The 144,179-nt window shown below is 37.0% G+C and overlaps 12 protein-coding genes across 19 annotated transcripts; 6 read left to right on the top strand and 6 right to left on the bottom strand.

The window, feature by feature from the left end:
* Positions 1-11,814: 11,814 nt before the first annotated feature.
* LOC117571241 (uncharacterized) lies at positions 11,815-13,274 on the bottom strand. 2 transcript variants are annotated; one of them, XM_034253297.2, is made up of 3 exons: positions 12,937-13,274; positions 12,507-12,887; positions 11,815-12,449 (listed from the first exon to the last, which is right to left on the bottom strand). In XM_034253297.2, exons 1-3 carry the CDS (start codon positions 13,183-13,185, stop codon positions 12,039-12,041), a joined length of 1,041 nt encoding a protein of 346 aa, XP_034109188.1. In that variant the 5' UTR covers positions 13,186-13,274; the 3' UTR covers positions 11,815-12,038. The 2 variants fall into 2 exon arrangements, with proteins under 2 accessions (XP_034109188.1, XP_034109195.1); XM_034253304.2 differs by having other exon boundaries at positions 12,507-12,854; positions 12,937-13,272.
* Positions 13,275-14,137: 863 nt separating this feature from the next.
* On the bottom strand, positions 14,138-15,379 carry LOC117571280 (uncharacterized). The gene is made up of 3 exons (XM_034253347.2): positions 15,074-15,379; positions 14,644-15,024; positions 14,138-14,586 (listed from the first exon to the last, which is right to left on the bottom strand). The coding sequence occupies exons 1-3, from the start codon at positions 15,320-15,322 to the stop codon at positions 14,173-14,175; spliced, it is 1,044 nt and encodes a 347-aa protein (XP_034109238.1). The 5' UTR covers positions 15,323-15,379; the 3' UTR covers positions 14,138-14,172.
* A 9,504-nt stretch (positions 15,380-24,883) lies between these two features.
* On the top strand, positions 24,884-51,688 carry LOC117569146 (homeobox protein unc-4). Its single transcript, XM_034250207.2, has 4 exons — positions 24,884-25,071; positions 47,407-47,654; positions 51,049-51,188; positions 51,247-51,688. The coding sequence occupies exons 1-4, from the start codon at positions 24,918-24,920 to the stop codon at positions 51,686-51,688; spliced, it is 984 nt and encodes a 327-aa protein (XP_034106098.2). The 5' UTR covers positions 24,884-24,917.
* A 9,730-nt stretch (positions 51,689-61,418) lies between these two features.
* LOC117577992 (uncharacterized) lies at positions 61,419-61,950 on the bottom strand. Its single transcript, XM_034263089.2, has one exon. The coding sequence runs from the start codon at positions 61,810-61,812 to the stop codon at positions 61,420-61,422; it is 393 nt and encodes a 130-aa protein (XP_034118980.1). The 5' UTR covers positions 61,813-61,950; the 3' UTR covers position 61,419.
* A 2,678-nt stretch (positions 61,951-64,628) lies between these two features.
* Positions 64,629-79,055, bottom strand: LOC117573000 (septin-5). 3 transcript variants are annotated; one of them, XM_034255931.2, is made up of 5 exons: positions 78,964-79,055; positions 77,929-78,365; positions 66,203-66,662; positions 65,730-66,132; positions 64,629-65,655 (listed from the first exon to the last, which is right to left on the bottom strand). In XM_034255931.2, exons 2-5 carry the CDS (start codon positions 78,122-78,124, stop codon positions 65,395-65,397), a joined length of 1,320 nt encoding a protein of 439 aa, XP_034111822.1. In that variant the 5' UTR covers positions 78,125-78,365; positions 78,964-79,055; the 3' UTR covers positions 64,629-65,394. The 3 variants fall into 3 exon arrangements, with proteins under 3 accessions (XP_034111822.1, XP_051864530.1, XP_034111824.1); XM_052008570.1 differs by having other exon boundaries at positions 78,960-79,006; XM_034255933.2 differs by lacking the exons at positions 77,929-78,365; positions 78,964-79,055 and adding an exon at positions 66,944-67,278.
* A 565-nt stretch (positions 79,056-79,620) lies between these two features.
* Positions 79,621-83,993, top strand: LOC117570342 (histone H3.3A-like). Its single transcript, XM_034251901.2, has 3 exons — positions 79,621-79,735; positions 81,899-82,201; positions 82,285-83,993. The coding sequence occupies exons 2-3, from the start codon at positions 81,920-81,922 to the stop codon at positions 82,411-82,413; spliced, it is 411 nt and encodes a 136-aa protein (XP_034107792.1). The 5' UTR covers positions 79,621-79,735; positions 81,899-81,919; the 3' UTR covers positions 82,414-83,993.
* A 1,143-nt stretch (positions 83,994-85,136) lies between these two features.
* On the top strand, positions 85,137-86,466 carry LOC117578194 (protein-lysine N-methyltransferase EEF2KMT). Its single transcript, XM_034263512.2, has 3 exons — positions 85,137-85,289; positions 85,346-86,159; positions 86,226-86,466. The coding sequence occupies exons 1-3, from the start codon at positions 85,212-85,214 to the stop codon at positions 86,330-86,332; spliced, it is 999 nt and encodes a 332-aa protein (XP_034119403.1). The 5' UTR covers positions 85,137-85,211; the 3' UTR covers positions 86,333-86,466.
* Positions 86,467-86,534: 68 nt separating this feature from the next.
* Positions 86,535-89,058, bottom strand: LOC117578191 (uncharacterized). 2 transcript variants are annotated; one of them, XM_034263507.2, is made up of 4 exons: positions 88,866-89,058; positions 88,729-88,833; positions 88,383-88,640; positions 86,535-87,687 (listed from the first exon to the last, which is right to left on the bottom strand). In XM_034263507.2, the coding sequence occupies exons 2-4, from the start codon at positions 88,787-88,789 to the stop codon at positions 86,564-86,566; spliced, it is 1,443 nt and encodes a 480-aa protein (XP_034119398.1). In that variant the 5' UTR covers positions 88,790-88,833; positions 88,866-89,058; the 3' UTR covers positions 86,535-86,563. The 2 variants fall into 2 exon arrangements, with proteins under 2 accessions (XP_034119398.1, XP_034119399.1); XM_034263508.2 differs by lacking the exon at positions 88,866-89,058 and having other exon boundaries at positions 88,729-88,844.
* LOC117578193 (heparan sulfate glucosamine 3-O-sulfotransferase 6) lies at positions 87,677-93,865 on the top strand. The gene is made up of 4 exons (XM_034263511.2): positions 87,677-88,032; positions 90,512-91,186; positions 91,260-91,735; positions 92,843-93,865. Exons 2-4 carry the CDS (start codon positions 91,043-91,045, stop codon positions 93,348-93,350), a joined length of 1,128 nt encoding a protein of 375 aa, XP_034119402.1. The 5' UTR covers positions 87,677-88,032; positions 90,512-91,042; the 3' UTR covers positions 93,351-93,865.
* Positions 93,866-94,027: 162 nt separating this feature from the next.
* On the bottom strand, positions 94,028-97,556 carry LOC117578190 (glutathione hydrolase 1 proenzyme). The gene is made up of 5 exons (XM_034263506.2): positions 97,365-97,556; positions 97,179-97,305; positions 96,262-97,117; positions 94,676-94,869; positions 94,028-94,616 (listed from the first exon to the last, which is right to left on the bottom strand). The coding sequence occupies exons 1-5, from the start codon at positions 97,462-97,464 to the stop codon at positions 94,103-94,105; spliced, it is 1,791 nt and encodes a 596-aa protein (XP_034119397.1). The 5' UTR covers positions 97,465-97,556; the 3' UTR covers positions 94,028-94,102.
* Positions 97,557-103,085: 5,529 nt separating this feature from the next.
* LOC117578192 (succinate dehydrogenase [ubiquinone] iron-sulfur subunit) lies at positions 103,086-104,776 on the top strand. The gene has a single exon (XM_034263510.2). It carries the CDS (start codon positions 103,188-103,190, stop codon positions 104,322-104,324), a length of 1,137 nt encoding a protein of 378 aa, XP_034119401.1. The 5' UTR covers positions 103,086-103,187; the 3' UTR covers positions 104,325-104,776.
* Positions 104,777-106,079: 1,303 nt separating this feature from the next.
* LOC117578195 (dual specificity protein phosphatase 3) lies at positions 106,080-120,451 on the top strand. Of its 4 annotated transcripts, none has more exons than XM_034263513.2 (7): positions 106,081-106,340; positions 106,646-106,788; positions 115,040-115,096; positions 117,843-118,012; positions 118,085-118,213; positions 118,593-118,717; positions 118,793-120,451. In XM_034263513.2, exons 2-7 carry the CDS (start codon positions 106,771-106,773, stop codon positions 118,996-118,998), a joined length of 705 nt encoding a protein of 234 aa, XP_034119404.1. In that variant the 5' UTR covers positions 106,081-106,340; positions 106,646-106,770; the 3' UTR covers positions 118,999-120,451. The 4 variants fall into 4 exon arrangements, with proteins under 4 accessions (XP_034119407.1, XP_034119404.1, XP_034119405.1 ...); XM_034263514.2 differs by having other exon boundaries at positions 106,650-106,788; XM_034263515.2 differs by having other exon boundaries at positions 106,082-106,340; positions 118,620-118,717.
* The last annotated feature ends 23,728 nt before the right edge of the window (positions 120,452-144,179 follow it).

Consider the following 144,179-nt stretch of genomic DNA (forward strand, 5'->3'; position numbering starts at 1 on the left):
TAGCGAGTAGCGGATGCAAAAATGTTGTATATATAAAAATGTTTACAACTTACTTGAACTCAAATTACTTACATGATTTCATTGACAATCCACTCTTCAAGAGTTTATTCAAAAATCTAGTAAAATTGCGGATAATAAAGTGCTGTCTCAAGTTGATAGGCGACATCGATATGCCCGATGTTGCACCCTACGTTATAGCGCTTAATCGAAATCAATAAAGTTATTAAAGCGACGCTTTTAAGTTTTCTGTAACAGATTCTTAAGCCAACAACTGAATAACAACGTAGCAACAATGCGGATTAACGCTTCATCATAAACATGGCTACAACAATAGCAACAGCAACAGCAACAGCAACACGGCCAACAACAACGAGAACAACAACAACAATAACGATAACAACTGATTGTCATAATTATGGGCATTTTGGTGTTTGCCGCTCTCTTAACCAACTTTGACTTGGACTCGAGCTCGGACTTCGATTTCGTCTTCGACTTCGACTTGAGATCGCTGTGAGTTGAGGTTCCTTTTGTTGTTGTTGCTGTTGTTGCTGGCTCGTTTTGCTGCTGCTTCCATTTCAATTTCGCAGCGGGAGTTGCCACTCACACACACACACACACACACACACACAGACACAAACACAGAGAAATAATCGTAGACACACAACAGATTGCTAATCAAAGTGTTTATCGTGGAAGATCGTTTGTATTATGATCTTGATGCCTTAATTTATTCACACTCTGCGAGAAATTGAAGCTTCAAACTAGCCCTGGAGCTGGAGATGAAGCTGGAACTGAAGCTGGAGTGTGGAGTGTTAATCTTTGCGCCTCAGTGTTTTTTTTTCTTCCTCCCTTTTCAGAGTCGAGCGTTTTCTATTTACTTTCGAGCGCTTTTCAATTTTCACAGCGGGTTCGAGAATGGGGCATGGGAGCTGGCTCCCATCATGATCAGCGATCGCTGTTCCGAACAATGTTTGTAATTTATTTCATTGTACGATGATTAGCAGGCATTTCTTTAGCGAACTCTGAGCTTGAATTCGAATTTGAATTAGAGCTGAAGATGGAGCTGCAGCTGCTTTTGCTCCACTTTCTTTGTTTTGAATTTTGGAATTTGATTTTGATTTTGATTTTGTCGGATTTTTATAGTTTTGTTAGCGTCCGATGCGTCCGCTGCTTATTAGCTGCATAGTTATGGCCAAACGAGTAGTCAGCATAGTTTATGGACTCACAATTATTATGGCTCGTCGGCTATTTTTGGTGTTGTGGCGTTGTTGTGTTGTGTGTGTGCAGGTAGCGCGAACAAATTGAATAACCCATAACCGAAAGCCCAAGCAGCTTGGGCAACTCGAAAATCTGAGCATATTGTTATAATTGAGTTTCAGCCCACATGCTGCCACGCCCCTAAGCAGCCGCAGAGCGGCCACAGAGAACGGTGGCGGGGGCGGGGACGGTTGCGGGGAGATGGCGCTGACACCAAATATCATAATAATGAACTCAAGTGCGTACGCAGCGCAGGACGCAGGACGCAGGATGACAACAGCGATGCGGACAGCCACCGGGGGGAGGATGAGACAGAGAAGCAGGGGAGTGAAGGGGGGTGAAGCACAACCCTCCTCGACCCCTTGCGCCTTGCCCCTGCCGGGTGTGAGTGACTTTTAATTTACTTCAAATCCGTACTCAACTACATGGCCCCCGGGGGAGTTGTTCCTGTGGCAAGTGGCACGTTCATACAAGTACATGCTGCATGCTGCCACATACATACATACAAACATACCACCTCGCTCTGCCACAGTCTCTACTGCTGCCTCTGCCGCTTGCTTGTCCTCGACTTTTGCCTGACGACTTTTGACTTTCGCGCGGCCGTCGCTGCAACCACCAACATGTTCTGTCAGTCCAAAACTACACTAGTCAACAACATTTCAATATCTGTACTTGATTCAAGCTAATTGCCAATTCATTTTGTTGCTTCATTGTGATAATCCGTAAGCTTCTACAATCTTTTTTTTTTAATATTTATACATTTTTTTAATTAGATATTAGAAAAAAATCTTTCATATTATTATATCTAGAGTTTTTGGTGAAAATATTTGGAAATACTGAAATTATTTTTTTGTTAAAATTAAATGAAAGTAATTATTTCTTGTCTTTTTTCTTGATATTTCGTTAAAGCTTTGCCATTTTTACTTACTTTTACTACTTAAATTTATTGTCAAAATGTTGTAAATTGTTTGGAATGATGAAATGGAAGATGTCACTTATTTTTCGGATTATTATTATTATTATTATTATTATTATTATTATTATTATTATTATTATTATTATTATTATTATTATTATTATTATTATTATTATTATTATTATTATTATTATTATTATTATTATTATTATTATTATTATTATTATTATTATTATTATTATTATTATTATTATTATTATTATTATTAGATTATTTTAATATTTTTTTAGACTTTGTTAGAATACTCAAAGAATATTCTTTTTACATGATATTTTCGTGGTATTTTTTCTGATATTCCGGCAACGTTTTTCATGTTTTATTTTTCATATTATTTAAATTTATTGCGTAAAGCTTTTTTCAAACATTGTTATTGTGTTTGTTAGCTTGATTAAATTAAGTGTCATTTTTTTCTATATCATTGATATGTTTATCGTTTTATAATTATTTCATATATTTGTGCTTATATTATTATTATATACTAATTATATTAGTTTTTCGAAAACAAAATCCAATTTATATATTCGCAAATTCATACACTGAAAATTTGTTATCACTTTGAAAAGAAAATTAGAAAGTAAAACTAACCATGATTGAATTGTGTTCGAAATACTAAGATTTTTATTTTGTTGTTTCTAGAATTTAGAGATCTTTTAATCTAGCATTGAAGGACATACTACATTTTTTATTGGTAACTGAGTTTTGTTGGTGTGTGTAATAAGCTGCTGAAGTTTTCATATTTCCTAAAACATACTTTCTCCCACTCTAAAGCTGTCTGCATCTTGCTCGCTCTCTGCTGTGCTATTTTCTCCCTCTATTGCTATCTCTTTATCTATCTCTCTCTCTCTCGCTCGCTCTCTATTGCTATTGCTCCTGTCATTGCGTCGCTCTCTCTTGCGCTCTCTTGGGGTCTTTTGCATTTGTGTCCGTTTGGTGCGCACATCATTAATTTGTTATACGGAGATTATCTATTTTTATTGTTATTAATGGCAAACAATTTATTAAGCTGCGAGGACGACTCACACATGCTCGGGCAATAGGCAAAGGGATGGAGGGATGGACAGAGGAGATAGATAGAGGAGAAGGCAGCACCGGGAGGAGGAGAAGGAGGTGGAAGAGTGTGGGTGTAGTTTGAGTCATGTAAATCAACAAATTTCACTAAACTACGTGCGGGTGTTGTGCAGATGGATTGCTCATTATGCTGCCGGGTGGCAAGAGAACGCGAGAGAAAGAGATAGGAGAGAGAGAGAGCACTGGAGAAAGAGACAGACTAGAAGAACGAGAGCTGTGCAAGGTGTTGACGTTCTGCACTTTGCATTGTTGTTGTTTTGGATGTTGCTCCTTGCGGTGCTCTGCTGTGCTGTGGATGTGGATGTGGATGTGTAACTGCCTCCAGTGCGGATGCTCATTAGTATGCGTAGCGCCCACAAAACTGTTTATTAGGGTCATTAGCGGCGCCTCAGACGCTGCTGCTGCTGCTGCCGCTGCTGTTGCTGTTGCTGTTGCTGCTACGGCCCATTTTAGCATTTTACCATTTCACCATTTTAGCATTTTCCCATTTGCCATTTCCTTTTTCGGCCAGCACTTGCCACGAATAATAGAACCTGCAACTGTAAGTGTAAGTGTAAGTGTAAATGAAGCCCAAGGATGTGCCTGACCAACACTGACAGGTGCCTGCTGACACCCTCCCTTCCCCTACCCCTTCCCCTTTCCCATCCCCTGCATTACTGCCACACTTGCCACAAATGGAGTTGAGGCCTCTTTTCCTTTTTCGGGGGCGTGGCTGAAGTTGTCAGTCAGTGACGAGGAGGAGGAAGCCGGATGGAGGAAGGAGGAAGGAGCACAGGCAATATTAGAGAGCGTAAAAGGCAACTTTATCATATCAGAATACGCTAATAGATCATCATCATTCGCATGGGGCATGATTCAACGATTCAACGTGCAGATATCGCAAGCAAGCAGCTAAATGGGTTACTTAAGCACTTTAATATTGCCATTTAAATTGTTCTTTACTTTAAGTGCCAAACAATTGACTTTAATTTGGAAGAGTTGTTACAGTTTTGATAGATGAATATAGATTTACAAAATTAAAGAGCTATACGTGACTGAGTAATTATATGTTAATATTTTAAGCAGCCGACATAAAAGAGTACTAGAAATATCTTTTTCAAAATTTTTTTACAAAACTAATACAGTTTAAAGAACACGCTTCAATTCTGTTCTATACGGAAATGCAAAATTATTATATTTCTTATAATGTTCTACATTTTGCAAATATTTAAAGTAACTTTAAAGATAAGTGTTTTTCAGTAACAAATCGCAGAGTGATAATGTAGTGAAGTTATACAATCGAAATTTCAAATTTATATGTTTAACTTAAAGAATTTTTTAAAGCTGTGATATTCAAATATACATTTTTTTACAAAACTAATCATTTTTCTTATAATGTTCTAAAATTTGTAAATATTTTAATAGTCCGAAATTGAAAATATTTTTCCTTAGATATCAATTTCTTATCAGTTATGTTCCTTAGTTTGATTATTGTTAATAAAGTTTCTCTAACAGTTCCTACAGTAATAATCTCGAAATTTACATACATACATATATTAAAATAGATCTTTGAAGTTGTTCTTTTGGAATGCTTCGATTGAAATTGTGAACAAATTGCCTTCTTTGCATTAAGAGTTCAGTTAGTGAATCAGAAAATGTAATATAACTATAAACTAGTAAATTAATAATTCATATTTCACACAGCACGAAATGATTTGATTTTCTCAATGTTTTCTAACTTTTCAAACCTAAAATATTTACAGCTTGAGCAGAGCTTGGTCAGTCCAAATGAATCGATGACCAAATAATTACCAGCAGCTTACTCTGTCATCGGAAATAAGTTCGCATGATACTACCACTATCTGATGCTATAATTACAATAATATATATTATAATAGTATAATTTTTGATTCTAAAATACTAAAATACCATAAGCCACCACTTAAAAAAAAAAAGTTCATTTGAAAAACTGCTCAAAAAAAAGTGAAATTTTATTCATTGAAATTGATAAAGAAAAAATACATATGTGGAATGAAATGTATTCGCATAATGCAAAATAATTGTATTATTTATTGTTATAAGTATATTTTCTTTGCAGTTTACTCAGTTCGATGACCATTTTAATTGCCCCCTTAAAAAAAATTATTATTAAATCGTATATCAATGTGGCTTGATGAATGAGTTCTGCATTGAATTGCAAGTTGTGAACTGTCTGACAACAAAATACACTTTGCACTCTTTGCACATAGCTAATAGTTTATACCAACGACTCTTATAAACACTTGCCACACCCCTCCCCCATCCTGCCTCTCGTAGTTCCCATCGAATCGAATCGAATGGCAGAGACAAAAAATAAACAGCGCATAAATTTAATATTAAATAAGCATAACATAATAAATTCGATTCCAATAAATCCAATTAGTCATGGCCAAATTATTATTGTCGGCCGTCGAAAGAGAACTGAGAATTTCTATCGCGACTCGCTGACTGTCTGACCTTACTCTGCCTCCGCCTCCGCCTCCTCTTCCTCCTTCTCCTTTTCCTTGAACGTTTGTCGAGTATATTTTATGCCTTGCTGGCAGTTTCGTTGATAAGACAACGCGATGCTGATAGCACCGCGGGAGGAGAGATGGAAATCGAAATCCAAATGAAAATGGAGCTGGAGCTGGAAACAAGCGCTGCTTTCTGTTGTTGTCTTGTCTTGGGCTCTGCTGCTTCTGCTTTTGCTTCCTCTGACATCTCAACTCCCCCCCTGGGGATCGAGTTGAACTCTAACCTTGCTGCTGGCTGCTGACTGCCGACTGCCAACTGAGAAATTGAAATGCCAAACGCAATCAAATGAATTTGTCTGTGAGGATCGAGAGCATCGAGAGATCGTCGCATCGACCGAATTCCATGCGATTCCCTCTCCTTCTCTGCTCTCTTCCTATCAGTGACTGGCTCACATTTCCGTTGTGCGTAGACAAATGAGATAATTGGGCACATGAATTTATGGAGCGCTGCGCCATGCGATGGCAGTGACAAGTGGCCACCATGGTAACCCATTGCCCCTGCCCATGCCTCTGCCTCTGCTCCTCCCTGCATATCTGCTGCCACCTTATACTCTTTCGAAGAGCACTTTAAATATCACACAGTTTAAGCAACGTTTCAAGTCGAGTATTTTGTAGGCACAATATTTGAAATGTAATAGTATATCGATATACCAAATACAGTCGATGGTGTATTTTTATACCCGCTACCCATAGGGTAGAAGGGTATTATAACTTTGTGCCGGCAGGAAATGTATGTAACAGGTAGAAGGAGGCATCTCCGACCCTATAAAGTATATATATACTTGATCAGCGTCAACAACCGAGACGATATAGCCATGTCCGTCTGTCCGTCTGTCCGTGTGAACACCTAGATCTCAGAGACTATAAGAGATAGAGCTATAATTTTTTTTTCGACAGCATTTGTTATGTTTGCACGCAGATCAAGTTTGTTTCAAATTTTTGCCACGCCCACTTCCGCCCCCACAAATCAAAAAAATCGAATAACAAGCGTAATTTTAAAGCTAAAGTTACGAATTTTGGTATATACAGTAATAACTATAGTAGTTATGATCCCTGAAAATTTGGTTACGATCAGATAAAAATTGTGGAAGTTATTAAAGAAATACTTTTGTATGGCCAAAAACGCCTACTTACTAGGGGTCTTAGTTGCTTTGGCTAACAAACTGGTATATTGTGCCGTCTATGGTATATTTTGAATGCGGTACTATATCGATATACCAAATATACCATTTGGTATATTTTAGTATTTTTACAGTATATTTGGTATATTTTGAGAATAATACCGCAAAATATATTGCTTTTCTTCAAAATGGGTAGCGGGTATCTCACAGTCGAGTACACGCGACTGTAGCTTTCTTACTTGTTCGGTACAGATTAATAGCATGTTTCAATTATATACAATATATACAGTATATAAATATATAGTGTATATATGCACCATATATGTATATACTATTTTCCAGAGAGGGGAACCTTACCTTTCTGTATTTCTATAGTAGTAGTATACTTTATATACTACAGATATTATATATCATATACTACATACAAATATACTAGTTTTGAATGAAAAAATTGGAAAATTGTTATTGTTATTATCTTGCAAATTAAAAAAAAATTTTATTACGTTCTTATTTTCTATTAATTTTATAATAAATGTATAAAATGGAAAAAGTATTTAGTACTTACTGTTACCATAAAAACAATTATTACATTTCTAGACTAAACAAATTTTTAAAATAAGAACTTAAATAAACTTAAGGTGCTATTGTTGCTTGTAAATGCATTTTAAAATAAATATAAATCAATTAAACACATTTTTTTAGCTGATATACATTCAAATCGATCTTAACTTTGTACTGTGAGTGTGTTGAGTATTCGGTGTGCTGCAGCTCGCTTGTTACTCGTAAGCGTTCAGCTTTTTATTTGTGTGATTTATTTAATAAGCAGCATTCACATAAAGAAATCGACATGTAACGCACCCTACTGCCAACCCCCAATCCGAGTCCAAAGCCAAAGCCCCGTTTTGGGGCCTATCTGTAGAAGCCCCCAACGAACATGTCCAGTGCATGAATGTACAAATTTATTGGCCATCCGTCACAATTGCAACGCGGTCCAGGCAGCAACGAATTGTGGCAATACTCGTATGTTGCACACGGGCGCCGCGCCGATAAGCAAACGCCAAACGCCAAACTGCCAACTCGCATCTCTCGCCTCGCACTTGAAAATTTGTGACGTGTTTTTGCATGGAAGACATGCCGCATTTTGGTTGCACGTTGCAAGTTATCTCGCGAGCAGCTTCAAGCATTCCGCATAACCGAAATACTCGCCCATCAACTGTCAACTCGCAAAAAAAAACAAAAAAGTGAGGTGCATAAATGCCGAAACTTAAATGAAGCTGACACATTGTCAACTTTGTCGATTGCGTCGCGATTCGTCGAATTGATTCCGCACATCGCAATATGAATGCAATTAATATGTCTATCTTCTTTTTTTATGCGCACAAGTTGAATGCATGGAGTTATACTCAGGAGAGTATTTGATCATTCTAAAAGTTGTCTGCTATTAATGCAAGTTTTTTAATAGCCAAATAAAAAAAAGGTCCATCGAGGCAAAACAAAAATTCAATTAACAAAAATTTTTAAAAATTTATAATGTTTTATATTCTATGTGTTGTCTAATTCGAATTAGATAAAAGTATTTTAATTGATATAAAAGATGGTGTATGGTCTTCGGAATTTTCATTTCATATCGCCAAATAGAAAAAAATCGGAGAAATCATTATGAATAATAAATGGGGAAAATAAATACTACCCTTCTTCAACTACCCATCGGCTTTAATTTGATATAACTTTGAATGGGGACTGAAAATTTCCATCAATTAGGGTTATTGAAATACACACTACGATGAATTTTATGTTTAGCCAATTAAAGGAATATAAGCCTTAATTTGTATTGTAAACTCATTTTTTTTGTCGAAATAGCATAACGAATAAATTCTTGTATATATACCATCCAAAACAATGTTCTTTATGGTACCAGCTACTCATAGAGTAAAAGGGTATAATATCTTTGCAGTACTTCACCGATGTACCAAATATGACCTCCGGTATATTTTACTATTTTTGTGGTATATTTGGAATATTTTTAGTGCGGTATTAGCACTGTTCTGCCTTTATTGAAAATGGGTAGCAAGTACTCTACAGTACACTTACTTGTTTTCGTTTTAACAAAAAAAAATTAAATACTTGCAAATACTAACGAAAAATGGAATATCAAGCGAAATTTTAAATTTTAAAAAATAAATGGCAAACAAGTAAAAAACCTAGTCGAGCACACTCGACTGTGAGATAGCCGCTACCCATTTTGAATATTTCGTTGTTTTTTTTTTAAATATACTAAAATAAAATACCACAAAAATACCAAACACATATTAAATTGTATAATTGGTATATAGTATAGAGTGCAAAATATACCAGTAGTATTTTAATATACTATCAATATATTTTAGTTTTTTTTTTTGGTATGTTTATTTGATATAATATTGGAATGTTTTACTTTTATTATAAATAACTTGTATATTGGAAGAAAGCATTAACTACTTGCAGTGTTAACTTTTATTAAGTATATAGTAGTATTTTAGTATTTTTCAGGTCTATTAATTTGGTATAATCCCGAACTTGTGATGAAAGCATTAACTACTTGCAGCGTTAACTTTTCTATTCGACATTTTTGGAATTTGTTTGCTTTGCTACCAATACTCTGCCCACTTTATTGAGTACAAATTGGCAATATCCCCCTGATATATCATCCGTTCGTAATATTGCCGACAGAAGCGCATTCTGACAGCAATTTTCCACCACTCTTCCCCATCCACCACCCCCTCCCGTTCACCGTCCTTCCTCCCAATGTTCTTCATCGCTGCTCGCTTGTCATGTTTACTGAGTTGTTTTGTTGCGCCAGCAAAATGAGCATCATTTTTTTTGGGGCGAAGCCACTGGGAATGCTTGGCAAAGAGGGGTGAGGAAGAGGGGAAAAGGTGGGGGTAGCTGGTAGTGAAGTAATGGAGCTCAATGATATTAATACGTTCGCTCGTTATCAAATTGCGTTTGCATGCAGAATGGACAGCTTGGACGGAATGGGTTACACTGGTCATTTCTCTTGCTCTTGCTCTCCCTTTCTCAGTCATTGTTGCTGTCTTTGTTGCACTCAGTAAGTGTGTGTGTGTGTGTGTGTGTTGCTGCTGTTATTATTATTGTTATTTTTGTGCTTTGCCGGACACGGACATGAAACGAGCGCCATATTTAAGCGTCGTACGTGAGCTGTGATTTGTGGTGATGCCATCCTGAAAGGCTCCCCTCCCCCTACCCTTCTCCATCCCCTTCTCGATCCCCTCAAAGCAAACACCCCCGCTCAGAAGTCGAACGAAACACACAAAAACCGAAACAAAGCGTAAAAAGCCTAAACAATAAACACACATAGAAAGAGAACAACGCAAAGCTTTGGCTTAGAACGTGAGTGGAAATTGGGAGCAGGTTTATATCTAGGCAAGGGGGAGAGGTGCAGTGCGGTGCGGTGGTTCAAAGGTGACAAAATGCCAATGCAAATAAAACGACGGCGACAAAAACTTTATTTAATTTAAAAGCGAAAAATATAAAATAAATTTTCCACATTTGACTTTTACAACGACAATTTGCCCGTTCACTGTCGTAAACCGACGGCACCCCCCGCTCACCCCCTTCCCCGTCATCTAGAGCTCCCCCTCGCCCACCAGCATCAGCATATTTGAGCACCCTCGTCAGCAAACGAACCTAACCGATTTTTCTGCCTATGGCAACCTTTTTGCGACCCCTAACACACACTCGCACAAAATGGCGACCCCTAAGCCACCCCCAACCCCCAGACAGTGGGGGGAAAGGGGAAAAGGCGCCGTAAAGCGAAAAGCGTAAACCGTAAACCGTAACCAAAAACCGTACGCAAAGTTACGATAATCGTTTATTGAAATGCAAATTTTTTGCTGATTTTGCTGCTTTTAGAAGTCAATTTGCGTTGCCCCCCACTCCCCCCGACAGGCCCTTGCGGGGGGCTTCTTTGGACTATGTGGCAACTTTTACACTTTTGTTATGATTGTCTCTTGCTTACGCCAAAAACAATACAATAAAAGGTCATCTATTTAACATATGCATTTGCATATTTACAAGTTGCCACCACCGCCACCGCCACCCCCTTCCCCTTCCCCTTGCCCTTCCCTTCTCCACTCTTTTCGAAGGTGAGCTGAGTTGACATCGCGAAGGGGTTTAGTTGAGGTCTCCTTGGTTGTCGCTTAAGTGGATTCATTCTGGTAATTACCTTTGGGGGCCATTTTCTGGGCCAGCAGCTGCATCATTCGACATCGTCTTGATTCGCAGTTTCTTTACTTGTTCGTAGCAAATATAGCAATATATATTGTAAAGGGGTTATCAGAATGTCTCTTTACAAATTGGGGCAGTGTCAGCATTTTGCTAAGGGTTATCCAATGTTCTCTCATTGGTATTTTTGACATCATCAAGATTTAGTTAAGGAATTCTTTCCCCATTTCTCCAACTTTCTTATTACATTATTTGCATACTTTAAGTTTTATAAATGATTTATTTTTGTTAACTATAAAACACAAATTTTCAATATTGAGAAAAGTGTTCAAAATTGTATTAATTGCATGTATAAGAGAAATTTCTTTTATTAAGTCGAATTCCTAAAAAGGGGTAAACTGAATTTAACTAAACTTGCATATAAAATCATTTGGTAATATTTAAAATTTATTTGCAGCTTTGTCTGTCAGTTTTTTCAACACCCATTCGACTTTGCATCGCAGAAATCAAAAGTTAAAACTTTATGCTCTTTATATAAAAATACAAATCCAATGCTTAAATTGGAGTTACAAAAATCAGTAATAATATATCGAATTACTCGACGCTCAATTATAATATAATATATAATATAATATAATATAATATCACATAAATTAAAATTTATTAAAATGCATTGAACCAAATAAAAACAGTAAACAGTAAAGAAAATTTTTTAAATAACTAATGGATCTGTAAATTTCCAACGACTGGAGTACTCTTGATCCTTAAGGGCATTTATTGACATAATGTTGTTTGCTTTTTTCAGTCCAAGTGATCCTAATATCGATCCACGTTTTGACACATACACGTTTTTATTACCTCCTATATAAAAAATTGAGTTCTGGACAGGAATAACTTTTTTTTTTTTTTTTTTTGTCCTATCTCTTTAGCTATTGTAATTTTACGCTTTGATTTTACATTTTCTACCACATTCTCCATTGGTTTAGAGGTCTGATCATTGAGAGGTGCACTGAGTTCTAAAATAATGATATCATCGTCCAGTCCTGTCGACCCAAGTCTCGAAGGAGTTCTTGCTTTAGAGCTCTCTGGATTATTTATAGTTTTGATGTTCTTAAATTCTTCAATATAGAAGGCATATAGCGCATCTATTTCTGCGGCGGATTCTTCATCTTCAAAATTTTGTTTCTTTTTGTGATTTGTGTCTTTAACCTTTGACTTCACATTTCTCAAAACTTTTTTCTTTTGTTTCGGTTCAACGGCACGTTTAAGATTCTAAGTTGTAAATGGATGTAAATGTAGTGGATTTATGGAAGAATCTTTTACACTTACCTCCGATGGATCTTGTACGATTAGATTTTGTCGCAAGGCAAACGACGATCCAGTTCGCACTAATACTCCCAAAATAGTTAAATCAAATAGAGTCTGCTTAACAAGCAAATCTTCATCACTTTTGTCGTACACCACATGATCGCATATCTTCTTATCGTACACAAAAATATCAGAAGCTGTGTACTGTAGTTCGGCAATCGCTTTCATGACACTAATCTTGATTTCGGTGGGTGTTCCGAAGACGTCGTTTGGATTATCTCCTATATTTTTCAAAGCAAACAACAAATTGAGTTCTCGACAGGAACAATTTTTCACAGGAGGAATTCTTGCTTTAAAGCTCTCTGGATTCTTTTGTTTCGGTTCAACGGCAGGTTTAAGATTCTAACTTGTAAATGGTTGTAAATGTAGTGGAAGAATCTTTTACACTTACCTCCGATGAAACTTGTACGATTAGACTTTGTAGCAAGGCAAACGTCGATCCAGTTTGCGCTAATACTCCCAAAAAAGTTAAATCAAATAGAGTCTGCTTAACAAGCAAATCTTTATCACTTTTGTCATACACCACATGATCGCAGATCTTCTTTTCGTACACAAAAATATCAGAAGCTGTGTTCTGTAGTTCGGTAATCGCCTTTATAACACTAATCTTGATTTCGGTGGGTGTTCCGAAGATGTCCATAATGAAATCTGAATGTTATGCTTATGAGTTTAGTAAAGACACTAAAATATAATACAAATGTAACTTTGACTTGACTTTCAGCCTGACTACTTGATTAACACATTTTGTAAAGAGAAGTGAAATTTAAATAGTAAATCGAAGAGCAGTATAAAAAACAAGTTTAAATAAAAGTTGTATCACCATTCCTATTAGCTATTAAATTTGCACTGGCTGATGACTGAGGTTTTGATATTGAACCAGAATCCAATTGTTAACACTTAGTAAGGGTTAAGGGTTAAGGGTTATCCAATGTTCTCTCATTGGTATTTTTGACATCATCAAGATTTAGTTAAGGAATTCTTTCCCCATTTCTCCAACTTTCTTATTACATTATTTGCATACTTTAAGTTTTATAAATGATTTATTTTTGTTAACTATAAAACACAAATTTTCAATATTGAGAAAAGTGTTCAAAAATTGTATTAATTGCATGTATAAGAGAAATTTCTTTTATTAAGTCGAATTCCTAAAAAGGGGTAAACTGAATTTAACTAAACTTGCATATAAAATCATTTGGTAATATTTAAAATTTATTTGCAGCTTTGTCTGTCAGTTTTTTCAACACCCATTCGACTTTGCATCGCAGAAATCAAAAGTTAAAACTTTATGCTCTTTATATAAAAATACAAATCCAATGCTTAAAATTGGAGTTACAAAAATCAGTAATAATATATCGAATTACTCGACGCTCAATTATAATATAATATATATAATATAATATAATATAATATCACATAAATTAAAATTTATTAAAATGCATTGAACCAAATAAAAACAGTAAACAGTAAAGAAAATTTTTAAATATAACTAATGGATCTGTAAATTTCCAACGACTGGAGTACTCTTGATCCTTAAGGGCATTTATTGACATAATGTTGTTTGCTTTTTTCAGTCCAAGTGATCCTAATATCGATCCACGTTTTGACACATACACGTTTTTATTACCTCCTATATAAAAAATTGAGTTCTGGACAGGAATAACTTTTTTTTTTTTTTTTTTTTTTGTCCTATCTCTTTAGCTATTGTAATTTTACGCTTTGATTTTACATTTTCTACCACATTCTCCATTGGTTTAGAGGTCTGATCATTGAGAGATGCACTGAGTTCTAAAATAATGATATCATCGTCCAGTCCTGTCGACCCAAGTCTCGAAGGAGTTCTTGCTTTAGAGCTCTCTGGATTATTTATAGTTTTGATGTTCTTAAATTCTTCAATATAGAAGGCAAATAGCGCATCTATTTCTGCGGCGGATTCTTCATCTTCAAAATTTTGTTTCTTTTTGTGATTTGTGTCTTTAACCTTTGACTTCACATTTCTCAAAACTTTTTTCTTTTGTTTCGGTTCAACGGCACGTTTAAGATTCTAAGTTGTAAATGGATGTAAATGTAGTGGATTTATGGAAGAATCTTTTACACTTACCTCCGATGGAACTTGTACGATTAGATTTTGTCGCAAGGCAAACGACGATCCAGTTCGCACTAATACTCCCAAAATAGTTAAATCAAATAGAGTCTGCTTAACAAGCAAATCTTTATCACTTTTGTCGTACACCACATGATCGCATATCTTCTTATCGTACACAAAAATATCAGAAGCTGTGTACTGTAGTTCGGCAATCGCTTTCATGACACTAATCTTGATTTCGGTGGGTGTTCCGAAGACGTCGTTTGGATTATCTCCTATATTTTTCAAAGCAAACAACAAATTGAGTTCTCGACAGGAAGAATTTTTCACAGGAGGAATTCTTGCTTTAAAGCTCTCTGGATTCTTTTGTTTCGGTTCAACGGCAGGTTTAAGATTCTAACTTGTAAATGGTTGTAAATGTAGTGGAAGAATCTTTTACACTTACCTCCGATGAAACTTGTACGATTAGACTTTGTAGCAAGGCAAACGTCGATCCAGTTTGCGCTAATACTCCCAAAAAAGTTAAATCAAATAGAGTCTGCTTAACAAGCAAATCTTTATCACTTTTGTCATACACCACATGATCGCAGATCTTCTTTTCGTACACAAAAATATCAGAAGCTGTGTTCTGTAGTTCGGTAATCGCCTTTATAACACTAATCTTGATTTCGGTGGGTGTTCCGAAGATGTCCATAATGAAATCTGAATGTTATGCTTATGAGTTTAGTAAAGACACTAAAATATAATACAAATGTAAGTTTGACTTGACTTTCAGCCTGACTACTTGATTAACACATTTTGTAAAGAGAAGTGAAATTTAAATAGTAAATCGAAGAGCAGTATAAAAAACAAGTTTAAATAAAAGTTGTATCATCATTCCTATTAGCTATACAATTTACACTGGCTGATGACTGATGTTTTGATATTGAACCAGAATCCTATTTTTAACACTTAGTAGTTTCATTTAGTCGCAATTATTTACAGAATATCCCGTTTAGAATTAATGCTAAAACGTGGTACTACGTAATTAATCAATTCATTGATATGATATATATTAATTGATATGCATCAAGTGAACAGTTATCCATTATGTCTTTATATAAATACTTGAATATAATATTGGAACTCATGCTAATTTCGGCTTATTACTTTCATAGTCGTGTAGATAACTATGTCATTATCTATATCTTTTTATGTTTGCATACAAAATTAAATTCATTAATTATTCATTTTTCTTGTTCTGGTAAAATTTCAGCGAAAATCGTTTATCCGGAGACTGAGTTCATATGAAGTTTGTTTGTTCTGTACATTATTGTAGGATTATTTATTTCTTATATAATAATTTTAATATATTTATTGCAAAAATTTACTAGATAGCGAATAATAACAAAAATATTTTTTTATGATAAATTACAATTTTTGGACAGTCCTTATGAATTCTGAGTTTGGTGTGGATCGGATAATCGTATAAGTTATGTAAGAATTTATTTTATAGGGCAATAATGGCTGCTGCCATGGTATTCTTAATTAATATACCAAAAATTACTAAGTTATACCGAAGGCTATATTTGGTATCACAAAATTCTCCTAATTGTTATACTAAATATAGCATTCAGGAAGTTTTGTATTTTTTTTTTTTTTGTATATTAATTAAACAAAGCAATGGGTTTTATTATTAAAATATACAAAACATTAAAAATGTTTGCTAATTGATAATCCAAATAGATCCATCGGTATAGTTTAGTATTTTTTCAGTTTATTTTCTCACTGCTTTGTTTTATTAATAATGGGTACCGGGTATCTCAAAGTCGAGCATATACAACTGTAGCTTTCTTTCTTGTTATAAAATCTTAAGAAGTTAAGAAACAATATTTATTTTTACAAAATAAATTTGAATGATTTCATAAAAGGTTTTTTCATTGGTTTTCTACGAAATGTTCTTGAAATCTAGATACGATTTCATACTTTAAGATTTTCGTTTTCTCAACGCACTCTTCAGATAAAAATTCTTAGTTTCAAATATTGTTTATGGGTAATTTTTGCTGTAGATTCGTTTTGTCTGCATTTATAAGAAACGGAAGTCAACAATTCTTAATGGCAATATTACAACGTTTTTTTAAGTAAAGTTTATACTGAGATTATTATTATACATATTTTTCATGTAATAGTAACATTTTCCAGCTTTTTATGGAATATTTTAAATGCTGTTGCTTAAAGCACGAATCGTAAATTTAACAAAATTCAACATGCTTAAAAATTCAGCATTAACTTAAGTTCATGTGTTGAATTTTGTAGTATTATTGTTCACTTTATTATTTAAAATAAATGACTACATACAAAATACAGCAATAAAGTTCAACTCTCTTAAACTCTCAATTAAGTTAATGAGCAAATCATGTTAAGCCGAAACCAAAAGCTGATCATATTCCTCAGCCGATTAATTTCCCTTTTTCACATCTCTCTCTTACTTTCTCTCTCTCTCTCTCTCTCTCTCTCTCTCTAGTTCGCTCGTCTATGAAGTTTGGCTATTTTCCGGTTTTCTTGTGTGTGCTTTAATCATCGACTTAGAGCCATTTTGTGGTCGCATTTCTTATCGCAGTCGATCGATCAGAAATCAAAACTCGAAATCTCATTAATTTGACAAGCGTTGCGCACACCGCACACAACACCGCACACCACTTGAGCGCACACTTTGCACACTAGACAGAGAGAGAGAGAGGAGTGGGGCGCTCAAATTTCCCAGCTGGGAAAGATAAATATTTTCATAATACAATGAGTTACAGTGCGCTAGATACAAATGTATCTCACAGATACAAAATTAGAGCCGCTGCTGCCAAAAAGATGCCAAAGATACCGCAGCTCGAGCTCGAGCTGCGTTGATGCAACTGTCAACTGTCAAAAGTCCAGTGCAACAAGGGATTGTCAGCTAAGCAAAGGGATGCGAGGGGCTGGAGAATGAGGAGGACAAGGAGGAGGAGGAGGAGGAAGTGTGTGTGTGGACTGCAGGAAAATCAAAACTGTTTGATACGCTGATAAGATAAATAATTGGAATATGAAGCTGGCAGTGCCCGCAATTCTCCCTTCCCTGCCATTCCCTTGCCCCCTTCCTCGAGAATTGACACACGTCGTGTGGCACAAACAGAATGAAGGCGGAGGGAGGGGGGACGCGACTGCTCACTTTGTGTGTGTGCGTGTGTGTGTGTGTTTAATCACAGCAAATAATTAAATGTCCATTTCACAGGGCGACACCGCCAGCGCTTTCTATCTCTCTCTCTCTCTCTCTCTCCCTCTCTATCTCTCTCTGTCTCTGCCTCTTCCGCTGCCTCCGCTCCTGCCACACTGTGTGGCAGGCGACACGTGTGCAACAAGAGGCATTAGGAATTAAGACTTAATTTAAGTGCTTATCGCATAAAACAAATCAACAAATCAACCAACCCCTCCGCTGCTGTCTGAACTGCCTCCCCCCGCACACACACACACACACTTATACCTTTTCATACACACACCTTAACACACACACATACACACCTGATCGCTAGCTGACTTCCCTTTTTGCTTTTTTGACGTTTCGCCAAAGCTAAATCTCGCCACAGACAAATGTCTGGCAACCCCTCCCCCCCCTCTTCCTCTTCCCATTCCTTCTTCTCCCTCTCTCTCCCACTCCTTGCCCCTGACAACTATCTCCTATTTGCTCTCACTGTTGTGCTTAGCTAATAAAGTCATTATGTTCCCCAACCGCTGCCAATTGCAGAGACTTTTCTATGATAGCAAACACACGCATTATTTCATTATTTGGAAGTAGTTCATGTGCACCCTACAATCGTTTTGTTTCATACCGTTTTTTTGAGGCATTTCAGCTCTAGTACCCAGGCACCATCACACCTCTTACAAACCCCTTTAAATGATAATATAATATGAAAATGTACAATTTTATAATGAAAACTAAATGTAAGGTATAAAAAGTAAAGATACTTTTTTCGAGTCGAAGGCCGCAGTAGACAGTACTCTCTTCTCTATTAAATGTAGTATTAAATACTAGATTTAATATAATTACATAACAAATAAATAAAGCTTCAACTATGCATCGCATCAATTTAGTTCATTTTAAATATAAAAGCGTGTAATACCTTTGTATTGTCAGGAAATGAATCTAACATGCAGAAGGGCCCTATTAAGTAAATATATTCGTGAACAGCGTCAACAGTCGAGACAAAATGAATATGGAAAAGTCGAGTCTTAGTTGGTTTTGATAACAATCTGGTATATTTTATACTTTATGGTATATTTTTAATGCAATGATATATCGATGTACTAAGAAACTATTTTGATTTATGTATATAAGTATATTTTGTACTCTATGGTATATTTTCAATTATGGGGTAGCGATCTGCCAAATATAGCCTTCGGTAGTAGTGTTTTTGAAGGTATATTTTTGGTTTAATACTGCTACGATTTGCTCTATACAAAATGATTAGCTGGTATCTCACAGCCGAGCATATTCAACGGTCGCTGTATGATATATATTTAATGTAAAAGTATATCGATATACCACATAACAATTTTGGTATATTTTGTACTTCATGATATATTTTCAATGTTTCACTATCGATCTACGGTATATTATAGTATTTTTTGGCATATTACTAGAGTATACTATATTTTTTTTTTTACAAGCGTAACAGAATATCACATTGCAAATGAGAGAATACTTCTTATATTTCCTTTTCTTAAAATACTATTATAATTAAAAAAAAACACACAGAATGAATGTTGTCATAAAGTGAAGTCATTCATTATTATTATTATGTTATATCTAGAATAATATTATTTAAAAGGCAAAGTGAAATATAAATACTAAATAATTTAATTCTTATATTTTTAATATATGTATAGTATATTGATGTACCAAATCAACATTTCGGTACATTTGAGTATATTTTGTACTCCATGGTATATTTTCAATGATGGTTTGTCGACCTACCGAATATAGCCTTCGGTATGTGGTATATTTAACGTATAATACTGCTAGCGGGTATCTCACAGTCGAGCATACTCAACTGCCGCTTCTCTACTTGTTATTTGTATTAATTTAATCTGGATATATTTCTCTTTGCTTTATAAATATCCCTTTATGTGTATACATTTTTTTATTCAATTTTATTTACGTAGTTTGGTCTAAATGATAATAATATTATGAACAAATTATAAATTCATACAAAGAAGATACATTAATGAGCATACATAAATAAACAATTCGTTTATATTTATTTATGCTCATGAATGTATCTTCTTTATATCAATTTATAATATTTTCATAACACTAACTTATTTTTATATTCATTTATATTTAATTAAATTTATTTTGTACTTATCTTGATAATTAAAATGTTCTTCAATGGTAGCGTCTTTTGTGAGTCGTCAGAGCCGACTAGAACAATTGTTCTAACCCATTACGTAGCGGCTTCTGTTACTCCTCCCACTCCGCACTCTCCATGGCAGCTCCATCAACTGAGAGAGGGGGGGGTGAGGGGAGTGGCATATCAGAGTGCGCTCCAATTCGAATCAAATCGAATCGAATTCGAATAATTCAGATGTGACAAATCAATCGCAAGGGGCAAAGGCAGCAAACAAAGCAAAGCAAAACAAAACTACGACGAGCAATGTCATTATTTGGCTGGCATTATTTGTTATTTGTTATTGTAATTATTATTGTGTGGCATGTTTATCGTTTAGTTGTTTTATTTACCAGGCTTTAGTTGTCTCCCTCTCCCCCTCCCTGCATTGATACGAGTCACTTATTAATTTCATTATTTGCTCGACGTGCGTTTTATTTATTCATCAATTTTATCAGCACAAATTAAAAACAAATTAGTCGACAGTAGGTAAATAATAATAAAGTGTAATAAAAATCACAGCCATAATTGGACAGAGAGGGGGAGGGGGAGGGAGGTGGCTGCTTGATATGGATCCATCGTTGATAAGAGCGCAACTCGCAACTTGATTCGCATGTAAAATGATTAAGAACTTTACTCGTTGTTATTGTTTTTTTTTTTATTTACACACACACATCGTCGCACTTGTGTGCATTCATTTAGTTTTGTCCGCTTTTATTTTAATGTGATTTTTATTGTTTTTAATGCGCTTTTAATAATAATTGATTCCTGATTGCAGCAATTTGATAAACCAACATGAAAAACGAAAACCAAAACGAAAACATGAACTGAACCCACTGAAGGACAACACAAATGACGCCAGCTTCAATCGCCAGCGCATTAACTACGCCTATCTCTTCAGCCATATATCTGCTGAATCTGTATATATATATATATATATTTGAGTATATATATAACTTCAACTTACGTGTTCATTATTATCAAGTATTGTTCACATTCCGATGGTAATTCATTTGTTTATCACTCTTTTGGGCAATGTTCCAAGCTGACAATACAAATTACTGCAGACTAATCAACCCGATCTAAAATTCACTAATGCTATATTAAACTTTGCGATATGATGTAATACTTCAATGCAGTGAAGTGAAATTTAAATGTTAATTTCAATACTAAACAATTTATTCATTGAATTCTTGTAAATTAAATTTAGACAATATTTCTCATAGTTCCTTATATCACATTTTTTATAATCACTAAAATAATGATCTTTCAATGTTAAAGTCTTTTTTGTGTTGTAATTGAATTTTACATAAAATTCTTCAAAGTTTGTTGGAATTTTTCTAGCATTGATTTTGTGATATCTGAAATTTAAATAAGAATTTCAATACTGAACAATGAGAGAACATTTCTCATAGTTTCTTTTCCTTACGATTATATCATATTCTTTATTATCACGGAAATAATGAATACTTAAAGTTAGCGTCTTCATTATATTTTAATTGATTTGATAAAATTATGTTTGTTGGAAGAATTTTAATGCTAATTAATTTACTTATTGAATTCTTACAAAAGAAATATAATATCTTTTTGCAAATAAGAGAATACTTTTTATAGTTCCTTTCCCTTAGTATAATATAATATAATATCACATTTTTTATAAGCTCAAAATTAATGTAATGTTGCTTAAATTCTTAATTTCATTATTATTAATATTTTATACATAAAATAATATAATTTCACAGAATAATGTTTCCAGCATTTATTTCAAATTTACGTGATGAAATATAAATATGGATTTCATCAATAAATAATTGAATTCTAACGAACGAAAAGTATATAGTAATATACAATAAAAGAGCTTCTTTTTCTTAAGACAATATCATATTTTATATTAACACCGAATTAATGTTCTCATTGCTTAAAGCCTTCATATCATTATGTTTTAGCAAGAATTCTGCAAATTTTTTGGAAATATTTCTAGAATTGATTTTGTGTATTCATAAATATTATGAAGAGAAATTATGGAGATATTCGCTCATATACTTTGATTTATTTTTAATTACGCTTATCATTGACACAAACATTGGGAAATGAGAGCAGAGTGAAATGAAAATGCAAATGCAAATTTCATCATAAGAGCCAAATAAATGAATAACAATAAACAAAATAATGATAATACCTAAATATGTTTCATTATTTTATCAAATATAATGACAGCTAGCGAAAGAGAGAGAGAATGCGAACAAAAGAGATAGACAGAGAGAGAGAGAGAGAGAAAGAAAAAGAGAACTGTCACAAGAGATTTGTGCACAAATTTGGGGGCGAAGTGGGAAATAGGAAAATGAGGAAATGGGGAGACAAGCGAGAAACCTAATAGAAAATCAAGCGCAAGAAAATGGCGTCCGATAAGCAAAGCAACAACAATAACATCGAAAAAAATAAAGGAAGACGCCAAGCAGGAAAAGTAGACGAAGCAGAGAAAGAGAAAAAGGCAAAGAAAAACGCCCCGCAGCAAATTAAATGAAAATTTGTTTGTGTGTGGAAAAATCAAGTGAAAATTAATTGAATTGAGTTGAGTGCGGCGGCCGCTGCCCGTTTATAGATTTTTGCGTGCCGATAAAAACAACAAGCAGCAGCAACAGCAACAGCAACACAGAAAGAGAGAGGAAGAGGAAGCAGGAGAACGAAGGAGAGAGAGCGAGCGAGAGAGAGAGAAAGAGAGAGGATGAGCAGAAGGAAATTGTGAAGAGTGCAGCATGAAATGTGAATGGTATTTTCTTTTTTGCCAATCACAAGACTGCCGCAAAAGCAGCTGCAGCCCAGCAAATGGTCAGCAGCGAGGGCGGCAATTTTCCACTCCCCTCCCCCTCCCCCTCCCACTCCTCTCCTATCACCCATCTCTCTGTGTGTGTGTGAGTGTGCATAATTCATTTAAAAGACGCAAAAGTCGCAGCTGCGCAGTGCGCTGGGACCAAAAGCAGCAGAAGCAACACATTGGGGAGTGGAGTGGAGAGGGGAGTTGGTGGGGGGGTGTTGGCCCCAGCCGCTGCATATTTAAGACATTATTACATTATAATCGCATAAAACAATCAATAAAATTTCAGTTGGCTGTGTGCGGCGAAGGCAGCGTTGTTTTCTGGCAGCGCAGTCAACGTCGACGTCGTCGTCGATGCTGTTGTTGCTGCTGCTTGGCCATCATCGTCGGCAGCAGTCAGTATGAAGAATTTCCCAGTATTTTCTCGCTTGACGCTTGGCCACGCCTGTGCTCGCCTATAGCGCTGTCTCACTCTGCCAAGCGCTGCTCTGGCACAATGACAAACACACACACACACACACTCATATACTGAGGCAGCAACACACACAAATTCACTTTAAATCAATTTTTTTAGCGTTTTTCATTTCATTTTCACGACGTCGTCGTCGTCGTAGTTGTCGTTGACTGTTGCGCCTCACTCGCTCTGACTTGCTGCTAACAATTCACTCGCTCTCTCACACTCTCTCGCTCTCTGTCGCGCCTATGCGTGGTCTGGCGCTCTCTTGCTATGTTGCTCGCACTTTGCCTTGTTGCTTTGCGCTCTCTTCTTCGGCATGCGCGCACTGAGCCAGAAAAATACCATTATTATGTGCCATTGCGTGTGCCCGTCTGCATGTGTGTGTGTGTGTGTGTTTGCTTGTGTGAGCACGTAAGAGAGTGTGGGCAGTGTGCGCGCGAGTGAGTGAGAAAGAGATTGGGGAGACAGCAGCAACAGCAGCAGCGCCTTGGCGTGTTTGTTAAGTGAAACCATTTTTCTTTTTATTGCAGCAGCGAAGCATTGCGTCGCTGTCGTTGTCGCTGGCAGCGCTGTCGCTGTCGCTGCATTCGTTTTGTTATTTCTCGCTTTGGCGCACATAAATTTGAACGTTAATGATTTTTGCTTGCAGTCGCGCATGCGACCGACAACAACAACAACTTGAAGTAAAAGCAAGTGTTGAAAATGCTTTTTCTTATTGCTGTTGCTATTTTTGTTGTTGTTGTTGTTGTTGTCGCTTTGCAGGTGTCGCTAGCCATCTCACTTTTGATCATGGACACAAACGCAACCAATACCAAGGCAAAGACTGGCGAAGCTGTGACAGTTTTCGTTGTTGCTTTATGTGCAATTATTAAGCAAATACTCGCACACACACACACACACACTCACACACACATGCAGCATTGTCGTTGTCAACGTCGTCTGCGGTCTCGCATTTGCCATTTTCATTTAGACGTCAACTTTGAAGCATCGTCGCTTTGTCTCTGCTCTCACTCTCTCTCTCTCTCTCTCTCTCTCTCTCTCTCTCTCTCTCACTCTTTCTCTCATCATTGCGCGGTGTGTGTGTGTGTGTTGCGCGCTCGTTCGCACCTCGCGTAAATCAGCGCACAGAGCTTTGAGCGTCATTTTAATTCGAATCAATTTGTTTGTCGCCGCCGCGGCCGCCGCACAGTGGGTCGCCATCCGCCGGGTCTCTCAGCTCAAGCTGAAGTTGAAGCTGAAGCTGAAGCTACAGTCGCGACTCGCGACTCGCGACTCCCAACTGTCTGGCATATCCTTTTTTTCTCTTTTGTTCTGTGTATTCGCTCATTCGTTTGTTTGTGTGTGTTCTTTGTGTTTCTCTGTTGTGTGATGCAATACGCCCTCTGCCCGCCCTCACATGGATCAACTGCTCAAGCAGCTGGCGGCTGCTGCGCAGGCGCACACACAACAGCAGTTGGGCCAGCCGGGGTTGCCAACGTTGCCAGGGTTGCCAGGCTCGCTGCATCTCTATGCAGCTGCCGCAGGCTGGGCGCCATTTTTGGGGTTAAATCCGCTCAACAGCTCCGCTGGCAATTCCAACTCCAATTATCGCTCTGCCTCAGCCTCAGCCTCAGCCTCTGCCCACATGTTGCGTCACATGGCGCTGCTGCAGCGCTTCAGAGAGCAGCAGGAGGTTAAAGAGCAGCAGTTGGTGGCGGAGGCAGAGGCGGAAGAAGAGCAAGACGAAGAGGAACTGGAAGTGGAAGTGGAGGAATTGGAACAAACCAAAGTCAACGGAGGTAAGCAAGAAGAAGACGAAAAACATTTATTGCACAGAGCTCAATACAAATTACAACTCTTATCAATTGACAGTTTAAGCGAACTCGCTTTTTGCTTAATTAATTAAAGTGCGAGTAAATAAGTCATTAGTAAATGCAAATGAAATGCGTATTCATGAACTCTGCATGCGTTGCAAATGCAGTCGCTAATTGAATTATCTCGCTCTCGCAAAAGTCAATTGCCCAACAAACCAATCGCAAGCATGCTTATTCACTCGGACTCACGCGCACGCAGGCAGACGAGCAATATGCAGACTCATTAATTTATAGCAAACATTTTGGCAGCGCCGTCGACGCCGGCACCAAACGCAAAGCACCAAAGTAAAAGCAAAAACACAAAACCAAAACCAAAACGAAAAACAACCAACGCTGCTTTGCTGCTCTGCTCTGCCGTCAGCAGCAGCAGCAGCGGCAGCGGCAGCAAAAAAGCGAATCAAGTTTTGTTGGCGCCCCGGCGCGCACTTTATTCAATTTACCAATAAAATTTCAATCGCATTGCTCTTTTTAATCAATTCGCTGCGACACGCACACAGACATGCATAATTTGTGTGTTGTTATGTTTTTTGATCAATTTTTAATCAACAACAACAATGTCGCAGTCGCTGTTACGCCTGCAGCGGCCATTTGTGACAATCGCTTTTGTTGTTGTTGGTGTTGTTGTTGTTGTTGTTGTTGCTATTGCTATTGCTGCCTCTCTCTTGGTGCGTTTGTAACTGTTGTGTTTGTTGTTGCTTTTGCACATGTGTAATTAAATTTAGCAAAACTATGTTATGCGTTGTATTTGTGGCCAGACAATTGAAAAGTATAAACACATAAAGAGTGGCATAGAGAGAGAGAGCGAGAACGGAATAATGTGACACTGTTGAAGAGCGAGTGATCCATCCGCATTTGCTCTCTCTTTATGCGCTTTGACATTTGCATGTGCACAAATGCAAAACAGAAGAATTTCGGCAGCTAAAGAGAGCGATCTGAAAGTTGTATTATGTGTGTTCTCTTTTAGTTTGCATATGTATATTTCTTGTGCGTTTGAAGTACCCATAAATTTGTGTGTGCACAAGTGCGAAGCAAATGAATTTTAGGCAGCTAAAGAGAGCGATCTGAAAGTTGTATTATGTGTGCTCTCTTTTAGTTTGCATACGCATATTTGTTGTGCGTTTAAAGTTCGCATTAATTTGTGCCCTTTGCATTTGTGCACAAGTGCGAAGCAATAGAATTTTAGGCAGCTAAAGAGAGCGATCAGGAAGTTGTGCTAAGTGAAGAGCAAGTGCTTTCTATTATGTGTGTTCTCTTTTATTTTTCATATGCCTATTTCTTGTGCGTTTGAACTACTCATAAATTTGTGTGTGCACAAGTGCGAAGCAAATCAGTTTTAGGCAGCTAAAGAGAGCGATCAGGAAGTTGTATTATGTGTGTTCTCTTTTAGTTTGCATATGCATATTTCTTGTGCATTTAAAGTACCCATAAATTTGTGTGCGCACAAGGGCAAAGCAACAGAATTTTGGGCAGTTGATCAGCTGCTAAGAGAGGAGCAGCTGTTTTTTATTTTTTTTTTGCATTTGCATATTTTGTTATGAATTTGAAGTGCGCATCAATTTCGAAATCTTGCCACTTAATTAAGAGTGGAGCGTGGTAATTTGGAATAAGAGCAGCAACAACATCTAACATCTGGCAGGTGAAAGGAACTGAGGCACAGGAAGAGAGCTAAGAGCCATCCATAGTACGGCTCATGTGACGGCCATTAGGCAACGCCCCCGTAAAGTCAGCAGCGAACGATCCGCCTACAAATTGTTGTTGTTGTTGTTGTTGTTGCTGTTGCTGTTGGGTAAACGGGGCAGCAAGTGGCCCAAATTGTGAAAACTGAACTGTACTCTGGGTCTGTGACTTCTTCTCCGCCCTCGTTTTCGTCTTGGTCTTCGTTTTCGCCTTCGTCTCCTTCACCATTCATGCCACTGACGACGGGAAATTAGCTGCCATTAGTCATTTTTATTGTTTTCGGTTTTGTGGCGCGGTAAACAAGAGGCAACAAGGGGCAACACAACAAGTAGCGGCAGCAACAACAACAACAACAATGGATGAGGAAAAACATGCTACAACCGAAATTGGGCAACAAACAATTTGTATTAACAATTTTTCCATTTGGCCGAAGGTCCGAAGTGAAATGTCTTAATTATTTTGGGAGCTAATCGCCTTCTGCCCCTCCCCTGCCCCTGTCTCTGCCCCTGCCCCGCCTCTGCCAGTGGCCAACCACAACAACAAAACCAGCAATCGACAAGCCGAGAGTCGACAACAAAACATACAATTTTCGTTTACGACATTTTAATTAAGTTTTTCTTTTCATTTCGTTTTGTTTTTCCTTTTGACTTTGGCCTTTCCCTTCTCAGCTCACTCTCTCTCTCTCTCTCTCTCACTCTCTCACTCTCTCGCTTGGCAATTGAGCAAATTAATAAGAACGCCATTGGCACGCCCCGAAAACGCTTCGCTTCGAGTTCAAACTCGAGCCAGAGTTGCCCTTGCCCCTTGCCCCAAAAGAAAACAACGAAACCCTATTTTATAACTATTCCACATCTTGTTGCAAAGTTACTTGCTGCTCACCTCTCACTGCTCATGCTCTTGCTCTGATCATCATCAGTGATCATCAGTGATGAATGAATTGAGCTGATCTCCTACTGCTCATTAGCCTCGGCCGACCGCGAGCGCGTCTGGTAATTGCCATCATTTCTATTCTATGGACGCTACCTAGACCATAGATTAATTGTGTGTAGTGATGTAAACTGAACTCTGTGCCAAGTGGAGAAGGCAGCGAGGAGGCAGAGGAGCAGGGGAGGCACCTAACTCAATTGGATTGATGCGTTGAGAACGTTACTGCGGTCTGAAATCCGATACTTGGCACATCGACGATCAAATACACTTTCATATTTCAACTGAATTCAATTTAAGAGAACTCCTAATTTTGCTTTATATTGTTTATTTCAGACTTTACAATTACATTTTAACTCTCACATGAGAGCAAATTCAATTTAAGAGAGCTTTAAGCGTTGTTTGACATACGTAAACGTTTAACAGACTTAAAAGTTGAGTTTAACTTTGCTTTATTAGTTGATTTTGCTCTCTTTACTAAACTTAAACGTTTCACTGGAGTAAAACTTTTCAAATGGAATTTGATTGTATACATTTTCAATGTTCCGCAGTCGGACTTAATAGTTGATTTGTATACCCAACTTTTTGTATTCTTTTGTAAACTTAAACGTTTCCCTGGCTTTACTTAGCTTCAAAAAAATGCATATTCAATGTGAGAGACTTTTTTTTAAGACTTGTTCTTTGCTCTATCCTCTAAAAGAAATTTGTAACATTCTTCCCTAAACTTAAACGTTTCACTGGCTGTGTTAAATGGAATAGACTTGTAGCGATTTTTGTGTATTAGAAGAACTTTCAGCAGTCCATGATATTCGTAAACGTTTCACAGGTTTCTCACTTGACTGTGACTTAAAGAAATATTGTCCTACAAGTTGGTTTGACTTTTCTTAATAAACTTAAGCCTTGCTTAACTCTCAATTGAAATGAAAGCTATTAAAATTAAATAGATTTGTCAATTGTTGTTCTCCCATTTGATTTCTCAGCACACTTTAACGTTTTACTGCCTTTGATTGCACAGCCATTTGAAAAGCTTCACAAATGTAAGCAATTAATGAAATGCCCATTTAATTGATGCAGTTCAACTCGATGATGTTGTGAGATAACTCTTTGGTTTTAGGGTAACCAGAGTAGACCAAAAACAAGACTGGAAGCACGCGGAGCCATCAACATCAACGACTAATGCGAGATGAGATGAGATGAGATGAGTTAAGAGATCTTGGTTTGGTCCGATTTCCACTGATTTTCCCCTAATTAATAAACCGCTGAGCAGAGAGTGAAACATCAGCTTGGACGTCATTCGTCTCGTTGGCTAATTGGTCGATCGTCTTCGTCTTCGTCTTCGCTCCAAATGAGCTTTTGACGAGCGTTTTGCCTCGGGAAATGATAATTATTTAAGTGACTCTCATTTAGCTCTCAAAAAAACCAAATACAAAAAAAAAAAAAAGCACATGAAGAACCGATGAAAACAAGCTAAAAACAACGTTGAAACAGCTGCAAAGTGGAGCTAAAATCATTTTGCATAATTTACGAGGGCGACAACCCTGGCTGAGGCCCATAAATTCACTTGGACATTAGCCAAGTGCAATTTGGTATTTTTTTGTTTCTATTCTTTTATTTTGGCAAAGCAGCAGCAATCGTCCATCTCCCTCCCACCCGCTCTTTGGCCACTTGACTAATCCATTCACCATTTGCTCTCTCCCTCCCACCCACACACACACACACACACACCACAAGAAGAAGAAGAGAAGAGGCGTGTGAAGCAATGCGGCTAATAAAAATCAAAAGGCGTTTTGTTCGCTAAACTTAAATTGAAAACACTTGAGCGAAAACAACAACAGCAACAACGACAAAAAAAAAGGATAAACACTTCAAGGGGCGGATTTGGCTTAGGTAAAATACAGCCCCAAATAAGTCCGTCTCCGCCTCCCCCTCCCCCATCTATTATGCTCTTACACGACTGCTTTACTTACTGCCCCGCTCTCTTAGTCAGTCGCTCTCTCTTTGCTATCTACATCAGCCGCTCTCATAGTGTCTGTCTGTCTGCCTCTGTGTGTGTGTGTGTGTGTGTGTGTGTGTTGTGCCTTTTAGCACAAAGATGGCGGCTCTAGATAATGAAATTTGCCGAAAATAAAAACAACAACAACAGCAGCCAAATATTTGGCGGCCTTTCAGCACAAGCGATGAAGTCGGGTGGGGAGGGGGTGAGGTGAGGTGAGGATGGCACTCAAAGCTTTTTGTACTTTTGTTTCTATTTCTCGTCGCGTTGTTGTTGCCCATTTGCAGTTACACTTTTGAGGCGTAATTTTTTCTTAAACAGCCACGCCCATGCCCCCCCCCCTCAGTGTTCCCCCCTCGTGCCATGCGCGACCACTTCACTCTCCACTTAACAAATGGCCAATAAGTTGGCAGCTAAATTGGCCAGGCCATTTGAGATTAGCCGTTTAGAAGTGCCATTAAGCAGAAGGATTGCAAATGAATTCACTGAATTTCCCACCCATTTTTCCTGCCCCTTTTTCTCTCTCTCTCCCACTCTCGCTCGTTGTCTTTTGTGCTTTCCTTGTTGTCAGTTTGGTATTTGTTTTTTTGTCTTTTTGGTGTTTTCCATAATTTGCTTGGCGAGTGCACAGAAGTGGAAACTTTAATCTAAGGGGAGAAGGCAAAAGTGCTTGTTGTTAGCTCTAATGCCAAGCAAATTGTCTTTTTTGCTCTTCGTCTGCTTCATCTTCTTCTTCTTCTATATTAACGTCAACATAACCTCAAAACTTAATTAGAGAAACGACTTTTGGCATACAACAAAAAAAAGTAATGAAGCTGTCTAAAGAGATTTTTATCGTTTTCCTTTATTCAATTTCCAAGTGCTTTAATTAATAACTTAAATAATGTGCTAGAATATATTAAATGTCGAGAATATTTATCGAAATTCATTTTGGTATTATTTGAGTCGTTATTTATTTTTTATTTCGACTATTTATTTTTATTTCGACCATAATATTTACAAAAAAATATTGTTCTCAACGACAATGCAAAATATTTCTTTAAATATAACATTAAAAAATATTTTATTCCAACATATAAATTCAAGCTAACAAAATATAAATACTTTGAAAATAATTTTATTTTAAATATTTTATTCCTTGTGATGAAATACTTGCTTCACAACACAACAGAAGCTTTCATATATTGTAACAGATGTTTAAGCGATAAAAGTTAATTGAATTAAAAGAGAACAACAAATTAAAACTCGTCTCTAGATTTATTGATAAATAAATGATATATGTAGTATTATAGCGAACATAAGATTGGTGAAATCTTGCAATTTGATTTTGCTTTCAATGCGTTGAAATATGTTCTCCGTTGGCGTATTTAAAAGTATCTGCAAGATACTTACGAAATATATTACCGCTTATGTACATAGACTGCACACATTATTCAACAACTTATAGAGGAGGCTGCTCGATATTGTCGATTTCTGAGCACTTAAAGTGAACTGAATACAAAACTGTTTCTCCACCCAGACCTCAGAGTCCTGCGCTCCTTCGATACGTGAAGTAGAAGCCAAGGAAAAGCCAAGCAAAAAGCCGCAGACACGTAGAGTTGAACGTTTTACCACAAAACCGCCTTTCCCTTCCCCGCCCCTCCGAAAGCAAACTCCCTCTGTCCTTGGTCTGCTTCTGCTTCGGCTTTTGCTTTTCCTTTTGCTGCTCCAATCGTTATGTCGTCCTTTTGGTTGTGGCTGGTAGAACCGCACACGTTTCGATTTTATGTTATCTCCATGGGATTTACCAAGTGATACGCCTCAGCTCAGAACAAGCAAACCTCCCCATCCCCATCTCCATCTCCATCCCCATCCCCCTACTTCTCTGCCACCACCCTCTCTCCCACTTTGCCACCCACAGCTTCAGAATCAGCCTCAGAACGGGCAACGACATGAAAATTATGTAAAACTTAAGTAAAAGATGAGCTCGTCAAGAATTATGACACCCAAGGGACGAAGATGTGTGTAAAGCGCAACAGTGAATAAAACAAGCAAACATCACAACAACAACAACAACAACAACAACAATCACAGTAACAGTAACAGTACAGGATATACAGGACTCACTACTTGTCGTTGTTGTTTTCTGTTGCTGTGCAAACAACCCTGGAACAAATGCAAAAAGCCATATAAATAGCCAACGTGTTAAGGTTAAGCGAATACTGAGTGCTCTATAAAAGTGCCTTGTAAGTGACTAACAACGAGTGGAAAGCAAGTGTAGCGAGAAACGAATAAAATAATCTATAATGAAAAAGTAACGAAATTATTGAGAATCAACAATAAATTCTTCAAATCGCTTTTGTAGTAAGTATAGAATATGTGATACAAAATGTAACGAGTAACGAATGGAAAGTTGCAATTTACCTGTAAAGAGTAACGACTAACGAGTAATAAACACTTTTACATAATGCGATAAATAGGCGATAAAAAAGCAATACTAAAAAACGTAACGAGCTTCTCGTCACAAGGGGGATTCAGTAATTTTGCTGTAACGTGTAGCGAGTTACGAATTAAGATTTACCACCTATAAACACTTTTACAAAAGACAATTAATAAGTAATAAGCAATACTGAGAAAGGGGAAGAGTTACTGTTTACGAATGGAATGCAGTCATTTTCCTGTAACGAGTAGCGTGTAACGAGTTAAAAAATCTAATTGAAACGAGTAACAATTTACGGATGACTAACAATAAATATTCTAACAAAAAGAAACTTGTCAGTTAAGCTAAAAAATCTATCGAGTTAGTTAAAACGAGTGGAAGACAGCAAGTTACTTGTAGCGAGTATCGAATGAATTTGAATTAGAAAGTGTAACAAATGAGAATTGAACCACAACAAATGCCTTAAAAATTGCGATTAACAAGGAGCGCACAAAACAAAAAATGCATAACGAGTAGCGAGTAACGAATCAACTACCTAAGCTGTATGTAATAAAAGTAAAGAATTCAATCAGTTCCACACAAAAAGTAATACAAAATACAAAAAGTAAATAAAAACAGAAACAAGCGACTATTGTAACATAAAATCTATATATGAAAATATTAATTTCAAGCACAATTCCTGAAGGAAATGCAATTTTAGTTGTAACTCGCTCATAATGGGAATACCCGAATATAGTCGAATGTTTGTCGCAACCAGAAGTCCCCAAACTCGGTAAATTTAAGTCAAGTCAAAGCATGGATAAGCAAAGAGACACCCTACAAAGAGATAAAGCAATCGATAAAGTAACGAGTAAGTTGACTACTCGCTAGTTGTGATCATTTGAATTCAACTATGTTTATTATCGTAGCTGCAGATTCTGCTTTGACTCGATTGAGCATTCCCTGCGTGGGCATTGTATGTGTGCAGGGTATGCGGAGCAGAAATCAAATCTAAACTAAAACTACATCATGAGGCATTTAAGTGGCATCCCACATACACACACACACACACACACACAAGCAACGAAGCATGTCCTTTTGCTATCGAGCAGCCATCCGCCCACGAGAGCAGAGAGCTTGTTGGCGCTCGTAAATGCCTCATGTGCGTTTATATTGAAACAGATTGCTCCACCAGAGCCACCCTCTCCACCTCTCCTCTCTATATCTTCCCTCTCGGCCTTCTCTCCCTCTCTTCACTCGCTGCTTGTTCTCGCTCTCGTTGTTGTCGTCGTTGTTGTCGTTGTCTGGTGTGTGTTGTGTCCTTTGTGAAATTGTTGCGGTTTGCAATTTGCTGCAAATGACACTTGTTGTGAGTGCTCGGTTCTCTCCTCTGCGCTCTCTCTCGCTCTCTCTCTTTTTCACTCTCGCTCGCTCTCGCTCTTGCACGCTGTCCAAGGTGGCGGCCATGTTGGGCCTCTTCATGCGTTCGTTGTGCGTGCGATGCGCAGCAACCACCAAAGCAGCAGGACAAACAACAACAACACACACACACACACACACACACACACACAGCAATTGCCTATGTGTGCCCGGACTGTGCCTCCCCATTTTTGGTGCTTGCCACATGCCGCATGCCCCATCAAAATGCCGCACGACACTTCGGGGCTAATACAATTTATACACTTGGCTTGGCGTCGTTTCGGTTTGGCTCAGTGCCACGCCTGGACTGCTGGAGTCTCTCTCCTTTCCTGTGGCCGCAGTCGAGACAAGCGGGGTGGCAAGCCATGGGGGAAGTGGCGTGGTGGGGCTGGGGCGGTGAAGCGGTCGCGATTGTCAGCCAGTTTTACGGTTGGATCAATGTTTATGCCCTTACACACGCACACAATCACGGCGCGGCATTTATCCTTGTTACACGACCCACACACATATGCACACACACATACACACACTCACATCCTGCACACTTGTGCAAGAAGAAGCGCAACAAAAAGCTTGCCTCGTTGGCTTTTGGCGACGTTTGTAAATTGGAAAATTTTTGCTTTGGCTTGCTGCTTTTGTTGTTGTTGTTGTTGCTACATATTTCTTATATCCAACGCTTGGCGTTCCGCTCGTTGCGCCCGACATCGCTCCCCCGCCACGCCTCCCCTTCTCTCCACGTCGTCGTCGTCGTCTTCGTCGTCGTTGTATCTAATAAACCTTAAATGAAGGCAATATTGTGGGGTTGTTTTGGGTTAATATTGAAACGATAAAATTGAATTGAGCCGTATGCCCCAGCAACAACAGCAACAACAGCAACAACTCAGACGTCCCTGAAACTTTTGTTGAGCTTTGTTTTTTGGCTGAACTTTTGTTGGATTTTTGTGAGTTGTAATGACACTTTTAGCTGACTTTGTAGCCATTTTGCTTGCTGTCTCACTCTTTCACTCTCTCACTCCCATTTCCGTTTCCGTTGCCATTGAATATTGTTCTGTTCTTTGTGGCACATTCTTTGTGTTGTGTTGTGTTTTGTTGTGTTGTGTCGCTTGCTGCTTGCGGGTTTTAATCAATTGTTCCCAAACATTTCTGACATTTACATTTCGTGTGTAAATATGTTTTCCTAATTTGAGCACCACAAATTGAATTGACATTTCTTTTTTGCATTATCGATTAGCATTGCTTGAGTTATCGATAACTTTATGTGTGCAATATTTTTGATGAATAGCACATTGTGTATTATATTTAATGACTTTTAATTAATCTCTATTTTCATTATCGATAACATAATCAAATTATCATTATCGATATAATACTATTTATTGTGTCAGACGAAGCTCAAATATTTCTGCTAAATTTAATTAGCGACTTTAAATAAAATAAGGAAAATTTATTAGATAATTTCATATGCATTTTTGCATTAATATTTCACTAATATTTTCATTACTATCGAAAACTTTGTGAATTTTTTTTCATTATCGATTTCTGTTAGCTTACTTATCGCGATAAGGGCTAATTAGTAAATATTAAAAAATTTTTAATTAATCAGTTTTTTTACTATCGATAACATCATGAAATTATCACTATCGACAAAATACTATTTATTGAGCCAGTACTTTGTCTTAGGTTTGTCAATTTCGATTCAAATAATGAAAACTGATTAGGAAATTCCATATGAATTTAATTGTTATTTAATTAAGTTTTTATTTACTATCGATAACATGTTGATCAAAATTTCGATTTAAAATCAGTTGGTGTGCCAAATTCAGACTGAACTTAATTCTTATCCTCGAATAAATAATGAAAATTTGTGATAAAGTTCCGTATGAATGTTTTTTTGTATTATTTAATTCATTGTTATCTTTACTATCGATAACTTGTTGATTAAATCATCATTATTAATTTACTTATCAACTTCTTTTAAATTATTAAAAAATAATAATAATATATTTGTTATTACTTCAAGGAATCGCTTGAGTTAGTTTTTTAATGTGGCATAAAAACAATTTGTTATCCACTCTATAATTTTCGTCACTATTTGTCATACAAATTATTGGTTTTAAAATTGATGTCTACAGAACGGAAAGAGAGCGAGAGAGACATAATATTTGTACTTACACAATTTTGGCTCATTAGGAATTTAAATAGTTTTTAATTTTAGTAATTAATGAAGCGAGGGCAAATGAATGATAAATAATTCAAGTGTCTCAATATGAAATACATAAGTTTACAGCTCAATTACATAACCTCGAACTTGCTGGTAATTTAACGGTAGTTGATGAACGCTTCATTCCCGTTAGCATATTTAGCGCCTTGTTGTCTGCAAGGCTTTTGTTATGCGCCTCCGCCTCCGCCCTCGCCCCCGCCACCGTCCTCCCCCTCTTTGAAATTTTGCCTGCTTCCGCATAAATTTGCGCGAACACTGAAAAAGGTAATTCAGATGCCGTCGGCATTTTATTGGCCAGCAACGTCACGAGCAACAACAATAACAACAACAACGAGTAGAACAACAACGGCAGCTGCGACTCTTGAGTTACTGTTGTTGTTGTTGCTGCTACTGCTACGTTTTTTTTATTAATTGAAAAGTTAATTAAAGGTGATAAAAATTATACATGCCACCGATTTTCGCGCTGCAGGCGTTCAACAGCGACAGCAGACACAACAACAACAACAACAGCAACAAAAAACACGTTTCAATTAAACGCACACACACACACACACAGATACAGTTGTGTTGCTCCCTCGCTTGAGCTTTGTATTTGCAACATTATAAATGCCAATCAAGAGTATACAATATAAATTTAGAAATTCTAACAAGCCATATCTAGACTATTAATCAATTAAAAATACAGGGTATTTGCTATTTACAACAAGTTGCCAGCTCTTTTCTTCACTCTCTCTCTCTCTCTCTCTCTCTCTCTCTCTCTCTCTCTTTTGCGCTGTGTCCAGGCAAAAGCTAAAACAGAGTGACAGCAGCGTCGCAGTCAACGTTGACGTCGTGACGCGTCGCCATAGTTTGTGCACTCAAGCGACGCAAAGCGAAGAGAGAGAGAGAGAGAGAGAGAGAGAGAGAGAGAGCGACGTGGACAATGAGCGGGAGAGCAAAGTGGGCGGTGGTGTGTGCAAGTGTGAGCGAGACAGCGCACGCGCGCATCATGGCAAGTTAATTAAATCCTCATGTATTAATCACGGCACCTACCTCCCCTCCCCCCATCCGCATCCCTCTCCCGCTCCCACAGTTCCCTGTGGGACCTTCATGACGCTCTATTAATCGCCATCGCACCAAAAACAAGAACAGCAACAACAACAACAACGTCCTGGCATCTCTCATCTGCGTTGAGCTCTCTGCTCTCCTCAGTCCGAAGTCCTCAGTCGCGTCGCAGTCGCTGTCGACGTTGACGTCGCTTCCGTCTGAGTTTCATTTTCAGTCTCTGCGCTTGCGTGATTCTGATGGCAAATTAATTCCTTGGTAATTTGTTTTGATGTGATGTGCGACTTGAAATTGATTGAGATTGTGTTGTTGTTGTTGTTGCTCTGTCTTTGGCTCTGGCTCGGGCCAATAACAACAGCAACAACAACGACAACGGCGACTGAGAATTCATTAAAGCAGCAGCAGAAATCAATTTTTATGCTGAGCTTTATTTTTGCGCTTTTGCTTTGAATTTGTTGTTGTTGTTGTTTCTGCTGTTGTTGCTGTTATTATTCCTCTTTCAGTCGCTTTGCCCGCTTTGTTGTTGGGGTTAAGCATAAATCATAAGCCGCAGCCAGACATAACTTTCAATTAATAAACTATTGTTTATATTAATAGATTTTCGTAGCTGCGCTTCGCACGCTGCTCATAAATTAAATTTGTTTGCACAATTAATTTCGTGTAGCTTGTATGTGTGAAACACTAAAATGTAAAATAAAAAAAACGCTACAAAAACAATCCACCGAAATGATAGACAATTTATTTTCAGCACTGCACAAAATAGTTCAGTGAACTAGTTACTATTTTATTGGAACTGAAACGAATCAATTGTTGTCAAAAAGAACAATAATTACCTAAAATTCACTAAGGTTGCATTTTGCAATTCAAGTTATTGAAAATAATTTTATATTGTTAGAGTAATTTAATTAAATTTCTAAATAAAATAGAAAATTAGAATTAAATTTTGTAAATTAAATTATTTGCTAGGAAAAGTGTTGAATACAAAATTATTTTCACGATAATTGAATACTAGCTTAAATTGCTACGAAAATTATAAGTAATTTCATAAATTTAACATTTCTGAAAAATTAAAATTAATAGGCGCATATTTTCTTTCGTATGAATAAACAAGTAAGAAAGCTAAGAAAGAGTGTACTCGACTGTGAGATACCCGCTACCCATTTTGAATAAAAACAATATATTTTGCGGTATTATTCTCAAAATATACCAAATATACTGCAACAATACTAAATAAAATACCAAATGGTGTATGTGGTGCAACTAAGACCCCTACTAAGTAGGCGTTTTTACCCATACAAAAGTATTTTTTTAATAACTTCGACAATTTTTATTTGATCGCAACCAAATTTTGCAGGAATCATAACTACTATAGTTATTATTGTGTATACCAAAATTCGTAACTCTAGCTTTAAAATTACGCTTGTAATTCGATTTTTTTGATTTTCGGGGCGGAAGTGGGCGTGGCAAAAATTTGAAACAAACTTGATCTGCGTGCAAACATAACAAATGCTGTCGAAAAAAAATTATAGCTCTATCTCTTATAGTCTCTGAGATCCAGTGTTTCATACAGACAGACGGACAGACGGACTTGGCTAGATCGTCTCGTCTGTTGACGCTGATCAAGAATATATATACTTTATAGGGTCGGAGATGCCTCCTTCTACCTGTTACATACATTTCCTGCCGGCACAAAGTTATAATACCCTTCTACCCTATGGGTAGCGGGTATAAAAATAACTTGACAAAAAAATGTCTTTTATTATTTTATTTGTTTTAAATAAAGCTATTCCGGTGCAGTTATCTTTTATTATTAAATTATGTATATGACAACATAAAACCAAATCCTTAATACTTATTTCTGTTGGTATATCAAAGAATTCTAATTTGTGAGCTTGTAATGATAGCCAATAAAATTTATATTACTTACTATTTACAATAATAATATTACAGTTTCTTTGGCTAAAAAACAGAAAATACTAAACACTGCTTATACAAATTGAAGTTCTTAGTCGTCAAAGATTCGTAGCTTCCTTAAACTGCATTCTCAATGCTAGATATATCGAAATCCTATCAAACTTGGATCCAATCAAATAGCATCCACCCACTGAAATTGCATATTTGCCTAAGCTCAACTTTGCATTGCACCTGCAGCTGTTTCACAAACTGCGCAAAACCGATTGAAGCAGAGATTCATTTGAGTGGTTGGGGAGAAGAAGTGGAGAGGCGAGAGAGAGATTTGAAGTTGGAGTTGGACTTGGGACACGCCCACGTCGAGGAGGACGTCGTTCGTAATCAAATTAAGTAAATTACAAGCTCTCAAATGTGCAAGACTCGTGTTTTTCCAGGCTAATAACTGCCGAAAAGCAAAAGTTCCATATACTCGCTTAACCCTCGTTCGCCATCGCTATCGCTCTCTCCCTCTCCCTCTCTCTCACTCGAACTCGATCTGCGCAACCTCGAACCTGAAATGCAGAACTGATCGTGCGATCTGTTTTGTGCAGTGAAAGGAGACAAAGCGAAGCAAAGGCAAAGCAAAGCAAAGCGAAGCGAACACGAAACGCAGTCAAGAGTTAAGAACTCAATTTGAAGACTCTGTCTGCTTCACAGCCAAAGCTTAAAGCTCTCTCTCTCTCTCTCTCTCCCTCTCACTATCGTCTTTCCTCTTTCGCCTCTCTGGTGTTGAGCATCTGTCGTGCGCTTGCTGATCTTTGCCGCGCTTCCTTTCTAAATTGATTTTGAAAACAAAATGATCGTAAATTTTGATCGTCTTTGCATCCTCTGCAAATTACTGAGCTTTTGCCCAAGACCCAAGAGCCGAGACCCGCCCAGATCATCAGTCGTTGTTGTTGTTGCTGTATACCTTGGCTTTTATGGGCCTTGATTGAGTTGTCATATTTTATTACCGAAAATTTTAGACAACGCCACAACGACTTTGACTCGCAACCGCAGCGAAACGTTTCATTTGCCGTGGCGAATTGCGATTGTCGGCGACGACGTTGCTCGCTGCTCGCTGCTGACGCCGCTGCTGACGGCGCAGGCGCAAGCGCAGAGACTTTGACTGCACACAATCGGCACATACGCTTAACACCTGTGTTCGTTGTTGCTGCGCTGTCGCCATCTATGTGTGTGTGTGTGTGATATTCAGGTGATAATATGCCCGCCATTTTCGTAATGGAAAGTAATTATTGTTTGCGGCAACGAATTACAGTAATCGTCATAAAATGTTTCCCCATGACTGCCTACAGCAAACCAGGCAAGGCAGGCCATGGCAAGGGAGCAACTGGCCAAACACCAAGACCCAACAATCAGCGGCAGTAAACAGCAACAACAACAACAACAACAAGAGCAGCAGCAGCAACAACAGCCGCTACGGCAGCCGTTGTCCGATGTGCCCTGCTATAATCAAGGGAAATAACATTTTCAAGCAGCGTTAAAACTAACATTAATTATGTCCGAAACGAACAAAACGATCAGCGAAGAGAGCAGACAAAGACAAAGACGCAAAAACACGGCGCAAACGAAAGCAAGTCAAATTGCCCAAAAACAACAAAAACACCCGCGGCCCAGCAACGCAAAACAAAGCTTTCAAGTGAGCAAAGAGTGAGAGAGCGAGAGAACGGGATAACAATTGTCACTGTTAATTTGCCTAGTGCATTTGCATGTGGCGCCCTCTAGCGCTTAAATTGACCAGCACTGATGCACCCAAAAGTCAAATGGGCAGTAAAATGAAGAAATTGAAAAGTAAAGAGCCAACAAGATGGCAGGCAGCTCAGCTCAGCTGAATTCGAAACTTGACGTTTCTAAAGTGCACAGTGTGCGCAGTAAGCAAATGTTGCTACAGAGTTACGCCCCACAGTCTCGGGCAAGATGCGCATTGCGCACAGGCGCAACAAATTCCACAGCAGCGCACAGCTTCAGGCGAGAGAGAGCAACAATGTTGGAATTGGCATACGAACTGCAACTGGTGGTAGGCCGAATGGGGCCCGAGTGGAGCCGAGCAGCAAAGCGAACGAACGAGGCGAACGAGGCGAACGATTGAACAAGCGAGCGAACGAACGAACGAACGGACGAACGACGTTAATAAGAAATTAATGTCTTGATCATTTTCGATCGTTATGTAAATCAATCAGGCAAATTATAGCTCAGGGGCTTGCCACAATAATTAGACCCTATTCGTAATGCAGCCGCAAAGGCTGCAACGCCACAGAAGGAGAGTGAGCAAGAGAGCGATATCGTCATGGCGTGCAGACGACGTAGACGCTGACGCTGACGCGCCCCTCGTTCGCAAAACGAAACAAAGCGCAGAGAGCGAGAGCGCAAAGAAAAAAAATAAGAAGGCAAAAAAAAGAACGAAAAAAAAGACAAAGAGGAAACATTTTTGCTGGCATGCAACGCCTTGATGTCTTCTTCGCAAGTTCTTCGGGCTGCAGTCGGACGTCTTCATTAAAACAACAAAACATTTATGCGCCGCTTTGGCAACTCGACGTCGCCGTCGACGTCGAAGTCGATGTCGATGTCGATCGCAGCAACGATCGCGTTTGAGAGCTTTTCGTCATGGGCCAAAGAGACCAGACAAAAAAAAGAAAGAAAGATTCCACAGACTCTGACTCTGACTCTGAAGCTGGACTCCAGCTCCTAAGGCCTGGCTCGAGCTTGTTCTGTTGTGGCCAGCACAACGTAACAAGATGCGTAAAAATTATTGATTTTCCCTGACTTGATTGTTGTTGGCTATCAAAATTTAATCATAACATGCAGCACGAGAGCAGCGAGAGAGAGAGAAAGAGAGAGAAAAGAACTGCTGCCGTTGGTAACAACGGACAAGGAACAAACGGGCAACATGTTGCCAAGTTAACCACTTGAATATTTTCAATTTTGCATCGCAACAGCGGCAAGTAATTTGCTGCGTTGACGTGCCTGGCGTTGCAGATGAGCAATGACCCGGCACCCGATCAGCTTCACTCTTCAGAGAGGGTGAGGGAGACGGGGGACGGGGGGCGATTGCAGCCGTTGCTCGTCGTGTCGATCAATTCATTTTAATGCAAACAACTCATATAAATTCATGTGCAAAGTTGGCAGCAGACAGCAGCGTTCAATTGGCAAACTCAACCTCAACTCGACGCCAGATCGACAGATCGTCGTCAGATCGGCAGATTGAAGAGTGCCCTGAATGCGGTTTTATGCCCATTACCCAGATACATAACATACACATACATATGTCTGTAGATATGTATAGACGTATAGTCAGTCAGTCTCAGGTCAGTCACTCAATTCGGTCGGCCTCTCCAATTACCGTCGTGCAAAGTGCAAAGAAATTCATTAATTTAAGTGCCACACATTTGTAGCCCATTGAGCGGCCTCTTAGACCCTTCTTCCTGCTGATGGTGATGCGGAGGCCCTTGGCTTAGGCGCAACGCAACGCAACGAACGCAGCGCAACGCAATCGTTTGTCTTTTCGAGTGGATTGCAACACCCCTCATAAGCACTTGCAATGCTTGTTTAACTTGGCAAATTACAAGCTAGTCTTAGTTTAATTACAGCTTCGTTTACGCTTTAGTGTTGCATACTAATACCAGTGCACTAATGTGAGCACAAAACGTTTACGAATATCGCCTAAAGCGGAATAAGTAAAACCAAAAAGCTGCTTGCAAATTTCACCGATGAATAAGTATAACAAGCAAAACAGAGCAGAGAAACTCTTTGAGAATCACCAAAATCAAAAGGAATTCGTTTAACAAGAACGTTTCAGAAAAGCAAAGAAAGAAAATTAAGAAATTAAGAAAGAAATTAAGAAAGAAAACTGAAAAACAATTTAATGATTAATATAAATAACTATTTATTTCAGAAAAACAAGGTCGAATCCAATAAGTCTTAGCTCCAATGTTTTAGAAATTCTTAAGTTTACACTGACAGCAAGCCAGAGCTCATTTACATAGATCTAAAAGTTGAATGAATGCTGCTTATAGGATAATGAGAATTAGCATTTCTTTAAGAAATAACAAATATGTCAGCTTTGAGTATTCAACTTTCTTTTGTAAAGTATTCGATCAGAAAGAGCGCTTAAGAATAGTACAAAAATTATAGTTAAATGAGAAATTCACTGATATTAAGAAAAATATTAATAACAATTAAATAATATTAATAACCATTGACTTAGATCTATAAGAAGAAAGTGTGATTTTAATAGAACTCTCGTTAGAGTTAGATAGCATAAGTTTCAGCTGCAATTATTTATCAATCAGTTCAAGGAACTACCTAAAAAATTCAACGTTTACACTGAAAATAAGTAAATCTTATCGTTTCTTTAAAAAAAAAATCTTTGCGCAAATTTGAGAGTTTTTCAGATTCGCGTCTTCAAGTCTATAAATAGTATTTGGTTAAGAAAATTATAAATTTAGAAATTACAAGTGACTAAAAAGGATTTCTTGAATTTCGAGATAAATATATTAAACTTTTTGTGCATTTAAATAGGATTTAAAAGAAGAATGAAAACTTAGAGGTAAAAAAGAATAAGTTGTTGCTCCAATTCTTTTTCGATCAGATCAAAAAACTACCCAGAGAAATTCCCACGTTGCCACAATGATTCTCATGAGGTTCGGGAGCGTTTAGCGTGCGGTTCACTAACGATTTAACACACTCCAACAAAGTCACAGGACGCAATTGGACACTCAGTCGGACAACAATTCATCAAATCGTCGAGACAGCAGCAAAACAACACCAACAAAAACAAGCAGCTAAACGACTTTGACAGGCAATGAAAAGTGTCGAGGGAAAGGGGTTCAAAATAAAAAAAATTAAAAAACAAACAGGGAAAAAAGAAAAACTAACTCGGCAAAACAAGTAGAAAAAAAAGGAGCAGCAGTCGCTGCATCAAAGGGCGCGTGTCAGACTTAACGCCTTGTTTTTTAGTTCCTCTGTTTTTTTTTCTGTTTTTGGGTGCATTCTGGGGGTTGTGATTGAAAGTCACATATAATTAGCAGCCCTAAACCCTAATAGCTGACGTTGATTTTTTATACGTATTTGACTTGATTTTTTGTTTTTTTTTTTTTTTTTGCTGACTCGACGCAATTTTTTTGGTGTATTTTGGGTCAACACAAAATACACAAAAAAAAAAAACAAAAAAACGAAAACGAGGCAAATCAAATCATGTGACAAGTTTCTAATGAACCTCAAAAGGTGCCACGACTCTGACTCTGACTTTAACAACCAACCCAGCCATCGTCATCCTCATCATCGTCATCATCGTCACCGTCTGGCATTTGTGTGGCCTATAAATGCTAATGAGCTCAACGTTTATACTCCTCATTTTTTTGGTTACTTTCGTACTTTTAACCTACATTTTTTTTTTTCAGTTTGCCAGTTAATTTTTTTTATAGATTTTTATGGTGATTTTTTGGGCTATTTTTGTTGGGTGGGCCACCGTTGGGACGATGCTCCGATGCTGTGTTGCTGTGTGATCTTGGGTTGCTGCAGATTTGATTCGCATTCAAATGCTTCGGGCGGGTAGTTTTGGTCCGCTCATCGTTATGGTCACGAGCCTTTTCCCGGCGGGCCCAAAAGCAGCCCAATTCCAGCCTTAGATTCTCTGTTCTCTACCTTTCTCTGGGTCTGGGTCTCTCTCTCTCTCTCTCAGTCTCGCTGCATTTTGTTCCACTTGAGTTTGTTTGCTTAACGACCTTTGAAATTAGGCAAAACTAAGGGGCAATAGGCGTTAGACGCGAATGAGGATGAGGTTGAGAATGAAGGTTGAGGCTGAGTTTGAAACTGAGGCTGACGCTGAGGCTGAGGATGTGAATGTGAATGTGGATGTTGACCCAATGCAGCAGCCCGTAGATTAGACACTGTCCACAGGGTCTCGGAGTCTCGAGCCGAAGCAGCCAACAATAATAACAATTTATACTGTTTATATGCAAATTTTGCCCAGCCAAGCAACGAACCCCGCTACCCGTCCACCTCACCCCCTTGGGCCAAAACATGTCTGTGCAGCATTTGCCTGGCCTAATTAAAATTGGGCTACCGTTTTTAATTAGCCTAAACAAAGGCAACGACGCAGGTCTAGAGCAGGGGGAAAACTCTGAGAGTTGATGTAGAAAAAAATAATTAAATGAATAGATAAACAACTACATGAATAAATGAGTATGTAATTATTGAAATTGTTAAAAATGTTTCAAAAAGGGAAGTTGAATCTGAAAACATACGCAGAAGAATATTCCACTACTCCAAAAAGTTAGAGAAAGAATTAGAAATAAAAGAAAAGATTTCAATAATTCCGTATATAGCAGAGAGAAGAATCCAATTAATAATGTAGAATATGAGATATCTAAATAATAATAATAATAATAATATAATAATAATAATAATAATAATAATAATAATAATAATAATAATAATAATAATAATAATAATAATAATAATAATAATAATAATAATAATAATAATAATAATAATAATAATAATAATAATAATAATAATAATAAAATAATAATAATAATAATAATAATAATAAATAATAATAATAATAATAATAATAATAATAATAATAATAATAATAATAATAATAATAATAATAATAATAATAATAATAATAATAATAATAATAAATAATAAAAATAAAAACTTACAAACATCTAACATAAACATGATTTTAATTTTCAGTTGAAACATTTTATTTATGGCGATTAGGGCCAATAACAATTCGCATAATTGCCAGATTAATTTATTTCCAATATGTTTGCTGGATATTTTGGTTTCCCCATAATATTATATTATCAGGCTCAGGCTGAGGCTCCCTCCGTAATTATCTATTCGAAATCAACGTCTTTATAATCAATTTTTTATAATTATTTCTTCAAGATTCTCATGTCGGATTAGCGTTTGGTTTCGTTGAATCTTTCGCTGGTTTCCTCATAAGCTGTCATAATATTATATCGGTGGCCTCTTGTGCTCTTTATGTGCTTATCAAATGGCTGGCTATTATCTGATTTAGTGCCAGCCTCCTTTTTGTTTCGTTGGATTTTCGTTGTTGCTGTTGTTGTTGTTGTTGTTGCTGCTGCCACGCCTCGCCGCCCGCAAACACACATTGTGTATATCGATTTCAGTTAACATATGAAGGCGCTTTCGTGCGTCGCCTTGTAGCAAATTAGGGGCACAAAAATCCCCAGCAGCGGCAGCAAAACTATGCCACAACAACTTGCCACAACCCAAAAAGCAAAAAAAGATAGAGAGAGAGAGAGAGCGAGCGGGGTAGAAAGGGGGAAACAACAAGTCAGAAAGTCAACAAAAACCATAATTCAGATAATTTTATTTATAACACCCTTGAGGAATTATATTTTATTTACTCTTTCAAGTGTGATGATGAGGCCGCTGAGCCGAGACTCAACTCGACTCGACTCGACTCGACTCAACTGAACTCAACTCAAATGGACATGCTGAGACCTGCCAAGGATCTGCCCCCTTTTGTTATATAGTAGTTGTTGCTGTTGTTGTTCAGCACGAACTCTAGTATGAAGTGTCTGCCAAGGTCTGGATGGCTCTTGGTCCTGCCGGCAATTGAGGGTTGAAGCGGGCCTCGAGACACTCCTTCGATTTGGTAGCAGATGTGTTTATAAATTGTTGAAATCTGTGTGCATTTGAACATATGAAAATCACGTAGCACCCAATCCAATGGTGGGGGGGGGCGAAGAGGAGTGTGCACCAGAGGTATACACAGATATTTCTTTTGGGGTCTGCCGCATCATTGTCATCATTACGTGAAGCTGCGTGCAAATCAAATAAAAATCCTCACTGAATGATTCTTTCTTTCTTTCCATGTTGCTCTCTCTCTCTCTCTCACTCTCTTTCACTTCGTGCGGTGGTTTTAGGGTTTAGTGACTGCGACTAAGGGCTTGTTAAATGCTTGCCCCATGGCCGCGCCACTTCTAATTGGTTAGCCAGCAAATTCTGCAATTAAATTTCACTTAAAACTGCAACTAAACACGGAGAGTGAATGAGAAAAGGGGAGAGGCAAGGCGAGGCGAGGGATTAGGCGCAAGGCGCAACTTGGAATTGGGGCTGCGTTACAATGTAATTTACTTCCGCAGCGGCGTTTTAAACATATCCGAGGCACCAGGCCCAGGCAACACCCACCACTTCCTAATTGTGAAAACCAATTTGCGCTGCTATAAATTAGAAAGACAAACGACGGCAGCGTAAGCGAAGGCAGGCAACAACAACAACAACAGCAACAAGGGCACCGACTCGACGGGGCTTTGAGGACTCTCTCTGCAACTGTGCAACCGAATGTTGGGCGTGGCACGGTCTGGTCTGGTCTGGTCTGCTCTGTTGTGGTTGTGCTCCTGGGTTCCTGTGTTCCTGCCTGCCTGCCGTTTGCATATCTTGGAAATTTACATAAATAGACTTTAATTGTTTGCAATTATAATGCGAGGCGAGCGTAAACGAAACCAAAAGGCATAGACAGGCAGACAGGCAGACAACAGATCCCATATCACACACATACACTTACACACACACACGCACACAGTTAATTATGCTCGCTTGTTGGCTACAGTGGAGCCCAACTAATGCCAACGACTTATCGACTTTTTGCAGTCTCCTCACCCGATGTCGAAGCCTCCGCCCACGACGATGATGGCACAACGGCCAGCGAGAGCGGCGCTGCCACAACTGCCTCAGCTGCCGCTGCTGCTGCTGCTGCAAAGCATCGACGCAGCCGCACCAATTTCAACACCTGGCAGCTGGAGGAGCTGGAGCGAGCGTTTCTTGGCAGCCACTATCCGGATGTGTTTATGCGCGAGGCGCTGGCCATGCGACTGGAGCTGAAGGAGGGGCGCATTGCGGTAAGTTCATTAGCCGACACAATTATCGATTGTTATCGATAGTATGCAATTAATTGCAAAACATGTTAAGTGACATGTGAAATGTGTGCTTGATTTTGATATACGAGTATAACAAACCACTCAACACTCCTATCGTTTATTGATTAGCACTCAACTCACTTTACGAATCGCGTTGTTACCTCCCAATCACTATCGATAACAAAATGGCACAGTACAATTGTTTTGGTTAAGTTGATATTGGAATATATTGCATGTAAAGTACTCGAAATAATTAAAAAAAAAAAATAATTGGAATGCAGCTTATTCATTTCACATAATCATTTATCGCCCATCGCGTACTATCGATAGGTTGCAATGAAGTTTCCTTTTAGACCGTAATTAATTACTTAATTAAAAAGTTATCCATCGATATTCTTTGCATTATATTTAAGATAGTTTGCAATCGCTATAAAACGGTCTTGATCAATTTCATATTTCGATAGATATATCGATTGTAAATTAGCGACAGGCATTTGAAATTGAAATACTAATTGATCCATATAAGCAATTGTTTGACTAGAAAGCGAATCTGCATCTAGAACATATTTTATATTATATACTATCTACATAAGCCATTATCGGTCAATTTTATATTCGATAGATATATCGATAGTTGATTACCTGAAACCAATTCTGCAGTTGCTGAATGTTCTATCTTCATAAACCGTTATCGATCAATTGTGTGATCGATATATGTGTCGATAGTAAATTAACCGCACGCAATTGTAATTGGAACACTAATCGATCCATTTAAGCAATTGAGCTATGCATAACCGAATCTGCAGTTGCAGTTGCAGCTGTAAGCGTCGTCGTCGTCATCGTTATCGTTATTGATATCGCCGTACTAATGTGCGGACTGCAACATTTGCGTGCAATACATTGTAAAACAATTTGACGGCAACTGCAACTCAATTACTCAATAAAACCAATTACCTGACTATTTTTATTCATTATAATTCATTTTATTTCATTTCCAATTGCGTTTCGTGTCGCTTGTTGTTGTAATGATTTCAATTGCATCCAAAAGACTTGACTTAACCCCTTTGTGCCCAACAACAACAACAACACCGACGATGGCGCTGCCATTGGCCATTGACTTGCATGTCAGGCGTGTGATTATCGTCGTCGGTTTTTACTGTGCTCTGCTGTGTTGTGTTTTGTTGTGTTTGTGCTGTGTGCTGCAAGTTTGGCAACTGGCAAGTCTCTGGGACAATTCGTCTACGCTTTGCCTGAAATTGTTTCTTGACATGACATATCAATTTGTCAATGCAAAAACCAGACCGAGCTGAGGTGAATGCAGCACTGCTGAGACAGAAACAGACAGAGAGACAGCTGTCTGTGATGGGTGGAGTGGTGGAGGGGGGGAGGTAAAGGTAAAGGTAAAGGTAGAGGGGGAGAGGGAGGGGGAGTCAAAGCGCAAGCATTGCGAGCGAACATCGCATGCAGCTACTCAAAAACAATTTGCTGTACATTAAAAAATGCACAATGCATGCAAATGACTTCAAATTGAAGTGACACACCGACACACACACACAGACACACACATACATAGACACGTTGACAGTGTTGTACAGTGTCACAGTGACGCCCACGCGAAATGCGTTGTGTTGCGTTGCGTTGCGCTTGAGTCGCTCAACAAACTGGCCCTCAATTAGAGACGCCATTTTGTTTACGGTGCGCGTCTCTCCAGTCTAACCCCATGAATAACAACGAGTGCATATCGAATACCAGTTCGAATACTCATACTCATACGAGTGAATAATCCTCCCACTCCACTTGGAACAGCAATAACAATAACAATAACAAGAGCGCCACGTCCGTCAATCATATTTAACTGCCGATAACGATATTATAATTACGATTATTATTCAGCTCATGATGAGCTGAGCTCAAGTTGTTCAATCAACCTTGGCTTCAGCTCCAGCCAAACGAATCACAGCACAGTCGCATGCAAATTGAATGAGAGCAAACGAAATACAGATAGATAAACACTCAGCGATCTTATTTTTAAAGTTTGTTTATTTCAGTTTCTGTTTTTTTTAAATACATATTTATATTTGAAAATCAAATACTTTACAATCTATCAACAGGGTATTTAAGCATTGACATTTTGTTTTTTTTTTTTATTATAAAGAACTAGGATTATTTATTCACCATTATAGCTCTGCTTAAAGGAATCTCAATACATATAAATAAAGTTCACACCTAAACCTAAATTAATGCCTTTGCAATAAATTAAAAATAGTTCCATAAGTTCATTTTACAGAATTCTATCTACAAGTGTTTATCTATCTAATTATGGTTTAATGTACAATATATTAATTAAGACTACGTAACAAAAAAACACACTTAAGAGCTTAAACACAATACACACACAAATATGCGAACACTTACGCCGTTAAGTGTGCGATTAGTAAGAATATAGCGCTATCGCATTCACTCCCCTACTGTCACCAACAGCCAAGTTTTGGTTGAGATTTGCTATTTTCTTGCACTTCAATACATACATATGCAAATGCAAATGCATGTGCGGGTTAGAAACGATCAGCGAACGTTTGCTTTGGAAATCGACTATCGTTCACTCGTTTGCACTCACAAACATAGTTGTTGTTGAAATTTGCTCTTTGCTTTTGCAAATGCAGATGGAACATCTTACTGTAATATGTGAATGAGAGTGTGTGACAGAAAGGATCAACGAATGCTAGCTTTGACAATAGACTATCGCGCACTCGCTTGCACTCAAACTCATTGTCCAGAACGAAATTTACGAATTTTGTTATGACCTGTGCTTTTTTTTGCTGATTGTATGCTTGTAAAAACCAATTGGCATAATTGAGGGGTATATTCTAATTGGATCATTCCATTCATATTAGATTTGGTTGCTTCTCCATTTTCTGCAGCGGAAGATTAAACACAAGAAAACAAACTTTTTGAATACAAAAGCATATACGAAAACATACATATTTTTTATGTTAATTATAATACAATATTAATCCGGGTTCAATTGGCTAGTATTGATATTAAACATCGAATTTAATGGTGAATGATTTCGCTTATTATTTTCAGTTAATACTTAGATTACAAAAAGTATCCTTAACATTTTTTATTGTTTCACAATTTTCTACTATATAGGTTAATTTACTATATAAATTTAAATTACCTTTTATTCGACTCTTCTTAGCAACAACATTTCAATATATACATATATATATTTTTTGTTTTAATATCTAGTATTTTATACTTTACAACTACAACAATGAAATTCCTTCTTTTTAGTTTTAGTTAAGTTCAAATTAAATGAAATAAATATGTTTTGCATATCATAATCGATAGACTGTTAACGTTTCGCTCTCAGGTCTGGTTCCAAAATCGTCGAGCCAAGTGGCGCAAGAAGGAGCACACAAAGAAGGGTCCTGGCCGGCCGGCGCACAACGCTCAGCCGCAGAGCTGCAGCGGAGCACCGATTCCGCTGCCCGAACTGCGAGCCCGGGAGCAGTAAGTGAAGCAACTTTAAACAGTTACTAACCTAATCATAATCATCTCTTGAGCACAGGGCACAACGCAGCAAACGCATTGCCAAAGCCATCGATCGTCAGGCGCGCAAACTACGTCTGAAGGGCATCGAGGTGGACATGACGCAGCTTCAGGCTGACTATCTGGCGACGCACAAGGATGATGTGGATCATCTAAGTGCTGGGTGCAGAGATGACGATGAGTTGCCCATCGATGTGGTGGGCGAGTGCAGCGACAGCTTGGACAACTCGCACTCGCTTAGCTCCACGTTTGCCACATTGACGCCGCAGACAAACCAAAGAAGCTGTCACGAAGATAGCTGCGATGGCAACGGAAATGGGAATGGGAATGGGAATGAGGCTGGGGATGCTGTGATAAAAGTGGAGCCGCTGGAATCACCAGCTGAAATTTCCAAGCCTCCGTCACACCACAAAGGACATTACAACTCCTCTTTCAGCATTGAATCCTTGCTCGGCACATAGCAAATAAATCGTCAACAGAACTATATTTAATATTAATATAAGTTTTTTTTTTCTTGCATCGACACTTTGAAGCGTGGAGGCAGGCCTACGATTAAATGGCGCTGAAGAAACTATTCTCCGAGCCCATCAATAAAATTTACTATATATTTTTATCGCAAGCAGTGTTTTAATCCCAACCCAAAACAGAATAAAAAAATCTTTTATTTAGCTTTCTGCAAAAATGTCATCAGCATGGAATTTATCTCTCATATTAAAAATATTAAGTAAAACGAGAAAAATATTAAAAAAAAAAATAAAAAAACGAGTTAGAAAGCTGTGAGATATCTGATCATTTTTTTAATAAAAGTTAAAACAGTGAAATGAAAAAATACCGAAGGCAATATTTGGTATATCGATATAACATTAAAAATATGCACACAATTTATAATATTTATATACCGAAAAAATACTGAATACTGAAAATGTCGAAGGTTATATTTTTTATATCGACATAACATTCAAAATATACCATAGAGGACAAAATATACTATATTGTCAACCCATCTACTCTATGCGCAACGAGCATAAAAACAATGAAAACGGTAAACTAAATTCCGATAAAAAAAACTCTCTCAACAAAAAAAAAAAAAATATTCAATAACCCGACAAAGTTTTTCATCAAAAAACCAAATTTATATTTTGTTTAAAAACTTATTTACTCTCAATTATTTCACCTTCTTTATACTAATTATCTAAAAGATTTTTCATTTTGATTAACAATCTGCTAAACTAAAACAAATAGTACATAATTTAAGCATATTTTTTGCGATTTATTTTGATTAATTATAAAATTTGGCAGTTATTTTTCCCTGTACTGTGAAAAATAAAGTGAAACTGTCACATTTTTTATTGAATTGACAGTTAGTTGAAATTTCTTTCCTCCTCCAAAAATATCCAAGAAGAAACAAATGCAAAATTCTGCATTTTTTTCATGGTTCTTTTTTTTTTTTGTTTTTTTGGTGAATGCGAGTGCGAAGAATGTGTTTGCATTTTAATTCCAGCAAAGTGCCCCCAGCGTCTGCAGCAGTACAACAGTGCAACATGGCAAAGAAGAGGCAATGCAGCAGAAGGTGAAGGCGAAGGCAAAGACGAAGGCGAAGGCGAAGGCGAAGGCAGTGCATCCATCAAGTTCACACGCAGCACGCAATGCACTCGTACTGTAGCTGGACCGCAATCTGAAGCCCCCAAAGCAACCAAAAAATGCTTGCCACCAACCATGGGGTGCATTGTGCAATCAGCGAATACATTGAACAACTTCCTTCGATAACACTTCGATACAAATAAGGGAATTTTGATAATTAATCGATTCATTCATTATATGTACATGTCTAAAAAGCAGGGCTCATTGGAAAACAAAAATAGTATGTTAACTTAATACGAATTATACTATTTACTTACTTATTGTATAAAAAGACAGATTGTAAATAAAATGAGAGAGGAAAATGTCTAAAAAAAATCATTAAAGTTATAAAATTAGTGCCAAAAAGGTATTTTCAATAAGAAAACATTTAAAAAATCCATAACTGGAATCATTCAGATCGGAAGGTAATAGAAATCATTATTATCTGAACATGACAAAAATAAACGCAAAAAGGTGTGAATGTGCTTCAATAAAACGCATTCATTATAAAAGAAACTGCACACAATATATAACGATTTAAATATGTCAAAATTGTCGAGGCTTTTTTGTCAGCAGTAATTATTTTATTGAATAAGGTTAATTGAATGTTAAGGTAAATGCTTTAATAGTGAAAGTCAGTTAAACACATTACGAACTTTTGCAGGCATAACAAAACTTTATGGATGAAGTTTAGCAAAAATAACTAACCTTACTATCGCATGCATATCTATTGTATAGCACTGTAATATTACTTTTCATTATTTATTTTTATTGCATGCACATCGATAAGCTCACGACTTTTACATGTTTTTGCTATATTTACTATTGAAAACAAATCGAAAAATACAAGGCTTTAATCGATAGAATATCAAATTTTAACTATCTTTACTACTGCATACTAATCAATAAATACAGGACTTATATATATATTTTATATATTATATATTTTATATCCTTAATATTGCACACATTAAGATATACACATGACTCTAACATCTATCCCTACCCTTGCATATCGATAAATACACGACTTACAAACTTTTCTATCCTTACTATCACATACATAAATATACAGCTTTCATCGATAGTATTTCACATATCAGCTATCCTTACTATTTTATACACATTGATAAATACACGACTCTAATAGCTATTTTTACTATATCGCATACATATCGACTCTAATAGCCATTCTTACTATCGCATACATATCGATAAATAGACGACTTACTTACTTTACTATCCTTACTATTACATACATTTCGATAAATATACAACTTTCATGGATAGTATTTCACATATTAACTATCTTGACGATTGTAAACATATCGATAAACACTAAACTCTTAATCGATAGTATAACTGCACTAGGATTAAGCAAGTCTTAATCTGTATTTCTGGACTGTCATTTACCACAAATCCACAATCCACACTCGCTCTGGGATCACGACCCTTTATTATTAATGGGCTAAAGGTTAAGTCGAGGTGTCGAGGGCTGTCCGATGCTCAAGGTGCAAACGATGTTGTGGTGTCCAAGGGGAGGGAAAAGGAGGTGAGCACTGCTCTGACACGTGCGACCCAGCAATGAATGTGATGATGATTTTCGCTGTGGCACTTTCGAATTTCGGCCATTGTGCCTGGGCAAACGGGCAACTGTATCTTACAGATATTTTCTTCAGCTGAACGCATCATCAGGCAGCAGCACCGTCAGCTTCAGCGTCAGCGTCATAGTGTTGTGCTGTGCTGTGTGCCTCATCGACCTGCATTGCCGAGAGGCAATTTAACGAAATGCAACACGTCCCGGGATCGGTGGAAGAACGTGCAACATTGCGAGTGAAACTGGGACTGCGAGTGCAACTGGGAACTGTGCGATCAGCATGGTCTCAGCGGGGAGAGAAGAGTCAGAAGAAACAGGGACAGCAGGCATGAGAGGCAGGGCAGAGGAGACTTGCCACAAATGTAATACACACATCAGGCAAATAAATTAGAAGGCAACTCCTTCGGCAGAAGCGTCAGGAGCGACGCGCCCTCCGACTCAACTGGCTGAGGACGACTCAGAAAGAGAGAGGGAGAGAGCGAGAAAGAGAGTGAGAGGAAGGAGGAGAAGGAGCGAGAGAGTAATGCCGACAATCCGTCATGCAGGTGTGAATGATTCATTAATTTCTCGCCTTCATACGAATTTTCAGTTAACATGCAAGCGGAACCAAAACGAGCCGCCGCTAAAAGAGTTACGCAGCCTGCAATAAGACGCATGCCTCGCAGCCCCAGTCGGAGTCGAAGTTGGAGTTGGAGTTGGAGTTGGAGTCGAAGACGCAGTCCCCAAGCTCAAGTCTCATTTCGAGTCTCGCTCGCAATCCCAAAACACAGTTCGAGTTGCAGCCTCTGTCTTCAGCTCCAGCTTAACGTCTTCATTACGCACGGCCTACGTTTCCGCTTCACTCCGTTTGCTGCCTCCTTGTTGCACGTTACCCGTTGCCAGTTGCCAGATGCCAATTTCGTTTTGCATTTTCAATTTCGTGGCATTTCCTTCGTCCAACTCGATGCGAGTTTGGGGCACCCCGCCAGCTTCCAGCCTCCAGCTTTATATGTTGTCTTGCCACACGGTTGCAAGTCCTCCTTGTTGTTGTTGTTGTTGTTGTTGCAAAGCGCTGCGCGTTAATTACTCGATGAGCCCAAGGATCAAATGCCAATTTGCGACGCGCGTCCTTGTTTTCTTTTATGCCGAATTCAATCAATTCAACAAAAGCGTGTTATTAATTGCATCACTCATGAATACATTCATTATTTTTTATTTCTAAATTTATTTTACAGTATAATTTAATTTTGTTTTATATATTTGAATGTTTATTTAAACTAAAATAATTATCAAATAAATGAGTACATCATTTTATTCAATAAATAAGCTCATTCACTCAGTAATTATTGAATACATTAAATATATGAATACACTCACATAAAAACGAGTAAGAAAGCAACAGGCGAGTGTGCTCGACTGTGACATATTTCAAAAAAGCAAAAGAGGGCGGTATTATTCTTTTAAAATACCAAAAATAATAAAACAATACTGAAAGCTATTTTTAGTATATCAAAATATCATATCACTAAAAATATACCAAATTGTTTGTACGAACAGACGGGCATGTATATATTGTCAAGTCAAGGATGTATAAACATTATAAAAATATATATATTTTGAAATACTAAAATATGCCAAAAGCTATTTGTAGTATATCAATATACTATTTCATTAATTTTCAAAAGGCATGGATTGTCCAGTCTTCTGACGCTCATCAAGAATGTATTAACTTTATGGGATCGGAGATGCCTCCTTCTGCCTGTTACATATATTTTCGGGAGGCACAAAGTTATAATACCCTTCTACCCTATGAGTAGCGGGTATCAAAAACAAAAAAGGCTGGGTATTATTTTTAAAATATATATTTTTTTAAAATACTAAAATATACCGGAATCTATTTCTGGTATTTCAATATACCATTTCATTAAAAATATACCTAAAATCGAAGCAAAAATTTTCAACTCGATTTCTTATATAATATGTTAGTCTATGAAATCAAGTTGTTCGTACGGACAGACGGGCATGGATATATTGTCCAGTCTTCTGACGCTCATCAAGAATATGTATATATTTTTAAAATACTAAAATATACCGAAAACTATTTCTGGAATAAATATACCGATAATCTAAAGCAAACTTGATCTGAGTGCAAGCATTACAAAAAATGTTAACTCTTTTTCTTATAGTCTCTGAGATACGGATATATATCTTATTAATTCGGGTAGAAACTAACATAAATATTTCAAAAATATTTAGAAAAACACGCCTTCGCACTCACAAATGATTTAACAAGCCCACGAATACACTCGTCTCTTAATCAGATTAGCGAATTTGTGAATACATGAATCCATGAGAGCACTCACGAATATACAGTCATAAATTTCAGCTAATTAAATCGAGTTATCATTCTCTCTTTTGCCCTCTTGCTGTTTTCTTCTGTTATTCAATCAGTTATTCAGTTGTTATTCATTTAATATTCAATTAGCTGCACACGCAAGTGAATGAATGCCGCTCTCTCACTCTCTCTCTCTCTCTCTGTCGCAGTCTGCACTTATTGCGACTCATTCAATTTGGCCAAATGTCAGTCCAAAGTGATTCACACGCTGTTGAATGCCACTGTGAATATGTGAATGCGATTATGTGAGTGTCAGTGTCAGTTTTTCAGTGTGAATATGAATACGAATAGTCGAGTCGGCTGCAAAAACTTTCAGCTCGTAAAAAGCACTGAATGATTTTCGGCTGCAACCTGTTGTTGTTGTTGTTGTTGGTGTTGTTGATGATGTTGTTGCTGCTGCTTCTCTTGTTGCAGCTTAAGACAACAACAATTCATATTTTTTATTACACCTACTTTGAGGCACGTTGTTGCCTGGATCACTGACTGGATGCCCCATGGATCGCTCTGCTCTGCTCTGCTCTGCTGGCAACAAAAAATGAAGGCGTTAACCAACTTTAATACATTTATTTGGGCCACAAAAGCAAAATAAAAACGCGGCTCAACTTCAACTTGAAGTCGCAGTCGAAGTCGAAGTTGAAGTTGAGAAACGCAGGCGCATTGGAGGTTGCCATATCTGTCCAAAGTAATAATTATGTTTCACGTTGTTATCCTAATTTACGTGCCGGGGCTGCCCAGGCTTCAGCTTCAGTTTCAACTTCAGCTTCAGTTTCAACTTCGAGTTGAGGTCGGCTTCGGGTTCTCGCTCTTGACGACACTGAGCTGCCTTGGCTGCCTATTGATGGCCCCAGGCGCTGCTCATCTCTCTCTCTCTCTCTCTCTCTCTCTTTGTCTCTCTCTTCGGTTGCCTCCTGCTGGTCCTGCTCCTTGAACGCAGCGGCGCATTTCACTGGAAAAAGTATTAAGCACAAAGCGAGATACTGAAAATTGATTTCTCACCTTCGTGCACGTTATGCCCCTCTTCTCATCGTCGTCTTCTTTGTCTTCTTTTGGTCTTGTCTCCCTTCTCTGCTTGCTTTATAATTAATTAATATATATCGGTCGAGTTGGTTGCCTCCCTCTCTCAGACAGTCGTGATCCACACGCCCGCAACATCATCATCACTCGCAAAAGTATTTCAATAAAGAGCTGCCCCACGCTCGCAGTCGCGCGTTGCATGCCCCAATGCGGCGGCACAGTCTAGAGCGCGACTAGACAGTCTGTCTCAATCTATCTACGAGTATCGCCATCTCTAGTATCGTCTCTCTTCCTCTCTGCTCAATCGTAAATAAAAATTTATCTGTGAATTTATTGCATCATCGGGAAACTTTTCAATTCTTCCTACGGACAGACCGACAGACAGACAGACGGATCGGACTGGACTGCACTAGACAAACTAACTGCATATTTAAGCACCTGTTGCACAATGGGAAATTTATTTGTCATCTCTCTTAGGCCATTTGTCGTGGCTTTTAATTTGCTTTCAAAAAGCCAGCTTAGTCTTTTTCACTTCACCAAATGCTTTCTTCTTCTATTTTACTCAGCGTTTCTCCCCCAACTTGCTTGCCCTTTGCGACCCAACAACCTCACTCTCTCTCTCTCTCTCTCTCTCTCTCTCTCTCTCTCTCTCTCTCTCTCTCTCTCTCTCTCTCTCTCTCTCTTTCTCTGAGAAGCAAGCTCACTCACTTTGTCATACATTTCGACCGAAAGAAACAGAGTTTCACATCAGATGATCTTGACGTTTCCTTTCGACAGACTTACAAAAAAATAATTAAATTCGAATACTAATTTCGTACTTCAATTTAGTTTATGCTATTTTAAAAGAGTTGTTAAATTTATCGAGCTGTCTATTAATAAAAAGTTATACAAGTCGAACTTATTCTGACTAATATAAGAAAGATTAAAAATATAATAGAGAGCTATAATTTTGTGATCTCTTTATGTAAATCGAAAATATGTTTCAATGCAGCAATTAATAAAATACTATATATAATATTTACACTGCTCTTCTAGCAATTTGCTAGCATAGGTTCAATATAGAAATATGAAATATAGAATACAAAATTATTTATAATATAGTTATTAATATTATTATTATTATTATTATTATTATTATTATTATTATTATTATTATTATTATTATTATTATTATTATTATTATTATTATTATTATTATTATTATTATTATTATTATTATTATTATTATTATTATTATTATGGTAAATAGTTGAGCTAATAAATTATACAGAAATGAATGAATGATTTGGTAAAAAGTGCATTATTGTTAAAAATACCTCTAAATTAATAGTGAATAATAAATTATATTTTAAGATAGCTTTTAATGAACAAGTTGTTAAACAGATAAATAGCTGACCAAATGAATTTAATAGTAATTAACTGGGATAGAAATTTATACTATTTATATTTATATTAGCAATATATATATAATAAATATTTGTATAGTAAATAAATATTTGTTTCTGAAATACTTTTGAATATAAATTGTTTAATTTAAATGGTTTTCTAGACACTATAAAATGGAGTATAAATTAAACTAATAAATACATGCAATACTTAAACGATTTATGGTTTTATAGCTACAGTTATTTAAATAAAAAGTTGTTTTCAATTATCAAGTAATATATTTTTGTATTATGTATAAATAAGTGTACTATATTTTTGAAACAGATCTATATCTAAAATCAAGATTTGTGATTTACATTTTTTTCTCTTCGTATAGTTTTGAATTTAAATTGGATTACAATTCTTGACTTAAGACTTTTACGATCTTAAATAAAAACACTTGAAATAAGATCTACCATAAAATCAAAATTATTATTTACAATTTGCATTTTAAGATTAAAGATTAAAGATTTTATTATTAATTTTAGCACGCTTTTTTCTGTGTAGGAATTGTGATATTTTATGTGGTATAGTAAATCAACAATTTTAGAAAATAGTTCTTTTTCTAATTCGATTATTTGTTACTATAAATATTTTTATTTTATATGACTGCACTTTATAGTAAATTGAGATGTATTTCTTACAAATGTTTTAATACAAATAAATTGTATTTTAAATTGTTAACTAGACACTGTGATATAAAGTAAATAAATATTTGTTTCTGTTATTTAACTGTTAAATTCTTCATAAATTAACCGGCAAATAGAAACAATATTTAAGCGAATAGCTTTATTTTTTATTCTATTATTATTTGTGGAATATCTATTAGTATAAATATTTGTATTTTATTTGAAATTGGATAATGAAATACTATATAAATGCACTGGCATTAACTTAGCGAATAGCTTTCTATATCTAGTTCGAGTTAGTTGAACAAAATATTTAGTATCTTTGAAAATTTCTATTTCGAGTTAGTTGAATAAAAATGTATTTTCGAAATATCCAGAATATATATTTTAGCTAGTAGTTTTCATCTTCTAGTTAGGGTATTACATAGGTTAGCGTAACTAACTGTTGTCTCTGGCTTCGTTGGCTTGTTATCGATGCTTTTGTTGTCTTTTGTGAATAGAGTTGACGCTTTCCGTTTAGGCTTCTCCTCTTCTCTCCTCGTGCACTCCTCTGAAGACACGTTTTCTCCCTCTCGTTGAGTCTTTCTTAATGTAGGTCTTTTGGCTGCCAGTTTGTCTCCTTGGTTTTGTGACATTTTTAAATGCGCATGGCATATAAAAATTTGTATGATATGATTTTTATAGACTTCAAATCGATTTTTTTACGATCATCGCTGGGTTTTTATGCGCTCGCCGCTGCTTTATGTGACAACTGAAACGGCGGGGTGTCTGCCACAGTCACAGCCACAGTCAGAGAAGGGGCGAAGCTGCCTCCAATTATGTAATTAGGTGTTAAGGCAAACAAGAGAGACACAAATATTTATGCATTTGGCTGCTGTGGCACACAGCGAACCGTTAGAGTGGAGAGTGAACGAATGGCAGGAGGAGCTAACCAAGTTAAAGGTGGAGGTGGAGGTGGAAGAGATGAAGGAGGAGGAGGAGGATCTTATCGATATGCTGGCATCGAGGGACCATATGCTGCGCTCGAAAAGGCGCAGCCAATATCCGGCCAAAACGAAAAGTAATAATAAAAAACTGAAACTGAAACTGAAACTGAAGCTCGAAAAAGTAAAAAGTAAAGAAAGAAACGAAGAAACTCCCAGAGACGGTTGCATGGACTGGCGGCCACCTGTTGCATGCTTTTCTATGCGCGCTCAACATTTTGTATTTAATGTCTTCATTGTGCTGCTCACTTTTTGCAAGACTTGAATTATTTGTGACAGGGTCAGGAGATGGTCGTGGTCGTCATCATCGTTGCTGATTAATAAACCCAGCCAGCCAGCCAGCAACAGCTGCTGCAGCAGTAACAGCAACAGCAACAGCTTGGCCAATTTGTGCAGCCCGATTTGAAGGGAGGATCGAATAAAGTGTGTACAACAAATGTGCTTTTAATTTTGATCATTTATTAGCCATATCAACTTAGAGCTTAGTCACTATTTACAACGTTCACTATTTACATCTATGTACATTCTACAATTACTTCGTCAACTCAATCTAATCACCGCCCTTCGACGTCGTATAGTGACGATGGAATTGGCAGGCGGTGCGGCATCCACGGCTGCAGAAGTTACGATCGGCACACATGGCGGCGGCCAGACTCCACTCAGCGATGACCAGGACACGGCAGTAGTCGTGGCACATGTAGCAATCGGGGCGACTTCGGCACAAAGCTGGCGGCGTTTGCTCCGCTAGAGTCTGTTGATAGCAACGCTGGCGACACTGTCGAATCCTCACTTGAAGTGCCAGCGGCAGGGGCTCCTTTAGCAATCTGTTGGCGCTCAGCGCATTGGCACTGACAGCGGCATTCACATCGATGGCTAGCAACCAGATGAGGCAACTGATGCGGAGCAAAAGAGTTGCGTTACGAGACGAGACGGAGGTGTTCATGGCGGAGAGAACTGTTTGCGACAACGTTGCCTTGGCTTCTAAATGGCCTTTGACAATGTGCAGTTGATTTTATACCCGCAAGAGAGATTCATTCATTCGTTCGCGTTGTCGCTAGGAAAATCCCTGCCCGATGGGATTACCTGATAAAAAAGAGATTTAGGCGCCAGGATTGTTTAACTGACAGGTAAAACCAACCAACTTATGACTAGGTAATTGACAACACATGTGCGCAATGAATGCGACGACGCGACGATGGCATATTTCATGAATGACAACCTCGCCTGGAAATCCCTAGGAATTTCTGCTCATTGATTCAGTTGACGGATTTCGTGTCTTTCTACCTGTTTTATTGCCTGTCCGACGCACATACCTGATGTCCAACATCAGGCATGCGGATTTGTTGTTTGTGTCGCCCGCATCACACACTGTTTTATTATTGCGTAATGCGGCGGATGCCACTTAAGCATAATTGCAACCATCACTTAAAGCAGGTCATAAAACAGGCCAAGTGCCGTCATCTTTTGTTCAATGAAGGATTTTACATTTTCGCCATTTCTGTTTGCAAGTGACTCCAAGAGGACGCCAGCAAACTGAAGTTGTACAGTTGCCTCATAGATGGCTACACCAATGTGGAGTTATAACAACTGTTGTCGATTCAACAGATGACGCCACACACAAACTCATAGATGGCGCTAGAGCTATTTCATGTTAGAGCATGCTTTTAGGTTGCAACTTGCAACACAAAATTTGTTGTCCTGCAGTGAAAATCTTAACATTCCCAACAGTTGAAAAGTTGTTCCAAAACTTTTGCTATTAAATCTTTCAAAACCTAGTTCCATAGGATAGAAGTGACAAATGTAAAAACAATCACAAATTGAAAAGGTGCTATAACATACATATGTATATAATATTTGATTTTTTCTCTACTTTATCATTTGCAAAGATCGACTTAATAGATAAGTGTTAGGAAACTCTCAACTGAAAATTGAAGAATATTTGAATGTCCTTTAACAAGTCGATAGCCCTTGTAAAAATACACCAAGTGAAAATACTCTTACTGTTTTGTGTGGTACCATCTGTCTATGGTTTATTGACGCAATTAAAATTATTTGCTGCACATTTATTATAACTTTTTTTTGTGTTTGGTTTAAATACATATGCTACTCTACTATGTTCGCTTGGGTTTATCTGCTGTCGCACGGAAAGTTTGTAATGAATTGGATAAAAATTTCTTAAAAGATTTCTGTTGGCTTCTGAAGACGCCACGAACAACTAAAAAGTGTCAGTTTATCACGTAAAACACGAGGCGAACAGAAACTTGCGACAAATGCTTATTAATGAAAACAAAAGAAGTGTTAATCCTCTTGCTATTCTATCATGTTCCCCTGATATTTGAAGTGGCCCACAGGGTTTCTTCAAGGAATGACAAATTAGGTTAAATACCAGGCGTACAAAAGTCAGCAACAAGGCAAAGTCTCCTGCAGACTTACCAGCGCCATCTATGGTTAGATTTCGCAACGACAATTTAAATTGTTGCAGCCCGAAAGTATGCTACAAAATATTGCACATTGGCGTCCTATCAACAAATTGGACACATCCCAAATGTATGCTATAATAAAAATTATTTAGAACACTGCGTTATTTATTACAAATTAACATTATAAAATTTCAGATTTTAAGCATGGAAATCTATCGATCGACATAAGTAAATATGGGGTCATGTAAAAATTCCACACGTGTAATTTTTCAGTCCGGGATCATAGAAGAGTAGTAGTTCTAGCGAATGCGCTTCGCTTGACACTGGGCTCCAAAGAAACAGACAGAATGTGGCCAAGAATGTTCAAATATCTGTATAAAGGTCTTTGGCAGGATATTTGTCAATTAAAGTGTGCCTAAGTAGTCAAAATCGTCCTTCAAATTACAGAGATTCCAATACTTAGTCCCTTGATATAGGCTTTACCCATTAATAAAATTAAAAATATGCTACCCTCTTAGAATCAATTACTTATAAAATTTGAGGAAATTCATCAAGCACATAAAATCTTAGCTAGCTTAAAAAATAGCAGAGTTATTTTATTGCCTTTGGTCACGCTCAAAATATATTGTTATAATAGTAGATAGAGCTTCAGATAAGTTTTATGAATACGAAAAATTGTTTGTACCTCAGGCAATAAATGACAACTTCTCGCTTACAGAAGCCTTATAAGATTGTGATATTATTACTTTTGCTTTTGTTTTACTCATCTATGTTATGTATTCGTTGATTAGCGGTTTAAGTTTGTTCTCAAGAAGTTGATGGTGGAACCAAGTACAACGGAACTATGTTATACCTACAGATTCTAGAAAATTCAAACATGTCGAATTAACATGCAATGTTAAAATTGCAATCTAGAATCCGAAACAAAGCCATAATTAGTTATGCTCACTCACGTGCATCTAATATAATGCATAATATTAATTAATGTATTATTAACACATCATCTTAGGCTATTTCATAATTAGATTAGCCATGAAATTCCTACCAATAAGTGTTTGAGCAATTTATGGTAATTGTTCATAATTATCTTTATTTTTAAATAGTTGATTTTGGTTTTTTTATGTTGAATGTTTTTATTATTATTATTTATGTGTATATAATTTGTCCACTATAATTTTCATTTAATTATGTTGTTGTATGTCACTTAACTAATATTTTATAAAATAAATTCATTAACAATCCGTTCCAACAAATTAGAAATGTATTTCTGCATTTTCCTCTTCAATCCAAGGAAAATTCGCAATCAAGCCAAAAAAAAAGAATAAAAAAAAACAATGGAAAATAAATATAAGTTAGATATTCTAACATTGTGGGGATTCAATTCAGTTTAACTCTTCGCTTGTTATGAGTTTGTAATGCAGTTTTTTCATTCAGTTTTGTAAACTTGATTTGACTTTGGTATTTTATAATGTTGTGTATCATCGATGAATGATGTTCTGGAATTCGACTTCTTAGCCAATACGTACATGAATCTAATTATATAGCAATTATGCTGTCAAATATTATTAAATCTACGTTTAACAATTGAAATTTGAATTGAGTTCTTATAAGAAAAATTGGCGAATTGGAAGCGAAAGCGAATTCAACAGGCATGTTCCTAGATGACTAATTGCACTGCTACTTCATTAAAAATCTGTCTCTAGTTATCAATTTTGTTCGAGTAAATTGTTGACAAATTGTAGGTATATGAAATAATTTGGTCAGTTTGTGTATTGAAATATATATCTAGAACGTAAATACGGCTGTTAAATTTGACTCTTACTTTGGGAAACTACAAAAAGCTTAAGAACAAAATTTGTATAACTGGAAACTGTGCTAATCTTAAAAACGTATTATTTTTTGGTGGTTGTGCGCCTATTTAGAGGCGTGTGTGTGTGTGTTTTGTATTGGTAAGTGTGTGTGCGTTTTTTTGGGGGAGAGAAGGGGAAGTCTATATAAGTATTTATATATATAATATATATGCATGTGTATATATATATATATTATTTATATATATATAGATATCAAGGTGCAAAATTGAACACGCAACTTTATCTTGTCGCAATTTAGACATCGATGACGCTATCATTCTTCTTCATCTCCATGAGATGCGTCTGCTTGAGCTTCTCCTGCATTTGCGTGAGCATGTCCTGCATGCGTCGGATCTCCTCGTCCTTCTGCAAGAGCAAACGATCCGTTTCCGAAATGGCCGCATCGAATCCATTCGTTGAGCTAATCGAATCGCGCTTCAACTTGCCACGTTCACGCAGCGCATGCTGCGATATCTGTGAGATGCACTGTGCCCGAAAGTTCTCGTAGTGCACATCCTGAAAGAGAGAGAGTGAGTACGAGAGGATGCTTGAATATCATCAATCATATAGCAAGAATGCGTAGCTCTTACCTGTGTGGTGTCCTTGAGGTCCTGCATGTGCGTGGATATAAGGAATGTGCGCAGCTTGATAAAATCACTGTGCTCGGCATCCTCAACATTGACAACGCCCCAAGGATATTGACGTCCGCGCACCTTCTTGCCAGCCACCTCGAGTATGGTATTGCTGCCGACAACAGCAAATGGTATCGATGCCTTGAGCTCGCGATCTTGCTGCTTGAAATCGTCATCCTCATCGGAATCGCATTCGGGAAACTGATACAACTGTATGTGATTGTCCTCAAGATCCTGCAGTATGCGCTCCTTCAGCTTGCGCACCTCCGTTTTGTTCAGACAATCCGCCTTGCCAATGACCAGCACAATGTTCACCTTGCGATGCAATCGCCTAATCAGATCCAAGTCCATTTGCCGCAAGCTGCAAAGTGATTTATTCATTGTATTACATGCGTATATACATATATATATATGGAGAGAGCTTGACTTACCTGTGACCCCAGGGAGGGACAAAGTAGAGGCAGCAATGGACACGATTGTCCTGGATGTTGCGGCGATTGAGGCCGCTCTCATCGGTGAAATACTGACGGAACTGCTCATCGATGTACTGCGTGCAGACACGCCAGCTATCCTCACAATTGATGGCATCCCCGAAGCCAGGTGTATCGACTACCGTAAGACGCAATCGTACTCCACGCTCCTCGATGTCCATGGTCTTCTTTTCGACACGCGTGGTCTTCTCGATGCGCTCCTCTACATTGGGCATCTGACGGTTCTTGTACAGATCCCCGAGGAACAGGCTGTTGATGAGCGTCGATTTGCCCAGTCCGGACTCTCCGACGACCATCAATGTGAACTCGAAGCCACGCTTCACCGACTTGCGATGCACTTGCTCTGGCAGCGTGGCAAAGCCAATGTAATCCCGATCCTTATCAAATGACGGTGTCTTTGCTGCAAAACGAGAGGGGAAAAAAGGCAATTTTTGGTAAATTAGAGCATGCGTTTGCTGTGATGTCGCATAAAAAAAGGGAGCAAAAGAAAGAAAAGCACTCCCGCTGTGGAGTGTTGAGTGGCAGCTCCATTTGCTCATTAGCGCAAAACAAACACATTGCTGGGCCGCTTAGCTCGAGTGGCAACAAACAAGCCACTTCAGTGCATCAAGCCCAAGTGTGTACCCCCCTCCCCCCTCTTTGTGGTGGCAACCTGCATCTGCATCTGCATCTGCTACTTACACATGACGAATGTTGTGTGTGTGCGCTGAGCTGAGAAGGTTTCTTCTGTGTTTTAAGTTTTCGCCTGTTGTTGTTGTGTGTATCTACACAACGCCGCCTACTTTAGTATCTAATGGGCCAAGTTGCCCGCTGTCAGTTGAACAGTTGCCAGTTGGCCTTCTTCAGTTATGTAGTTTATGTATCGATTTGTTTATTATATTTATAACATTGATATTTGCTTTATAAAAATCCCCGAGTTGAGTTTATTGAACACTTTATTGTTGTTGTTTAATGCTGCTTATGTTATCGTCGTCGTCGTCGTTGTTGTTGTTGTTTTTGTTGTTACTACTACGTTGTTTTCGAGTGGAACAGCTTCAGCACGCTTCAAGCCACGGAGCTGAACAGAGTCGTGCAGCGAACTCGCCAAGCAAAACATGCCCAAAACACCAACACCAACAACACCAACAACAACAACAGTACAAGAGAAAAAACTTTCGTCCAAAGGAAGCAGAAAAGAACAACCCATGAAATATTAATGGGCCACTTTGGCTACTCTCTCTCTCTGCCGCTTGCCATCTCGCTCTCACACTCTACACGCCGCACTTGTGCTCTCTCGCTCGCTCGCTACCTTGCTCTTCAAAAGTTCAAAAGGATAACACACCCGGGTGCGCTTCGCTCTCAGCGCCTGCGCCCAACACTCCAACGGAGGTGTTGCGGGGGCGCGCTGGCTACGCAAATCTATGCCAAAAGGTGGCGACAATGTGTCAGCACAGGGGTTGCATGTGGCCGCGCAGCGTTGCCAGATGGTGGCAATAGCCTAAGTCAAGGTTTATTCGAAATTATAAACAATGCTTGCTCCGATGTAATAGTAAACGATAACAAAGACTTCCAAGTTATTTACAGCATTAATAAAATATGCTTTGAAAATGTATCTGTACAAATATTTATAAATATCAAATATATTTTATATTAACAAATACTGCACTTCTAATAATGACTTTATTCGCGTCCATAAAGCTATACATTTGATTAATATAAATCCGACTTTGCGATATATCATTGCAATAAGGAATTATATTCGCTACTTTAATTAAATAATAATAATAAATACTCTTCGCCCAAAAGTTGGTCTGAATATATATATGAGTAATTCCATGGCGAAATATGTCCCGTGCGAGACTTTTTACAGTATTTATTTTTGTAGTGGAAGATATGTTTAAGCTACAAGAAGAACCACAGTCACAGTTCCTCAGGATTTAGACTTGTCTGAATATACCATTGTACTACAGAATTTAATTCTAAGCTAACATTCTATTAAATGAATAAATAAATAAAATAAATAACCGCTAAGTTCAAAATTTCTCTAGATGATAAACGACAACTATAAACGTCAGAAATGTATAATTACAAACAAAATAATATCGTTAATTGTATCGAAGAAAAAAACTTCTGCAGTCGTTGAAACAGTTGAAAAAGTTTTCAGTTTGTAATATCTAGTTGTTTATTTTTTGTATTATTATTATTATTTATTAATTTATTTGTATTATTAGAATATTTTGCATTAACAATTCAAAATGTAAATCAACTTTAACTTAATAAGTGTCTATTAGTACGACAAAAAAATACTATCGCTCAATACTATCGAGACAGGGCTATCGATATGAAGATTACTGACGATATGGCAACCCCGTTAACGGCTTATATTACACGCAGGCATTCACAACCACCCACCCCGCTGCAAGTTGCGAGACGCGTAGCTAAGGGTGAGCACAATGACAACAATGTTGCAACATTGTGCTCAACTTCAATTGCGTTCTCATCCTGGCACACCGTGGTGTGGTGTCGTTTGTCATGTGCGCCAAGCATTTAATCGAGTTTAGACACGTTAAGTAGGAAAATCTATTGGGCAGTGTCCACAAACTGCATCACTGTGTGGCCCCCTTTTGACAAAATCGCACGCGTGCGTCAGGCTGGCTTCTTCTGCCCCTTAGCTGGTCTCTGTATAGTTTGCAACCCCTAAACACTGCTCGGCGCACTTATCGATAACAAATCGAGCCATAAACTCAAACGCAACCGGAAATCAAAGCGCAACTCCACAGTGCTTCTCTGCCATCGAGAGCAGCTGGCAATTAGCCAAAGGAAATCATGCAACAAAGTGTTTACAAGAAATTTCATTATCTTGTTTACAAATTCGCACTGTCGTGGGGAAGATTTAAAGTGATGACTGGCAATTGATTCAATTCAATTGAGATGTATGCTCAATTGAAGATTTCAAAAAGGCGTTAGAAATATCGATTGCATTTAATAGAGATGGCACTCACAAATAGAGATGTGCATGTCAATTAGAGATGTAACTATTGGTCTGAATTTGTTCGCAGTTGAAAAAAGTGAAATGCACTAAGATATAAAGTGATGACTGGCAATTGATTCAATTCAATTGAGATGTATGCTCAATTGAAGATTTCAAAAAGGCGTTAGAAATATCGATTGCATTTAATAGAGATGGCACTCACAAATAGAGATGAGCATGTCAATTAGAGATGTTAATATTATTCAGAAATTGTTCTCAGATCAAAATAAACCAAATATAGTTCGTTTCAATTTGGAAAAAGTGATAGGTATTAATATTTGGAAGATTTAAAGTGATGACTGGCAAATGATTCAATTCAATTGAGATGAATGTATGCTCAATTGAAGATTTAAAAATACGTTAGAAATATCGATTGCATTTAATAGAGATGGCATTCACAAATAGAGATGAGCATGTCAATTAGGGATGTAACATAAGTATTAATTAGAAATTGCTGTCAGTTTAAAATAAACCAAATAAAGTTCGTTCAATTTGAAAAAAGTGATAGGCACTGAGATTTGTTCCTTAAAGAAAACCTTCAAAATAACCAATTGAAAATTTCGGTAATAATATTCAGTTTATGTCCAGAGTTTCATGAGCTTGGGGAATGTGAAGTGGAGCATTAGCTAATTGAAAATTTCAACAGAGTTATAGAATGAAAATATAATTTTATATCCAGAGTTTCATAAAGATATCACGAGAGCATTAAGTCTGTGCTGTGCTTCTCGCAATTTGCAGAATTGTTGCGATATTCGGGTGTAAATAAACAGATAAAAGTCCCAACAACAACAACAACATAAAAGACGAGCGTTGTTTACTAAAGACTCAAGCAAAAGAGAAGACTGTGGCTATAGCTGCTGCTGTAGTTGTGACCGGAGAGTATCTGTATCTGTATCTGAAGTTTGTTTCTGCATCTGTCAGATAAATGTGCAAAGACTGATTAATATGAACAAATATGCGAATCCAAGTGTCAACTTTGCTCATATGTGAGAAAGCGAAGTGGAATTGAAACTGGTCAAAGCTAAGCCGAATGCACATTGACACTCACACTCACACTCACAGTCGCAGTCATACTCGTACTCGTACTCGTACTCATACGCGCATTCACATTCATTCATCACCATTCAACCGCATTCAAGTGCCATAAAGAATCTCGGGCCTAATTCGAAAATCAACTCACAGTCTCAAGATCTTTATCTTTTGCTTTGTGTAGGCGATTGCTGTGCTTTTTTTTGTGCTGCTCTCCACTCTTCTTCCTCCCACAATCTCTCCTCCCCTCACTCCTGCACTCTTCACAACTCTTGCCCTGTCTTGCCGCTTTACCACGCTTTTGACATGTTTATGTGGTTGTTCCTGGTGGCCCCTTCAAAAATGCATTCACAGTTCATTGGCTAGACTTTGTCATCATCGAGAGAAGTTCGAAGACTAACAACAATATGCGAGACGAAGAAGTCGAAGTAGAGAAATGTGGGGAGGGAGTGAGGGGGCATGTAGGAAACATTCTCATCGCTAATGGCAGCGTTACATTTGCTGTTAGACACACATTTGCTGGAGTTCACGGGTGTCAACCACTTGAACACTGTGGCCCCCAAATGGGGGCTCAACATATAACTTCACAGCATGCCATCTATGCAAATGGGGAGCGTGTGTGTCTCGTTTGTACTTGGCAGCGATGGCAGCGTGACACGCGCAGAGTTGCCTAGAGATGGCAGCGAAAGGGAAGAATCAGTGAGAATTTTGGGCAAACGAGAGATCGAAGTGGATTCATTTCAAATCAGACTTCATGCAGCACCAAAACACTTGCTCACATCACGCACATAAGAAAAGTAGTGTCTCCCTTAATGGACTGAAAATAATATTTAACTATTGTTATCTCTCTTGCTTTACAAATGTAGATAAGCTTCAATTTTAATTAATTTTAATTTTTTATCTCAATTGTAGGTTTTTTTGGAAATATATTAAAATGTTGTAGGGTAGAATAATTGATTGCAACTTTCTGAAAGCTATCAATACAGATTCTATTAGAACATATAATTATAATATACCAGAAATAAATCACCGAAAAATATTGAAATATAATATAATTACAATATACCAAATTAAAATACCTAAAAATATTGAAGTATAATATAATAACAATATACCAAATCAAAATACCGAATAATACTGAAATTACATTATACCAAAAAAAATACTAAAATATACCAAAAGCAATATTTGGTATATGCAAATTCAAATATTAAAACAAGTAAGAAAGCTACAGTATTTCTTTAATAACTTCGACAATTTTTATCTGATCGCAACCAAATTTTCAGGAATTATAACTACTATACTTTGTAAATACCAAAATTCGTAACTCTAGATTTAAAATTACGCTACTTATTCTATTTTTTTGATTTGCGGGGGCGGAAGTGGGCGTAGTAAAAATTTGAAACAAATTTGATCTGCGTGCAAACATAACAAATGCTGTCGAAAATATAAATTATATTATTATATAATTATAGCTCTATCTCTTATAGTCTCTGAGATCCAGTGTTTCATACGGACGGACGGACAGACACACAGACGGACAGACACACAGACGGACATGGCTAGATCGTCTCGGATGTTGACGCTGATCAAGAATATATATACTTTATAGGGTCGGAGATGCCTCCTTCTACCTGTTACATACATTTCCTGCCGACACAAAGTTATAATACCCTTCTACCCTATGGGTAGCGGGTATAAAAATCAGAAGTATTACGAAAACTTTATTTGGTAGATCGCTATTCTGCTACATTCAAAATATACCATACAGAACAAAATATACTATATCGTAAGCCTAGACCATACCTACCGTTTAATGTCATATAAAATTATTTCCTCAATTCGTATTAATATTATTTGTAATGCAGTGAAAGTATTACACAAATAAGTTTGTTAAAGTTCCTCAAAATCTCCTAATATTTTGGCTGGTTTTCCTCGCCAGTTTGTCGCTGAGAATGTGAACTATAACCCGCTGACACTTCTAGCTACAAAGCTGCCCTCTTCCAATATGTCAACGATACGACGATATCATCATTATGACAGCTCATTTGATGGCGCACTTAACAAACACAACAAATACTTACGAGGCAAACACATACATACATATAGTACAGAGAATTCCCAATTGAAGACGGCAGCGAATGAATCTCAGCGATTCGACTCTGATTCTGTCGCTGGTCCGATTGTCGATCGTAGCGTCGCATCGCGTCGCGTCGGTCTGGCCTCTCGTCTCATGTAACCATGTCTCGTGTCTCAATTTCATGCAATTAAGTTCAATTCGAGCTGGTTCTTGCAACTTGCAACTAGCGACGTCTTTGCAACAGCCAACTGGCAACTGTTGTTCGAGTGCCTTGCTATTTTTTTTTCTTTATAGTATGTTTTTGTGAACGCACGAGTGCAAATGCTTCACCTCTGCCGCCAACGCAGCCGACTTCGACATCTTAAGTCTCCAACTCCGACTCCAACTTCAACTCCAACTCGATCTCCATCTCAGAGGCATCGACATGAATTGCTTTAGCCAGCCATTGAACAAAGGCAACGGGAACGGCATCGGGTTCGGTTTCTTGTTGCCTCAAAGGCATCGCGTAAACAAACAAAAGCCAACAGCAGCAGCAGCAACAACAGCAGTGGCAACAGCAACATCAGCAGCAGCAGCAGCAGCAACCACCGCAGATCGCACCGCCAACCAAGGGCCACTCGATGCGCTCCCAATGTTCCATAAATAGAGTTGCAGCAACGCTTGGCACGTTGAAATTCCAATCGTTCGCTTTTTCAAACAATTGACGCGCGTTTGAAGTAGCTGCCCCAATGCTACCTTTAACTCCTGCCCCCCTCTCTCTCTGCCTCCTCATCGATTCTTGCCTATCTAGAAAATTTCATGTGAAATTTCATTCTACTTCTTGCATTTTTCCACACATTTCATTTGGATAAAAGACATGCCATTCCATTCAATCCATTGAAATATTTTTAGTTTTCTAGTTCTTCTTTTTTCTTTTCATTTTTGTTCGCCTTAGGCAAACCAAAACTGTTTATATTGAGTACATAAACGTTTAGCATGAAAAATCACATAATTTATGCTCGAATCGTACAATCAAATGATAATGTAAGCTCACTTTTATACAGCTGTTGATCTACGATAATCATTACCCGTCAATAACGAAGCACTAGACGATTTATTGGTCATTAGTTGCTGCATTTTATTGAATCTACTGTCGTGGCTTAGTTTTTGGTTCTAAAAGTGCTCCATAAAATTGACGATGATAATTAGAACACTTTATTAGAATAATCAAAGCAAGCAAGAAAGTTACAGTCGAGTGTACTCAACTGTGAGATACTCGCTACCCATTTTAAATAAAAGCAAAACAGCGTGGCATTTTTTTACTATATCAAAATATACCGAAAAATACTAAAAATATACCACATAGTATATTTGGTATATTCATATAGTACTACATTCAAAATATTCCAGATTGTCAGCCAAAGCAACTAAGATCTCTATAAAGTTTTTTATTTAATAACTTCGACAATTTTTGTCTGAACGCAACCAAATTTTCCTGAATCATGAATACAGTACCATAGTTATTATTACATGTACATACCAAAAAGTTATAATACCCTATGGGTAGAAAGTGAATGTGTTCTAGAATATACATACATGAAAAAGGATACAGGCTTCAAATGAATTAAAAATTAGTAGGAAAACGGCACACATATTGACTATAATAGACCCTTTTCTTTCAACATTTTTATTATTTATGACTTTTCATTTTTAAATACATTTTTATTTATTAAGCGATTTATAATTAAAATAATAAGGAAATTTGCTGACACACTAATAAAATGTTTTCTTCTAACGTCTATGTTAATTTCGTTAAAGAACCTTTTCTACTTTTTTTTTATAAAGTAAAGGGTCTAAAAAGGAACATTGTAAACGATATTAGAGATAAAATGATTTACTTAATTAAAGATTTTATTAGAATTATAGATTATTATTATTGAAATAGTATGATCGTAGCTTCTAAACAACATGACTCTTGAAACAACAAAAAGAAAATGTGATGTTATCTTATTAATTTCATTACAATCATTTATGCCATGATGCCTAGATTGAAGGGGCACGATTGCGCACCTTCTGTGAGAATGATGTCACCGAATTTAGTAGCTCTCGCTTTTATTAAATCCAAGTTTTATGATGAAGCTCGCTTAAGTGACTACTTTAAGTACTTCTAAATGCACAAGCATTTTCTTTTGGATTTTCCTTAGCAAATAGTTGACAGCTTGTAGTTTTTTGTTTGTGCTCTGCGCTGATTTCCGCTCCAATTGCAGCGACATTTTCCCTTTTTCAGCTCCTCTTCTATTCTCTATTCTAGCGACCACTAACGGGTTGATGCACACGCCCTTCCCTTTGCTGCCGCCCACTTTTGCAGGCAGCCATAGACGCCCCTCATTTAGACATGTGTAATCATTTGCCAGCTGCCACAGCGGCAACAACGACTCGTTACAAACAACAATGAAGTATTTTTAATGACTTCTCAAACGCTGCATTTACCACAGAGAAAGAGAGAGGGAAAGAGTAAGAAGAGCGGTAGATTAGCAATAGCAATTAGAAAGATTAACAGAGAGTGGAATGGAGAGAAAGAGAGTACAAAAAAAAACAAAGCAGCCACAAAAAAATATATATAGCAAATTGCTTTAAATGTTCATTTTAGTCATAAATTAGCAAAAAAAAAAACCACGTATGAAAGCTAAAATCGAGTATGCTCGACTTCGAGATACCTGCCACCCATTTTCAATAAAAACGGTGCGGTATAATTATTAAAATATACCGGATACATATACCAAAAAAATACTAATCTATGCTATTGTATTTAAAATATACCATAAAGTATAAAATATACCAAATTATTAACTAAAAAAAACATCCTGCCGCTTTTTTTTTGCCATTTAAAATTGTTTTTTAATTAATTTCGACGATTCAGAAATTATAAATACTATAAATATACTATAGATACTATAAATACTATAGATGTATTTTACTACTAGCTACGATAGCTTTCGAATTACGCTCGATTATTTCGAGCGGAAGTGGGCGTGGCACAAATTTAAAACAAATTTGTTATGCATGCTACAATAACAAGTGTCGATGAACAATTTTAGAGCTCTATCTTTTATAGTCTCTCAAGGTATTCATATGGACAGACAGACAGATGGACATTGCTTTATTGTCTCCGCTGATGAAGAATATATATTTCTTTATGGGGTCGAAGATGCCTTCTTCTGCGTGTTACATACATTTCCTGCCGGCACAAAGTTACCAAAAAATAAAAATTGTAGTTTAAGTAATGCGACTATCAAATACGCTGTTAAATTACAGGAAATTTTAGAGATTTTCCTACATATTTCAATTTATTTGCTTGCTCAAAATATTACAACTAGTGTCGACGATTTGAGCACGCCCAAAACATAAAGCAATAGCTTGACACATACGCTTTGCTTTTGCGATCTTTGCTAACTTAAACAGAGCGCAAAAAATTAACAAAGATGTGGGGAAAAAGCAACTTGCACAACGAGAACAGTTAGTTAGTGTCTACGTACTAAATACAAATGCATATTTTAAGCAATGCTCACACACATTCAGTCAGGGGCATGATGAGTAAGTTAAGTATTAGATCATACACACAACAATACATTATATGTATGTGGTATATTGATGTATTGATAGCGCAACTCTCTAGACAATACTTATCTTATTATTCATACTAATTGTAATTGTTGTTGTTGTTGTTGGCTTGTTTTTGCTTCGGCGTTGCCCCCAAAGCAGCGTATCAAATGCCCCAGTCGACCTGGGCAGCCCCTTTATAAGGCCAAGACGAGCGAACCGAATGCTAACAACATGTCAACTACTGTTAGCTGCGGTCACGTTGTCTTTGCCATGGCCCTGAAGCTCTCTGCTGCTGCAGTGTGTACACTCTGAAAATGCACTCTGAAAATAGTCACAACATGCTGTTGAGGGGGCAGAGTAGTGGCATGTGGCATGCGGCATGCGGCCTGCTCCACCCACCAAAAATGGACAGGCAAACAGAAACCGCAACGCATTGTTGGGCCCGAACCCGGAGCGAAAGCGGCTGAGACCGCAAAAGTTGTACTGTCGTTGTTGTTGTTGTTGTTGTCGTTGTTGCTGTGCCAAAATGAGAACAGCTCGAAAGAAATGAAAGGAAGGGAACAGAAGAGAAAACAAAATAAAAGAAGAGAAGCAACAACAGCTAAAGAAAAGGCAACAATAGTCCAAGTCCATCTACAAAACTCTATTAAGAACCATGCAGCTTTCAATTGCTTTTTGGGGCTACACTGCGCGCAAAAAGTAATCATATGCATGCCAGCAACTTTAGCATTTACATAACAGTAGTCAACAACAACAACAAGTTGTCCAAGCTCGTCTAGCTTACAACGAAAATGTTATACGATCCTTATATAGAGGCGACCTCGTTACAATTACTTTAAAGACGAACAAATTGCAGCGTATTTTAAAGTAGTAGACTTTAGAGACGATAGAACTGCTAAAGTTATTATTTAGTTATAACCTCATATTAACAACTTCACTTATCAAAATACTTCTATAAATATTTATTAATCACAACGTAAAGCTTGCGAATTTCTTTATAATTAGATTGTGGTTTAAAGAAATATTAAATATTAAGAAAGAAACTACAAATTGTGCAAAACTCTTGCGTTGATTGAAATAAGATAAATCGTTTATTCTTCTATAAGATTTATTTACAAAACATATATTTCCTCTTTTATAATTAACGCTGATAGCAGAAACCACTTCTTTTGAAAATCAAATTTAATTTATCTATACTTTACACTTCTCTTTACTTTTTTTAATTTTACACTTCTCTTTAAACTTATAATCATAATAAATATGATTTAGGGTAAACTGATTCTAAGCCCAATAAATAGCAAAAAAAAAAAAATGGCTTTGAAAAAGCTCTGCAGTTTATCGTTAAAGCTTTCCATTATATATACACCTTCTAACATTTTGTTTTGATAGTTCTATAAAAAAGTCAGCCTAAATGTTAATAACTACTTAAGTGTTGATCATGTTTCTGAAGATCTGTATTATTAAAACAGCTTTAACAAGCACATTAAAAGCTGTGCAGTTGTCTTTAAATTAAAACAGCGTCATTAATAATGTTAATTTAGTAATGATTCATATAAATGAAGTGTACTATAATCTTCAGAGAAAGTTATCTTTTCAAGAAATAATAAATAGTCCCAAGAGCAGAAAAAGCACATTAAAAGCTTTTTCAATGGCTTTTCCATTAGAACAGCGTTATTTAACACACTCATTTTGTCTTGATTCATATCAATTAAATGTTGTTCATCACAGCTGCTAGTGTTTAATTCGCTTGACTTAATTGAATACACTCGCAACACTCGTTTTGTGAATGACAAATTTCTCATAAACATATATGTTTTGATAACAATTTCTAGAAAATTGAATGGGAATCGGAATCGTTTGATTTTTATGAAGCTACTCTCTAGCTAAATGAATTATTGAATATACTCATAGAGTTGTCTTGTGATTCACAAAGTGAAAAAAATAGAAAAAGTTTTTTTTACTTACGTTTGGGATAAAGGGGTGGCCGTGTTTTTGTTGTTGCATCAATGCTGTTGTTGTTATTGTTGGTGCCATTAAGACTGCTGATCGCATTGGCCACGACGCTGCCCTCAGCTGCTGCTGCTCCTCCAGCTTGCGACAGAGACAGCGACGGCGGCTGCGACTGCGGCAGCGGAGGCGGCGTCGACTGTTGTTGCTTCATTGGGCCGCTGCCGCCCAAGACGCCGACGCCAACGCCGCCGCCGCTGAATAGTCGACGCTGCGGTAAAAACGCCGTTTTGTCTGCCTTTGATTCTCAAGTAGTTGTAGTTGTAATTATATTTATTGTTGTTATTGCTATTGTGTAAAATTGATGCTATTTGTCGCAGTTATTGTTTTTGTTGTTGTTGTTGTTGCTGTCGTTGGTGCGGCAATAGTTAATTGTTTATTGTTGATTCTAGGCGCTTATCAAGCGACCGAGATAAACACAAAGGTATTTTTATTATGCATTAAGTCCATGGGTGAGTTAATGTGTGTGTGTTAGTGTGGCTTTTGCAAATAGAAGTGTCGCGAAAGCGTAAGTGAAGGAAACACAAAAAATGCATACATATGTATTTGCAATGCACACTCAAGCTCACACACACAGGCACACGCACCACATCAGCCCTAATTCAGTGTGCAATGCTTGTGTCCTGCTGACATCGTTTCTTCTTCTCCCTCCTTTTATACGTAATTGAAAAAGAATTTCGTTCAACAGGGTAGAAAAAGAGAGAGAAAGCAAAAACTGCATGCAGAACTCAACAACAGTAATCTAATGGTACTGCGGGCAGCTGTTTCACTGCCATGCTGTTGCTGGCTGCTGCGACGTCGGCTTCACCTTGACCTACACAAACAGCATAACAAATGAGCTCAGCCTGCACAATCATACACATACACACTCCACAAATATTCTAAAACAATTTTGTGAAATCACACACACTATTTGAGTAAACAAAAAAAAAATAAATAAATAAATAATGTTAACTATGTATATCCGTTGCACTTTGTTTTTAAAATACCTACTCGACTGTGAGCAACAAAACAACAAACACAACCGACCCGCGGAAAGTGTAACCGACAATTAAGAGCTTTCCCAAAGCTGTTCTATTGAACACATGTGTTGTGGTGTGACCGCTTGCCAAATCTTGAAAATATACCATTAAACACTGATGAGATATACCAAAATGCAAAAACCCAGCTGGTTACACTTGCGGACAGCTTCGAATGTTCGCCTTTACCAGATTTTCATTGAAAAAAGCAAAATTACAATGATATATTATGATATATTTCTGAATTTTCATAGACGTTCCTACACTTCATTTAGAAAACGCAATCAAATTGTTCATGAAGCCATGGGTGTTATAAATGGCGCAACTCTTTAAATCGTATATTTTCTTATGGGCAGCACCTTTTGCTGAAAATATCGCAATTGTACGATATCCAATGTATTACTATTAAGATGTTTCTTATTCACTTTAGTGAAACAAGTAATTTGAATACCTTTTAAAGAAAAAATTGAAAAATTGTACTAATTTTTTGAAAAGAAGTACATACACAATTAAAAGATAATATTTCATAATATTTAGATTAGCTTTAATAAATTTATCGATGTTTGCCATTAAAATCGACGATAAGGCTAAGCAAAATAAACGATACATCGATAGTTCCATCGATGTTCCTTCAGCTCTTGTTGTCTCTGCTTCATTGTGAAATCGTCTCTCGAGAGAAATAGTAGTCCGTGTCTCTGTGAAAAGTATTCGAAAACTTAAATTTTCAATTTTTTCTTTTCGTCACGGTGAGTGTTTTTCTTTTTTTTTTTTATAATTATAGTTAAATTAATTATTGTGGGACCCTGTTACTGCGTTCAAAAATGAAATACGGTGAAAGTGCAGTGGCTAATAGTCGACACCGTTGTCATAGTTTTGTGCAAGAGTTAATTGTTTTTGTTTTGTGACTTGTGAGGGGCTCCGCTGGACGGCCGGCGGAGCACCACTTTTCGTAAGCTAGCTAGCATAGCTTTTTGATGGATACACACACATATTGCGCGAAGGCAACGTCGACGACGGCGGTTGATGGTGACTTCGTTTGCACGTCGGATGCGATGCATGGGCACACTTTAGTGTGGTGTATTTGTTGTTTTTGTTGCGTTTTCAAAATGGTGGCCACTGCAGACGACAAGTCGAAGGCAAAGTTTATAACAATTGGCAAATTATTGCTACTAAGTTTGACAATAATGCTTATACTAATGCTAAAAAAAAAGCGCGCCAATTTGCTTCTGTTATTGTTCAATTATTTATATAGCCACACACAAAAATAATATGAGTGTATCATATTCTGATATTCTGGACAGCAGCATTATTGTTATTTTGGTTTTGTGTAATTGTGTATGTGTGTATACTGGCGCTCAACCTCACGCACACACTGACACAGTCACGTACACGCATTGGCAATGACACATGCGCATCAAGTTTTTAGTATGCGTTTGTGTAATTGTGTGTGTGCATTGTTGTTCTTCTAGTTCGTTCTCTATTCAGCGCACAGTGACTTCACTACTGCAGTTCTGCAGTTGAGCTCCTTTGCCCAAAATTTGGTATATGGTAAAGAGCGGCAAACATACAAGTCTGTGCATGTTGTAATTGGGATGTGTTGCAGCTGTTCAATACAAAACGCACACACACACGCACAGCTGCGTTATTGCTTTACGCGCGCTAAATGCGAACGACGCAATTTTTGTTGGTTGGTTGAACACCTTTCGCTCAATTCGCGCGCCTCTCACTACATTGCTCTCTGTCACACTAATTATCTATTGCTATTGCCGCAATGTTTGGGCTTTGTGTGTGATGCTCTATTGCTAGCCTGCTTGCACAAGCGGCATTTTAATGGAGCACCAAGCTAATGTTTCGTTTGTTTTTCTTCATACATGTAAATATTGATATGAAATAATGTGCAAATGCACAAAAGGAAACAATTGGCAAATACATATGAATGTATGTATGTGTCTTTTAGTGGTGATCAAACATAAGAGTAGATTGTTTTTCTGTTTATTATCCGAAAACATGTACATACATTTCATGAACTTTTTCAAATTGTCAAACCGTTAAACATTATCTTTTGTCTTATTTTGCTTTTTCTTATTGAAATTGGACATTAGACATAGGACACATTTTAATAAGCATAGCCATATTGTTATCGACTTTGGTTTTCGTTGCTAATGCACATTTATCGATGATATGTATATCATGCAAGGGTATGCAAGCTTTTGCTTCATTGCAAAAGCTTCTCTCTCAAATGAATGTGTGTGCGTGTGTGTGCTGCTTTTGTTTGTGTTTACTCGAGTGGCGCTCGTTTTGTTGTTGTTCTTTGGCTTCGCATTCTTCGTCTGCATAGAAAGTCTGCCGCATAAACTGCATGTACAGTGTACGTATGTGTGTGTGAGCTGATCTAAAACTAAGAAACCTACAACTCATTACTTCAACATGATTGATTCAGCGGGGCTAGCAAAAGAAAGGCATCAACAAAAAGCAAAAACAAAACAAAAAAGCAAAAATGCGATTCACGACGTACAGAAAAGAAAAGAAAGAAAAAAAAGTTTATGCACTCACACACAATGGCTGAAGTGGGCACTCGAAGCTTGCCGCTTGCTGCTTGCCACAGACGGCGACGACTCGTCGCAATTGAAGTGGAAGCTGAAGTGTTCCCAGAAACCAAGAGCAGCCGAGTTCAGGCCAAAATAGCTAAGGAAAAACGCACAAAAGGAAAATTGCTGCAGCAGCAGCTGCTACGAGAGATCTCAAGATTTCAACCCTCATTCTCGTCTTGCGCTGCTGATGTTGCTTTCTTTAAAGCCACAGTTGCCACAAACGAATCAGTTGCACGCCAGCGCTGCGGCGCTAAGCGTCGCATTCAAAGTGTTCTCTATAATCACATCTAAAGTCAAATACATCCTTCACTTTTGCAGCTCTGATCAACAAGAAGTAAAATGGCTCGTACCAAGCAGACAGCTCGTAAATCAACTGGAGGTAAAGCTCCTCGCAAGCAGCTGGCTACCAAGGCTGCCCGTAAGTCGGCGCCATCTAGCGGTGGAGTTAAGAAGCCCCATCGTTATCGTCCTGGTACCGTCGCTCTTCGTGAGATCCGTCGTTACCAGAAGTCCACTGAGTTGCTTATCCGCAAGCTGCCCTTCCAGCGTTTGGTGCGTGAAATCGCCCAGGATTTCAAGACCGATTTGCGTTTCCAGTCGGCTGCCATTGGCGCCCTGCAGGTGAGTTACTGTTCTACACACACAAACACTCTGTGTGGCATGCAACATACATACTATATTTCTATTATTGTATGCAATTACAGGAAGCATCTGAGGCCTATTTGGTTGGCTTGTTTGAGGACACCAACTTGTGCGCCATTCACGCCAAGCGTGTGACCATTATGCCCAAGGATATTCAGTTGGCGCGTCGCATTCGTGGCGAGCGTGCTTAAGAAGGAGGAGGTTATATCGTTAAAACACAAACAAACACAACAATTACAACCACAACACACAAAACAAATCACATTCTTCATATATTACATCAATTCTTGTGCTTACAACAAGTTTGTCGCAAGGTTCGAAAAGCACAACATCAAAATGAAGCGGAAAAACACAACATCAACAATTTAACAATATTTGTCAATTTAAGCTTGATTTCATTATAACTTTCGCCAGCGTTATGTGTAACATTCATATGTCTAAATATATACCTGAATGTATTTCCGACTATATAATGTAGTCATATGTAGTAATGCAGTTGTAAAACAGATAATTTGTTTTAAAAATGCATCACTGTATATATGCTGAATATATTTGTGTGTATATCCAGATCATATAGGCTTATAGAAAAGCGCGCGTGCGAAGGCAAAAACAACATAATCTATATATGAATATTATAATTAATAACTGTAATTCTTATCATTATTATTATTATTGCTATTATAAATATGTATATTAGTTCATAAGTTTGTGTGTCGCCCGCTGCTCGCCTTGCATTTTGAATAACGTGCCACGTGCAACGAGTTGCCATTAGAAGAGTTGCACTCTAAACTGTATGCGGCGCAATGGTCAAACAAGCATCCGAATGAAGCCACTGTGTGGCAGCGCAGACCGCAAAGTGACGTGCAACGCAAACAAAATTTGGATTCACGTTTGCTTGCCACAAGACGCAACGCCAACAGCGGGCGGCCAGGCTGATCAGACAACAACATCTCCGTCCAAATTGGCCAACAAACAGCGAAAAAAAACATCAGAAATGAGTACACATAAAAAGCGAAAAAGAAGAAAGCTGCATCTATATATATATCTATATATATTATTATTATTTTTACTATTATTACATCTTTTTTTCCACTTAATCTAACATAATTTTTGAGTAAACACACACACACAACTTAACATATAATACTAAAAATATATATATAAATGTAACGAAAGAAGATATGAAGAAGAAAAAAACCATTTGGATTGGGCCCATCTGGGGCCGTGGTAGTTGATTAAATAAGTTTTAGATTTAAATGCATTTTATACGTTTAGACAAGATTATAACCACAACAACAACATTAAAAAAACAATCAATATTTACAACAAGAGAAAAAAAAGTAATACAAATGCAAAGCACATTTTTGAGAATAGAACTTAAAATCAAACCATCATCTCAATAAAAACAACTTGTAATAGAATTCTCTTAAAATAATATATTCAAAATGTGAAACACGATCCGATGTGAGATCATCTGTATCTATTCAATATATATATTGTAATACACGCAAGTAATTCATACGATATATTAACTTGACAAATAACCCCTCCAATAATAATAAACCAAAAGTACAGAGATTTACATTGTTTTGTTGCATTCAACAACATACAACAAAAATGAAGAAAAACGAAAAAAAAAACAAAAAAAATTGCTGTTTTAAATAACATTGAAATCCATCTTCAATAGAACATGCAGACAAAAATCCCTAAAAAAAAAATAAAAAAAATTAAATAAACGGTTTTTTCTAGAGAAAAAACCAAAAAATACAAAACAATTTGACTTTGTATTAGATACGGTTGGGTGAGTGTACAGTTGCCGCAAAACGTCAAACGTTGCTGCGGTATCAACAACCTATGCATGTGTAAGCATGTGTGTGTTGGTGTGAGTTTTGGGCAAAGCTTTTTGTTGGACGCCAGTTGCAGTTATTAAAGGTCAACTAGCGCCATCTATGGGTCTGCAGCGTTCAATTATCTGTACTTTTCTTAAGGCCATTGAATTGCCTTTCGCTTTGTGAACGATGTGGAACTACAAAGTACAGTTGTACTATGCATATAATGCTATATGTATTAGTATTTCTTATCTTATATGTATGTATGTATGTACGTAAACGCTTTAATCGCTAATGGAACTTGTTGAGCTGGGCTTGTGCTAGATTTGGTCACGGATTTCACACATGTCTTATCACCAATCATCAGTTGCAACCCACCTAGTAAACATGCTATAAGTATTTAGTTAGCTACTAGATAAGTAATTAGTTAAAATCATGTACTAATCGGTCACTAAATGGATAAGATTTGCTTTTATCAGAGCAAGTTGATAATGTGTGATTATAAAATTCAATGTTTTTGGAATGCCACAAAAATATATTATGCAGAATATTTTATTACATAAGAAACGTAATGTGTTAAAACTAGTAAATATACAGATATATAACATATAATATAATATTATGAATTACATGTGTTTATAAGCATCATGTAATATAATGTATTAGGTGTAATAAACAATTTCATAAACAAGTTTATGAAATAAATTATTTTATTTTTTCTTTAAGTTATTCAATTATTTATTTTCAAAGTAATTGCACAAATTCATGACGTCATACTATATGAGATAATGTTACATAATAATTTGTGCAATTTTTTAATAAAGTGAGTCAGAATAATGCAATATGCTTATCATATGTCTTTGATAAAAACTATCTTTTATTATAAAAAACTGGCATAATTAATTTTGAAAATCGAATTAAAGCTTTATAAAAAAATAAAAATTAAAACAATACGTAGCGAAGAAAGTACCTTTTTTCAAGAGCAACAAATGTACCATTTCGAATTGCAAGGAAATGTACCCAGAGTCATTTCAACAAGGTGGCAACGCACTTACTACATCACAGCTGATAAAAGGTGGCAGCGTTGCCAGATCATCGCCAAGTGGGCTCGCCCCGCTCACACAGTGTAGTGTGTGACTTTCATTCATAGGACGGAGACAATGGACGACAGCAACAAGTTTGCCAAACTACATCAGCAGTTTCTCTGCTGTTATCCGATCAACAAAATGGCCTGGTCGGTAAGTGCAACTTGCATTACATGTGCCGCATATATAAATATTGTAATTTACTGCAGACACTGAAACTGCCTATGGAGCTGGAGGAACAACGTGCTCTCATTGCGGCGACCTGCGGACACGAGTTGAACCAGTTCTTCCCGGTGCGACGCAGCTACCAGGAGGCGTTTGTGAAGCGGCTGCTGCAGCTCCTCAAGGATCACGAGGATTTGCACGACGATATCTTCGACAGTATGTGCGGTCAGCTGGCGAAAGCGAGTCTAGACGATGCTGCCAGCGATGCCACTTCCAGTTCAACGACCACCTCCAGCTATGCCTACAAACATTATGTGCTGCAGCCGGGACAACACATCACGCTGCGGGAATCCAACAGCTTTGTCAGCGAAGGCACCACAGGACTCTGCACCTGGGAGGCAGCTTTAGCTCTCGCCGATTATCTGCTGCAACATGCCAGTCTGTTGGCAGGCAAACACGTGCTGGAGTTGGGCGCTGGCGCCGGATTGTTGGGCATACTGCTGAAGCATCGCTCGCTGCAACTCCAAGTGGGTCAAGTGCTGCTCACCGATGGCAGCGCTCCTTGCGTCCAGTTGATGCGCCACAACATTGCGTTGAATTTTAAGGATCTAGACGATGTGGTCGCAACGCCACAGTGCGCTGAACTGCGCTGGAATCGCGTGGCACAGTTTGAGTGGTCAAAGTATGCGATACCCGATCTTCTGCTGGCCGCCGATGTTGTCTACGATGAGACGCAGTTCGAGTGGCTGCTGCAGGCGCTGGATTACATCTTTGATCTGGCCCAGAATCGCTGTCAAATGCTGTTGGCCAGCACAGTGCGCAACGTGGACACGCTGCACAAGTTCATGGTGAAGCTGGGTGAGTTAGCTGAACTTTCGAATTTCGCATTTCGTTTGTATTTCTAATGATTTATTTGATTTGTAGAGGAGCATCATTATCAGGTGACGCCGTGCGCCAATGTGTCGGCTTGTGCTAGCCACTTTTGTCGGGATCACACGGCTGCTGTGCAAATCGTGTGCATTAAACGTTAGCCAGCTAATACACGCAAACCTCGCTTAGCGGCCACATAGCATTTAGTGGCCACTTGGGCGCACTTTAAAGAAAACAAAAAAATTCCCTTTTGCTTCACTCGAAAGTTGTGACCGTTAAACGAGGTTTACAAGTGTATTACTTACAAACAAAACAAAGACAAAAAAACAAAAAAAAAAAACACTAAACTAAACAAGAAAACAAACACAAATAACAACTCAATGCAATGCCGATCATTGGCTAATGGTCGGTATGGTGCCATCGTTAAGCCAACGCACATTTAGCTGCTCAATCTGATGTTTCATGAAGATAATGCCATACACCTCATACTGTATGTCCAGCAACTTGATGCGATGCGTCCGCGGCACCTTCATGCCCACCACCAACGCGACCAGGGCCGTGATGATCATGAACACAAATCCCTGGGCCATCAGCGTGTTCTCATCGCGGGCATAGAAATACGAGTTGCTCGTGTTGGCCACAAAATAATAATACACCACACTGGTGCTGACCAACTTGAGCGTGTAGGAGGCAAAGATGATGCACTCCGTGAAGCGCAGATGCGTCACCTCGAGCAGCACAATCTGCTGGCTGGAATACGCGAGGCCGAAGAGCACGAGCAGAAACCAGAATGTCACTTTCGACCCCGTCGTCCCATAGATGATCATGCCCAGCACCGTGATCAGCAGCATCAGCAGCTGTGTGCTCACAAATTGCACCTTGGCGGAGACGAAGCGCAGACAAATGAGCGCCAAGACGCTGCCCCCGAAGATCACCCAAAACATGGCATCCACATGGGCCAAATCATTCAAGCGCACGGCATCGTTCAACGCAAACCAGAAGACCAAATAGATGAACAGAGCGAATTGAATGGCCTCGGTGAAGAGGAGCAGGAACGTGACGTGCCACTGCTGATTCTTGGTCACGTAGAAGAACTGCAGCCGCTTGATGACATCGGCACGCGGCTCAAATATGCTGCCATTGGCATTGGCAATGCGCAGGTCATTGTCCAGACTATTGCTGGTGTCCACAGTGCCCAGGACATGGAGCACTTTAAGGCCAATGACGATGGCCAGCATCACGGCCGAGATGGACAGATATGTGGCAGCAAAGTTCACATAGATGCCATCGATGGCCTGCTCCGGCGTCACCGTTTGTCCCGCGTTCTCCTCCAGATTCTGCACATAGGCAGCGCCAATCAAACTCACAGCCGAGGCCATGCCCATCAGATAGCAGCTGCAGCAGCCGGAGATGAGCAGAGCGCGACTGTCCTTTGAGCTGATCGTGAGCAGGAATCCATAGCCGGCAACGAAGGTCAGACTGTGCGCCACATACGACATATAGGCGCCCACGTGATCTGTGGCGAGAAATGGGAATAGGGAGGAGAAAAGGGGAATTAGATAGAAAGATACATTTTTACTTGAGTGTGAAGATAGAGCGGGGAACAATTCAGTTTTTTGCATGTCATGCTATTAATATTCTTATCTGCTGCAAATGAGAAGCTTTAAGCTCGCTCAGCATCGAGCTTTGTTGATCTTTCTTGTATAGCATCTCATCTGAAGATTAGTATTTTAAGTAATTCCAAATGAATTGTAATTTGTAGCTGCATTTTGTTGTCCAGTTTCAAAGCGAAGCAAGCAAAAAAGTCTTTAAATTCAAATAGCTATCTTTTGAAATAGAAAAGCGTGTGCTGATAACACAGGTAAATAACACAATTTCGGGACGGAAAACAGCAGCTTTCTAAAGCTTCTTAGTATATAAAAAGTAGTTTCAATTTGTGTCGTACATTTGATGATAGGAAAGTGTTTTAGTTTTAATAATAAATGTGGGAGCTAAAGGGGATTACTAATCGATACTAAATGAGGGATTCAATAGGTGAAGAATTATTCATAAATAATCTAGTATAGACAGGCCCTAATAATATTGAATAAGGTTAACAAAAGCCACTCCAGTTTCTCTATCTGATTGTTGTTCGATTAATCTGCATTTTCTCACAAATTTAACACTCATCAGAGCAGAGGAAGAATAACTAGAAAGACGTAGAATTCTTACCATATCCATCGGCAAAGTAGAAGCAGCTGGCAATCAGATTGAAGACTCCAGTGCCAATGAGCAACAGTGGCTGCCAGTAGATGATGCATTTCTTCAGATACTTGAGCAGCAGAAAGCAAAGAGCTGCGAACAGAGTCAAGCTAGCGCCCAAGATCAAGGGTCCATAGTCAATGAGATTGGCATCGAGATGTCGCTCAGCGATGAACGCACAAATCGTGTAGCCAAAGATGAAGCCAGCGGGCAGAAAGCACAAGCAAACTGAGAGTGAAAGAGAGAGAGAGAATTAAAGCTGCTGTCTTTTTCTTTTGCTTTCATTCAATTCGATTCCATTCGATTCGAAACTTACCCACATAGCTGGGTGCGTATTTAAAGAACTTGATCACACATTTGCCCCATAAATTCGACATGGTTTATTTTGACTCAGTTTGATTGGTTGTTGTGATTGTTTCGTTGTGTGTGTGTGTGTGTGTGTGTGTGTGTGTGTGTGTGTGTGTGTCTCTAATGCATTGTCGCGAATTAATTAATTGTTAATAATACTTATTATTTGAGCTTTATGTTAGGGGGGAAACCAACTCATGGGGTTGACTGATGAGCCAGCAATGCGAGCAAAGATTGCGTATACTTTAGTGTCCAAGTTGGCAGTCGCAGTACTTAGATAAGATAACCAGGTAGCCAACCAGCCAGCCAGCACCTGCATGATGACTAATCTGGGCTATATAGTACAGATATATGCGGATGCCCGCCTCAAAAAAAAAAAACAACAACAGCAAAAGCAAAAAATAAAAAGCCTGATAAGCATGATAAGTCGCCGCTCCAGAAAAGGGAATTCAAATTCAATGAGACTCCACTCCAATCAATTTAGATTCTCTGACTCTGACTTTCTCTCCCACTTCCTCTCACAGTCACTCGCTGGCTGATAATAAAGCTAATCTCATTGTTACGCCAGTTGTGTTGATGTTGATAATGTGCGTCTTAAGCCAAAGGCAGCTAACGGCTAAAAGCTCCCCGGGGAGCGTCTAAAGTGAACGCTGCTTAAGTGGAACAAACATTCGCCTGTCACTTTGCATCTGTGCATCTGCACACACACACACACACACACACACACACACACACACACACACACACACACACACACACAAAACTTGGCGGTTGGCGGGGGAGACAATCGGGCCAAGACTTTGTTTACCTTTGAGTTGACTTTCGCATTTATAGGGTTGTGGCGCAGCCATGCGGCATGCCACACACAAGGTTGCAGACAATTCGAAGTGCTCTCTCGAATGGTTTTTACAAATCGATTAAGCTATTTATTGATGACAAATTGATTCAATGGGGTAATGAAAGTTAAGTATGTTAATTACTACATTTTAAATATTGATTTGTTTTGCACATTATATTCATTTTTATTTGAAATAGTTTTAGAAGTTTCTTTTTGATGGTACAATGTTATTCAAAACTATTTCTAGAGAGCATTCTTACTTTAAATAATTTTAGCAATGATTTGCGTAGTTAAAATGTTTTAAAATACTAATAGTTTAGTTTTTTCTAATCCAAAAATACTAAAATTAATGATTATAACATTTATTAGCATTTAATAGAATTTAATTAAAAATGGTTTATTTTTATTTAAAGATATAATCCTTTTTAATTAAAATCCGTACGAAAAAAATAAAATGTGTTTTGCTTTTTTTAATTAGTATATGATATAGAAATTTTTGGGTATTTCTTTATTAGCATAATATATTTTTTTTTTATATATTTTAAGTTACGTAATAAAAAAAAATAATATAATAAGAATACATAATATTATAATAAAATAAAAAGATATAAATAAATAAAAATAATTAAATAAAAAAAAACATTTTCATTGCACATTAATATTAGTGTCCAATTTAATAAGCGCAAAGCAAAGCATTTCAAATAATGATTTCATACTTTTATTTATTTATTTTTGTAAACTGTCATTTCATTATGCTATTAATTTTAGCGTAGTAAAATAAAGAAATACAATATTTTACATCAAAATAAATAATTTAAAAAAATGTATTCTGAATCGAATTTTGATGAAGAAAATAAAAAATAGCAACATTTGATATATGATTCAATTTTATGATTTATTTATTGCTTCTAAGGCGAGGATGCACTTTGTGACGTCACACGGAGCGTTGTTAAAGGAAAAAGTGTTGCCTACCTTTCGGCGCAGCGAATGAACCATTGCGTAAGCCGCACTTTGTGTCTCGGGAGAGCGTCGCACAGAGGGTGTAAATGTCAGTGCGGTAGAGCGAGACGGCGAGCGACGACGGAAGAGAGAGCTTGCGCCTGTGACCCAAGAGCGACCCAGTAACCAAGAGAAAGACAGAGAGAGCGAGTGAGAGGGAGAGCCAGGACTGTGTTGGATTGTGTTGCCTTTGGACGGCGATTACTTCCGGAATTTATTTGGCGAGTGCACAACAACAAGGCAGCGACTAGCAGCAAACAGAACAGAACAGAACAGAAGCTGAAGAAGCTGGCGGATGAAGGATAATTAAAGCGATGTTGTAGACGGACGCAGCAATCACAAATCGCCGGCTGGCTTGGAGCAAACAACTCCACACACACACACGCACAACTGATAACTGGCAAGTGTGTGTGTGTGAGTGTGAGTGTGCGTGTGTGTAAGCGAGATGTATATGAGCATTTGGTGCCACAATCTGAATCTGAGTAGCCGCAGCCTGGCCATTGCCCTGGTGGCCTGTGTGACGCTCGTCTATTTCTCCTACAGCTTCAATGCCTGCCTTTTTGCCAGTCTCTCGCGCACGCTGCAGCAGGTAAAAGTCAACACTAACAACTGCTTGCCACACTTGCCAAACACACATCTCCCTCTTGCACTTCTCATTCCAGAGCAACTTGCGCAATTTGCTGACGCTGCCGCAACGCAATGACACAAGCAGCAGCAGCAGCAGCAGCAACAACGCAGATGCAACTACAACGGCAACGCCATCGACAAGCAATGCAACAACGACACCACCCACCCAGCCGGCTGCTCAGCCGTTGCCCAGCATCGATGGTGCACCCAAATATCAAATGCTGCGGCAACAGGGATTGCGTCCCTCGCGCCATCTGCCCGACACGCTCATCATTGGCGTGAAGAAGAGCGGCACTCGCGCCCTCTTGGAGTTCATCCGCCTGCATCCGGATGTGCGTGCCGCCGGCTCCGAGGTGCACTTCTTTGATCGGCACTATCAGCGCGGGCTGCGTTGGTATCGCCATCACATGCCCTACACCATCGAGGGGCAGATCACGATGGAGAAGACGCCCAGCTACTTTGTGACCAAGGAGGTGCCGCAGCGTGTCTATCACATGAACACGGCCACCAAGTGAGTGTGCAGCTGTCAAATTTGTAATAATCTCAATAATTGCACTTATGTGCAATTAAGTTGCAATTAAGTTAAACATAGTATGGCACTCATTTTGATTTGAAACGCAGACTTCAAGGTCACAGTGCTTGAATAATATTTGTGGTTAGTTAACAATTGGTGTAACTTAGTGGCAGTTGTGCGTTTAACTGCAACATCTCATAAAAAATCATTCTTACAAATATTTGAAACATCAGTAAAAAGTGCTTACCTTTGGAAATTATGCATATGAACATGACCACCAAGTGATTGCAGCTTTCAAATTTGCATTAATCTTAATAATTGCACTTATGTGCAATGTGCAATTAGTTTAAAATAGCATTGCATTTATTAAGATTTAAAATGCAGGTTTCAATATCATTGCGTTTGATTAATATTTTAGGTTGCCTGACATTAGGTGGTACTTATCGGCAGTTGTGCGTTTAACTGCCACTTTAAGTCATTTAAAATCCTTTTTATAATATTTAACAGTTGTACAAATAATTAATACATCAGAAAAAAGTGGTTGCTTTGAAAATGATGTAACAATTCGATAGGTGCAATTATGTGCAAGGCATTTGATGAATGCTGTAATATAATTGCAGTTGTGCGTTTAACTGCACCTTTTCATAGAATATCATTTGTAGCATATTTAACAGTTACTGTGTGTGCAAATGTTTCAAACATAAATAATAATCAGAAAATTTTAAAAAATTTGAGCAATAATCCGATATGTGCACTTATGTGCAATGCATTTAAATTATATAGGCTTTTTGCGAAGTGCATTAAATTTGATGTATTTAAAACCAAATATAATATTTATGCTCTCCTGATGAATGATGTAATATAACTGCAGTTGTGCGTTTAGCTGCAACTTATAATTGTAGAATTTTTTTTTAGAACCGATTTGCGGTATCATTAAACTGTATATATGTTGTAACAAATTCAAAATCGAATACCTCATTTATAAGCAATGCATTTAATTTAAAAGCTCATACAATTTTGTGCAATTATATTAAATTTGCACTTAAATACACAAATGTGCAATTATCGACATTATAATTAATACACTTCTCGCCTGTTTTGCAGACTCCTGATTGTGGTGCGGGATCCGGTAACGCGAGCCATATCCGATTATACGCAGGCGGCCAGCAAGAAGTCGGACATGAAACGTTTCGAGCAGCTGGCCTTTGTTAATGGCAGCTATGCGGTGGTGGACACCAATTGGGGACCGGTTAAGATCGGTGTTTACGCGCGATATTTGGAACGTTGGCTGCACTTCTTTCCGCTGTCGCAGCTGCTCTTCATTAGCGGCGAGCGTTTGATTATGGATCCGGCGTATGAGATTGGACGTGTTCAGGATTTCTTGGGTCTGAAACGTGTCGTCACCGAGAAGCATTTCTATTTCAATGCAACGAAGGGATTTCCGTGCCTCTTCAAATCGGAGGCACGTTCAACGCCGCATTGTTTGGGCAAAACGAAGGGCAGAAATCATCCGCATATCGATGCCAATGCCATTGAGCGTCTGAGAGAATTCTATCGGCCATTTAATAATAAGTTTTATCAATTGACTGGCATTAACTTTGCCTGGCCCTAAGCGACAGAGCGAAAAAGCGAGCGAGATGATGTTGTGTTGTTCGCTTATCTACAACGGACTGATATTGTTGTTTGCATTTTTTATACATATTATATACTATACTGTGTACTCGGTAACAAATAGTTGATATATATACATACATATAGATATACTGAATAGTATAATGCGTTACGCAATATTGTAACGTTTATTGCTCAATTAATTGTAGCTTTACTCCAAACAACTCTCACACTGACACCAACACTGACACTGACACAATCACTGAAAAACGGTTCCTTCTCTCGACTCTTGACACGCACAACTACTAAAACTACGAATACTACTATTACCTACTATCTTATATACATACACGAGCATAAAACATATACATACATACTATATATAGTTATAGTATACTATATAATGGCATAGAACAATTAGAGCTTACTACGAATTCCTAGAGTGCATCCTCGATCCTAACAATTAAACAACGATGAGAGACAACAATGATAGTAAATTCACACACAAACACACACACACACTTTACGCACAACCTAAAACATACATTTTGAATACATTCTACATATAGTTCAAGAAGATAACATACTATATATACAACATTACTATATTCAAATTGCATGAGCATAGCTAAAGAAAAGACAAAAAAACAAACTCAATTATTACATTTAAATAAATTGATATTTCATAAATTGGCTAATAACTCTTTTGAGATTTATAGTACATACATATATATATATCTTATATATATATAGTTAAATTCCTGCCACCCCGCCCAACTTGCGATAATCCGAATTGACCGCAATGCCAGCATCATTCAATCCATTTGATATGCCACAAATGACCGAACCACGATTACGATACCGCTCACATTGATGTCCCTTGGCCTGCAGACTGTTGACATCCGCTTGCAGCATGCCGTACTCATATTGCAGCACATTGGGCAGCATCTGATGGTGGAAACGTGCCGCATCGATGGCACTCTTAATGTCCGCCCGTTGCCACAACATGCGCACCAGCAACGGGGCCAGAGCTGTTATGATTTTCGTGCCACCGGCGGCACCAACAACCAAACGCACCTTGCCGCTCTCACGTTCGGTGACAATAATGGGGCACATTGAGGACATGGGCCGTGGGGCGACACCAATCGCATTCTTCCCATCGATAAACGGCAAATCAAAATAGTTCCTCAAGTGACGCAACGAATAGTCAGACATCGCATTATTGAACAATACTCCTGAGCGTTTGCCCATCCTTCCGCTGCCGAAACTAAACGGAAAACAAAGTGTCAACATTTAGTGCAAAGTTTATGCTGTCTGTCAACTTACTAAAAGTTGATCGAACTGGTCACGGACACAGCGTCGCCATTGTGCAGTACCGAGATGTGCGCTGTGCCGTGTTCATCGCGTGCTTCGAGTTCTCCACTCGCCCCATAATGCGACGAGCTGTTGAAGGTTTCTGCATCGTCAATCAATTGCGCGATGCGAGCTGCCAATTCGGGGCTGGTGAGATTCGCCAGGAGCTGAGGAGGAGAAATATCGAAATGAAATTAGAAAATACAGAAATCAGCAATATATACTGTGTTTAATGAAAAAGAATTCAAGTACCGACTATTTTAGTTAGATAAAACTTAGTTGTCTACAAATAATTTCTATTCAATTACTCCACTCTCAATCTTATGAGCTGCAGAAGAAAGAATTCAACGGAAAGTAGAAGATTAATGGGATACAAATCAGTTGCCTAGAAATAAATAGTTGTTGCACTTAAATAAAATTTGATCTCGATCTTGTCAATCAATCTGCAGAAGAATTCAACTCAAAGAGGCAATTGTATTATATACAATTTAGTTGCCCATAAACAAATAGTTGAGGCATTTAAATATAATTTGTACTCAATTGCATCTCAACTATTAATCTTATGAGGTGCAGAAAAAGGAATTCATTGTTAGAAACAAATGCAATTTGAATGAAAATAGATGCCCATAAAAATAAAAATTCTGCAGTCTTGGTAATTGGTATTCAATTGATTTTAAATACTCAATCTAATGAAGTGGGAGTAGCCTTTATCACCTTTTGAAACCGGCGGAGGTTTCATTTAGGAATGTGTTTAGTACTATACTATAGGAATGCAGTCCAGGGTCAGGAATTTAGCTACGCCAATATAGGAAATGCTTACTTTGGTTTTATACTTCATTGGTGTTCTAACTTAAGATATTGTTTGGTGAACAGCCGAGGCTGTAATGACAAGCATCACTTATGCATAGCGTTGAGGATTTGATGTCCCCCTTCTCCCCTTTGGACGTTAAGTTGAGTAGCCGCGTTAGTGGGCCAGTGCCTGTCAAGAAAGCGGTCCCTTAAATGTCTTGTAAACTTTCAGCAGAGAGAACCTGTCATCACTTAAAACTTGTTTTCCTATTTTTTTTTATTCATACAAGTATACGACAAGCTACGGTCATCCCTAGTAGAGGTCCGCTTGACCCGGAAAGGTTAGAACAATAAACGGACGCCATTTGCCTGAGGACACTGTTCACATCTGAGCTATTTGATAACCCAGACTCTCAGTCACGCTGAGACTCTTCCTGGTTTGATATGACTGGGAAGGGATGTGGTAAGTTTTGAGAGAGCCGAATTATCACATATGTTCTTTAGAGCAGCTACTATTAGCTTATACTAAATTATTCTATTGAAACCTGATTTTCATTGCCTATTGAATAGTAATTTGAAATAAATAATGTATGCTGTTATTTTGTTAGAACTAGAACTAGATTTTCTATTGCGATTGAATATATACCCCATTTAAATTCAAGAAAATAGTCTCGCATTTTGCACAAGCACATGAAAAAAGCTGAGATAGTCAGCACGCTGCAAAAGAGAGGGACAGAGAGAGAGAGAGAGAGAGAGTATTTATATCGAACCTGCTCGTTAGCTGCATCATCCAGTTGCCAGCGTTGTACGAAACCAAACTTCATGGCCTCAACAATGCGATGGATTTCCAGGGCGCCCAATTTGCCCGTTGCCTCAAAATCGCTGCGAAACTCACGCAAAATATTCATGATGAATGCAACAATGTGTCCGCTTCCAGGTGGTGGCACCAAATGCAAGTCCAGCTCATCCAGTGGCACAACTAGCGACTCTGCCAGTTGCACTTGTGCGTTCGTCAGATCCTCGCGCGTAATGCCGCTGTTGATGTCCCGTAGATCGGCATAAACTTGCCCCATCAATGAGCCATTGTAGAAGCTACGCGGTCCCTCGCTAGCGATGGTTTCGTATGTGGCACACAATTGCTTCGGCGGTTGTATGTGGCTGCCGAGACGCCAAAAGTCTCCCGTTTCGGGATTCACAAACATGCGGCTCAACAGCGAATCGGCTTTGATCATTGCCTCATTGATGACCAGCGCATCCAATTGATGTTTGTACAGTGCATAGCCTGAGTGGCACAATGCCAATGTGGGTGCCATCAACTCGTGCCACGGCAGGCGACCGTAACGCTCGTGGGCCACAGCATAGCCCAAGAGCTCGGTGGGCACAGCGATGGACCAGCTCGATTGTTGCAGTTGCTGTTCATTCTGGAACTTCGCATAGTCCAAGGCGCTGCGCGACTGTGGCGCCATCTCTCGACTCAAGATGCTAACTGCTCGCCGCTCGTTGTGCAGATAAATGTTCATCAACATGCCGCCTCCCAATCCCATGCTCTGGATGCCAAGCAGTCCGTTACATAGCAGTGCGGCAAGTGCTGCATCCACCGCGCTGCCACCACGTTGCAGAACATCTCTGTGATATTCCGCAATTTACTAATCTTCATTTAAAACGCTCTTGTAAAATGTTGACTTACCTTGCTATCAAGCTGCATTCGGCGTTGTCTGAGCAAATTGCAGATTGTTTGAAATGCTGCTTCTGGGAGCTGGATGGTGGCAGCGGCATCTCTGGATTTGGCGGTGTTCTTGCCACATGCCGTTTACCTAAACAATGATTATACGTTGCTCATTTTTTGTGTACTTGTCTTACATTGCCAACTTACCGCGGTTCTCGAGCTGTCCATAGTAATAAATTGCAATCAGCAAGCTGGCGATGCCAAATAAAGATACAAAACGATTACAAATCCATTGCAAGAGCATCATTTTGTTTATCCTAGTTGTTGTAATAAACAATTACTTTGTATTCGCTTCATCTTGTGCTTTAAATTTGTTTTGTTGCGTCTTGCAGCCAAACGTAAACAAGGATATCGAAACAGGCAGCGATAGTTCGATAGGCATGAAAAGTGTGGAGTTGCGCGATACTTTTACTGAGCGAAAGTAATGCTATCGATAACACAAACGGCGCACTTTTTAAATTTCAAGGTAAGCAATTATAAGCGTAATTGAATTGTTATACAATTTAATTAAAGAATGAATCTTATACAATATTTGAATATATGTGAAATATAAATGAAAATAAAACAAATGAATTAAATTAATTAAATTAAATTGTATTTATTTTAATTGCAAATAGTGCTGTATTGAATTCTGATAAAACAATAGAGATTTTTACTTAGGATAGTTAATAGCTAACCATAATACTTGTGTTTTAGTCACATTCAGGCAGCTAAACAAACGTTATGCGCTTTTTGTGGAATACAATATTTAATAGCTAAGGTTATAACCTCATGAAGTGACTTTAGCTAGAGAACCTGACCTGATGATCAAATGCCCCGTTCTATGCAAAAGTCGTGACGAAGCATTGTTGCATTGTTGTTGTTGTCGCTGCAGTTGTAATAAATGAATGTAGTGAAGAGGCACCTTTATAATTGGTTTTTGGCGTGATCTTTGGTCAGCGACAGCAGTTAAGATTCCCATGGTATGAGCAATGTAATTGATTTGTGCATCCGCTTGCCATATTATTATTATTGCTGCACTCGCCAAGCATTCGCACTCGCACTCGCTCTCGAACTCATACTCATACTCGTATTCGTATTCGTACTCTGCAACAATCAGAGTGTACATGAATGAAATTTAAAAGCCATAAATCTTATGTTTTTATATCGCACTGCGCAGCATGGCAATCAAATGAACAAATCAACTGATCCAACAACAGGAAGACACATTCCGGTTCGGTTCAGTTCGTTGATCGTCAATGGAGATGGAGATGGAGATGATGGCAATGGCAATGAATGAATGTGTGCTGCTTGCAACTTGGATTGGGATCTCGCAAATCTGACATCTCTTTGGGTTGGGTTGGGTTTGGTTTGGAGAGTATCACACATCTTGTCTCCGAACATGGCAAAGCTAATTCCAGCACGCGTCTCTCCTAACTATGTATGACGAAATGTACGCAACAAATACAAATGCCTACATCATCATGGCACCTGTCAGACGTCAGTGGCGGCTTAACAGCTTAAATGACTCAACGAGCAGCAGCAAAAACGAGACAGAGAAACGCAGACGCAGTCTGTGGTGTCTGCGAAAGTGAAAGAGATGGAAACGATGCTCCAGATTGTCAACAGCGTCAACACCTTGGTAGCGACAAACAACTTAGCCAACATAATTTGCCTCAAGTATTTGTGTGTGATGAATTTATTTTTAATAACACTGCACAACAAAATGCTGGGAAAAAACAAAAAAAAAAAAAAAAAACAAATTGTTTAAGTATGTAATACCAAATAATTAATAAAATAATAATGATCTTAAAACTAAGGAAAATATTAAAAGTTAAACAAAAATTATCTAACATGATTGTAAATGTACCCATAACTAATTAAGGTAATCCTATACGGTTTTAACAATATAGATATTTATTTGGGATTTAAAATCATATGCTTCTTATATAAGTAGTAAATTTATTTTGTTTATAATTTATTTAATTGCTTAAAATGTTTTCTAATTTATTTAAAAATTTAAAATTAGACTATACAATCTACTCGTTCAGTATGTACTCATACAATATTTAAAAAAATCTGATTAAGACATTAAAATAAAAAGTTGCTTGAGAATACGACAAAGCCAGAAATATTATCATCCTTTATATGCAAGTTTCAAAGATTATATAAACAATTTCAAAATTAAAAAATTATTTTCAAAATTTAAAAAAAAAAAAATGTATACACAAAATGCAATTTTTTTAATGTGAGTCAACTTTTTTAAAGATAAACATGCTTACTGAATTTCATTATTGTAGAAATATATAATATATAATATTTTATTTTCATTTATTTATTTATTTTTATATCTACTACGAAATGAAAGAAGGGTATTATAACTTTACTATATGCCGGCAAGCAAAAGGAAGCATCTCCGGCCCTATATAGTATATATATTCTTGATCAGCGAGACGATATGTCCATGTGTCTGTCTGTCCGTCCGTCAGTATGAACACCTAGATCTTAGAGACTATAAGAGATGGAGCTATGCATTTTTTCGACATCACTTGTTATGTTTGCACGCAGTTCAAATTTGTTTCAAATTTTTGCCACGCCCACTTCCGCCCACACAAATTGACAATACTCGAATAACAAGCGTAATTTTAAAGCTAGAGTTGCGAATTTTGGTATATATACCAAAAGACTATAGTTATTATTATATATATATATAATATATATATATATATAATATATATATAATAATAACTATAGTCTTTGTGGTTCCTGAATTTCTTTGCGATCAGATAAATATTGTAGAAGTTATAAAAGAAATACTTTTGTATGGGCAAAAACGTCTACTTACTAGGGGTCTTAGTTGCTTTGGCTGACAATCTGGTATATTTTCCACTCTATAGTATATGTATATTGAATTTGGTACCATATCAATATACAAAATATACCACTTGGTATATTTTGAGTATTTATGTGGTACATTATTTCGGTATATTTTGAGAATTATACCTAATATTTTGTTTTTATTCAACATGTAATTTTCTTACTTGTGTTTTATATTTTTGTGCGCCAATATAATGTTTAGTCCGAGTTGTTTAAAATATATTTAAAATGAATTGTTGTGTTTTAAATAAGTGTAAAAAATTCTCTAAGAGAGTTTTCAATCAAAAATCACAAAAAAATTACCATGTTGCGCAGTGTTGTGCTTTAAGCGTTGAGCGTTGACAAGATTGCCGGTGATGTCCAGACGGCAGGTGCAAACAGGCGCATAGCTGGAATTACGTTTTAATTGTCTTTGGGGGCTTTTGATGTTCTGCTGCTGAGTTTGAGATGAGACGAGATGAGTTGAGTTGAGTTGAGTCCGTGATGGCATAAAAGCTGATGCAGTTAATCTAGGCAGGCTTAGCGGGCGCTTTTCCTGTTCTCCGCATCGGAGACATCGGATGCTATGATCTACTATAAGCATGGCCACACGACACTCCACTCCACTTCACTCCACTTCATGCTGTGTGCTTGCTTCCAAAAAAAGACTACACAAGTTGGAAGCGGGGACGAGGGAGGTAAGCGGGGAGGAGTGGCTGCCAAGTGACAACATTCTTATTTCGCATACACGAGGTGCTGATCCTAAAGGCGACTTCAGTTGTTGCTGCTGACACCGTCTTTTTGCGTTTTGTTTTAAAAGACAGACAGCGAGAGATGCGGAGAGAATGATAGAGGGAGAGGAGACACAGAGAGGAAGCCACCATTCCAGAACAATTGGACGAAGATATCGTGTATTTATAGACCTGGCCCTGAGACCGTTTTCACAGTTGGCTTCGTTCACTGCGCCCGCTCCCTGATCTTTAGCATGTGTGTGCCGCCCCTTGTGTTTTCCATCCGCTTTTCATTCCACTTGTGCAACATATTTTCATTTAATTGCGTTTAATTCGAAAATTACAAACATTCAATTTGATCTGTTTGTTGATCCGTTGATATCCAATGCTCAACAGTTTTTCAAAAGCAAATAAAACGCCAACTCAACATAAATAATAAATAACAAATAACATAGAGCTCAATTGAGTTGAGTGCGTTGCTTCAAGTTCTATTGCTGAATGAATGACTCATTGACTGAATGCTTCACTGGTTGACTAATTGATTTGACAGCTCACAGTTCGCGCTGCAAAGTTGAAAATGAACTTTTCCACGGCTTTTACTTTTACTGCATAAATTATTGCCAGAACTCAGGGCTCATAATTGCAGAGCTTTCGCCTATTTCCCATTAAGGAAAATGGCTTCTAATTAAATTTGCTAAAGTTTCATTTTATCTTAAATCTGTAGCTATTTATGTCTAATGTAAACTGGCTTTGACGAAAATGTGAAAAAATTATTAAATTTTCTTTTCCGAATAGGAAAATGTTGTTTTAAACATTTATTTCCAAAAGTGGTCCGCATTTGGAAGTTTTTCTATAATTTCTTCAAACTGTGATTTAATTTTGTAATAGTCTTATGTTAGTGATACATGTACATATATCATAACAATATTATTTTATTTTTTTTGCATATCGGTATTTAGAGTAAAAAAACATATACCAAAATATTTTTTATTTTAAATAAAGATGAATCTTTTAGCTCTTGATTAGTGCATTTATTAGAGTTAAGAATGATGTTGGAATGATTTTTCTGTTTTAAGATAATTGCATAAAGGAACAAATTCGTACGAAAAAAATGAAAGAAAGAAGAAAGAATTTTATCGTAAGACAAAAATGTTCCTAATATTTATCTGTGCTCTAAATAATGAGAACAAGTAAGAAAGCTACAGTCGAGTGTACTCGACGGTGAGATACCCGCTACCCATTTTGGATTAAAGGCAATATATTTTGCGGTATTATTCTCAAAATATACCAAATATACTGCAAAAATACTAAAAATATACCGAATGGTATATGTCGTATATCGATAAAGTACCGCATTCAAAATATATCATAGACGGCTCAATATACCAGATTGTCAGCCAAAGTAACTAAGACCCCTTGTAAGTAGGCGTTGTTGCCCATACAAAAGTATTTCTTTAATAACTTCGACAATTTTTATCTGATCGCAATCAAATTTTCAGGAATCATAACTACTATAGTTATTATTATATATACCAAAATTCCAAAACTCTAGCTTTAAAATTACGCTTGTTATTCGATTTTTTTGATTTGCAGGGGCGGAAGAGGGCGTGGCAAAAATTTGAAAAAAAACTTGATTTGCGTGCAAACATAACAAATGCTGTCGAAAACAAATTATAGCTCTATCTCTAATAGTCTCTGAGATCTAGGTGTTCATACGGACAGACGGACGGACACACAGACGGACAGACACACAGACACACAGACGGACAGACGGACATGGCTAGATCGTCTCGGCTGTTGACGCTGATCAAGAATATATATACTTTATAGGGTCGGAGATGCCTCCTTTTACCTGTTACATACATTTCCTGACGGCACAAAGTTATAATACCCTTCTACCCTATGGGTAGCGGGTATAAAAACCTTTACTTATTATTAAAATTGTTTCAGTCTATGTTATGACTTTGAATTACTAATTTTTAAAAACTAAAGTGTATTCTATGCTCAATTTTTCATAGTTGAAATAAGTTCGTGTGATTGTTTCAGATAAACTTGTTCAACAATCCTGACTCTACTGAAAATAATAATATTCAATGGCTTAAACGAATTATTAAATAAAATATTTCATCAAGAGATCTTTTCAAGATACGTTACATGGTTTTATTTTGTTAATTTCTTAATACCCAATATTTTCAATTTTATTTCTTATAACGAAAAAAGTATAATCTAGTTAGCCAGGGAAATCTTGGCAGAATCTTGTCAAGCTGGAAGGCAGATCCCGTCTAGCTTCAGTCAGTCTTAGTTCTAAACTCGTACGGGAAACAACTTCGGGAAACATAAAATACAAAACTCAAAATTGTACGATAATAATAATTAAAATATACTTTTCTTTTTCGGGAAACAAATGTTTCGACTCGGGTCCATTGTGCGCTGCATCGATGCGCTGTCGGTGCGTCGTTTGATGGCCAGGAGCTACGGCTCCGCATTGGCTGCCGTATTGCCGAATCGTTCGATGCCGCTGGAGCAGAAACAATCGTCAAAGCTAGATGAGGACAAACTGTCGAGTGAGAAGATTATTGGACGCAGCTACAGCGAAGCGTTGGAGCTGAAGATGGCGAGTGCCAAGGAAGATGCTCAGGAAATAGTTGATGAGTTCACCGCTGAAGCCAAGGATAAGGGCAAGAAGGCGGTGGAAAAGGGGAAGGCAGGCAAGTCTGCGGGTGGCGATGGTGCCAAGGAGCCGCCAAAATCACCACCGGCCAAGCCAAAGGCTAAGGAGGAACGCTTCAAGTCCTTCGAGATCTATCGCTGGAAGCCAGGCGATGAGCCCTCGATGCAAACCTATCGCATCGATCTCAATGATTGCGGTGCCATGGTGCTTGATGCCCTCATTAAGATCAAGAATGAAATGGACGCCACGCTGACCTTTCGTCGATCGTGCCGCGAGGGCATCTGCGGCTCGTGTGCGATGAATATCGATGGCATCAATACGTTGTCGTGCATCACGGCCATCGATACGAATGTGGGTAAGCCATGTCGCATTTATCCACTGCCACATCTGTATGTGAAACGTGATCTGGTGCCGGATTTGTCGCAATTCTACGATCAATATCGGTCGATTCAACCGTGGCTGCAGCGCAAGAATCTCGATCGCGAGATCGGCAAGGCGCAATATTTGCAGGCTCTCGAGGATCGCGATAAGCTCGATGGTCTCTACGAGTGCATTCTGTGCGCCTGCTGCCAGACCTCGTGTCCATCCTACTGGTGGAACAGCGAAAAGTATCTGGGACCCGCCGTCCTCATGCAGGCCTTCCGCTGGATCATCGATTCACGTGACGAGGCCTCCGAGCATCGGTTGTGCCAGCTAATCGATCCCTATAAGCTATATCGCTGCCACACCATACTCAATTGCACCAATACGTGCCCGAAGAATCTCAATCCGGCCAAGGCTATCATCTCGCTGAAGCAGATGCTGGCTGGCATGAAGAAGAAGCCGCCACCGAAAATGCAGACTGATCAAATGTTCCCGACGTCGGGTTAAGCACAAGTTTTCATTTTACTCTCTTCACTCTACAAGTCTACAATACATTTTTACATTAGAATTGATTAATCTACACTGTTCGAGATTATTTTTCCATCGTCTGCATTCTACACATCAAGCAACTCTACACGAAACTACATTCGTTGCCTATATTCTACACGATTGTACACTTCTCTACACTACTCTCTTTACTCCACACTACCGTAAACTACTCCACACTTCTGTATACGACTGTGAACTACTTTAATCTTCACAATTCTGTGCTGTCCTCCACTATTTCAAACTGTTCTTATAGAATCTGTTTATCTTAAATGCATTGAACCGTTCTAGGGAAACACGTCAAAATTTATGAATTCGATTTTACATCTGGAAACTGTATTGCAAACTAAAAATAAAACACACAACCTAACATTTGTTAAACATGTTCGATAATAAAAAAATGTGCAATGAAATCGAAAGACTTTTCAATTAATATAGTTTGAAATATTTCAAAATGTGGTAGTGTAAAATGAAATGTATAAAATACTTTTATTTTAAATAAACATCAACTTTGTTATATACTACTTTAAAACAAACTTTAAAAGACAAACACGCACTTTATGATTTAATACTTAGAATCAACATTTTGAATTGCCTTTATAAATTACTGGAACTGTTTAAATTAAACAATAATAATAAATAAATAATAAACTTTTAATAAATAAGTTATGTACAAAAAACATTTAAAAATTTTCTGAACTCTGATAGATTCATACATATGGTATGTATGTATAGGTAGATGATGTTTTGCTAAAGTAAAATAAATCTTTATTCTTTTGTTGAATTTCTAAATTAATCATTTGGTTTCGGGATTAAAGAGATGCGTTAGCGTTCCATACGATTCCACGCCCTCTCGATTCTATTTTGGAAGCGGTAGCAAATGAAGAACATAGAACATAGCGGAAGCCCTTGAATATATTCAAGGATTACAAGAGATTGAAATGTGAAGTGAATCATTTGACTGAAATGTTTCAATTTAGACAGTGCCACAAGCATTCGTTCGTTTCTCTATTCCGCTCGCAATTCTATTTTCGCATTGTGCAGTAATTAATTGATACACATAACAAATAATTCAACAGATATTCGGATATTAATAAATGCTCTCAATACGAGTAAGTGCAAATTGTGTGCTCGCTAAAGCTTTCAAATATGAATCACATGTGGGATGATCTTGAAATTCGATGGCGGAACTTTTAGCTTAACCTACGACAGCTTAAAGCTTTGCTCTTCCAACACACAGTTGTTCTTGTTGTTATTATTGCTAGTGTTAGTGCTCAGTGTCAACAGCTTGCCATTTCGCTTACTCTCCCTTTGGCGGTTTGGCGCTCTCCCTTGCCAGTTTCGCTCTCTTCGTTTTGGTCGTGAGTAAATAAATAAACGCGCACAAAAATATTTACATATGCGTAAATGCACGAGGTTCCCTGCATGTGTTTGTCGCTGTCTGTCTCTATGTGTCTGTGTGTGTCTGTGTCTGTGTAGGTGAGTGGGTGTGTTAGTCTAGGGAGCCGTAAAGCGCGTCACCACGTGCAGCGCTAGCGACGGCGACGGCGACGGCGATGGCAGCAAAAGGCAAACGGCAACGGCAAACAGCAAAGCGAAATCAAAGCTGAGCGGGAAAAGCTTTTCGGCGTACGTCACCGACGCACCGGAGGTGGCCCGAACCGATTGCAGAGCTTTCGGACGCCTACAAAAACCAACCCCAAAGCAAAAGCCGCTTTGCAAATCAGTCGCAAAAAGTACGTCGCCAGAACGCAAAACCGAGAGACCTGGCACGCTGCAAAATCAAAAAGAAAATAAAGATTTTCTAACCAACCAACAACAAACGAAATACCACAAAAAAAAAAAAAAAATAGATAAATAAATAAATAGAAATCAAAATCGAAATCAAAATCATAATAAAAGTAGTTCTTATTATTCAAAGAGAAATTAAAAAGGCAGCGCAAAGCGTATCAAACTAATCGTGGTTTATTGCAAAAGGTGCGTGTGGGAAGGCGAAGGCTCAGCTATCAAACCTTTTTTTTTTTCGTTGTTTTCAAAGTGTGTGCAAAAAAAGCTTGAATAGATTTGTTGTCATCCTCACAAAACAAACAAAAAAAAAGGAAGCAAAGCAAAGCAAGTGCAACGCTGCTGTTGCATTTGTTGCTGTTGCTGTTGCTCTTACTGTTACTGTTGCTGCGCTGTTGTTGTTGTTGTTCTTGTTTTTGTTGTCGTTTGTTCTTGTCGCTGTAATTCATCTATTATTTATATTTACTCAACACCCTGAACACAAAACAAACACAAAGGTAGCCACAGCAACGCGTTACGGGAGCAACGAACGCCAGGAGCAGCGGCAGAAGAAGAAGCAGAAGTAGAAGGAGCAGCTGAGGAAGTTTAAGAAGAAGGAAGCAAAGCACACAAATTTACAAAGATGTCATGGAGATATGCGGTGAGTGTCAACAACTGATTGCTTCAAGGACTCGCCTTGCGCTGGTCACACTTTTTTTTTGTCGTACTTTTGGTTTTGGGCCACAGCTGATGATAAGATGCAGCTGCTGTGACTGTGGCTGTGGCTGAGGCTGGTGATAGCGCCAGCTAACGTGACCTTGAATGCATGTGCGCGCTTGAGACTGACCTAATTTGAGGCTCCGTGTGTGTGTGTGTGAGTGTGTTTTGTTTGTTTTTTTTTTTTTTTGGTTTGGTTTGGTTTGGTTGCAATGCCACTTTACCTGTATTTGTGTCTGTGTGTGTGTGTGCCATTTTCGAGCTGCAGCTGAGAAGCCTTGGCACACACCCAAGCCAAACCACTCAACCTGCAACCCTGCACTACCCCTAATACATCTCCGTTATCCCCCGTCTCTCCCCCTTCTCCGTCACCGTCACCGTCACCCACCATCCATGCATCCACACAAGGCCTTTGCTCGTAAATGCAAATGCTCTCTGTGGCCAAAGCAAAGTTCAAGTGCCTTTTGCACAATGTTGGCTGGCACACACACACACACACACACATACGTACTTAGACACTCACACACACGTGCCCATATAGGTCGTATCCAAGAACAACAATACGACATTTGTCTGTTCTGTTGTTGTGCACAGTTAATGCAAAACAATTTCATTGCATTGCCGCCCAAGAAAAAAAAGGAAAAAACCCAAATTTGAAGCTTCCAAAAGCTTCAAGTTTATTTCGTTGCTATTAATAACTCGTCATTATTATGCGATAGCTCTGCATTTAACGGCATCCTTAGCATTTTGGCGCCCAACGTACGGTGGGGATGTGCTACCTTTTGCTGTAATCAGCAAAAGTTTCGCTTCCATAAGACCGAAGACAACATCATTATGTGCAGGCCTGAAGCGGAGGGAGTGAATTGATATGACTATGCGGTAATCGAAAAGGCAAAAGCATAACATCTGCCTTTCATTATTCTGCGGTTACCTAAATATAGCCGAGTACTTCACAACGCTGGCTAATGTAATAATACTCCAATTTTGTTCGTGTGTCCCACTTTTGCGCATTGAATTTGCTTGGCGCCCAACGTGGGCTGTGCCACAATTACAGCTCAATTTGGCCAAAGCAAGGGTGCCATGGGGATGGATGGATGGAGGACTGCATTACAAGTATTGCAGTTGTCGCCTGACCCTAAAATGGATAAATGTAATAGGCTTTTGGGGCTAAACTTAAGCAGATTACTCATACGTCGCGTGGGCCAATTAACTTAATTATAAACGTAATTTGTTTTTTTTTTTTTGTTGTTTTATTTCGCGGAAAAGGGCTTGCACACCCCATTTTCCCATTTTCGCCTCAAGGCTAATCTCGCATCTATTGAACTTGAGTTTTGGGGATGTGGGAGAGGGAGAGGGAGAGGGAGCAACTCAGTTGAATGCAAAATTAATTAAATTGCTGAGTCAATGTCACAGCGATTGCTTTCAAATTTTGTTTATTTTATTTAATTTTTTTTTGTTTCGGTGGGGTGTGAGCTCTGCCACTTTTGGTGGCAAGGTGTGCAGAGTGGAGTGTTGTGGAGTAGTCGCAAGGGGGAGGGGAGGGGGAAGTGGGAGTGGGAGTGGCGTAACCACTGAAGTGAACCAAGCGCCCCCAGGGGCGTGCATTTAATTGGACAGGCAGCCAAGCTCGCTAGCTTCCGTGTAATGTGCATTACAAAATTGTAAAACAAAAACAAAAAAAAAGAAGGCAGAGAAAAACCAACACACACACACACACACACATACAGCGAAAATAATGAAACACAAAGCCCAATAGCTTAGCTAAAATGTCAATGTCAGTGCTGGCTGTCATTTATAGTAGTTGCTGTTGTTGTTGTTGTTATTGTTGGCGCTAATTGAACGATCGATAGAGCGTTGTACATCTCCGATATATGGTCTGGCCTATATATGGCCCATATATTGCCTATATATGGCCTATATATAGAACGGCGAGCACACTTAACAATTATGCGAACATTCCCTCTCAATGTGTGAGTGGGCGTAAAGGCGTGTGGGCGTGTGTGTCTATAGACAACAAACACTCGTCGTCGTTGTCGTCGTCGATTGGCAGCTGTTGCGCCTCATTGAGCAAAAGCGAAAGGCAGCAAAAGCAACAACAACAAAACGACAAACTACCTGAGCGGCCACTTAAAAGAGAATTTGATGTAGCTATTGTTGTTGCAGTTCCATTGTTTAACAACTCAAATAACAATTATCACCAAAAATGTAATGTATTACTTGGGACTGAAGTGCTGCCTATCGAGCATGCTCATTGGCAATGATTAACTCAATTTATTCTAATATCAATTTAAATGCTATTCAACTATTCAAAAATATATATATCATCTTGTTTATGGCTTATTTCTGCTAAACATAAATAGTTTATTGTATTCAATATTAAATATTTACAGGATGTATAGCAGTCGATCAGAAAATAATTTTCGATTTGTCTCATACTGCTATCTATAGGGAATCGGTTATATTTTGTACTCTACGGTACATTTGAAATACTTATACGTTGTATAGCCGTATACTATATATAGTCTTTGGTATATCTTAATATATTTGGTATATTAATACTCTTTATTTATTGGTATATTTGATATGTAATAGTAATCCATATACCAAATACAATTTTTTGTATATTTTAGTACTTTTTGGTATGATAACTCTATGGTATATTTGAAATGTAATAGTATATCCATATTCCAAATATCATTTTTAATAATACTCTATGGTATATTTGAAATGTAATAATAATTAATTCCGTATATTTTAAAAGTAATACTGCACTGATTTGCTTTTATTAAAAATATTTTGGGTATCTCAAGTTTGTTTTTACTCGATGAGTATTACTATTTGTGGCAATTTCAAAGAATATTTAAGACTATAGCTGATCCACAGTTATCATATTTGTGTATGTTTCTATTTCATATTTCTCTTCCACCCGCCGACACTTTCAAGAAAATTCCCTTTTGATGTGTTCAAAAATACGTTCATCATTTAAAAATCATGCAATTTAAATAGCATACTCCTCAGTTTCAATTACAGGGTATAGCGTCAGTCGTGACTACGACGCGTCTAACCAATATTTATAGAGTTAGTCACGACTTTGGAGCTTTTCGTTAACGATCGCATCACGTGCTCATCGCTAGCGATTTGAATACTCGCTCGTGTTTGTTTGAAACATTGTCCGTTTGAAGCGCGCCCCATTTCGGGCGCCCTATAGCCAACCTTGAATGATCATTTGCATTGACTGCATATATATTGTATATTGTTAACACAAACTAAATGAGACTTGTCTGTGATGATGTGTTTTGTAGTTGTTGTTGTGGTTGTTGTTGTTGTTACAGTCACTGCCAAAGTGCACACCTTAAATGGCAAATTAAAAACTACTGCGCATTTAATTTGCGCAATTTTCATTTAGTCTCATTTTATTTATTGCTGTTTGGCTTTTCCTTTTGAGTCAGTCATTCAATACAAATACAAATACGAATACGAATACGAATACGAATGAAAAATATATGTATATACATTTATTTTGTGGTGGATTCGTTTCAGCACGTGATGCCGAAGCGCATTAACAATCTCTGTCACAGTCAAAATTCTTTAATAATTTTTGTTTTGTCTACTTTATTTACTTTTCCTGTTTCTTGTTGCTTTTTTATTTTGTTTCGTTTTTGTGTTTTTGGCAGACTGTTAAATCAATACAATTGTCTGCAGGCTGCTTGCATGTCAATGCATTTTGGTTGTCTTTTTTTTTTTTTTTTATTATTTCTACAGGGTATGCACCATAAACATAAGTGGGGTAAAGAAGTCCATTGCGATAGAGTCAGGAGAGTTTTCTTCATGTGTAGGAAGTCTTGTAGGGAATTTGATAGCCCGATTCGCCTTAGAGACAATGCAAATATGTGAGTTGTAATATATTCTAATTCATCAGTCAGTCGACAGACTTAGACAGCAATCTATGATCTTTTTTTCTTACAGGGTATTCTGCAACCTGCAGTTTAACCTTTCTCCCGTTTACGTATCTATCCTTAGGCGGATTTTATCGATAGGAAAACGCTTTTGTTTATCGCCTTTTGCCATAGACTACAGCACAAAATATTTCAATTGTACACAGATATTTTGTTGTATCTATAATTTTCAGCATGCCTCGCAAATTTTTCACACTTGTTAAGCATTTTTGATAATCGTTTTTCAGTATTTTCCTATTTGCGTTTTTCTGTGAATATCTCGTCGTTGTTGTCTCGATGATGTTGTTGTTGTTCTCAATATACAAGGCCAATAAACAATAAAAGCGTATACGTAATATTCATATTCACATTCCATGTGTATGTGTGAGTGTGTGTGTTCTCACTTATGTATTAAGTGAGTGCTTTTGAGTGGCAACGAACTGATTTCATAATTTATTGGTTCCACATTACTACGAGTATCTCAAAATATTTGCTTCGCTTTGGCAGCTCACTTGACTGCCTATTGCGTATTTTTGTTTAATGAGTTCAAATCGATTGCTAATGCTATAATGCACTTTGTTCCAGCAGCTCGCAAATGAATTATCAATAGAAAAGCTAATTCGAAATTCTGATCAGACAACTGATCAGTAATTAGTGAAGTAATTTGCAAAGCTGTAATTGTAAGTAATTGTAATTTAATAGTATATTAATATACCAAATATATTATTTGGTATAGTTTAGTATTTTATTGGTATATTCATTTCAAAAGTTTAAGAATTATCCCGCACTGCTTTGCTTATAGTGCATATTTTTCCAGTTGTTTATAGTTTAGTATTTTTTTTTTGGTATATTAATATACCACACTGTTTCACATATGAATTATCTATAGCAAAGCTGATTCGTGTACATCGATATACCAAATATGGTCTTTGGAATATTTTAGTATATTTTAGGTATACTAATTCCCAGCAATGTAGGAATTTTACTGCACTGTTTTGCTTATAATGCTCTCTGATGCAGAATCTCACATATGAATGTTGTATGGCAGAGCTAATTCGAGTATATCGATATACCAGATATAGTCCTTGGGGGGTTTAGTATTTTTTCGGTATATTAATTCCCTAAATAGTGAACTTTGTTTGCAAAGCTGCAAATGTAATAGTAGTATGTGAATATACCAAATATATGCTATGATATAGTTTAGTATTTTTTCGGTATATCCATTCCTCACATTTTATAAATTATACCGCACTGTTTCGCTTATATTGCACTCAGTGTAAGCAGCTCACATATGAATTATCAATAGCAAAGCTTCGAAATTCTGATCACACAATATCAAGTAGTAACTAGTTAAGTAGTTTTGCAAAGCTGCAATTATAAATAATTCATCCTAAGTGTTATTTTATAACATCTTTGCCTAAAGTAAATTTACTTAATTAAAAAGTAGTTCAGTCTTAGAAAATATGTTTTCAGTTATGTGGAATTCTCGCAGCTCGTTTGGAATAAATCCACGTTAATCTGATGAACTACTTTGCTTAAAATATGTGCTTGGCTAAATATAAATTTAATTTATTTTAATAATCTGATAAATAAGTTGAACAACTTGTGGTTGATTTTCTTTCTCTTAATTACTAATAATTTGATTGTAATTTGAATGAGCTAGTTAACAAAGAATGTGAATGATTTAGTTCACGTATTTATCACACAAAACCAGATAGACGGAGGTCGTTAGTTAGTGTCTGTTGGGGGCAAGTACTCAGGGTATGTGTCTGTGTGTGTGTGTGTGTGGCAGGTTGCACAAACGTGACACGTCTGCGGCACATTGTCAGCTCGTTTGGATGACTTCCAAAGGGCACGGGCAACAGTTTGAAACACAAGCTGCATTTATCTAGCTAGCTGGCTGGCTGGCTGTTTGTTGAGTGGTCAATGCTTGACCTGGCCTATAGCTTAGCTGAGCTGAGCTGGGTTGACATAGTTTTTGCAGTTTGTGTTTCAGTTTCAGTTTCAGTTGCAGTTTCGATTTTGGTATCGTTTTCATGTGCAGGAAGTGTTGAGCTCTGCAATGGAATTGAATTCAATTCAATTGAAATTGTCTCTCTCTCTGTGTGTGAAGGGGGAAATAGAAATGGAAATGGAAATCGAAATCGAAATGAAAATGGTGTCAGTTGGACACACTGAAAGCGCCAATGAGTGTATCTGACTCTGACTAATAAACAGTGGATGCAACAATGCGATCGTCAGACGCAGTTCTTGGCACTGTGGATGTCTATTAAAAGGCAGAGAAAGAGTGAGGGAGAGAAAAACACCTTGCCTCGAGGCAAATGAAAATGTCGTGCCAATGAATTGTGTGGTGTATGTGTGGCGATATACACAGAAATAGATAGAGCGTAATGTCGATGATTAAGTTCAACTGATTTAGCATTTAATCCAAGTCAAAAACACACACACACACACACACATATTATATACGATTCTTTGTTGTCTTCCAGAGCTAATTGCTTTGGCATGCGGGCAAAATTAGAGGCAAAACATCCCAACTGACTGACTCATCGGTTGAGCTTTTGTTTTCTTCTGGTTTCTAGTTTCTGGTTTGCCATCATGTTTTCAGTTGTTCGTACAGTTTTCCAATTTATTTTGCCGCGATCTCGAATAATTTCCAACGTCAAAAGGAATGTGTCGAAAGTTTGGGGCGGCGATGTGCGAGCGATTTTCGGTTTGCAGCGTGCTTTTCACAGCATTTAATGCATGTGCCACTGTGTATTTTTAGATGCACACACTAAACAACTAAAAGTACGTATATATGTACATATGTACATATATGTATTGGTGTAGTGTAGATCTGTGTGTAGCGGAACAAGGTCAAGGCGTCGACAGTGGCCAAAAACCACTAACGTCAACAACATCAGCCATGAGGCAACACACAACACACAACATCAAATGGCCAACGCCAACGCCTTTTCGCTTGCACCTGAAGGCAACTTTGTTACCCGACAACCCCCCCCACCCCCGCTTTTCCCCTTCCCACCTCGTCACTGTGTGGGTGTGTGTTAGTCGCCAACCCACCTGCAAAATGGCCTCAAAGAGATTTTAAATATTATATTACGTATACGCAGAAATAGAAATAAATAATCGAAATTGTCGCTAAATATACATTTAACATTTTTATGTATAAACTCATGTATGCGTACATATATCACAGGCAATTACTAAAGTTCTACTTAGCCGCCTCGGGCTGGGCTGGCGACCCGCTGTTGCCTAGGGGAACTGCTCAGACACAATGCTCTTCACGTTTTTTTTTTAATTCAAACGCGACGACACTGATTTCTATTTATAGTCAAGTGATTTCAACTTGATACGATTACACAGGATTTTAGCCCGGAGTGTCATCAATTAGCTCTTTGAATGACGCTTAATTAGTTGTTGCACTCTCTTGCTCTTATTTTTCATTTCTTTAACTCGATTTGCACTTTTCAAAATACGTTTTGCAAAATGATTTCGAGTCGCATATTCAGGATATTTACATTTAAATGAGGCATCAGAAATTGCAAATATTACAATGCATAAATAATTCTCGTATTATTATTTCAATAAATTTTTTTTAATTCTTATATTTTTACATACAATAATATCTATTAAATTTATGACTACTTATAAAAGTAATTTTGTATGGTAAAACACCTTTGATTTGGTTAGCAGTATGGTATATTTTGTACTCTACAGTATATTTTCGAATGGGATAGTATATCGTTATACCAAATATAGTCTTCAGTATTTTTGGTTAACAATCAGTTATATTTTGTACTCTATGAAAGTGTGAATGAAATATATCAATTTACCAAATATAGTCTTCGGTATTTTTCAATACTTTTCGGTATATTTTTTCGTATTTGGTATATTTTACGAAAAATATCACAACGTTTTGCTTTCATTGAAAACGGATAGCGGGTATCTCACAGTCGAGTACACTCGACTACAGCTAACACATTAATTTCAATTTCTTTTGAAGTTTTTCGAACATCTTATACTATAATAAAACCATATTTTGATTTGGTTTTTTTTTTTTTTTGAATTATTTATATTGCACAATTAAACAGTTTATTTTCAAATTTCTATTACTATTGTGAACTATTTTATAATGCGTATAATGTTCGGTGTCTCTATTTAATTTGTATGATTATTTACATTATTTATCATTATTATTATGGTGAACTATTTTTGCATTTGTTTTACGATTTTATTATTATTCATCACTTTTTGCAGCTAGTCGACAGATACAGCAGCAGCATTGGCGATAGATATAGTCCGCACTATTATCAGGTTTGTCAGAGATCGTCATCGTTATCGTTATGGTTATCGTTATCGTTCTATCGATGCAATGCATGTGCCCCATTCTCGTGTTATTCGAATGCATTAAATAATATTTAATGAATCGTAAAATGCAGCTTATTAACCAAGCAAATCGAATTGTTCATATTAGCTAAGGCTTCCACTAAAATCAGCTAAAATTAATGCTTAAATGTAAACAGCAAATTCATGCCGTCAAGGCAATCTCCATAGATGTGCCAATAAATCGTCGTCGTCAGGCAAACACGAATTTAATTCGAGACAAGAAATATGCAAATGTTTATGTATGTGCATATACAATGTATATATAGCGATAAGTTGTCGTGTGTTTCGACACACAAACATACACAGTATATACATATAGTGTATAATGCCCATCAGATCAGTCACAATAGATCAAAATCAGAAGTCAGAAAAGTGAAAGAACTTTTGCCTGCGATGATGTTTGCGATTTCTTTTTGGCTTCTCAGGGTCGAATGCCGCGACAAAAAGCAAAAGTTTTCGCTTCGCTTCGTTCGTCTCTTTTCAGTTCTTTCGTCTCTCTCTCTCTCTCTCTTCTCCTTCCTCCTTGCGACGCCTCGCTGTCGCTGATTTTATTTGAATATGTTATGACAAAGCAGACAACCGATAAGCAAAACTAAACTGAAAACAACACAAGCAAACAAAAAAAAAAAAAAACGAAAACGAAAATAATAAATGAAAATCGAAAAGGGAAAAGGGAAAAGAAAGCAAAACAGAAAATACAGTTTCACTTTCCCATTGACTTTGGCTACTGTCCCTGAAATTGACAAAACCCCAACAAGGACGTGGCTCGAGGGGCATCCCCCCTTACCCCCTTACCCCCTCTGCCTCTCCCCCTGTTTCACTGTTTGCGTTTTGTCTGTATTTTGGGGCGACCTTCGCCTTTGCCCATAAATTTTGGCTGGCCGAGCTTTTGGCAAGCTGAAACTGAAACTGAAGCTCAATTGTCGCCTAGGCACAAACTTGATGCCCATAAATAATTGCCAACTGCCAAAACATACAACAACATTTACATATCCGCAACGCGAAATCATTTACAAATCGCCTACAGAGATAGACTCTCGACTCTCGACTCTGCTCCAAGAAGCCAGCTCAAGTGACAAGCGTCACATTATGCCATATTCGCTGTCAAACACAGCAGCAGAGCAGAGCAGAGCAGAGCATCCTTCTTTCATATTTTCTTTTTTTTTTTTTTTTTGCTGATTTCTTTTTTTACTTTTGGGATTTTCCTCTGTTGTCTTTGTCGTCGTTGTCTTAAGTGTATTATTATTGTGATGAGCTCATAAACGTTGCTTTGCATGGTCACCACTAAAATGTATTGTCAGTGCGCAATTTTCTTAATTCTTGTTGAGATTTGTGGAATTAAGCGTTCTTACTAACCTCTGTTGATGCCTTGAATTTGCTTCAGGATTAACACTGATTGTTCTTAGAGACGATTGCAATTAAATGGCATGGAGCAAACGCAGTTTGGTTTAGTAATCAAAATATATTTATAGATTGCTTGCCAGGTTTATGATTAAAGAAGAAGATATCGAATCTGTATTTCTCAATTTAATATGCTTTGTGTTGTAAAGTAAACCTTTAAAAATATGTTTTACTATCACTTGTTTAACTTGATATCTGATAATGTGTTCAAAACATTTTTTTTGCTAATGCTTGGAAATTGAATGCAAATTATGTTGACAATATACATTTTGTAAAGATAATCGCTTTACTTTAGAAGTAATTTCAAATTTAACAAACATTTGAAATTTTAATGTAATATTTTTACTTAAAGCATTCAAAGATGTTTGAAAAAAAACGGTTTGCTTTTGAGGTAGCTCTTGTTTTCAAAAAATTAAAAATTTGTTTTCAGTTCTTTAAGAGTCTAGTATAGAAAAAAATGAAGGCAACTTAACTTGTTTAAAGGGAAGAAAAATACAATGTAAACAAATTAACTTAGCGATAGGAAAACAACGTGAGGAATAATTACAATATATACAATTTATAGAATATTTCCATAAAACTTTACTTTATTTTATAAGTAAACGAAACTAAATGAAACATTCTCAAACAATATACAACAAAATATAAAGATTAATTTCAATTATTTAAAAAATATTGTGTTCTCAATTTGGAAAAGTATTCGAGGATTGGGCAAATAATTTAAAAATATTAAGAACAATTAATTAAGAAACCTATTCCAAAAACATAAAGTTTCACTCCAGATATTAAATAAAAAAAAACTGAATTCTAAATTCGAAAAAGTATTTAAATATTAGACAATTAATTTAAAATGTGAAGAATAATTCATTTATAACATTAAAAAAACATAAAGTTACACTCCAATGATTTAAAAAAAAACTTGAATCCTGAATTCAAAAAAGTATTCGACAATAAATTGAAAGCCTTAAGAATAATAAATTTAGAACAAAATATGAAGATTCACTTTAATTATTTAAAATAATGTGAATTCGCAATCAGAAAGCATAAAGCTTCGCTACAATTATTTCAATAACTGGAATTCTAAATTCTATAAAATTATTCGAATATTTGAGAAAGTGAGTAAAAAGTAAAAAAGTTTGACTTTCTTTTAGGAAGGAAATATGCTATGAGCATGGAGCATTTTAGAAAGATTTGTACATTTTGTGGCTTGTTTATAAACATTATATAGTGTGTGAACTCGTATTAATTGTGACAAACACTTTTCGTTTTGCAGTCGCCCAGCCGCCTGGAAACCTCAGAACAGACCACAGGACGCCAGCTGCAACGTGTGCTGCACTATTCGATGGCTCCTTGCCGCAGTTTGCCGGGTCTGAGACGCGCCGAGTGCGCCATACACGATGTTGACTGTGATGAAGTCTATCCGGGCATTTACATAGGCGATGCGTAAGTTCTCCTTCTCCTTCTCTCTCTGTCTTACTCAGAGTTAACTCTCTCTCTCTCTCTCTCTCTTTGAAGTGCGGCGGCTAAAAACAAAACATACTTGAGGCTGATGGGCATTACGCACGTGTTGAATGCGGCGGAAGGTTGTCGCTATGGTCAAGTGGACACTGGACACAGTTACTATCGGGATATGCCCAGCGTTAGGTGCGTGAAGAAGAAGAAGAAGAAATTGAATTTATGATCATAATCAATGCGGGGCATCATTTGGCGCACATTAATTATTGATTCAACTTTAGTTTCTTAAACTCACATATTTATTTTGATTATTATTATTATTATTTCTTTCTTTGGCACTTTTGATTCGATGGCGATCGCTAACAAAATTTTGATGACATTTTTCCACCTCTTCTTTTTTTCGTTTCGTTCTCTTCAAAATCTGCACACACACACACACACACACACCTTGTATATAATGTTTCATTCACAAAAACACAAACATTCAATGCATTATCTTTCACACTGTGTGGGTCATTTGCTGTTGTTGTTGCTGTGGTGGTGGTTGTTGTATTGTTTGTGTGTACAGACGCCAACATAAGGATTGCTTTTTTAGATATATGGGATTCCCCATGATCGATGCGCCCACGACAGACATTTCCCGTTACTTCTATGTGGCATCCAAGTTCATCGACAGCGCCATCAGCAGCGGCGGTGAGTAGCTGAACTACTCTAGTGTCTTTTCACAATAATGAACTTTCTCTCTCTCTCTCTCTGTCTCTCTCTTAGGCAAAGTGCTGGTACATTGCCTGGTGGGCATGTCGCGATCGGCCACCTGCGTCCTGGCGTATCTGATGATTTGCCGTAAAATGTCCGCCGTAGATGCGATACGCACGGTTCGGATGCGCCGTGAAATTCGACCAAACGATGGCTTCCTTCAGCAGCTCGCCGATCTCGATATGGAGCTGAAGCGCAAGAATCTTTATCCCTATTAAGCCACCCCCCTCTCCCCTGCCCCTACCCCTTTCCCACTCAAAAACAAACTAACAAACTCCCCCCCCCCTACCCACACACACACAACCAAAGATACACACACACTATAGTACTGAATAAGAGCGAGAGAGAAACACAAATATAACGTATACGACGAATACGTGATTTGTCTTGATATTAAACGTTGACACACACACATACACAAATATATATATATCCCACACACACACACACACACACACACACACACATATATAGACCACAAAAAAAGCGTTGTTCTAAACTATTTATAATGAAAAAGCTAACGACTTAAAGGTAACTTGGTCTTCTGAAAAAGAACCGAAAATAATAAAGAAAACATTTCAAAATACAAAACAAAACTGTTCAACTGATCAACTGTATAATCATGGCAACTAGATATATATGTATAGTTATATATAGAATCGGCCATACTTCCATTTAGTGGGAATCAAGTTACACTAGAGAAACTCCACAGCGATACATAGCGACCTAGGCGTTACACCAACAACAACAATAACTACAACAAAAACAAAAACGTAATCGAGCTGACATTTTACCATATGATTAATGTATACACACATACATACATACATATACATATATATGCATACGTCTTTATATATGTATTCCTATGAAATGACTTTTTTGTATGCAAAAAACGAAAAAACAAAAACCAAAAAACTCTTTCGAATTGTGGTTCATCTCTTCTACCCAAGCTTACATCTATATAGTTAAGATCATACTATATACTACATACATATGCATATGTATATGTATATGTACTTAGGTGTTTAAGATGAGCTGAAGAACAAAACCAAAAACCAAAACCAACAAGAACAACACACAATGAAACAATGTATAGAACACAAGAGAAAAGCTAATATACATATACTATATATCATATATATTGGTATATATGTACTATATATTGACCTTATATCTACATAGATGTATAAACTAATATATATTAAAAAAAAAGAAACATTAAAGTATATATATATATATATGAAGAAAACTGTGTATTGATGATAAGTATATACAAGCTGCGTTATATACACCCCCTATATATATATATTATATGTACTTATATATACATGCATATATATACAACTACATGTATATTCAACTATTGTACAATGAAATAGCAAAGCTAACTTCACAACAAACAAAGAGATCAACAACAAACAAACAAGCAGCAACAACATCAATAAGATGCAATCGGCAAACGAACAAAACATTAAAGTAAAGAAAAAAATAAGAATAAAACAAAACACCAAATTCATATTTTCTAGAACATGTATGAGCAAAAAACCAAGAAACAAAAAAAAAAAAAAAAAAAAAAAAAAAAAACAACAAAAAAAAAAAACTTAACTAAAAACCAAAAATTGTCTCTAAAAAGTGATTAATAAAAACAAAACTATAAAACATTGAAAATTTATTGTGATCTTTTTTATATTATGGTTTGGCACCCGCAGCTTAATGATTAAGTTTGTTTCGTTTGCCTTATGCAGACATAATAATCAATTTCAGTCAGGAAATACAGAATTGCTTTTCATCTTCTTGGCAAATGAATGAATATGGGATATAGCTCCCATTATCGCTAATGTCGTGCAAAACTAATATTATTCAGGAAGTTCCTCAAAATGGTTCCATTCTTTTTGACTGAACTTAAAATTTAATATTGTCAAGCTTTTGTAAAGCTTTTTTTTGTTATTTCCTGTTTTAGATTCGGATTAAAAATTCTATATAAACATATTTCGGTTTTTATACTACTTTTTTTTAAAAGAATATTTTCTGTTATTTGTACAGAAACGTAAAACAAATTTCATTTAAAAAAAAAATATTTCTGTTATTTATTTAAGTTTTATTTTCAAAAAACTATTTTCTGTTGAAAATCTTGGCTATATAGTTTCTTTATAACAATTCTGTTTGTCTGTTTTACCTAATATGTTCTCAATTTTCCTCACTATATAATTCAGCTTCTACAATTATGTGGATCATTTCCATATTATCAAAAGAAATGTTGATCATATGTATTTCCTATTATCTGTTTTTAAAAATTATTGTACATAACGTTTCTTAGTATATAGTACATATGTATGTATATATTTTTTTAATAATTTGTATATTTTATATAATTTTGAAAAGTGATTTGTCGGTTCCCTATTGAGCAGAAAAGTATTATAACTTCGTGCCTGCAGGAAATGTACATACATATATAACAGATAGAGGGAGGCATCTCTGACCCCATTAAGTATGTATATGGGTAATTCTCTGACGTATTTGTCCCGTGCGAGACTATTTATAGTAAATATAACATAAACAGAAACAATTTAAAAATAAGAAAAGGTTATTCTCTTAGCTCTAATGTAGTACTTTAATTAGAGCTAAAAATGGTTTTAGAATTTTTTTAGGCAAACCAAAACAAGTAAGAAAGTTACAGTCGAGTGTGCTCGACTGTGAGATACCCGCTACCAATTTTTAATAAAGCAAAATATTGCGGTATTATTTTCAAAATATACCGAAAATACTAAACAATACTAAAAATATACCAAATGGTATGTTTGGTATATCGATATAGTACTGCATTCAAAATATACCACAGACGGCACAATATACCAGATTGTCAGCCAAAGCAACTAAGACCCCTAGTAAGTAGGCGTTTTTGCCCATACAAAAGTATTTCTTTAATAACTTCCATAATTTTTACCTGATCGCAACCAAATTTTCAGGAATCATAACTACTACTAATTTTCGCCACTCTAGCTTTAAAATTACGCTTGTTATTTGATTTTTTTGATTTGCGGGGGCGGAAATGGGCGTGACAAAAATTTGAAATAAACTTGATCTGCGTGCAAACATAACAAATGCTGTGGAAAAAAAATTATAGCTCTATCTCTTATAGTCTCTGAGATCCAGTGTTTCATACGGACAGACGGACAGACACACAGACGGACATGGCTAGATCGTGTCGGCTGTTGACACTGATCAAGAATATATATACTTTATAGGGTCAGAGATGTCTCGTTCTACCTATTACATACATTTCCTGCCGGCACAAAGTTATAATACCCTTCTACCCTATGGGTAGCGGGTATAAAAATGAACGAATTCCTCAAATCAATCTCTTAATAGCTCTAAAATATAGTGCTTTAAGAATAACTTTCATTTATTTTTAAAATTGTTTTAGTTTGTGTATTTTTTACTGTAAAGAGTCTCGCACGGGACAAATTCCGTCAGAGAATTAGCCATATATAATAGATAGATCTATAATTTTTCGACAACATTTGTTATATTTGCAGCCAGATCAAGTTTGTTAACAAATTTGCCATGCCCACTTCCCCCTAGGAAATCGACAAAAACCAATCAACAAGCGTAATATTGAAGCTAGAGAGATTTTTGTATAGTATTTAAGAATCCTGAAAGTTTGGTTGCGATCAAACAAAAATTGTAGAAGTAAATTAAGAAATACTTAGACTGAATATCTGGTATATTTTGCACTCTATGATATATTTGGAAAGTGGCACTATAAAAATATAGCAAACATAGCTTTTGCTATATATATTTTTAATTATTTTTGTAGTGTCTATTTTAAAATTGACACCGAACTTTCTTTATTCAAAATATGTAACGGGTAATTCAACGCCTGACTGTAGCTTTCTTACTTGTTAATCTTAAAATGCAAATTTAGCACATTAAATCAATTAAGATTTCTTTCACCAAAAAATCTTATTACAGGATTTTTTTCTGCAAGATCGAAAAAATCTTAAATCAAGACTTGCAATCTACTTTTTAATGTAAATTCTTTTCTCTCTGTGTAATAGTTTATTTTCAAAAAAAATATCTCTTATTTTGTTTTCAGAAAAATATATCCTATTGGAAATTTTGCCTCTATAGTTTCTTTATAACAATAAATAATTAGTTATATTTTCTTGTTAATAATAATAATGTCTGGTATTTAAATTTAAATTTTCTCAATTTTTATCATTATATAATTTAGTTGCTACAACTATACTACTATGATTTCATTTATAAATGTTGCCAATATTTCCTAATATATTATATAATTTTTAATAATTATTGTAATTTTTTTTTAAATGGAATAAAGTTGACAAATTTTCCAAGTATATGTATATTTGTTGAATGATTTGTATTTTCTGTAGGGGTTTTTTGTTCATATTGAAACGACATTTTTTTCACTTCTTTTATTTACAATATATCTATTTAAACAATAAGTAAATTGAATAATTAATATTAAATTAACAGAAACTCTTCAGTTGGATGGATTTATCTATCGGATAGATCGAGTATGTGGTAACTTTTCAGTCTTCTTATTGTTAAATTGTTGTCTATTAGATTTAAGGCTAAATTATTTTCGTATTAGATGTATTTCTTAATAAATTTCTTTTTTTCTTCTTTTATGGTTGAAATACTAAGATTTTTGTGAATATTTGCATTAGATACATAAGAAAGAGCATTTCCAATTTGTCGCAGAATGAAAAAGGTTGTGTTTTTAATAATTAAATTATATTTTCTGTTATCAATTCAAAACTTTAGTCAACTTTTCCCACTAAGTATGTAGATATGGAATTATTTATTTTTTTAAATATTGAAAAGAATAATATATTTATTATTCATTCAGAAATGACCTCCACCTTTCCCTTATTTAACAATTGTTTTTTTCAATATGTATTCAACATAATTCTTAAAAGCGTTTCCTCTGCTATTTAAATTCATTAATGCATTTAGTATATAATTAACGTTGGCTACTTTAATATTATTTCCATGCCTTGTGACTTTGACCTTGAAGAGAACACACAAATTAATAATTTATTTGTGCTTCTGTTTGTCAGTCAGTTGAAAATTGGCAGATGCAGAGTAGAGGAGCGAAACGAGGTTGTTGTTGATATGGAGGGGGGGAGAAAAAAAGGGGTTGTCAAGGTGTTTCTCACTCGCATGCAGCGAGGATAATTACAACAAAATTTTGATTGCTTCGGCATTAAGAATAACAGCACATTAGGGAACATTATTTTTAATAACCCATCAAGACAGTGAAGTAGACGTAACGAGTGCTCCACACGCTGTACTGTAAATACGAGTATTCCTCAGTTTCCGCCACCAGCTGAGGGAAACGCTTAAAAATTTGTAGTCCATACTTACAAATTGCCACTGTAAATTCAATTGCTGTTGAGGTTGCACGTGTGTGTGTTTGAGTCTGTGTCTGTGTCTGTGGCAGGGGCAAAGTGTTGATGGTGCCAGGAGTCGCAGTGTGTGTCGGGGTCGAGCTCAGTGTTTGGGCATGGTGTCGGAGTCGGTGTCAGCGTCGGGGTCGGGGTCGGGTTCGAAGTCAGAGTCGGAGTCGGAGTCGGAGTCGGGGTCAGTGGGGCCATTATCTAGACATTAGTTGCGCCTGCTAACTGCCTGGCAACACCTGCAGCGGCATCGACTGGTTATCAGCACAGAAAGAGAGCAAGAAATGAAAGACAGAGAGAGAGAGAGAGACTCTGTGTGTGTGTGTGTTGTGGCTAAAAGCCGAGCTTGTAATTAAAAGAAATTGCTACCTGAGAATGCATGCCGAGAGCTGGTTAAAGTCACTGTTCAAAATGTGGAATGAGGCGAGGAGCGTTCGCTCCACCGCATAGTTGACCCTAATTTAAAACTATCAATAACTACGCCACAAGAACACACTCAAGATTCAAGATTTCGATCTCGCGCGCGCAGTCTAAACAATAAAATTAATGTCTCCGGCGGCATTTTGCCCTGAAACAGCGGGCACTTAAGCCAGCTCCTAACACACACGGAACAATCGAGCAACTCAACAACCGAAAACAACCGAACAACTGAACAACTGAACAGGTAGCTGTCGTAAGTCGTCGTTAAACAGCAAAACAACAAAACAATAACAACAACTAAAGCGAGCGAATGCGAGGCTATGTGAACTAGCCGCATTCTGTATACACTACACAGAAGACAGCCAAAGGATCCAAATTGTGTGCAACTCTACAACGAAGATTTTTTACATTGTTAACACAAAAATTTGATCTTTCTAGTAAATGCTTGGATGACTAAGCTAGCAATAAACTTAACTTAACTTGTTGTATGCATATTATTTTATGTTTTTGCATATGAAATTAATAAAAATACAGACGGTACCTAAAGCTAAACCTAAACAATAATGAAGAAACATTTCGTTGCTAATTGTATCAGCGAATATCTGTAAAAGCTTGTGACATTTGTTGCAGTTTTATTTGATTATTAGAACAGAAGCAAATTGCTTACTAATTGATTATCAGTAATTAACTCTGACAGATGGGAAATTTGTGTGAAACTCTGCTTGATCATATCCACAAGCCTAGTCAAATTCCCAAACAGTATATCATAAACTTTGTTGCCACTTTCTTACTCGAATTGATTACCAAATGATTACCACAAACTTACGATGTCTGTTTACGATACTGTGTCTCAATACATTCTCAAATTTGTTGTCCTAAGTTATTAGCTAATATTCTGATGTAATTGTTTTTATATTTAGAACTATTTATTTGTTTCATTATTTTACATAATTTTAAGTAATAAAAATTATAAATCTTTGAACTGGTTGTTGTCAAGTTGTTTTTAGGTTGTGTTTAAAAGTCTATTAAATTCTTTCTTATTTATAATTTCTTCGTATTTGCAAACACGTGATTTTATTAAGACTTTTCTTAATAAATGCAGAATTTTAATGGGTTTTTAATATTGAAATAGTATAAGCATTCGCTTCACATTATACGATATATGTAGATATGTTAGGTTTAGGTTTATGTTAAGTTGACAAACAAATGTTACAAATATTGTACAAATAATAGATTTATGATTAACAAATTAAATTATTATTTTTAGACATTATACACAGACTTTTTGTGAACGTGCTAAAATCATGAATAAAGTCTCGAGTCAAGATTATTGGTATGTCAAAATTCAAAGAAGATTTTAATTTAAATATAGGATAATTTTAATCTTAAAATGTAGCATAAAAATAATAATTTACGAGTGTTTCCACCCAAAAATATTATTAGAGATTGTTGTATTGACTTAAGATTATTTCGTTAATCTTAAGTCAAGATTTATTTAGTCTGGATTTTTTTCTCTTTTTTAGATTAATGAATAACAAATTAAATTATTATTTTTAGACATTATATTTACGTAAATAAATAATAACAATTATTTAATTGATAATCTAATAAATCGTTGAGTTAATCTGTTAAGTTTTTCGTCAAACTAAAAAACGTGCAAAATAAATGAAAAATCATTCAACTCGATGTATTTATAGAGTATGTGCAGTACTTTTTTTTGTTAGATCTGGTCAAATGGCAAAGGCGTCCAGCAGCGCAAACTAGTTTCAGTTTATTTTTGTTTTGTATGTATTTCGTTTTTTTTTTTTTTTTTTTTTTTTTTGGAGGGGTTGGCATCGTTGTTTTCCCAGGTTTCCCCGAACCGAGTTACGTTGCGCTGAATTCATCGTTTTAAGCTGCTAAAAATCATTTTTCAAAAACACACATTCAAGCCCCGTTGCGAGTGGAAGGGAGTTGGAGTTGGAGTCGGAGAAGCGTCTCGGAGTGATCCCCCAACTGTGACACATGTTCCGGCTGGCAAATACTATTTAGACGAGTTGCCCTCGGGCTCTGGGTGCTGAGCACACAATGCGAGGACGCACATGAAACAATTATTATTATTAATAAGTTAGTTTTAGTTCACGTGCGCCAGACGCCTGTCAAGAGTGGTGAAGAGAAGGAGGAGGATGGGAGGAGAAGTTGGAGAAGGAGTGTTGATGCGCGCCAAGATTAAGCATGAAAAATGTTACGAATTTCCCTGTAATTAATCTTCATCTGCGCTAAATGGACGCGGGCAGACACGAAACAGAAACCCAGAACGCATGCAAAAGAGTTAAATAATAAGTACACACACACACACACACTCACACACTCGCACACCCATCACACCCATCACAACACACACACACACATACGTTCACGCTCATCTCTTCCCCCTCTCGAGACTGTGGAAACTACCCTTTCGAAATGTCCTTTGGCTCAGTTCAAATAGTTGACGGGTGGCCAACAAACATCTGCGACCGGGGGAGACCATCAAAGCCCTCTCTCTCGGGGGTGTACTCTTAGCCAGGTTAATGGCAATGCAAATACGTTGCAAGTATCCGTCGTAACACACTGTAATACTATACACACACACACACACACACACACACATACATATATATGATATAACATTCGTAACAAGAGGATAACGCGCATTTGTCGCGCAGTTGATGGGGGGACAGCATTCAGGATATTCTCGTTGTTTTATATGGGCGCAGCCAAATGCCAAGTGGCAAGTGGCAAGTGGCAAGTGGCAAGTGCCACGCCAATTGGTGCACGAATTTCATCAAGCTTAATGCTACTAATTGCATCAAGGTAGAAAAGGGTTTTCTTTTCTCGAATGTTACATAATAACTAAAGACCAAAAGATCAAACAAATATTATGTTAGTACAGTTAAGTATGGCTTACTAACCCATCTGAAGTAATAAAATGCATACAAATTATAAATGTAAATAGCAACATTAAAAATAACATACACAGAAGGGCCTAGACAACTTACAAAGTATTTAAAACAAGCAAGAAAGTTGAGTGTGCTCGACTGGAGATACTCGCTACCCATTGTGAATGAAAGTAAAACAATCCGGTATTAATATACCGTAATCATACTAAAAATATAACAAAGACTATATTTGGTATATTGAAATATAACTACATTCAAAATATACCATGTAGGTCAAAATATACCAGATTGTCAGCTAAAGCAAGGAAGATGCATTGTAGTGGGAAGTTTTTTTCTATACAAAAGTATTTCTTAAATACCTTTTACATTTTTTATCTGCAATTATTTTTCAGGAATCATAAATAGCGCGTATAAATACAATAATGCGAATTTTCAAGGAGTGCTAACAAAACAAATAGGAAAGCTACAGTCGAGTAAGCTTGACTATAAGATGCCCGCTACTGAATGTTAATAAAACCATAGTGTAAAATAACAAGTAAGAAAGCTAAAGTCGAGTGTGCTTGACTGTGAGATACCCATTTTGAATAAAAGTAAAATATTCCGGTATTATTTTCAAAATATACCAAAAATACTAAGAATATACCAAACGGTATGTTTGTTATATCGATACAGTATAGACGGCACATTATACTAGATTGTTGGCCAAAGCAAGTAAGACCCCCAGTAAGTAGGCGTTTTTCCCATACAAAAGAATTTCTTTAATAACTCCCACAACTTTTATCTGATCAGTAATCAAAAATACTATAGTTATTATTGTATGCACCAAAATGCGCAGCTCTACCTTTAAAATTACACTTGTTATTCGTTTGATTTGCGATTTGCTGTCGAAAAAAATTATAGCTCAATCTCTTATAGTCTCTGAGATCTAGGTGTTCATACGGACAGACGGACAGACGGACAGACACACAGACACACAGACGGACATGGCTAGATCGTCTCGGCTGTTGACGCTGATCAAGAATATATAAACTTTATAGGGTCGGAGATGCCTCTTTCTACCTGTTACATACATTTCCTGTCGGCACAAAGTTATAATACCCTTCTACCCTATGGGTAGCGGGTATAAAAATACTGAAGAATACCGATGGATACATTTGGTATAAATACATTCAAAATATACCAGATGCTCCGAAAAAATAAATAGACCTCATTGCAGTAGGTGTTTTTATACCCCATAGGGGAGAAGGGTATTATAACAATAAGCAGGAAATATATATAACAGGCACAAGGAGCCATCTCCGACCCCATAAAGTAAATATTTTGTTGATCAGATTCATAGATTGTAAGAGATAGAGATTTTACATTGTTTGCAAGTAGATCTCAAATTCTCGAGACGTTCCCTTCTTTCCACGCAAATCAAATAAAATCGAAGAGCAAGCTTTAATATTAACAACAGTAATTATAATTCCTGAAAATTTGATTAAGGTCGGATGAAAATTTATCAAGTTATTAAAGAAATACTTTTGTATGGACATCCGGAATGATCGCTCCAAAATCGGTGAAGAATGCTGAACAATCGTGCAATCCTAAGCTAAATTTGCATTTTAAGATTAAAAACATTTTATTTTAAGATTAAAATCTTGATTCAAAAATGTTTTCTTCTTAAATGAAAAGGAGATAGCAAATATCGATTAAAGATTCTTTTTAACAAAAAAAAAGCGGATTTTGCTTTTGGTTTCTTAAAACAGATTAAAAATCTTTTAAAATTAGGCTACATGTTCAAGCTCTAGTCGATTTGTATATCATTAGAAAGGGGTAAAAGGAATAATTATTATAACTATTATAAAAAAAAAATAGAGAGCATACAAAAAATGTGTAAAAAAAACGTATAAAAAGTACTTCATCTATTTATTGTTTTTTTTATTTTAAACAATCTAAAATTAAGATTGTTTGATCTTGATTTTTGTTTTTCTTTGTTCAATTTTAAGATTTTTCTATTCTTGAAATAAGATTATAATCTTGATTTTCAATATTTGGCAATCTAGATTTTTTGTAGATTTTCGATCTTGATTTGAGAATAAACCTTCTTCGTTCAATTTCTTGATTCTTCTTGATTCCAGATTTTATTTTTCATTTTATCATTTATTTCTTTTTGTGTATAAGTACTCAAGAGAGTTGAGTAAATGATAGTTAAAAGTTGTAAACTGTTTCTGGCAATAGCTCTTATGTCTATGGTGTGAATCTATGTTATGAATACGAGTGCGAGAGTATTCAATGTTGAAAATGAACTGCAATTTGCATTAAATCTATTTACAGTTCTTTCATCTGTCAAACTGAATGCTGACTCAGTGCGTAGATTTTGATACAGATACAAAGCGAGAGAGATGAAGAGAAACAAGCTACTGCAACAGCAATCAGCAACCAGCAACCAGCAGCAGATACAAAGATATGAGCACATAAATTATGCCGTTTATTGGGCGACTGAAACTTAAACAGAGTGCGAGAGACCAAAAGAGCCCAAGGAGCTCAGACCAATAAACAAATTAATATGACAATTTTTGCGACAATTTATGGCAGTTGTAAAGCGTTTATTTATACGATGTATGGAACACAATAAGCAGAATAATCATAATAATTATTATTTTTATTGCAATAGAAACACTTTGTGTTAAAGGTAATTTCTACGTTTCGAAATGTGCACATTTGAAAACAAATTCTAAATTCGAAATCCAAAGAACTTAACAAATAATAATACAATTTTTTAAATTAGTAATATGCTAATTTATGGTGATTGATACATAATAGTGAAAGTAATAATATTGTTTATTGCAGCCGAATATCGTTTGATAGGTAATTTAAATACTTAAATAACTTAATTGATGAGTAAAAAAAATTGAGGAATGTCACTTAAAAGATCAATTAAAATTGATTTCTTTATTTCACTTAACTTATATAATAAAAATAAATAAACGAAACTTGATGTGTTTGTTTTTTGTTTTATTTATTATATTAATAACAATAAAGAAAGCTAAAGTCAAGTGTGCTCGACTGTGAGACACCCGCTACTCATTTTAAATAAAGCAAAATATAGTAGTGCGATATTAATTTTAAAATATACCAAAATTATACACCACAAAATTACTAAAGATGTACCAAACATATTTTAGGTATATTGATATACCTAGACTGCAAAATATACCAGATTGTCAGCTAAAGTAACTAAGAAACTTAGTAATTTGTGTTTTTGCCTATACAAAAGTATTACTTAAATATTGTCGACAATTTTTATGTAATCGCAACTATAACTCATAGGCTAGAAAGGTATAATTACTTTTCGCCGGGAGAAAATGTTTTATCTTCGACCCCATTGAGTATATCTGGTTTATTTTGTACTCTATGATGTAGTATTTTTGCGGTTATTTTGACTATATTATAATGGGTAACGGGTACCTCATGTTCAAGCACACTCTACTGAAATTTTTTGTTTTTTTCAAGTACTTCTCAAAGTTGTTGTGTAATTTCTCATAATTGCAAATTCAAGACGATTCTATCTTGTGAGCTGTTTCTTTTTAATTCTAAATAATACACAATAAAAATAAATTATATTCGAAAAAAATAAGTTTTGGAACTTATGGATCTAAAAAAAAAGTAAGAAAGCTTCAGTCGAGTGTACTCGACTGTGAGATACCCGCTACACATTTTGTATAAAAGCAATATATTTTGCGGTATTATTCTCAAAACATACCAAATATGCTACAAAAATACTAAAAATATACCAAATTGTATATGTGGTATATCGATATAGTACCGCATTCAAAATATACCATAGACGGCACAATATACCGGATTGTCAGCCAAAGCAACTAAGACCCCTAGTAAGTAGGCGTTTTTGCCCATACAAAAGTAATTCTTTATTAACTTCCATAATTTTTATCTGATCGCAACCAAATTTTCAGGGATCATAACTACTATAGTTATGTATACCAAAATTCGTAATTCTAGCTTTAAAATTACGTTTGTTATTCGATTTTTTTGATTTGCAGGGGCGGAAGGGGGCGTGGCAAAAATTTGAAACAAACTTGATCTGCGTGCAAACATAACAAATGCTGTCGAAAAAAAATTATAGCTCTATCTCTTATAGTCTCTGAGATCCAGTGTTTCATACGGACAGACGGACAGACACACAGACACAGCTAGATTGCCTCGGCTGTTGGCGCTAATCAAGAATATATATACTTTATGGGGTCGGAGATGCCTCGTTCTACCTGTTACACACATTTCCTACCGGCATAAAGTTATAATACCCTTCTACCCTATGGGTAGCGGGTATAAAAACTGAAGCATACCGATGGATACATTTGGTATATATACATTCAAAATGTACCAGGTGGTCAGCAAAACAAATAGACCTCATTGCAGTAGGCGTTTTTATACCCGCTCCCCATAGGGTAGAAGGGTATTATAACTTTGTGTCAGCAGGAAATATATAATATGTAACAGGCAGAAGGAGGGATCTCTTCCTATAAATTATATATTTTGTTGATCAGTTGATAGCCATGTGCGTCCATGCCCGTATGAACACCTAGATTTCACAGACTGTAAGCGATAGAGATTTTCTACAACACTTACTTTGTTTCAACGTAGATCACAAATTCTCGAGACGTTCCCATCTTTCCACGCAAATCAAATAAAATCGAACAGCAAGCTTTAATATTAACAACAGTAATTATAATTCCAGAAAATTTGATTAAGGTCGGATGAGAATTTATCAAGTTATAACAGAAATATTTTTGTATGGACTCCGCGATTGTTTTGCGATCCTTACGCGAGTTTTGCGCGATTTGATTGACTACCAGGATTGTTCTGCGATCCTTCTGTAATTTACCGCAATCGTCGCGCGATCCGTCCGCAATCATTACCCGGAATGATCGCTCCAAAATCGGTGAAGAATGCTGAACAATCGCGCATGAATCGTGCAATCTTATGCTAAATTTGCATTTTAAGATTAAAAATATTTTATTGTTTTCTTCTAAAATGAAAAGGAGATTGCAAATCTCGATTAAAGCTTTTTTTAACAAAAAAATGGGGGATTTTGCTTTTAGTTTCTTAAAACAGATTAAAAAATCCTTTAAAATTAGGCCACATGTTAATAAAAAATGTGTATAAAAAATACTTCATATATTTTTTGTTTATTTTATTTCAAACAATCTAAATTTAAGATTGTTTGATGTTGATTTCTTCTTGGTTCAATTTTAAGATTTTTCCATTTTTAAAACAAGATTATAATCTTTATTGGCAATCTAGATTTTTCGTAGATTTTCGATCTTGATTTGAGAATAAACCTTCTTCGTTCAATTTCGACACTTAAACAATCTTGATTCCAGATTTTATTTTTCATTTTATAATTTCTTTCTTTTTGTGTATAAGTATACATATAAGGCAGTGTCGAGAGAGTTGAGTAAATGCTAGTTAAAAGTTGTAAACTGTTTCTGGCAATAGCTCTTATGTCTATGGTGTGAATCTATGAATACGAGTGCGAGAGTATTCAATGTTGAAAATGAACTGCAATTTGCATTAAATCTATTTACAGTTCTTACATCTGTCAAACTGAATGCTGACTCAGTGCGTAGATTCTGATACAGATACAAAGCGAGAGAGATGAAGAGAAACAAGCTACTGCAACAGCAATCAGCAACCAGCAACCAGCAGCAGATGCAAAGATACGAGCACATAAATTATGCCGTTTATTGGGCGACTGAAACTTAAATAGAGTGCGAGAGACCAAAAGAGCCCAAGGAGCTCAGACCAATAAACAAATTAATATGCCAATTTTTGCGACAATTTATGACAGTTGTAAAGCGTTTATTTATACGATGTATGGAATACAATAAGCAGAATAATCATAATAATTATTATTTTTATTGCAATAGAAACACTTTGTGTTAAAGGTAATTTCTACGTTTCGAAATGTGCACATTTGAAAACAAATTCTAAATTCAAAATCCAAAGAACTTAACAAATAATAATACAATTTTTTAAATTAGTAATATGCTAATTTATGGTGATTGATACATAATAGTGAAAGTAATAATATTGTTTATTGCAGCCGAATATCGTTTGATAGGTAATTTAAATACTTAAATAACTTAATTGATGAGTAAAAAAAAATTGAGGAATGTCACTTAAAAGATCAATTAAAATTGATTTCTTTATTTCACTTAACTTATATAATAAAAATAAATAAACGAAACTTGATGTGTTTGTTTTTTTTTTTATTTATTATATTAATAACAATAAAGACAGCTAAAGTCGAGTGTGCTCGACTGTGAGACACCCGCTACTCCTTTTAAATAAAGCAAAATATTGTAGTGCGATATTAATTTTCAAATATACCAAAATTATACTCCACAAAATTACTAAAGATGTACCAAACATATTTTAGGTATATTGATATACCTAGACTGCAAAATATACCAGATTGTCAGCTAAAGTAACTGAGAAACTTAGTATATTTGTGTTTTTGCCTATACAATAGTATTTCTTCAATATTGTCGACAATTTTTATGTAATCGCAACTGTAACCCATAGGCTAGAAAGGTATAATTACTCCGACCCCATTGAGTATATCTGGTTTATTTTGTACTCTATGATGTAGTATTTTTGCGGTTATTTTGACTATATTATAATGGGTAACGGGTACCTCATGTTCGAGCACACTCTACTGTATTTTTTTGTTTTTTCAAGTACTTCTCAAAATTGTTGTCTAATTTCTCATAATTGCAAATTCAAGATGATTCTATCTTGTGAGCTGTTTCTTTTTAATTCTAAATAATACACAATGAAAATAAATTATATTCGAAAAAAAGAATAAAAATCTTAAGTTTTGGAACTTATGGATCTGTCGAGTGTACTCGACTGTGAGATACCCGCTACCCATTTTGAATAAAAGCGGATTGTCAGCCAAAGCAACTAAGACCCTTAGTAAGTAGGCGTTTTTGCACATACAAAAGTAATTCTTTAATAACTTCGACAATTATCTGATCGCAACCAAATTTTCAGGGATCATAACTACTATAGTTATTACTGTATATACCAAAATTCGTAATTCTAGCTTTAAAATTACGTTTGTTATTCCATTTTTTTGATTTGCAGGGGCGGAAGGGGGCGTGGCAAAAATTTGAAACAAACTTGATTTGCGTGCAAACATAACAAATGCTGTCGAAAAAAAATTATAGCTCCATCTCTTATAGTCTCTGAGATCTAGGTGTTCATACGGACGGACGGACAGACACACAGACACACAGACGGACAAACGGACATGACTAGATCGTCTCGGCTGTTGACGCTGATCAAGAATATATATACTTTATAGGGTCGGAGATGCCTCGTTCTACCTGTTACATGCATTTCCTGCCGGCACAAAGTTATAATACCCTTCTACCCTATGGGTAGCGGGTATAAAAAGATTCTTGAAGTAAACATTTCAAATTGAAAATATCTTGAAACTAAATTGCGATCTTCAACAACGTAACTAAAATAAAGAAAATGTTGCTACATTCATTTATTATTAATTGTAGCTTAGAAATAATTCTATGTAGCCGGAGCAACTGAGGCCTTCAGGCTGGTTTTGTTCAGCCCATTTTCTTATTTGTAAGTTTAATAAAATCGTTTACACATTGTTTTGGGTTCACCTCTGTGAGGAGTTGGTTAGGGGTGGGGTTATATTTTTTTTAACATTTTGCAATGTTACTGTTAATATAAACACATTTAAAAAGTGAAACACGCAACTAAAGCATAAATCTATTATTTATTATTATCAAATTTGAGTCTTCAAATCTTTGATCTTGATTTTAGATAATTTGTTATTGATTGAGTTTTGACACTATAAAATTATTTAAATTAAAATATTTTCTATAATTTGTCGAATGATGATTCTAGAATTATTGTAGAATTTTATGGATTCTTTTATTGAACTTGTAGTTTGTTGTGTATAAAATTATTAAAGCTAGAAATTTTTACTATCCCTGTGTTGTTAAGATATGTATTTATTAAGTTGTACATGTTCTTCACTTAGTAAATAATAAAAAAAATACTATTTTTACTATAACTATTATATGGTTAATATTATTGCTACTACTACTACTACTTGAGAGCAAGGAGTTGGTTGTCGGAGGCATGTGGCATGTTGCATGTTGCACTCAGTATTTTGAGTAAGAGTTTAGTAGGTAAATTTCGCACGTGTTGCTGACCTGCAACACCGAAGCTGGCTTAGTGTGCAAATATAAAATGTGATTTTTGCGAAGTGCAACGAACAGCAGCAGCAGCAGCAGCAAGGAGGAAGAAGGTGGAGGAGAAGGTGGACTGTGAGTGGGGAGGGGTGAAGAGGGGGATGTGTGGTCGCCGTTGGCAGTTCGACGAAGTGAAAAACAATAAATAATGCAGCCAATTAAAACTTTGGCTGTTTGCTTCGCACGCACAGGCAACAGCAGCAACAACAGCAACACCAAACAACAACAACAGCAACAACAGCAACACCAACAACAACAACAGCAACAACACCCACCATTCATACGGGCTGGGCGAGCGTATACCGAGCGACTAATTGACAAACAACAGCAAATTGAATGCAATAAAGCACACACACACATAGTCTGGTGTGTGTGTGTGTGTATGTTTTATATAGTATACTATAGTATGCTGGGCATGTGCATTAACAATGTGATTGACTGACAACAATCAATTAAAATCGAAAAATCAATGCAGTTTGGCATCTGAATGCGCCGAAGCAACAGAAAACTGAGCTGCCAAAGCATCATCAACATTATCATCATCATCATCATCATCATCATCATCATCATCATCATCATCATCATCATCATCATCATCATCATCATCATCATCATGGGCGAGAATGCAACAGAACTTGCCTGGGATTGGGATTGAGATTGGGTTTTGGGTTTGAGTTTGAGTTCGAGTTTGGAATTGGGAATGCGAGTTACATTGGCATCACATCTGCTCTCTCTCTCTCTCACTCTGTCTTTCTCTCTGTTCTGGCAGTTCAAATTATTATAAACTTCTTCACTTTAATGGAATTGTTATCAAAACACATTATAAAAAGCAACGAGCGCCAATAAATGCACTTTGTCAATGCCAATTCACACAATAAATCTACAGCCAGATAGCAAGCTCGATTGAATGAGGACAGAGAAGGCGACGGCAACAGCAACAGCAACAGCAACAGCAAAGTTGCAGATGCGACTGGGTCGGATGTCTGGCTATAGAGATGGAGCCACAGCCGCAGTCGAAGCTGAAGCTGAAGCTGTTGCTGAAGCTGGAGCCGTTTGTCGCTGACGTTTTGCTGTTGCCTGTGTCTGGCTCTTGCTCATGCTTTGGCTTTGGCTTTGGCTGTGGCTCTGGCTTTGGGCAGCCAATAGGCAACAGCTCTCAACTTGCAGCTTCCAGCTCCCAGCTCCCAGCGCCCAGCTCTTGAGTCTCGTGCAATGCCAGCACAGATCCAGGAAGCCAACCAGCCAGACAGACTGACGGAGAGACCGACGGAGAGACAGTCAGACTGTCAGCCAGCCAGACAGCCGCTGTGAGTTTGACAGCCCAACAGCAACAGCAACAGCAACTGGCAGCCAAATAAGTTATGCACCAAAACGAATTTCAAATGCACTGCAAAATCATTGGCAAGCTCTTCATTTAAGCTGATTTGTGATTATAATTGATTTATTTATAAATTCAATAGCATACAGAGAACAAAAATCTAGGAGGAAAAGTCGATTTTAATTTTAAAAACTTTTCAATCTTGCGGAAATTCAAGATTGAAAAAATTATAACACGATTTAGATTTTCAACTATAATTTGGAATGAAATTTGATACATACAAAAATAGAGCCAAATTGCAATGTTTATATATAATAAGAATAATAAATCATATATGTACATACATATTTATGTATATAACATAAGTGGAGGACAGTTGAACAAATTGGTTCATTTTTCATTAGCAAGTGGATAGGCGCTAATATAATATTATATACAAAAAGATTCACCTCAGTAAATTCTCAATATTTATTAAATTCTGCCATTTAAAACCAATAATTTGTATATTTTATGATTTAAAGTCTTTAATTCAATATTCTGTACAAAAGAAACTTTTTAAAGCTTTCAAATTTAGTTATTTTTTAATAAAAAAAAGTAATATTATTTATGTGAAAGCATTAAGTCGATAAATAGATTTGAAATTTATATAACGCTATTCAAAATATGTAAATATATATATGTATATATATATATATATACTTTTATATTTCCTTGCACGTAAATATTAAAATTACTATTCAATTAATTCAGCAATTACTATTCAATTTCAAGATTAAAATAATTAATATTAAAATGTTTTAATAACAGATATAGTAAGTATTTATTATATCGTTGTATGTCATTCGATTTTTAATTAATTACTTGCGATTTTTTCTGCTAGAAAACAAACTTACTTTCTAATTGAGGATTATGACCAATTCAATAATTAATTTGAATATCCATTAAGAGAGCCAAAAAAAAAAAAAAATGAAAATTTAATAACACGGCAAATCCGTAATTTATGCCACAGAATTTTTTTTAACGACAATATCCACAACTTACAAATAATTATTATTTTCATTATATTTTGATCTTAAAAGTGTTTCATAATTTTGAAATTCATCATCTAATATAACGAAATATTGTAATTGCTTTTGTTGCAATATTTGTATGTCAATGATTTCTTTATTAAATAAAAATCGAAATAAACATTATTTACATGCCGTGCTATTAAAAATAATTAAAGTATCAATCAAATTATATTCGAAGTTTTGAACATTTGATATTTCCATAGAATTTCTTAAAGATAAATATAATCAAGAATGCTAACAAAAAACTAAGAGTATTTATATTAATTACATCGAAAAAAAAAACATAAACTGAAATAATATTAAAAATAAGTAAAGGTTAATCGTGTAGCTCTGGATTAGCACATTATTTAGAGCTAAGATTGATTTTAGGAACTTTTTCTGTTTCATGTTTAAATACTATGTAGTATATTAATTATATTAATTTTTTTTAGGTTTTTTTCCAGAAAAAAATTCTAAAATCATTCTTAGGTATATTTAAAGTCCTAATCAAGAGCTATAAGATTAATTTTTACTCACTTTCACTTTAGATATTTTCTCCACTGAATTGTCAATATGCATAAAATCTATTCAACGCATTGCCAATAAAGAGTTTTACAAAATATATTAATTTTTATTTTTTTCAAACAACAATAAACAATTTTTGTACTAAATTTAGAATTGTATATATTTTTTGTTGTACTACAAATGTAGCTGAGTAGCAGAGTTTCCTTTAAATAGATATAAATTAAGCAATTGATTAACAATTATTGCACATTTTCAGGAATAAAAATATTAATGAATCAATTTAAAAGCTGCCACAAAAAAAGCTGTTCTTGTGGCCAACAATATTTCATCTGAAAACACACAGAGGCGAACAAAAAGTTAACTGGAATTTCTGGATGCAGATGTATCTATTTCCCCAAATTGAGTAAGCCGATGGATGGAGTATTGAAATTCGTTGACTAGTTTGTTAGTTTGACAATGGGCAAAACAAATCGCTGCACATATTCAATGTATCCGGCTTTGGTTGCTGCTATTGAAACAAAGCTGAAGCTGATATGAAGCAGACTTTTGCCATGGAGTGAACGACAACAAAAACAAAAACAAAAACAACAAGAAAAACGAAAACGATATAAAAAAATGCACAACGAGTTTTGGGTTTCGTTTTTCGAAGTTCAATCGTTGTGGCGTTGTCTGCATTGTTGTTGTTGTTGTTGTTGCTGGTGTTGTTGCTGGTGTTGTAGACTCTATTGTTGCTGCTGCTGCTGTGGCTGTTGCAGTGAGTGTGCTTGTGTTGCTGGCTTTGCTGGTAAGCTTCGATTTCCGGCGCACAGTTCACGCAAAAGCATCTTTGAGATACATTTGTATCTGCGACTTTACAGCGCCATTAGCAAAGCAACCCGCATTCGATTGGCATTTGGCGTTGAGCTTTCGAAAAAGCTCTCAACGATCAACAACAACTGCAACAACTGCAACATCTACTCGTAAAAAGCAATTTCAATTGATTGCAAAATATAAGCTCGAAAATTAAATAATGCGGGAAAATACTTCTCTCATCTGTGGATTAATATTGGCATATGTAATGGCATTTATGGCTGCCGCACACAGCAGTCGCAAGTTGCAAGTGGCAGCCATTGACCTCAACAGCCACAGCCACAGCAACAGCCACGTGCCTGCTGGCCAAACTTGCAAAGCAAAGTGAAGCGAAGAGAAGAACAGATCAGAGTGAAGCTCGTCGGCTTCTGATACCTGCTGCTGCTGCTGCTGTTGCAGCATCTTGGCCAAATTGCAGCCACGCCCCAGAGCAAATTGCCACAGCCAGAGAACATGGCACGCACAGCAGTTGCATGAAAGCGGTTGCTGCTGCTGTTGTTGTTGCTGCCACGTCAATTGCTGAGAAGCTGCTCCAAGATCAGCCTGCTGACACCTTCAATTTACTGCGCCGACGCAACAGCAGCTTCAACTCAAGTCCTCTCAATTTATAGTGGTATATACATATGTAAAAAGAGTCCTACTATACTCGTATATATTTTAGTGCTTGTGTGTGGCAGTTGCAAGTCTCAAGTTGCAACCATTAGAGCTCATTATGCTTGCTCCGCCCGACACTTTGTTGATTTTCCGAGCCTGACATTTTGTGGTTTTATTTTGCCCCGTTCTAACTAACTATTTATTCTCGCTCGTCTTTTATTATTGTTTTTCTTTCGTTTTGTGTTTTGTGTGTGTGTTTTTTTTTTTTTTTTGAGTCGCCACGCTTCGTCGCTTGTGCGCCAGCGTGCGAAATAGAAGAATTGTCTAAATTAAAGTTGGAAATTAAAAACTTCACACGCACCTCTGTCTCTGTCTCTGTCTCAGTCGTTGTCGTTGTCTCCTTCGGTCAGCGCCCAAAGCAAAAGCTGAACGAATCAAATGGTTTAGATAAGGTGGCAGATACAGAGAGAGGAAGCAGCAGGGGGGAAAAGGTTGCAAGTTGGTGTGAATTGAGTAGGGAAACAAGGCGGAGAGAGAGAGGGGAAAGTGAGACCCACGCAAAGTCGATTCAAGTCAACGCATTTTGATTGACGACAGCGCCAAAGTCTTGATAAGAGAGATGCGCTCGTAAAAAGCGCGTCTCACAAATTAAATCGAAATCTAAATTCAACGACTGCCCACAGTTGTAATGACCTCTTAACTACACAGTTAATTATTTTCCATTTTCCTATTTTAATACTTTGTATTCCACGATGACATGATCCCAAAAAACACACAACAACAAGATTGCTTTATATTGCTTGTTAATTAACTAGAGTGTTGACTCTAATGAACACACAGTCTTAAGTTCAGAGGCAAGTGATATGATTTTTTTCGACTGATTTGGGGTGTTAATCATAACCCAAAATGCCAAAAATGTGGGAACATTTTGTTATAGTAATAATGATCGATTCAGAAGCAAAACAAGTAAGAAAGCTACAATCGAGTGTGCTCGACTGTGAGGTACCCGCTACCCATTTTTAATAAGGGCACAATATTGCGGTATTATTTTCAAAATATACTGAAAATACTTAAAAAATACTAAAAATATACCAAATGGTATGTTTGCTATATCAACATAGTACCGCATTCAAAATATACCATAAACGGCACAATGTGCCAGATTGTCGGCCAAAGCAACTAAGAGCCCTAGTAAGTAGGCGTTTTTGCCCATTCAAAAGTATTTCTTTAATAACTGCCACAATTTTTATCTGATCGCTTCCAAATCATAACTACTATAGTAATTATTGTATATACCAAAATTCGCAACTCTTGCTTTAAAATTATATTAAAATTTTTTGATTTGCGGGGGCGGAAGTGGGCGTGGCAAAAATTTGAAACAAAATTGATCTGCGTGCAAACATAACAAATGCTATCAAAAAAAAATTATAGCTCTATCTCTTATAGCCTCTGAGATCTAGGTGTTCATACGGACGGACGGACAGACACACAGACGGACAGACGGACATGACTAGATCGTCTCGACTGTTGACGCTGATCAAGAATATATATACTTTATAAGGTCGGAGATGCCTCCTTCTACCTGTTACATACATTTCCTGTTGGCACAAAGTTATAATACCCTTCTACCCTATGGGTAGCGGGTATAAAAATTCAACGCATCGCCAACCAAAAATTCTGTTCTTCGCAATATTTGCCATCTTTATAAAGAGTATTGCCAAAGTTTCCAAATAATCCGTTGATTAGTTTTAAACTTTCATTGATTTCTGTGACACAATAAACAAAAATGCATTTCTAGTGTTAAATTAGTTTAGTTCTAATATTGTGATGTTCATGGTGACCTCAGCACTATGAAAACTATTTATACAAAAATTACTGTTGTTGTAAAGATGATGTTAAAGATAGAGCAATTTCAAATCAAACCGTACTTTCTGCAAAGTAATAGGCAAGCCCATTTGGACCTATGATATCGATTTGAAGTGAATAACTAACAGCTACATAGAAAAAATACTTATTGATAAAGCGTTTCTATTTCGATTTCGTTAAACATGAAATTAAAAAGTATCTACGATAATTACTTGGTATTAAAATTAACTGAAAACTAACTTTGAAGCATGGAGGCAAAAATTCATACAATTTTTACTTTCATATTATTTTGTTAATTGTAGATCTAATAGTTCTTGTAATAAATATTATAATTCTATTCTATATTGAAGAAAAGTAAAATTGGGATGTTTTATCGAAGAAGTTTTTCTTGATCCTGGAACATTTCCTGGAGACAAAAAGTTATAATACTCTTCTTCCCTATGGGTGGCGGGTATAAAAATACGAAAGTGTTAAGTGTAATGATAACTATACAATTAATTTTTGCTAATATTTTTTTTCATTAAATTTACTTATTACCACAATACTGATTATAAGTAAAATGAATACATATTCCAACACTGAACTTATTGATAATTTGGCTGTTTGTTAAAATGTTAATTGTAATCAAAACTATTTATTTATATATTTTTTTTTTCATTTATTTTAATTATTTTTTTTTTATTTTCATATTTTAGGTATTAATTAATTATTATTATGTATTAATGCTGAATCTAATTCGTATGTTTCATACTTATTTAGTTAACTAGAAACAGAATTCTTTTACTCCCTGCAAGTGCATTGCATTGTGACTCGCTTCCATTGTTTTCTCTAGACCGTAGAGCAAAGACTGTGGAGACTCTAGACTCTAGACTCTAGACTGTAGACTGTGGACTGCAGATGCCCCGTGGGCCGGGAGAGTGGACTGAGTCTCATCTTACACTTTGGCAATTAAGCAAATCGAGGCAAATGCGTGTTCCGCATACGCATCTAGTGCATCCGCATCAACATCCGCAGCTGCCAAAGAAAGAGGTGCGAGAAATGAAGAAGACTGAGACTGAGACAGAGGTCTGAGGGTGTCATGCGTCAGCGAATAAAATAGGGAAAATGGGAATGGGGAATGGGGAAGACGTGGAAATTGAACAATGAGAGTGCGTGGCTGATGAATTACTTGAAGCGAGGCAAGCGAGAGTGAGAGACTTGGTCAAGTGGCCACCACAACACTCAGCAATGTGTGTGTGTGTGTAAGTGTGTGCATCACACCCCTCTGCCTAGCACTCACCTCCACTCCACATGCCCCGCTGGTCGCTTAGAGTGACGAATTGCTGTGTTGCCCCTGAAATGTGAAGTGCAGCCAAAAAAAAAAAACAACAAACGAGAGAGAGAAAAAGAGTGCAGCCAAGGGTCGAATGAGGGGCAGCGGAGCAAAGACGCTAATGGTGATCAATCTTGAGAGCTTGCATTACTCTCCCTCTCTCCACAAATCTCCCTCTCCCGCTCACTCTCACTCTCTCTTTATGTCTCTCTTGCTCTCTCTCTCTCTGCTGCTTTGCGGAACATATTTCACATGCCTGGCAGCGCTTAATAATTTGACAGCTCGTTTGACAGATGAGCTCGAGCGAGCGAGTGAGCGAGACAGCACGACAAGACAATATCCGTCCCTCTTCCTCCTGCCTCACTGGCATTTCAATAATAAATTAGCCCAAAAACTGTAAATGCAATTTAGCTGAGGAAAAAAACGCGACTCTCTCAACTCCAAGTCGAAGTTGAAGTTGAAGTCGGAATTGCATGTTGCCTTAATAGCCATTAGCTGGACACACACACATTCTTACACACGCATGAAAAATTGTCGACAAACGCATACGGAAAAATAACAACAGCAGCAACAGCAACAGCAACAACAACAACAACGTGGCCAATGGCTCGTTAAATGTTTTTGCATGTGCGGCAAGTCGCAAGTTTGAAACGCGAGAACCCAAAGAGCGGGGCCAGCTGCAATCTATCAAGAGGCAAAACGCCTGCAGACAAACCACAAGGAAGCTGCCACATGCAACAGCAGCAACAACACACAAGCACTGAGGGTGGGGGCGGGGGAAACGCGTCAAAAGCTACCCCCCCCCCCCCCCGAAAAAAACGCGTGAAA

Source organism: Drosophila albomicans, chromosome X (assembly GCF_009650485.2).
Source record: "Drosophila albomicans strain 15112-1751.03 chromosome X, ASM965048v2, whole genome shotgun sequence".
NCBI classification, from domain to species: domain Eukaryota; kingdom Metazoa; phylum Arthropoda; class Insecta; order Diptera; family Drosophilidae; genus Drosophila; species Drosophila albomicans.

Coding starts and splice junctions, on each gene's coding strand:
- LOC117578194 (XM_034263512.2), top strand. CDS start 85,212: ATGGACGACAGCAACAAGTTTGCCAAACTACATCAGCAGTTTCTCTGC. Junction 85,290..85,345: donor TCAACAAAATGGCCTGGTCG/GTAAGTGCAACT, acceptor AATTTACTGCAG/ACACTGAAACTGCCTATGGA. Junction 86,160..86,225: donor CAAGTTCATGGTGAAGCTGG/GTGAGTTAGCTG, acceptor TTTGATTTGTAG/AGGAGCATCATTATCAGGTG.
- LOC117578190 (XM_034263506.2), bottom strand. CDS start 97,464: ATGATGCTCTTGCAATGGATTTGTAATCGTTTTGTATCTTTATTTGGC. Junction 97,118..97,178: donor GAATGCAGCTTGATAGCAAG/GTAAGTCAACAT, acceptor GGAATATCACAG/AGATGTTCTGCAACGTGGTG. Junction 94,617..94,675: donor ACCAGTTCGATCAACTTTTA/GTAAGTTGACAG, acceptor TTTTCCGTTTAG/TTTCGGCAGCGGAAGGATGG.
- LOC117577992 (XM_034263089.2), bottom strand. CDS start 61,812: ATGAACACCTCCGTCTCGTCTCGTAACGCAACTCTTTTGCTCCGCATC.
- LOC117573000 (XM_034255931.2), bottom strand. CDS start 78,124: ATGAAGCAACAACAGTCGACGCCGCCTCCGCTGCCGCAGTCGCAGCCG. Junction 66,663..77,928: donor GCCACCCCTTTATCCCAAAC/GTAAGTAAAAAA, acceptor CTCGTTTTGCAG/CAAAGACACCGTCATTTGAT. Junction 66,133..66,202: donor GTCCCTCCCTGGGGTCACAG/GTAAGTCAAGCT, acceptor ATCACTTTGCAG/CTTGCGGCAAATGGACTTGG.
- LOC117570342 (XM_034251901.2), top strand. CDS start 81,920: ATGGCTCGTACCAAGCAGACAGCTCGTAAATCAACTGGAGGTAAAGCT. Junction 82,202..82,284: donor CTGCCATTGGCGCCCTGCAG/GTGAGTTACTGT, acceptor ATGCAATTACAG/GAAGCATCTGAGGCCTATTT.
- LOC117578195 (XM_034263513.2), top strand. Junction 118,013..118,084: donor GGCATTTACATAGGCGATGC/GTAAGTTCTCCT, acceptor CTCTCTTTGAAG/TGCGGCGGCTAAAAACAAAA. Junction 118,214..118,592: donor CGGGATATGCCCAGCGTTAG/GTGCGTGAAGAA, acceptor TTGTGTGTACAG/ACGCCAACATAAGGATTGCT.
- LOC117569146 (XM_034250207.2), top strand. CDS start 24,918: ATGTTGCGTCACATGGCGCTGCTGCAGCGCTTCAGAGAGCAGCAGGAG. Junction 47,655..51,048: donor TGAAGGAGGGGCGCATTGCG/GTAAGTTCATTA, acceptor TTTCGCTCTCAG/GTCTGGTTCCAAAATCGTCG. Junction 51,189..51,246: donor GAACTGCGAGCCCGGGAGCA/GTAAGTGAAGCA, acceptor TCTTGAGCACAG/GGCACAACGCAGCAAACGCA.
- LOC117578191 (XM_034263507.2), bottom strand. CDS start 88,789: ATGTCGAATTTATGGGGCAAATGTGTGATCAAGTTCTTTAAATACGCA. Junction 88,641..88,728: donor ATACGCACCCAGCTATGTGG/GTAAGTTTCGAA, acceptor TTTCACTCTCAG/TTTGCTTGTGCTTTCTGCCC. Junction 87,688..88,382: donor CTACTTTGCCGATGGATATG/GTAAGAATTCTA, acceptor TTCTCGCCACAG/ATCACGTGGGCGCCTATATG.
- LOC117571280 (XM_034253347.2), bottom strand. CDS start 15,322: ATGGACATCTTCGGAACACCCACCGAAATCAAGATTAGTGTTATAAAG. Junction 15,025..15,073: donor TCGTACAAGTTTCATCGGAG/GTAAGTGTAAAA, acceptor TTTACAAGTTAG/AATCTTAAACCTGCCGTTGA. Junction 14,587..14,643: donor TCGTACAAGTTCCATCGGAG/GTAAGTGTAAAA, acceptor TTTACAACTTAG/AATCTTAAACGTGCCGTTGA.
- LOC117578192 (XM_034263510.2), top strand. CDS start 103,188: ATGTTTCGACTCGGGTCCATTGTGCGCTGCATCGATGCGCTGTCGGTG.
- LOC117578193 (XM_034263511.2), top strand. CDS start 91,043: ATGTATATGAGCATTTGGTGCCACAATCTGAATCTGAGTAGCCGCAGC. Junction 91,187..91,259: donor TCTCGCGCACGCTGCAGCAG/GTAAAAGTCAAC, acceptor TTCTCATTCCAG/AGCAACTTGCGCAATTTGCT. Junction 91,736..92,842: donor CACATGAACACGGCCACCAA/GTGAGTGTGCAG, acceptor CCTGTTTTGCAG/ACTCCTGATTGTGGTGCGGG.
- LOC117571241 (XM_034253297.2), bottom strand. CDS start 13,185: ATGGACATCTTCGGAACACCCACCGAAATCAAGATTAGTGTTATAAAG. Junction 12,888..12,936: donor TCGTACAAGTTTCATCGGAG/GTAAGTGTAAAA, acceptor TTTACAAGTTAG/AATCTTAAACCTGCCGTTGA. Junction 12,450..12,506: donor TCGTACAAGATCCATCGGAG/GTAAGTGTAAAA, acceptor TTTACAACTTAG/AATCTTAAACGTGCCGTTGA.